Genomic DNA, 144,179 nt, shown 5'->3' with positions numbered 1-144,179 from the left:
ATTAAGACATACAGGACAGCCATTGAACCTCTATCCATGGAAGTGGTCCATCACAGAGAGTAATGAAGGAAGGATGTGAGTCAAAAGTAAGGGAAGTTCTAAGAAGAAAAGAATGAGATGTTTCCTAAATGCAGCCACAGAGGGTAATCCCTTGATTTAGGACCAATTGCAACACAGGGACATAAGAACACTTTAACGTCATGTGCTTCAAAACAGATTTTTGAAGCCCACAGCTAGCCTGAAACCTGAGGGATCTCAGCTTACACACCTTCACACAGCCAAAGGAAGGAGATGCAACCTTTGTCAGAGATGTGGACACAGACTTCAGAGGCCCAAATCCACCCCAGAAAATGAAAACAACTACAACAAAACAACCACAATCTCTAATGTTAAATGTCAAGGTAATGGAGATTTAGAGAGGATATACCAAGATGACTTAGTGGATAAAGTAGCAGTTACAGGAACTCTGGGGGAAAGCGACCATGTTGTACTTGAGTTCTTGGTTCTAAGGGAAGCAAAAGCCGAGTGTAGTCAAACGCGTACCCTGGATTTTAGGAAAGCTGATTTTAATAAACTCAGAACAATGATCAGTAAGGTCCCATGGCAAGCGATGCTAACGAGAAAAGGAGTCCAACATGGGTGGGAGCTTTTAAAAAAGGAAATTCTCAAGGTGCAATTACAAACCATTCCAACAATAAGAAAAGGTGGAAGACAACAGAAGAAGCCAATGTGGCTTCACAAAAAGCTTAGAGATGACCTGAAAACAAAAAAGGACACATATAGGAAGTGGAAAGAAGGCCAAGTAACAAAGGAAGAGTACAGGCAGGTAGCACAGAGTTGCAGGGATGGCGTCAGGAAGGCTAAAGCTGAGAACAAGCTGAGGTTAGCGAGGGATGCTAAAAGCAACAAAAAGGCTTTCTTCAGCTACGTGCATAGTAAAAGGCAGAGGAAAGAAATGGTGGTTCAGCTATTAAATAAAGATGGCAAAATGATAACAGATGACAAAGAAAAGGCAGAGGTGCTCAATTCCTACTTTGGCTCTGTCTTCACCCAAAAGAGGGTCTATGACCCCCCTGGCAAAGGCGAAGTACAGGCTGAAGGGGCAGGATTGCAACTTGAGATCGATAGGCATATGGTCAAGGAACACCTAATTACTTTGAATGAGTTCAAATCTCCAGGGCCAGATCAACTGCATCCTAGAGTAATAAAGGCACTGGCAGAAGAACTCTCAGAACCACTGTCTATTCTCTTTGAGAAATCATGGAGGACGGGGGAAGTGCCAGATGACTGGAGGAGGGCTAATGTTGTCCCTATCTTCAAAAAGGGTAAAAAGGAGGAACCTGGGAACTACAGACCAGTCAGTCTGACACCAATCCCTGGGAAAATTCTGGAGCAGATGATAAAGTAATACATCTGTAAGCACCTTGAAAACAATGCAGTGATGACTCGAAGCCAACATGGATTTGTCAAGAACAAGTCCTGCCAGACGAATCTGATCTCATTTTTTGATCAAGTAACTTCCTTGTGGACCGTGGGAATGCTGTAGACATCATATACCTCGACTTCAGCAAAGCTTTTGACAAAGTGCCCCATGATATCCTGATGAGCAAACTAGCTCAAAGTGGGCTAGATGAAACAACGATCCGGTGGATCCACAGTTGGCTACAGAATCGGACTCAAAGAGTGCTTATCAATGGGACCTTCTCAAGCTGGGGAGAGGTAATGAGTGGGGTACCGCAGGGCTCAGTCCTGGGCCCAGTGCTCTTCAATGTTTTTATTAATGACTTGGAGGAGGAGATGCAGGGAATGCTTATCAAATTTGCAGATGACACAAAATTGGGCAGGATAGCTAATACTTTGGAAGACAGAAACAGAATTCAAAGTGATCTTGATAGACTGGAGTGCTGGGCAGAAAACAACAGAATGACATTTAACAGGGATAAATGCCAAGTTCTGCACCTAGGAAAAAGAAACCAAATGCACCGTTACAAGATGGGGGATACGTGGCTCAACAACACTACAAGCGAGAAGGATCTTGGACTTGTTGTCGATCACAAGCTGAATATGAGCCAACCATGTGATGTGGCTGCAAAAAAGGCAAATGCTCTTTTGGGCTGCATTAATAGAAGCATAGATTCCAAATCCCGGGAAGTATTAGTTCCCCTCTACTCCACATTGGTTAGGCCTCATCTGGAGTACTGTGTCCAGTTCTGGGCACCACACTTTAAGAAGGATGCAGACAAACTGGAGAGGGTTCAGAGGAGGGCATCGAGTCCAACTCCATCGAGGGGTTGGACTTGATGGCCTTGTAGGCCCCTTCTAACCCTACTATTCTATGATTCTGTGATTCTACCCACTCAGGATATCTACGTGGTACAGCCCTGTTGGGACTGTACCACTTCCCACTAGGGAAGGCTGCCGTTGGGAAAATTCCATGTTTAAATGCTCCTTGGGTGGATGGGTGGAAGCCCCAAACCTTAGCAATTTTCCAGCTAGTGGTCATTTTTCCCGTCTTTCTTACTAAACACTCCTCCCTCCAAGCCTCAACTGGCGCTTGCCTTCCCCATTTTGTAGCTTCTGTGTGAAATCCCAAAGGCTCTCCCCCTTTCTGGACCACTGCAGGCTTCCTTTGCCAGTAGCTGCCTGGAAGGGAGTATTCTTTTGCATTGGGGCCGACAGGCCGGCTGGCTGGCATGCACCTCCCAAGGGAGGTGTCAGCAGGAGGTTGTGCATTTCTGGGAATTGTGCAGGTCAGGGAAGGAGGCTGCCATTGTTCAAGTTAGAAGTTTGCATCAGGCTTCAGAGATCTGTGCTTGGTTAGGAGAAGCAGCAGAGATGTTTGGGTCAAATCAAAGTGAGCCTTCTAACATTGTAACAGCAGCAATCATGGCAGGGTCTTCTCTTGCAGTATGTAAACCTGACTTTGCAATTTGTCTTGCACATCAGTGAACTGAACACTGGTTCAAATGCTAGTCTTGCCACTCCCTTCAAGTTTCAAGTCAATCATCTACCTTTTGCTTTTTTTGTTTTTGTTTTTACAGCACATGTTGATTTATTTGTTTCTATACTCAAGCCTCACCTTATTGAAAAGATTATTGCAAACATTTTTAAAACAGTCACAAAACTGGTCCGGTAACTGGGTAGGTAAGGGGTGTTGGTGACATTGCAGCTGCTAGCCAGTCAGTGCTGCTCACAGCCAGCTTCTCCCCAAACAGAATCATTCTGAAAAGCTGCAGTTTTTTTTCCTTTTAGAGTTGGGCCCAGGAGAGGAAAAGGAACATTTTTGGACTGCGCATGGTGAAGGTGTTTCCAAACCTTCCCCATGGCTTTGTCTTAAGATCTTCCACTGAGGTCCAACTCTAAGCACACCATGCCATCCCAGACAAGAGGGCTTTCTCAGTGGTGGTGCCCTGGCTTTAGGGTGCCCTCCCTAAAGAGGTACAACCTTACAACCTCTTTGGCACCAGGTTAAGCTGTTACTTACCCAGGCATTTTCATTTGTACAGTCCCTCTGTCTGCCTTGTCATTTTTATTTGCTGTCTTTTATTATGGTTGTCAGCATTTTATTAAATTGTATTAGGGTTGCGGTGTTGAACCTCTTTCAGCCCAGGGGCTGAATTCTGTTTCAGAGAACCTGTTGGGGGCCAGATTCCAGTGGTGGGAGGAGCTAAAGGCAACGAGTGGGGTGAAAATACAAAAATGCTAGCCTAATTTAGCTTACAGCTTTTACTGCCAGTAACTAAGGAGAGGCATTTCAACCTTTAAGAATGGGGTAAAAAAAAAACTATGCAAAAACCATAGCAAAACATTGCCAATGGCCATGCAGGCTAGGGATGCTGGGAGCTGTAGTAAAATATCTGGAGGGCACCAGGAACAGGCTAGTCCTGACAGAGGGGGAAGAAGAGCTGCAGCCAGACTCAGAGGCTGGCTGACACCAACCCAGAGAAGCAGCCCTCCTCCCTGATGCTGATCAGAACTCTTCTGGCCCCTGGCACTTGGAGATACCATCCAGTTTCCATTTGAGCTCATAGAATGGATTTCACTGATGGAGCCAGGCAGCCAGGTACTCCGGTGGAATGTTGTCCTTGCACAAACATCTCCAGTAATATGTTCTGAAGGGCTCTGTGCTTAGGCCCTGCCTCTGAGGGTGTTCTCTGGAGGTATGTCACATTGAAGCAAAATGTACTTTTGAGAGATGCAGAAGAGGATATACAATTCCCTCCCCCATACTTTGCATGTATTTATTTTTTTTGCTATTCATTTCATTATTAATAACATTTTTGAGTCACATTCCCTGCAGTCCTCACAACACATGAACAATCATAAAATGTCAACAAATACTAAACGACTAAAACCTCTCGATTAAAAAATGCAATTGCAATAGAATCACATTCCACATAGAAATCTGCCTTATATGAGGCCAGACCATTTGTCCATCTAGCTGACCCTACTCAACTGCCTACTGTGACTGGCTGTGGGTTTCTGGGGTCTCAGGCAAAAAAGGGCCTTTCACGTCACCTCCTACCTGATATACATTTTTAAACAGTTTTACTGGGGTGCAATCCTATGCCTGTTTAGACAGAAAAAAAGTCCTCCAACTCCCAGCATGCCCCTGCCAGCATTTTGTAGGACTTTTTTCCAATCCTATGTCTAAACCGGCATAGGATTGCGCCCTTAAACATTTAAACAACAAGACATAACAACACATTACGAAAATCTAGTTACTTATTACATTCATATCTGCCATTAGGAACATCCTAACCTAAAATATTATATAAGATAACCATAATTAGCCATACTAAAATGGTTATAATATCAAAGATTTTTGAATAAACAGATATTTAATATACAAACCAAAAGGAAAAGAAACACAAACAAACAAGAACATAAACACACAAATCAAACTGCTAGTTAACTGATCTTTTTAACTGAAGATGTCGTGGAGTTACCTTGGGACTTCTGTATGTAAAGCAGGTGCTCTACCACTGAGCTATGAGGGTGGCCACTTTTGTCCTCTTTTATCTCACCAAAAGAGGACACAAATATGCATAAAATGCACAGGGTTATTCATATGTATAGATACCATAATGTCATGCAAACCGGTGTTATGGCTCTCATGAGAGAAGGTGACCTTTTTGTTTAGTTCAGTAGGTAAGGATGTTTCTTTAATAGGCATTGATGGATGGAAGAGTCTGACTTATATGAACACTGATGGCTGGTGGCTACTAGCTACTGAACACTACCCCAACAGCTTAAGTTGGGGCTAAAGAGGAACAGGTTGGTCATTGCGAGCAAAGGGGACAGGACTGAGTTCTGCAGCTGGTGAAAAGGACCATTGAGGGTCGCCAAAGGCATGATGCTTCCTTTTGGCGGAACTGATGCTCCTTCAAAGAATAGCACTAGCTACCTGGGCGCATGTCTGTTCTCCCCCTGAACATAAGAACATAACAAGAACATGCTGGATCAAACTGAAGGTCCATCTAGTCCAGCATTCTGTTCACACAATGGCCAACCAGCTGCTTGGTAGAAACCCTCAAGATGGACATGAGTGCAATAGAACCCTCCCACCCATGTTCCCCAGCAACTGGTGCACATAGGCATACTGCCTCTGATACTGGAGGGAGCATAGAGCCATCAGGACTAGTAGCCATTGATAGCCTTATGCTCCATGAATTTGTCCAATCCCCTTCTAAAGCCATCCAAATTAGTGGCCATCACTACATCTTATGGAAGTAAATTCCATAGTTTAACTATGCACTGTGTGAAGTTCTTCCTTTTATCTGTCCTGAATCTCCCCCCAATCAAGGTTCATGGGATGACCCCAGGCTCCAGTATTATGAGACACGGAGAAAAACGTCTCCACACCATGCATAATTTTGTACACCTCTATCATGTCTCCCTTTACTCGCCTTTTTTCTAAGCTAAACAATCCCAGATGCTGTAAATTCATAGAGGAATTGCTCCAGCCCCTTGATCATGTTTGGTGCCCCTTTCTGCACTTTTTCCAAGTCTACAATTTCCATTTTTAGGTGTGGTGACCAGAACTGTACACAGTATTCCAAGTGTGGTCACACCATAGATTTCTATAAGGGCAGCATGACCTTGGCAGTTTTATTTTCACTTCCTTTCCTACTTATGGCTAACATGGAACTTGCCTTTGGAATAAGGCACATGTAAAAAAAGCTGCTACTACAGAAACATCGGGCATCTCTACAACAGCCTAAAATCCTGCATTTAAAACGGGGCTTTCTGCTTCCGTTTTAAATGCAGGATCACAATGACTCCCTTTTTCACCCGCTTCCTTTCCCCCCTCCGCTTTCCCCCTCCTTCTCTCCATATCTGAGTCTTCCAGTATCTTTCATTGATCTCGCTCCTCTTCTTCCCACTTTCCCTCTTTTTACAGAGGAAACTGAAGCGGAACACAGTGGGGTAATTTGATAGCTCATTATCTGCGATCTATTTAAAAATGGAACAAAGGGCATTTCGTGCAGGAGACACCCTGGAGGGTCATGGCATCATGTAAAGAGCCCGCAAACTTCTGTGAAGGTGTAAGTAACCTCAATCCCAGGATAAAAGCTCTGTGTGAAGAAGCCATTGTAAGTCTTCAGTCCTCCATCATGCAGTCTGGATGTTATTGCACCCTTAAAGCTACACGGCTTTGGAAAACAATGGTTCTTCCTGGGATTAAAATTTTGGACATCTCTTACCGTTACCTTGATTAAAATTAGGCAGAGCCACTGTGGTTCAGATGAAATCACATCAGGGGCTGGACCTCATTCACAGACTGCCAGTGATGCAGCTTGAAAATTTTAGACACTGGTCTTAGGGTGCAATCCTATGCATGTTTACGCAGAAACCCCCCCTACGACTCCCGGAATTCCCCAGCCAGCATAGCATAGCTGGCTGGGGAATGCCGGGAGTTGTAGGAGTTTTTTCTGCATAAACATGCATAGGATTGCACCCTTAATTGTCTTATGGGGCCTTCCTATAGACAGCCACGGGTATTACTTCAGTTGCGAAGCACACAGCTAGCATTTCTCTTTGCTTGACAACTTCTTCTTGATACATTCGAAGAACAAGAACAAAAACTGTTTGCCAACCCTGATTTTTAAAAATGGACATTAACAATTCTGGGCATGTGTGCTTTTGCATTATGAAGAACTCACTTCAGTCTTAGCACCAGCCTGACAGCAGGAATAAAATGGTGTTTCTGCTGCCCAGATGCCCTCCTCACCTGCCTCTCTCTGGGTGGTCATTCCCCCCAAGCCTCGCACACCAGCTGCACGGCCCTGGACTTTGACCTGAAGGTCCAGCCCAAACTGCACCACTGCAGGCCGCTGATTGGCCATCCCTGATTCGTGGCATAGCAAACTGTCATTGATTATGTATAAAAATAGACCCGCTGCAAAGATACCATGAGCAAGCCCCTCTGCCACAGGCTCACAATCTAGAAAATCTGTAGCTGAGGGATAAATCTGAGGTTATATTGAGCGCCTGCCTCCCACTTTTCTGTTCCTGCTTTGCTGATCTCTCTGGGAAGTACGTGTGTGTGTGTGTGTGTGTGTGTGTGTTGGGGTGACGGGATTTAGGAAGCATTAAATGAGAAAGCCTTTGTGAGAGTTCAGGAGCCCCCGCCTTCCCACAGCCAGCTCTGCAGCGGCGCCATTGAGAGGAGGGTTTTTGCAGAGGCCAAAAGGGAAGTATATGAACACCGGACTTCTCTGGGTCAAGGACATCGAACGGGCAGAGAAGAGAAAGGCTGCAGGGAGCGGGGGTGGGGTGGGGGGAGCGGAAGGGCAGAGCTGGCAAGGAACACAAAGAGTCTGGGGTTTCTATGGGCGCAGCTAGGCGAAAGGAAGATGTCTTCTAAGTGCAATACATAAATGCAAGTGTCAATACATGCATGGGCTGAGATATACTTAAGTGCACACGTATCCACCATACCACAGAGCAAAGGAAGATTTGCTTTCATTGCTCAGTTTCACTGAGAACGAAAGGCATGGGAACGTAGGATGCTGCCTTCAACCTAGGGTGGCTGGCCACTTACACGTTGCAAAAAAAAGAAAAAAGAAAAAGAAAAAAGGAAGAACGATTGCATCAGGGATGTATGAGGATTTTGTTTATGTCTGCAAATGTGAGCTGGAAAACATGTTCTCTGAAAATGTTTTCAAATTCCTGAATGTACTTGTGCTCGGAAAAGTGCACTTTTTTAAGATAGAAAAATTGCATTTTTTTAAAGGAAAATGCGCTTTTAAAAAAATGTGCATTTCATGCTTTATTCTGTAAAGGGAAAGTGCACATTTTTGCTGTGCTTTTAAAGAAATGTACATGTTCCCCATTTGAGCAAAATGAGAAAAGAGCGCAAACAAATGTGGCAGATGAGGAGAGCTGAGCTTCAAATGGATGATCGGAGAATCTGGGCAATCACAAACATCACTTGTTCGCCCAGCCATAAATTGCATCTCCAAAAGAGGACCCAGATTTGCATAAAATTCATATAAAAGTGTATAGATGCAAATTCAGAAATTATAAATGTATTTAAAATAGAAATACAATACATTTCACCCTAGTGGGGAAGACGGTGACCAGGTGAGCTGTGTGCCTACCTGTTCCATCTGCTGTTCAGGTGCCAAGTGTGGACTGGCAACTTCAAGGCCCCCTTCTTCCTCTTTATGGTTCTTTCTCTTTAAACTGGACTTGGACTAGCTGGTGCTTCAACCAGAGGATGCCTTCTATCATCATCATAAATTTTCTTAGTTGTCTTTCTTTTTGAAAAGAGACTCAAGGTGACCTACAAGAGTAAAACATAGAAACTTTAAAACAGGTAAAAACATTTTCTCCTAAAATAGCATGACCCCATAAACTAGGGATGCCGGAGATATCTGTTTTTGGGGGTAGAGTTCAATGACTTTCCCTAGGCTCGTCCCCCGGCCTTTATTTCAGTTCCCGCTGAGGCGCCCAGCTTGATCTTCAGCAAGTCAAGCCAGTTCGTGGATTTCTGGGAATTTTGCCGGTGTGTGTGTGTGTGTGGAAAGAAGGCTCTGCAATTTGCACAAATTGTGGCCAAATTCGTGCAAACTACACAAATTCGGCTGTAATTCGCTGAAATTGCTCAGAACCTGCTTACTTGATCCTTGCCCATCGTGGCTCATTATGGGCTGCAGAGAGAGACTGGATGAGGGGATCAGGGCGGTGGTGAATGCCTCCCTTGAGGAGGGAGTGATGCCATCAGCCCTCAAGGAGGCAGTGATAAGACCGCTCTTAAAGAAGCCCTCCTTGGATCCTCAAGTTCTGAACAACTTTCGCCCAGTCTCAAATCTGCCATTTTGGGGCAAGGTGATTGAGCGGGTGGTGGCGGTGCAGTTGAAGGCACACTTGGAAGAAACTGATTATCTAGACCCATTTCAGTCGGGCTTCAGGCTTGGGCATGGGACAGAAACGGCCTTGGTCGCCTTGGTAGATGATATGAGGAGGGCTCTGGATAGGGGTGAATGCTCCTTCCTTGTTCTCCTCGACCTCTCAGCGGCTTTTGATACCGTTGACCACGGTATCCTCCTGGACCACCTGGAGGGGTTGGGCATTGGAGACACCGTATTGTGGTGGTTCCGGTCCTTCCTCTCCGGCAGGTACCAGAGGGTAGCACTGGGAGAGGAGGTTTCGGACCTGTGGCCACTCACTTGTGGGGTGCCACAGGGTTCCATCCTCTCCCCGATGCTATTTAACATCTATGTGAAGCCGCTGGGGGCTATCATCAGGAGGTTTGGGGTGCAGTGTCATCAATATGCGGATGATATGCAGCTCTACCTCTCATTCAAATCTTCACCAAGGTTGGCCGTAGAATCCCTGTCCAACTGTCTGGAGACGGTGAGTGGCTGGATGGGGAGGAATAGGCTAAAGCTGAACCCTGACAAGACCGAGGTACTTTTGGTGGGAGACAAGAGGAGGCTAGGGGATGTTGACCTGGTGTTGAATGGGGTACGGCTACCCTTGAAAGACCAGGTCTGCAGCCTGGGGGTCATTTTGGACTCCCAGCTGTCCATGGAGGCTCAGGTGTCAGCTGTGAGCCGGACAGCGCTGTATCAACTCCATCTGATACGGCGGCTGTGCCCCCTCCTTCCTGACCATCTGCTCCCATCAGTAGTACATGCCCTGGTCTCCTCTCATTTAGACTACTGTAATGCGCTCTACGTGGGGTTACCCTTGAAGACGGTTCGGAAGCTGCAGCTGGTACAGAATGCGGCGGCTCGCCTGATTAAAGGCAGCCGCTGGCGAGATCATATCACTCCAGTGCTGAAGGAGTTGCACTGGTTACCAGTTGTTTTCCGGGCTAAATTCAAGGTGTTGGTTTTGACCTTTAAAACCCTATATGGTTCCGGCCCAGCCTATCTTAAGGAGCGCCTCCAGCAGCACCAGACAGGCCGCTTAACAAGATCAGCCTTGGATGGCCTTCTCTCTGTCCCATCAGCCAGGACAGCTAGACTGGTGGGGACGAGGGAGAGGGCCTTTTCTGTAGTGGCCCCCACTCTGTGGAACTCCCTCCCTAGGGAACTCCGTCATGCCCCCTCTTTAATGAGCTTCCGTCGTGCATTAAAAACGTGGCTGTTCAGGCAGGCATTTGGGGTGGGTTAGGGTATTTTAGAAAATGTTTTTATTGTAGAATTTTATTGTTTTATTGTATGTTGTACATCGCCCAGAGTGGCTGGGTGACCAGCCAGATGGGCAATTAATAAATTAAATAAAAAATAAATAAAAAATAAAACTTTGCTCAAATTGCAGAACCTTCAAATGTGCAAAAAAGTTCCCAGAGGTTGAGGAACAGCCCACAGCTTGACTCGCAGATGCATGCCATGGGACTCCATCATGCCAAAGAAGAACCAGGTTTCCCTGCGATGGACATCCCTGCCAAAAACTAGAGGATGGTCCATTATAAAGTGGGACACATTTTATTTATTTAAAACATTTCATTTATTTAAAACACGGGGCCAGGCCACTTCTACCAGGGCAGACTATTTGTCTGTTTGGCGCAAGGTTGTCTCCTGACTGGCCATAGTTCTCCAGGGTCTGAGGCATACAAAGGGTTTTCTTATCACCTATTCCTTTTTAAATTGGAGATACCAAGTATTTAAGCACATGAGCTATGCAGTGGAGGCTGATGGCTCTGATTTTGGTGGGGCTGTAAATCCATTCTGGGTTTCAGCCAGAACTCTAAAGGAGCTATCCAAAGTACTGAACCCTATCCCCAAAATGGGTTCAGCACCTTGGGTAGCTCCTTTAGAGTTCCAGCTGGTTCTGACTGAAACCCAGAATGGATTCACAGCCCCACCAAAACTGGAGCCTCCACCCTCCACAGGCTCTACCACTGAGCTTCTCCCACAATGCAGCTTTGCAAACAAAAGACAACCAGGCACAAAGTGCATGCATGGTGTGGGGTGGAGGCAGATTATACATTTTTTCACACACATATCCTCAGCTGCTTGTAGGCTTTCTGGAACTATGGGTTTTTCTACATTAAACTTTTCACCCACACCTTTACCAAGGGTTCTGCATCCAGATTCTTTATGGGATTAAGATTGGCTCCTTTACATGTTTTTCCTGAGGTTTTTCTTTCTCTGCCTTTCTATATATTCTTTATACAACCACTAGGTGGTGCTGTGGCATAGCAGAATTGTGAAATTACATGATGGTGTTATAGAGACCACTCAGAAAAAAATCACACTTCCCCCGTTAAGAAAAAAAAGAAGTGATAATGGTCGCAAAGCATGGGAGAGGCCCTGGAGGATGATGACATTGCGTAGAGGATACGCAAAATACTGTGAGTGAAAAATCGCAAGTGCACAATAAAAGCCTTGTGTAGAAAGGCTCCATGTGATTGGCCACTATTGGAAAATGGATGATGAATTAGTACAGGGCTTTGGTTGGATCCAGCACATGAGCACTTCCCCGTTAGAAGCTTTTAGTGCAGCTGAGGCATAGCTTTTCCGCAATTAGCTGGAAGTACAATTAAAACAGAGGTGCCATATCTGACTTGATATGCTACTATATCAGCCTTCCCCAATGTTGGGGATGGGCAACTTGTGGCCTTCCAGATGTTGCTGGACTACAACTCCAATCAGCCCTAGCTAGCCTAGCCAATAGTGAGGCATGATGGGAATTGCAGTCCAATCATATATGGAGGGTTAATAATTGCCCACCCCCACCCAATATGGTGCCCTCCAGTTGTATTTTAGAATACAGCTCCCATCAGCCTGAGCAGCATAGTGAATTGTTGGGGTGACTGGAGTTATAGTCCAAAACCTCTGGAGGACAACACATTGGAGGAAGGCTGTGCTGTATTATCCAGCCAGCAATGTCTTTTTCCATGGCCAAGACCCTTCTAAATATAGTGCTTACCCATAATCTTTCTGATTTTGTAGCTTCAATATGTTTTATTGCTTCCTGTTGATCTACACTGAGGAATTAGTGATCAATAGCATCTGATCTGCCTATTAAATAGCCTCTTTGAATTGCTCCAGTGCCAGTTTCTCTTCCCATGGGGGTTCAGGGAGGAGGAGAGGCTTTAATTACTAATTTCTTCTCATTATTTTTAATGCGATTTTTAAAAATAGCGCTACTCTGTTATTTATAGCAATATTTTGTGCTTAAAAAAGGGAAGAAATAATGAGAGGAAATCTGTGATTGATATTTTCCCACACCACCCCTTGGGAAGAGAAACTGGCACTGGGGCAATTCAGAGAGGCTAATCAATGGGCTCTTCTTCATCACTTCCAGCCTGGGTCCACAGGAAGCAATAAAATGGGCTGAACTTGCAAAGAGGAAGTGTTTAACTTGAAGCTAGCACAGGAGCCCTGGAAAGCATGAATTGTGCTCTGCCTGTTCACACTGGACAAGCTCGGGCTGCTACTGCATTTGACTAACAACAACAACAGCAAGAAGAAGGAGAAGAAGATGATGACAATTGCCATAGAACCAGTCAGAAAAATGTAGGAGGATTACTCAGAAAAGACTGGAATGTCACTGGCTAACAATGATGGAAGTTGGATACTCTGTAAAAAGGAAGTGAACTAAGTTTGGCAGTTCCAGAGAAAAGGGCTAGTGTGGGACACAGGAAGTCAGACCTTATACTGAGTCAGACCATTGGCCCATGTAGCCCAGTATTGTCCACACTAGCTAGCAGTGGCTCTCCGGGGTTTCAAGCCAAAGATTCTTCCAGCCCTATCTGGAGATGTGAGGGATCGGACCTGAGACCTTCTGCATGCAAAGCAGGTGCTCTACCACTGAGCTATGGCCCTTCCCCCAAAACATTTGAGGGCTCATCTGCTTATGTTCTGATGTTCTGCTACACAAACATGGGACTCGTCTGTGCACAGAAATGTCACACAGAAATTGGCCTACTCGGAGTTCCTAGGGACTTGAGGCCAATGCGGACTTGAGGAAGGGCTCTCACTCGGTGGTGAAGCACATGCTTCACATGCAGAAGGAACAGCTAAAGAGCACTCAACTCTAGCTACCTGTTGCCCTGGGACCGCAGATATGAGAGGAAGCACATCCTGACCTCTACCACTGGCCAAGGGACCAAGGGGTTCTGGGCAGGGATGGACAAATGTGTCATTGTCAGTTTCTCTCTATTTCTGTTTTCCAGTCTTAAGTTCGGTTTGTTCTGACCTTTGAGAACTATTTTTAAAGTTCCCATGAACATTTCTCCACATTTTTGTACACATCTCTCTTAAGATATGCGTTTTTGTATGCAATTGTGTCTAATATAACACGTTTTTAATGTTGTTTTTCCCTAATATACACATTTCTGTGCACACTTTCTCCTAATATACACATTTTTGTACACTGTTTTGATGGGAGAACTCGGATTGACAAATTTGGAAAAGTGCGAATTTCAACGGATAACTGAGTTATGCTTTGCATATTGGTTCAAAAGTGTGAAATTAGGGAAGTTCGCATTAAAATGCAAACTGAATGAATTTCTCTCCCATCTCTGCTTCTGGGTCACTTGTAGCACTTCTAACCAGGCAAGGCCACCAGCAAGAGATGATCAGTTGGGCCCTAACTGGATTTTGGTGCCTGTTTACTACTCACCACTTTGTTCTGGCATTGCCCATATGATCTCTCTCTCTCTTTCCCCTTTCCCCTCCACTCTCTTTCCCTTGGGCTTCTCCTCTTTTTTATTTGTTAAGGCTGAGGGCAGGGCCTATCTTTTTCTTTGTCTGTCTGTCTGTCTTCCTTCCTGGTGTGAGCCACTTTGGGAGACAATATTTGCCTGAAAAGCGGGATAAAAAATACAATATCATTAAAATAAATAAAGAAAAGTTCCCACGTTCAACCCCCAGCATTTCCAGGTAGGCCTGGGAAAAACTTCTCTTGGGGCCCAAACATTCATCATTTTAAATCTGTATCTAGCAGCAACATTTTTTTTACTCTAGAGTAGGGGAGTGTGTGTGTGTGTGTGTGTGGGGGGGGCAATCTGCATTTTAAAAGCTCCACTACCACTCATGCTAGGTTCCTGATCCAAATCGGGGGCCCTGTGCCTACTCTAGAGTAAAAATGAAAAAGTGTAACTGCTAGATAACAGATTTCAAGTAATGTCTGTTTTACCCTGGGAAGCCTTGGAGATCTGCCAACAGTCTGTGTAGCTAGATGGCCTGACTCAGTAGAAGGCAGCTTTTTATGACCTAAGATGGTCTGGATGCTCTTGAGGGGGACCTGGCATACCTCAGTCCTAAAACAAAGTGAAATGTGCCAGCACACACACACAGAGACTGGTGGCTGTGCGAGAGGAGATGCATAAGGTCATGAATGGCCCTTCCCGTCAAATGAGCGGGAACCTTTCTCTTTCCCATCTCCCTGGGAATTCCTGTCACTGCTGCAGGTCGGCTCCTGCGGAGGTGGGGTTTCCTCCTCCTGCTCTCTCTACACCCAGATTTGCTGGCATGGGACTTTTGTATTCAGGGGGTGGAGCCGGACGACGCCACGGCAGCTGCTTCATGACTGAGGGCATCCGAATGCTGCCAAATCCGCCAGCGGGTCCAGGAGGAAGCTGACTCTTCTTGGGCTGGGTGTGTGTGTGTAATTCGGTAGAGCAGCCTCCCCACGCCTGGAGACCTTGGACTACATTTGTTGGACTACAACTCCCTTCACTCCTGCCACCATGGCCAACACATGACTGGGGATTATGGGACTTGTTGTCCAATACAGCTGGAGGGCAACAGGCTGGGGAAACTGCTGTATAGAATGAGATGGATGGACTATTCTGGGGAGCCGTCGCCATGGATTGGCCAAGAATATGAGTGCCGAGCCAGGAAATCTCTGGTCCAGAACTCGCCTCAGCTCAGAAGTCGCTAGATGGCCTTTGACAAGCCACTAGCTTTCAGCCATCCATTGACAACATAGGATAACAATACTAATGCCTCTCTCAGGGTTGTTGTAAAGAGGCTACTGAATTATGTGACATGTTTTTTTATACTCAAAAAGGATTATATGAATCATTCCCTCTTGTTCCGATGTTCAGCCTGTGGGTGTTGTTGCGTCTGTAGCCAAAATGGCGCCACCAACATGAGAGGGAGAAGCTAGCAGACTTGGGGGAACCCTGAGCTACGTACAAAAATGCTTTAGGAGAAAAAAAAATCCTAAGCGGGGGTGGGGGAGAGAACGGGACCCCAAAACAGCACAATCAGGACTGAACTGCTCTGTGGCCACAGAATGCTGACCTACTGTTGGGGTAGGAGAATGGAATGGACAGAAGGACCGGAACCGTGAACAGCAGCACTCTAGTATTACTTTGAGTCAGGATTTAGACCCAGAGTATGTTTGCAATGACAGGGTTCAGGCAGTGGAGGCTGGGGGCTCCAAGTCAGTGGGGCAGTGCAGCCAGAACCAGTCACAACTCTAAAGGAACTTTCCAAGGTGCTTTGGCCCTGCCCCCTTTGGCTCCATCCAGCCCTGGATTGTGCCCCCCCACCCCCAAGAGCTTCTCCAAACTGGAATTCTGCCCTCGAACTGAAAGAAGTTTTCGGCACCCATGAGTTAGCCCCTGGACAGCAAACTGAGCAGCAGGTACACAGGTCACCCTCTTCCACACTTTGCACCTTGGACAGCTCTTTTAGAGTGGTGACTGGTTCTGGTTGAAACCCAGAGCGGATGCACCACCCCACTGACATTGGAGCCACCAGCCTCCACTACGTTCAGGGCTTAGTCCTCAGAGATGCGGAATGAATAAATGCTCACATCCGAACATGGCCAACGTTCCTCTCCCTCATTAAGTAACCACAACCTGGAGTTGCACTGGCCTTCACTCTCGCCTGATCCACAAAAGAGATGACATCAAAAGTTATCCAGAAGTAATGCACTCAAAACTCCAAGGACGTTTTATAATCCCCACGGGAACAGACCATTTTAAAAACAGACTATGCTAAAGCCTTTGATTGTATGGATCACAACAAACTGTGGCAAATTCTGAAAGAGATGAGAGTACCAGACCACCTTACCTGTCTCCTGAGAAACCTGTACGAGGGTCAAGAAGCAACAGTAAGAACCGGACATGGAACAACCGATTGGTTCAAAACTGGGAAAGGAGTACGACAAGGCTGCATATTGTCACCCTGCTTATTTAACTTATATGCAGAGTACATCATGAGAAACGCCGGGTTGGATGAATCACAGGTCGGAATTAAGATTGCCGGGAGAATTATCAACAACCTCAGATACGCAGATGATAGCACCCTTATGGCAGAAAGCGAAGAGGATCTAAAGAGCCTCTTGTTGAGGGTGAAAGTGGAGAGTGCAAAAGCTGGTTTGAAACTCAACATTAAAAAAACGAAGATCATGGCATCTGGCCCCATCACTTCCTGGCATATAGAAGGGGAAGAAATGGAAGCAGTGACAGATTTTATTTTCTTGGGCTCCAAGATCACCACAGACGGTGACTGTAGCCATGAAATTAAAAGATGCTTGCTCCTTGAGAGGAAAGCTGTGGCAAACCTAGACAGCATGGTAAGAAGCAGAGACATCACCTTGCCAACAAAGATTTGTATAATCAAAACTATGGTTTTCCCAGTAGCAACGTATGACTGTGAGAGCTGGACTATATGGAAGGCTGAGCACCGAAGAATTGATGCTTTCGAACTGTGGTGCTGCAGAAGACTCTTACGAGTCCCCTGGACTGCAAGGAGGTCCAATCAGCCAATCCTAAAGGAAATCAACCCTGACTGCTCATTGGAAGGACAGATACTGAAGCTGAAGCTGAAATATTTTGGCCACCTAATTTGAAGAGAAAACTCTCTGGAAAAGACCCTGATGCTGGGAAAGACTGAAGGCAAAAGGAGAAGGGGACGACAGAGGATGAGATGGCTAGACAGCATCACCGATGCGATGAATATGAACTTGAGCACACACTCGGAGAGAGCGGAGGACAGGAAGGCCTGGTGTGCTGTGGTCCATGGGGTCACGGAGAGTCGCACACGACTTAACGACTGAACAACAACAAACAACAAAATTAACTTTTTGTTGTTGCTGTTGCTTATAGTGTTTTGTGGCTTTATGCAAGACACCTGAGGCAGCACACAAAATTAAAAGTGCGAAACATTTCATAGAAACACAAAAATAAAGTCATTAAAATTGCTCGCAGCGAGTAACCAGCACAAAGCCATAGCAGTACATGCATCTTAAAATATGTAACAATAGACCAGGATTGGTTACAGCAGTCTAGATCTTTAAAAGGTTAAGGCATTTAAAACTTGTGGGTGCAACCTAGCAAAAGTTAAGCTAGAATTCAGGCTGGAGTCTCATTGATTTCAAAGGAAGAGTTAAGCATGTGCTCCTAGAGGAATTAATGGGACGTAACTGAACTTAACCAAATGCACAGTTACAAGATGGGGGATACGTGGCTCAACAACACTACAAGTGAGAAGCATCTTAGAATTGTTGTTGATCACAAGCTGAATATGAGCCAGCAATGTGATGTGGCTGCAAAAAAGGCAAATGCTCTTTTAGGCTGCATTAATAGAAGCTTCGCTTCCAAATCCCGGGAAGTACTAGTTCCCCTCAGCACTGGTTAGGCCTCATCTGGAGTACTGTGTCCAGTTCTGGGCACTGCACTTTAAGAAGGATGCAGACAAGCTGGAGAGGGTTCAGAGGAGGCATATAAATATTATATAAAAGATCATAAAATATAAAGCTGCACTACGGTCCAGACCCAAATTGGGGTTCAACAGGGCACAATCTATGTGTCCTCCCATTTTCGACCTGTGGATGCTAACAGGGGCAAACACAACCTTATGGATGCAGAGAGTCTCTACATGGAAATAATTTTGTTTAGGCATTAGTGCAAATTGCATGTATGCCAGTGCTTATGTGATGCATGCAATGTTTGACTATATCATGTCCACCTGCTTCTTTCTACATCAGACCTTTGAGAATCCAACACTGCAGGCAAAACCTTCTTCTTATGATTACTACTACTATTATTTACATTTCTATACCGCCCCATAGCTGAAGCTGTCTGGGTGGTTTACAGAAATTAAAACATTAAAATATAATATACAAAGTTTAAAAGCCATTTACAGTTCTGGGCACCACACTTTAAGAAGGACACAGACAAACTGAAGAGGGTTCAGAGGAGGGCAACAAAGATGATCAGGGGACTGGAAACAAAGCCCTATGAAGAGAGACTGAAAGAACTGGGCATGTTTAGCCTTGAGAAGAGAAGACTGAGGGGAGATAGGATAGCGCTCTTCAAGTACTTGAAAGGCTGTCCCAGAGAGGAAGGCCAGGATCTCTTGATCATCCCAGAGTGCAGGACACGGAATCATGGGCTCAAGTTCCAGGAAGCCAGATTCCGGCTGAACATCAGGAGAAACTTCCTGACTGTTAGAGCAATACGACAATGGAACCAATTCCCTAGGGAGGTGGTGGGCTCTCCCACACTGGAGGCGTTCAAGACGAGGCTGGACAGCCATCTGTCAGGGATGCTCTGACTTGGATTCTTGCATTGAGCAGGGGGCTGGACTCGATGGTCTTGTAGGCCCCTTCCAACCCTACTATTCTATGATTCTGTGAAAACGTCTTTCAGCTCGAGTGCAGAATTCCAGTTTGGAGGAACTCTTGGGGGTGAGGTAGGGGGCACAATCCAGTGGTGGGTGGAGCCAAAGGGGGCAGGGCCAAATGCCAGCATGTTTTACCTTAAAGCTCTTACTGGCTGCAACTAGGTCTTAGGAAATACATTTCAACCATTTAGAATGGGGGAAAAACTCCACAAAAGCTGGGAAAGCACCAAAGGATCAGTGGTTGGGAGGGAGGGGCGTGGCCAGGACAAAAGAGTGTGTGGTCTTCTGGGGAACCAGACTTGGACTGGATGGCCTTTCAGATAGAAGACACCTTCAAACAGAGGATTGTCCTCTGTCTTTTGTACAGTAGAACACATGGTCACTTTAGGGCAGGGCACCTTCTGTGGCTTGAGAGCTTTTGTGATTCACTTCCTGTCCCATCCAGTAGGCTCCACCCCATGGTACCAGGCAAAGCCACAGTTCTGCCCGATTGGCCAGTCGCCATCCTCAGTGCCCGTCAGGCCCCACCCCTACCTGTGGCGTACTCCAAGCATGTTTAGGATTGCAGCTCTAGTGAATTCATGGCAGAGATGAGATTTAAATGCGGGGTGCTGTCTTTTGCCGAAATAGATATGACATGCATCACATGCATCTCTCTCTCTCTCTCATACACATACACACACACACGCACACACACACACACAAGCAGTGAGTTCGAGAGGAGGGATTACAGAGGAAGGATCACTTGTGCTTTCCCCTTCTAGGCATTTTCCCTTCCCCAGTGGCTTTTCCCCTGCACGGTATGGGGCACTCATTGCAATTGTGCTTTTAATCCAAACTTCTGTTTTCTAAAGTATTGGGTGTGAATGGGGTGTATATCGTAAGGTTCACCTTCTCGGCTTTCCTAATGCCCTGTTCCTCTCACCCAGCTCGGAGTGACTGAGCACCCTGGAATCTGGGAAACTTCATATGCCGTCTCTGCGGTCGCACAAACTACGTTGGAGCCGAGATGATACAAACCACATTTTACAGCCTCGGCGGCAGCGGCACCAGCAACAACACATCCTCTCTGCGTTGATGAGCGTTTTGGTGGGGTGGATGGGAATGGTGTCTTGAGCCCAACCTTCTCACTCCCATTATTAATCTGCTCTCGGCTTTGAGCCTGTCAATACTCTACCTTCTAGAGTAGCCTTCTCCAACCCTGTGCCCTCCAGATGTGTTGGAGTACAACTCCCATCAACCCCAGCCATCGATAGTTGGGAGTTGTAGTCCAACACATCTGGAGGGCACAGGGTTGGGGAAGGCTCCTCTGCAGCTTAGATTTCGCCCTGTGATGGAATGTTGCCAGGCACTATACTGTTTCCAGATTCTGGTTTGGACCATTGCCTAATCCATTCTGCACCGAGGTTCATTGTTCTGGGATCCCTGGAAGAATCGCAAACTCCCCCCCCCCCCCCGCGCCATAATGAGAATGCATGCAGTTAAGGTTTCAATCTGACCTTTAAAGAAATTGTTTTAAAAAATCAACGTCTCCAAGCCCACATGTTATGTGGTCGTCATTGTCAACAAAACTGATCTTTAAAAAAAGAACCTCACCACCCCATCTCACAGCGTTGCTGGCTGATTCCGGGTAAACGCACATGGATGTGTCCATGCAGCAATCGTTTCTCCTTCCGTGCCCGGGAGAGGTGGTGGAGAGGGCATGTTCGATCAGCGAAGCCAGCAAAGGTGGCTCTGATCTGGCCACCAGCCTTGTAGAAGGTAGCCAATGGCTGGGCCCCCCTAGCACACTGCAGCCCCCGGACCTCTCTGTACGTGGCCGCCACCCCTATCAGCTGGGCAGCGGGGAACAGATTGCTGTTCCCCCACTGCCACTAGCAGTGGGGAAACCGTGATCGTGATCTGAATAGCTGGGGGTGGGGTGGGGGAATGAAGTTAAACTTCTCCCCAGCAATCTTGACTGGGATTGCTGGTGGGGAGTGGCTTTAACCTTCCCCCCTCCCCCAGTGACCCAAATTCAGATCACTGTTTCTCCACAATTAGCAGCTGGGAAACAGCAATCCTAATCAGCTAGTCTGATCATGTGGGTGCACGAGAGAGAGAGATCCAGCCTATCCATTCCTGCAGCCCTCAATGGGCTCTGCAGGGGTCAAGGTGGCCCCCAACCCCAAAAAGGTTGCCCAGTCCAGCTCTATCCTACCCTGCTGCTATATATCTTCCAGGTGTCCTGACACCTAGAGGCTCCAGTCTCTCCAGCCACAGCCAGCTGGACTAGGAACAGAGGCTCATCCCATCCACCCCTCTGTTTTTGTGCATGTTTGGAAACCCTGATTGGCTTCCAAGCAGAGCTTCCAGTTTGGCCATGAGCCCTATATAAACTTCCTTCCTCTGAAAAGCCCACAGTGACAGAATGGGGCTTAAAAAAAAAAAAAAAAAAGCTCCAGAGGGGTTGAAGGCTTTTCTTTGGGGCCTGTTCTCCAAATTAGGAATCTTAGAAGTGCAGTCTTTAAAATGCTATTGTTAAAGTTACAGGCACCTATAACTGCTTGCACGCAACAGTTGTGGGTCCCACCGCTCTGCCCCCAAGTAGGTGGCTGTCATGGGGCCATTAAACCCCAAGAGAAGCCCACAGTAGCTGAAGTGAAGCCCACAGTGCTCTTGGCTGGCTCTGCTCCCATGGACAGCCGCCTTTTATCCAGGCCTCCCTTACTCTGCTTTTCCATCCCATTACTCCCTCCATGACAATCATGCTTTCACTGCCCATGCAGCAAGTAGCGGGAAAGGTGAGCCTTCTGGATGGTCCCAGTTCAGGGAACCTTTATGCTCTGGCAAAGATGTTGGTGTTTCCACACAGCCCAGAGCTTCTCTGCTCTTTCAAGAGAAGAGAAGGAGCTACACAGGGAGGGCCATACAAGAACAAGGCAAGGGCATGACAAGCAATCCATATTCTATGGAGAGTCCTACGAGAGTTAATTTCAGGGATAGGGAGCTGTGCATTTCCTCTCTCCTGTGCTAGAACATGCATATAGCCAGTTTTACTGTTGTTTTAAAACGAAGACTGGGACAATCAGTAGTACAGCTCTTCCACACCACCATTTGCTGTGTTTGACCAAGATACTGCAATATTGCAATTGAAAAGGGGTCTTGGGGGAGTACTGTGCAAAGACACAGCTCTTGGTTCTGACCCGAGGGTTGCACAAAAATGCATTTGGGGGTGGGGACACTTTGTGTGGAAAGGATGATTTCTGTGGGACCAACAATGCACCAGTTGACTATGCCCAAATAATTATCATATGAATCAACAGCACCATCTGCAGGTGTTTCTCAAGTACTGATGCTCTCATTGGGGAAATGAAAATTGAAAACTTGATTTCCTTGATTAGCATTTAAGACAAACCTAATTGTCCATGAAGTCATGACGAGTTGGAAGCGACTGAGCGAATAAACAAGACTTTTTGCTCAGAAGCACATCTTGCTGAGTTCAGTGGGACTTGCTCTCTAGAAAGTAGGAACACCGTTCTATGAGACCTAGAACTGTCTCTACTCAGAAGACTTCCCTTTTTGGTGGTGATGTCCACCCTTTGGAATTCTCTACATAGCAAGATCCTTCTTTTCTTTCTGCCATTAGATGAAACTTAGCATTTTTTTTTTTTTTAAATACATGAGGGCTTTGTCCAGGTTGGTAGATGATTAATGTGATTTTATACTGTAACTTCTTTTGTAAGATTTTTAACAAGCTGTTGAAAGGTGTTAAGTTGCTTTGAGAAATAGTTTTAGAATAAAAGCTTCAGGATAAGCTTTAAACACAAATATATGTTGGGGCGGGGGGGTTGTATGTATGCTCTGGGTTTTCTACCTTCATGCTAGCAGCATCTTCCTATTCTGCATTAGCAGCCACTTCTAAAATTCCGCCATAGGGGTTGTGAGCACAGGAAGTTTTAGCCAGGTGGGGGCAACAAGGCTCTGTTGCGTATATGGAGCTCACCTCACGTAGGCTACCAATATGTAGTTTACTGTCTATTTCACAATGAGTAATTATGCTTCTTACAATATATCCATAACAGATACGAAGATTCCTATTGTTCTGTAATCCAGATATTTGGGAGTTAAAGACAGTGGTCTAGTAACCTTATCTACAAAAGAGCAGTTAAAATAGATAAAATGTACTGAAGGGAGTTACATAGTTATGCCCCAGGAAGAAGCATTTTTAATATGCTTTATTTCTTTGGTTTTCAATAAAACTAACTTCCAGAAAACTTTTTAAAAGTGTGGAGAACACTATCTCATGTACCATAAGGCCAGCAAGCAAGGGTCCTTGTTGGAATACAGCTATGCCTGACTGTCCACCAGCTATTTGTTCATGACCAAAATGCACATCAGCTTCATCTTATGTTTTCTATACAAAAGGTTGTTGCCTAACTGCAAACCATCCATGTGTAGCCATTACTCAAGCATAATGACCACAACCACATAACATTCACAGACAGTAGTCTAACTGTTGAGGGGGAAAGGTGGAATGTTAAAAATCAGGACGCCTACTGCAAAGAGCAGTTTGGCTGCAGGGCATGGTTTATTTTATTTAAAAAATAAATAAAAGGCTACTTTGGCACCTTAAAGACTAACACTTTTATTGTGGCATGTGATTTTGCAGATCATTTTTGTCAGATGCATTTCATCTCAGATTGTAATTCTTCCATTCTTCTTGGTTCTTCATACATTTTGTTCTTCCTATCTCTCTTGATGCTCATGCTCTCCATCTAACTCTCTTTGATGCTCATTATTTTTCATTCCTGGAAAGTGCCCTTCTGGATCAAACCAAGGGTCCACTTAACCCAACATCCTATTTCCTAGGATGCCCAACTGGATGTCACAAGCAGAATAGGATGCGTTGAGTGAACATCCCCATTTCTTTATCCAGGCCTTCCCTGACTGATTGCACTGCCCAATTGGTTAATTATGGAGTTCTGAGTTGTTGTTGTTCAGTCGTTAAGTCGTGTCCGACCCTTGTGACCCCAAGGACCATAGCACACCAGGCCTTCCTGTCCTCCGCTCTCTCCCAGTGTGTGCTCAAGTTTATATTCATCACATCGGTGATGCTATCTAGCCATCTCACCCTCTGCCGTCCCCTTCTCCTTTTGCCTTCAATCTTTCCCAGCATCAGGGTCTTTTCCAAAGGGTTTTCTCTTCGCATTAGGTAGCCAAAATATTTCAGCTTCAGCTTCAGTATCTGTCCTTCCAATGAGCACTCAGGGTTGATTTCCTTTAGGATGGACTGATTGGACCTCCTTGCAGTCCAGGGGACTCGTAAGAGTCTTTTCCAGCACCACAGTTTGAAAGCATCAATTCTTTGGCGCTCAGCCTTCCTTATAGTCCAGCTCTCACAGCCATACGTTGCTACTGGGAAAACCATAGCTTTGATTAGACAAATCTTTGTCGGCAAGGTGATGTCTCTGCTTCTTACTATGCTGTCTAGCTTTGCCATGGCTTTCCTCCCAAGGAGCAAGCGTCTTTTAATTTCATGGCTACAGTCACTGTCTGCGGTGATCTTGAAGCCCAAGAAAATAAAATCTGTCACTGCTTCCATTTCTTCCCCTTCTATATGCCAGGAAGTGATGGGGCCAGATGCCATGATCTTCGTTTTTTTAATGTTGAGTTTCAAACCAGCTTTTGCACTCTCCTCTTTCACCCTCAACAAGAGGCTCTTTAGATCCTCTTCGCTTTCTGCCATTAGGGTGGTATCGTCTGCGTATCTGAGGTTGTTGATAATTCTCCCGGCAATCTTAATTCCGACCTGCGATTCATCCAACCCGGCATTTCTCATGATGTACTCTGCATATAAGTTAAATAAGCCTTGTCGCACTCCTTTCCCAATTTTGAACCAGTCGGTTGTTCCATGTCTGGTTCTTACCATTGCTTCTTGACCCTCGTACAGGTTTCTCAGGAGACAGGTAAGGTGGTCTGGTACTCCCATCTCTTTCAGAATTTGCCACAGTTTGTTGTGATCCACACAATCAAAGGCTTTAGCGTAGTCAATGAAGCAGAAATAGACATTTTTCTGGAATTCTCTTGCTTTCTCCATGATGCAGCGAATGTTGGAGATTTGATCTCTAGTTCCTTTGCCTCTTCAAAACCCAGCTTGTACTTCCGGTAGTTCTCGGTTCACATACTGCTGAAGTCTAGCTTGTAGGATTTTGAGCATCACCTTGCTGGCATGTGAAATGAGTGCAACTGAACGGTAGTTTGAACTCTCTTTGGCATTGCCCTTCTTTGGCATTGGAATGTAAACTGACCTTTTCCAGTCTTGTGGCCACTGTTGAGTGTTCCAAATTTGTTGGCATATTGAGTGCAGCACTTGAACAGCATCATCTTTTAGGATTTTACATAGCTCAGGTGGAATACTGTCATTTCCGCTAGCTTTGTTGTTAGTAATGCTAAGGCCCACTTGACTTTACTCTCGAGGATTTCTGACCCAAGTTCAGTGACCGCACTATCATGGCTATCAGGGACATTCAGATCTTTCCTGTATAGTTCTTCTGTGTATTCTTGCCACCTCTTCTTAATCTCCTCTGCTTCTGTTAGGTCCCTGCCTTCTTTGTCCTTTATCATGCCCGTCTTTGCACAAAACGTTCCCTTGAGATCTCCGATTTTCTTGAAAAGATCTCTAGTCGTTCCCATTCCATTGTTTTCCTCGATTTCTTTGCATTGTTCATTTAAGAAGGCCTTCTTGTCTCTCCTTGCTATTCTCTGGAACTCTGCATTCAGTTGGATATATCTTCCCCTTTCTCCCTTGCTTTTCGCTTCCCTTCTTTCGTGAGCTACTTGTAAAGCCTCATCAGACAGCCACTTGGCTTTCTTGCATTTCTTTTTCTTTGGGATGGATTGAGTTGCTGCCTCCTGAACAATGTTACGGACCTCCGTCCATAGTTCCTCAGGCACTCTGTCTATCAGGTCTGATCCCTTAAATCTATTCGTCACCTCCACTGTATATTCATAAGGGGTATGATTTAGGTCATACCTGAATGGTTTAGTGGTTTTCCCTACGTTCTTCAATTTAAGCCGAAATTTTGCAAGCAACAGCTCATGATCTGAGCCAGTCAGCTTCAGGTCTTGTTTTTACTGACTGTATAGAGCTTCTCCATCTTTGGCTGCAAAGGACATAACCTGATTTCGATATTGACCACCTGGTGATGTCCATGTGTAGAGTCGTCTCTTGTGCTGTTGGAGAAGAGTGTTTGCTATGATCAGCATGTTCTCTTGGCAGAACTCTATTAGCCTTTGTCCTGCTTCATTTTGTACACCAAGGCCATGCTTGCCTGTTATCCCGGTGATTTCTTGACTTCCTACTTTAGCATTCCAATCCCCTATGATGAAGAAGACATCTTTTTTTGGTGTTAGTTCTAGAAGGTGTTGTAGGTCTTCATAGAACTGATCAACCTCAGCTTCTTCGGCCTCAGTGGCTGGGGCATAGACTTGAATTACTGTGATGTTGAATGGTTTGCCTTGGATTCGTACTGAGATCATTCTATTGTTTTTGAGGTTCTACCCCATTACAGCTTTTCCCACCCTTTTATTGACTCTGAGTGCTACTCCATTTCTTCTAAGGGATTCTTGCCCACAGTAGTAGATATAATGGTCACTGGAATTAAATTCGCCCATGCTTGTCCTTTTTAGTTCGCTGATTCCCAAGATGTCGATGTTCAATCTTGCCATCTGATGTTTGACCACCTCCAGCTTACCTTGATTCATTGATCTGACATTCCAGGTTCCTAAACAATATTGTTCTTTACAGCATCGGATTTTCTTTTCACTACCAGACACATCCACAGCTGAGTGTCCTTTCGGCTCTGGCCCAGCTGCGTCACTCTTTCTGGCGCTACTTGGAAATTCCCTCTGCTCTTCCCCAGTAGTATATTGGACACCTCCCGACCTGAGGGGCTCATCTTCCGGCGTCATATCTTTTAGCCTTGTGATATATTCTATGGGGTTTTCTTGGCAAGAATACTGGAGTGGGTTGCCATTTCCTTCTCCAGTGCATGGCCCTGTACGACATAGTTTATGGCTTAGCTTATGGCTTCACTGAGTTACGCAAGCCCCTTCGCCACAACAAGGCAGTGATCCATGAGGGGGGGAGTTCTGAGTACTTGGTTTTAATGTTGTTTTTTAAATGGTTTATAGAAATGTTTTTGTATTTATTATGTATTTTAATGTACTTCAATCTTTCTTTGTAAACCGTTAGATATTTTGTTTCTCAAAAAATAGTAAGTGGCATATAAATCTATGAAGATAGCAATCCTATGGTTCCCGGGGTGAGTGTCCCAGGGACCATAGGATGGCTTGGAAAACCCCTCTCGGGACAGGGAATCGGAAATCCGCCCCCACCCCCCTTGCAGCAGGTGTGGAAAGAACTGAGCCAGCTGCCCTCAGAGGTTGGAAAAGTGACCTTGGAGGAGGAAAGGGGCATTCTAGTAGGCAGGGAGGAGACTGGAGAGGCCAGGATACGAGTTACCCTGAGCCTCCTCCACTCCCCCTCCAAAGCACCCTTGCTAGACGGGCTAAAACGCCCATCTAGCGAAAATCACCTAAGACATGGGGTGGTGAAGATCGCCTCCATTGCTCCTTCCACCTTGCTGGCTCCAGCCCAGCAGGGCCCAGGAAACGGAAGCTTCTGAGTCCAGGGGCATAATAGCCATTGATAGATCTAACCTCCATGAATTTGTCTAATCCCCTTTCAACGCCATCTCAGCGAATGGTCCTCACGACATCTTGTGACAGTAAACTGCGTACGCTGGCGCCCGCCACTAACCCAGGAGCCCTGCCGGGTCACACCCAAAGACCATCTGGTCCAGCATCGTTCCCTGCAGTGGTCACCCAGCTGCCTTCTGCAGGAACGCTCACACAAGCAAGGCTGAGGGCGACCGGCCCTCTCCCGCTGTGGTTCTCCAGCACCAGGTATTGAGGTATCCTGCCTCCGACACTGGAGGCCATACACAGCCATCCATCAGGGACCACCACCCTACAGGAAGTTGTCTAATCTCCTTTTGGAAGCCATGTAAACTAGCTACGCTATTTGTATGTTCTTCTTGCAGCTTGCGCCCCGTTCTTTTTGTTAATCTTTCATCCTCCCCACCCATTCCTCAATTACCCCCCCCCCGCGTTCCTCTCTACTTCATGTCTGCCCTCATTCTCGTCACTAAAGTCTCCCCACGTACCAGCCCCTAATTCCCTCACTGGCCACCGTGGTGGGAAACCGAATAAGCCAGCGGGGTTTGTTGGGGCTCGTAGTTCTTTCCTCAGCAACGAAGCCGCAGGGCTCCCCCCCGCCGAACTGCATCTCCCACAATGCCTCACAGAGCACAACATTGGCGTCGCGCGTTGCCTCCTGGGAAGCGCAGTACCGGCTCGCCACCCCGCGCCCTGCTGCTGAAGGAGCCAGGGGCGCGACGGGACTACAGCTCCCAGCGTGCCTCGGGCTGGCGCACACAACGGAATCGGTGGCGGTGTGCGAGCTCGTCCGCTCCTAACCGCGGCCGGCCGGACTGCGGCACGGCTCGCTCGGCAGCATCCTGGGGCATTGTTCCCCGTGTTCCTCCTCCCCTCGCACCCCCGGGCGAACCGAGGAACCGGCGCCATGGGCGGGGAGGAGGAGATCGTGCGCATCGCTAAGCGGCTCGACAAGATGGTCGCCAAGAAAAGCGCGGTGAGTGACTTCGCCGCGAGCCCGGCGGACTGGAAGGGCTCGCCTCGCCGCCCCGCCCCGCGGCGGCGCGCGCCCCGCCCGCTCCCTCCCTCCCGAAAGCCCCGCCCTTCGCCGCCGCCCCCTCAGAGAGCATCTCGCCTGTGCGAAAAGGCCGCAGGGACGCTTCCCCTCCCCCCTAGTCGCCTTGGCAACAACGCTCTCGCATCCCCTGAAGAACTCGCCCCGCCCGCAACAGCTCCTCGCCGCCTTTTGCTGTCCTCCGCCTGCGGCCCCGCCCCTCCAGCCTTTTATGTCACCCTGTGGCTCCGCCCGCTATTCTCCTGTCCTGAGGGATAAGCGCCGCTCTCCTCCCCTCGGGATTAGGGTGGGGTAGCTCCGCCCACATTCCTTCGCCTCCCTCCTCAACGCCTCAGCCTCCTCAGGGCCGAAAGCTCCGCCCACCGCCTCCCGCGCTTCGGCACTTGGCCGCGCCCACCTCGTCTTCGCGCGCCGTGTTTTAGCCACGCCCCTCCCGCTTCGCCTCAGCCTTGGCCAGGGCGGGCTGTCCTCCCCCCTGTTCCCAAATACTGGCCTTTACTCAGTTATAGATGCTCTCGTTTCGTGTGTGCTTGGGACGTTTCTGCTCTGCCCTCTTTCTCTCTGTGTTCATTCATTCCCCGTTTCTCCATGTGACAAACCTGTGAGGAAATTTAGCTTGGGAACCTGGAAGAGGGACGTGGCCTTCTTCGCTGAGGTGGTCACACTCTGGCTGGACTGTTCCACTTCAGACCGCTTGTTGGGTGGTCAAGTGAGAGGAGACACTTCTGATCCCCCCAGAAAGAGCCCGTGTGATACAGTGGTTAGTGTTGGACTGGGGCCTGGGAGATCCGGGTTCTAGTCCCCACTCAGCCATGAAACTCACTGGGTGACTTTGGACCAGTCTCTGTCTCTCAGCCTAGCCTACCTCACAGGGTTGTTGTGAGGATAAACTGGAGGAGGGACTATGTAAGCTGTCTTGAGTTCCTTGCAAGAAGAAGAAAGGCGGGATAGAAACATAATAATAATAATGCCTCGGGGCCAGTATAATTCTTCCCCCAATATGGGGCCTGTCAGGGGAGGAATCCTGCAAATCCACAGCTTCTCCCGCTGTGTCTACAGAACTGATTTATTTATTACAATTATATGCTGACTTTCAGGGTACAAATCCTACCAAGGTGGCTTACAAATAACAAACATTATAAAATCACAGTTAACAATAGTAACAAGAAAAAATGATAGTAAACCGTCGGGATCCTTCCCACAGGGCGGTTGGTGGAAGATGGCCCAAGGGGCAGGGAGAGTCAGGCTGGAACAGGAGCAGCTGTCTGGTAGTCTCAACTACCTTCTCTCTCCTGCATTCCTTACAACAGTATATGGCCCTTTGTGGGGGGCTGCTGGGGTGGGGCGGGGGAGTCCAGCTGGAGCTTTCTCCCCATCCTGGAAATTTTCCCACAGGGCAGTTGATATTAGATGGCTTGGAGAGCCAAAGTCCAGCCTTTTTGTCCTCTCTGATATGGGAGTTCTGAAATAGGAGACACTGGCTATGGAAAGGTCCCCCTTGTGGAGGAGGCTTGTGGGGCTGGGTCTCCCTCTCTGAGGGCTGACTTCTCTTTCTCTCCTTGGAGGGGGAGTTATGAAATAACTGCCCCTGGGATCCCTGGAGAACATACAAGTCATGTTGGAGCAGACCAAAAGCCTAGTCCACCCTTCTGTTCACACAGCGGCCAACCAGCTGCCTATGGGATGCAGGATGTGAGCATAGTTATTGCACTCTCCTCCTGAAGTTACTCAGCAACTGGCATTGAGAGGCATATTGCCTCTGATACTGGAGGCAACATATAGCCATCATGACTAGTAGCCATTGAAGGCCTTATCCTCCATGAATTTGTTTAATCCCCTTTTAAAATAATTCAGTACACCTCTAGCGTGCCCCTCACCTTTTTTCTAAGTTAAACCCCCCAAATGTTGTAACCCCCTGTTAATTTTGTTTGCCCATTTCTACGCCTTTTTAAGCTCTGCAATAACCTTTTTGAGGTATGGTGACCAGAACTGTACATAGTTTTCCAAAGTTGGTCTCACCTTAGATTTGTATAAGGGTGTTACGATATTGGCAGTTTTTTCCCCCAGTTCCATTCCAAATGGTCCCCGACATAGAATTTGTTTATTTCACACGAGCAGTTGCACGTTCTGAAAGTAGAATGCAGACTTTTCTTTCAGAGAAATGCCTTCTGCTGGAAGAATGTGTAATGTCCCAGCAGTAATTGAACCCATGTTTTTTTTCTTATTCTTGCTGTTCCTCTTTTTGTTACTAAGGAGAGCAGCAGGATGCCTCCTGCTTACTTGGCAGCAACAAGCTGAGTTGTTTCTGTTCAGTTTGTTCTATTTTAAACATTTTTATATTGCTGTTTATCAGGTTTGACCCCACTACAATTTATAAAATAACGTAAATACTAAATACAAATATATGCAGTAGGTTAAATCTCCTTGCAAAACATATTCCTTGCAAAGGTGCATAAATTGCATACAAGTTCCAGTATGTCTGCCACTGGCCGAGTGTCTCATTCTGCAGCTAAAAATATTTGTGTCTTTTGGATTGTCTTCTACGGGACCGGTATTGCACTCTGGCAAGTGGATAAAGCAAATTCTTAGATATTCTGCATAATTACTATTGCCTTGGCTACATTGCTGTTCAAAGAAGTGATTAAAAACTCTTAATTTCAGTGAAAGCTGAAATTAATCCACACTGCATTCTGTTCGAGGACATGTAGTTTCTGACTTTCTGAAAGCTGAAAAGGGATTGAGCTTTGCCAAAGAGCAATTCATGTATTCTCAATATTGCTGGAGCTTGGCCTTCCAGCTTTGCTCTGATTGATCTCTCCATGGCCTCTCGCTGGATGGTTCTGCCAGTTGAATCCCTTTCAGAGATGAAATAGAAACAGACCATTATGGAGAGGGAGAGATCAAAAGCCTGTCAGTTTAGGCCTCTTTGTGGCTCTGTGGTCACTATAGAGGTGATGTTCTGTAAAAGCCCTGGGTATTTACTGCTTGAATTCAGCCAGAAAGCCCTTGTCTGATGGAATGGGTGGAGGAGCTGTTGAACTGTCTTGACAGATTCCAGGCTGTGTGTGCCTGGTTAGCACTGCAGAAAGTCAGCCTGTGTAAATTCCTTCATCAAACGTTGATAAAAGAGGTGGAAGAGATGGATCCAAGAGAGCCAGGTGAAACTAATTTATTGAAAATCCTTTAAATCTATAGATTTATTTACCTTTTTGCGTTACACGAATTGGTTGATTTTTAAAGGATCTTTTTTTTCCAGTTCATCCAATCTGTTTTGTCTGATACCTGTGACCTAGTCCCTCTCTTCCTCCCTTGTGCTTTTTGGTGAGTACAGCCCTCCATTTCTACTTGCAAATGTAAATATATAGACAAGGGTTAATAGAGCTGGCTGCCACCTGGCATTTTGCTGTGTATCCACTCACGCAAAACCACTTTGGTTTGGAAATGCCAGCTTGCTTTGGTGGTGGTGTATCTCTGCCACAATTTTCTTTTAAGTCTCCTGATTTCCAAAGGCTATGATGGCTGCAGTTTCTGCTGTTATGAGTGAAAGGAACTCGGCTGTCAATATGATTTGAAAGGAACCGCCAAGTATTATAATGTGGCTGTGGTAGTTCTTGTTTTGTTTTTCCCTTGTTTGTGTTTTAATAATATACTGTAAGGTAGGGTACTGGTGAATGTGATAAACTCATCAATTCACACATTGATCAGTGCCACAAGGTGAAAAGTGCCTCATTCTAGAAAAAGTAGGAATCCATCTTGATTTGAGAAATGTTACACAGTTTACAGCAACAGTCATTCGCAGCAAGAATTGCTGGTTTGACTGATGGTGATTCTGTTGCAGAAAGGCTTTTATGCTAAATAGGCCTGCTCTGAATTCAGTTAATAAAATGCTAGGGCCGTTGTCAGATGATTTCATAGAAGCAATTCGGACTCATTTTGATTGTCAATATCTGTAAGTTGTAGGATTTCTTTTCTTTCCCAGGAAGGAGCAATGGATTTGCTGAAGGAGCTGAAAAGTATGCCGATAACTCTGGATTTACTGCAGGTAAATTATGCTGCTGGACATGCCTTGTCTTTTATCCTGCTGTCAGCCACTGAATTCTGGCTCTACAAATGCTTGTCTGTCTAACGTAGATTGCAAAGGTCACTTGTTGGGTCTATGCAGAATCCACCACATTGATGGAGCTATATATATATATATATATATATATATATTGCTACTAGTAGTAGATAAGAATATTGTAATGTGTGGCTGTACACTGTGCATCACATTCTCTCGCAAAGAAACCTCAAATCTTTGTATGTAGTAAATTAAGCAAATCATCAAAATTTGCTTTTCTTGTATAATATAATCTGACTCAAATTATTTTCACAGGATTTGGGATGTTTTGGGACAAATCAAGATAGTAGATGGCAAGGATGGTAGGGAATGTGGGTCAAATGGGGGCAGAGACTGGGAGTCATGGAGAGGAACAGAAATGTATAGCCTTCGCCTAATTAGTGCATGCCTCTTCCACAGCCCCTTTTAGTTTCTGACCCATCAATGGACACAGAGTGAACATTTAAAACATTTTCTGTGCAACCCTGGAGACTAGACATGTTTTGATTTAAAAAAAGAAAGAAAGCTTGGATTACCATGATATGAAATTTTGTGCCATATGCCTTGGTCATCTTTGCTCCATTGGCATCAGTGCTGCCTTGAGGGCTCGATACTTAGGTGTAAAAACACTGAGTATTTTGGAATGTGATTAGCATAATCTCAGTTTTTTCAGATCTGCTGGGAGGATATGCTCCAGGAGCACACCCTGCTTGGGTGTTTGAAGAATTATTCATTCAGCTAATTTTACAGACAAGAATTAAAAGGCCATTGGGAAAATTGTAATGTCTTATTGCCCTAACTTTCATCAGTATCCTCCCTCTCCCCTGGATTCTAAATAGCTGCAGGAGCATAGTAATATGAGACACATTGCACAGCCAGATCCTTGTGTTAAATGAATAAGAGCTGCCTTGCTAGATCAGACCAAAGAACCATCTAGTCCAGTGCTTCATCTCCAAGGGTGGACAGCCAGACGCCTCTGAGGAAGCCTACTAGCAGGGCATGATGATCATTGCCATCCCCAGCTGCAGCTGCCCTGAGAATCCTGGTCATGGAAGTTTTTTTTTTCCTATCTGTTATGGCTAGAAGACACAGATAGCCCTATCCTCTGTGAATTTTTCTATTCTAGTAGCCATCACAATATCCTGTGGCTGTGAATTCCGTAACTGAAATTACAAGTTGTATCAGGAAGTGTTTATTTTGTTTTGTCCTCACCCTGCTGCTAATTAGTGTAATTGCATGACTCCCTGCGCTCTAGTGTTTGGGGAATTCATGCCATATAGCATCCTGTCTCTAGTTGTGAAGGTCCAGGAGCAGAGGAAAACATACCAAGGCCCTATGCAACATAGGCAGGAAAATCCTTGCTGGGATGAATGACATAAAGCATACAGCATTAAAACTGCTATGGAATAAAACTAGTACAAATTGTCGAATAGCCTGAGATTTGACCTTGGTGTTGTTGTTGTTCAGTCGTGTCCGACTCTTCGTGACCCCATGGACCATAGCACACCAGGCCTTCCTGTCCTGCGCTCTTTCCCGGAGCGTGCTCAAGTTCATATTCATTGCATCGGTGATGCTATCTAGCCATCTCATCCTCTGCCGTCCCCTTCTCCTTTTGCCTTCAGTCTTTCCCAGCATCAGGGTCTTTTCCAAAGAGTTTTCGCATTAGGTGGCCAAAATATTTCAGCTTCAGTATCTGTCCTTCCAATGAGCACTCAGGGTTGATTTCCTTTAGGATGGACTGATTTGACCTCCTTGCAGTCCAGGGGACTCGTAAGAGTCTTCTCCAGCACCACAGTTCGAAAGCATCAATTCTTTGGCGCTCAGCCTTCCTTATAGTCCAGCTCTCACAGCCATACATTACTACTGGGAAAACCATAGCTTTGATTAGACGGACCTTTGTTGGCAAGGTGATGTCTCTGCTTCTTACTATACTGTCTAGGTTTGCTATAGCTCTCCTCCCAAGGAGCAAGCGTCTTTTAATTTCATGGCTACAGTCACTGTCTGCGGTGATCTTGAAGCCCAAGAAAATAAAATCTGTCACAGCTTCCATTTCTTCCCCTTCTATATGCCAGGAAGTGATGGGGCCAGATGCCATGATCTTCGTTTTTTTAATGTTGAGTTTCAAACCAGCTTTTGCACTCTCCTCTTTCACCCTCAACAAGAGGCTCTTTAGATCCTCTTCGCTTTCTGCCATTATGGTGGTATTGTCTGCATATCGGAGGTTATTGATAATTCTCCCGGCAGTCTTAATTCCGACCTGTGATTCATCCAAACCGGCGTTTCTCATGATGTATTCTGCATATAAGTTAAATAAGCAGGGTGACAATATGCAGCCTTGTCATACTCCTTTCCCAATTTTGAACCAATCGGTTGTTCCATGTCTGGTTCTTACTGTTGCTTCTTGACTATGTAAAGGTTTCTCAGGAGACAGGTAAGGTGGTCTGGTACCCCCATCACTTTAAGAATTTGCCACAGTTTGTTGTGTTCCACACAATCAAAGGCTTTAGCGTAGTCAATGAAGCAGAAATAGACGTTTTTCTGGAATTCTCGTGCTTTCTCCATGATGCAGCGAATGTTGGCGATTTGATCTCTAGTTCCTCTGCCTCTTCGAAACCCAGCTTGTACTTCTGGTAGTTCTCGGTTCGCATACTGCTGAAGCCTAGCTTGTAGGATTTTGAGCATCACCTTGCTGGCATGTGAAATGAGCGCAATGGTGCGGTAGTTTGAACACTCTTTGGCGTTGCCCTTCTTTGGAATTGGAATGTAAACTGACCTTTTCCAGTCTTGTGGCCACTGTTGAGTGTTCCAAATGTGTTGGCATATTGAGTGCAGCACTTTAACAGCATCATCTTTTAGGATTTTAAATAGCTCAGCTGGAATACTGTCATCTCCGCTAGCTTTGTTGTTACTAATGCTTCCTAAGGCCCACTTGACTTCACTTTCGAGGATGTCCGGCTCATGTTCAGTGACCGCACTATCATGGCTATCAGGGACATTCAGATCTTTCCTGTATAGTTCTTCTGTGTATTCTTTCCACCTCTTCTTAATCTCCTCTGCTTCTGTTAGGTCCCTGCCTTCTTTGTCCTTATCAGGCCCGTCTTTGCACAAAACGTTCCCTTGAGATCTCCAATTTTCTTGAAGAGATCTCTAGTCTTTCCCATTCTGTTGTTTTCCTTGATTTCTTTGCATTGTTCATTTAAGAAGGCCTTCTTGTCTCTCCTTGCTCTTCTCTGGAACTCTGCATTCAGTTCGATATCTCTTCCCCTTTCTCCCTTGCTTTTCGCTTCCCTTCTTTCCTCAGCTACTTGTAAAGCCTCATCAGACAGCCACTTGGCTTTCTTGCATTTCTTTTTCTTTGGGACGGATTTCGTTGCTGCCTCCTGAACAATGTTACGGACCTCCATCCATAGTTCCTCAGGCACTCTATCAGGTCTAATCCCTTAAATCTATTCCTCACCTCCACGGTATATTCATAAGGGATATGATTTAGGTCATACCTGAATGGTTTAGTGGTTTTCCCTACGTTCTTCAATTTAAGCCGAAATTTTGCAACAAGAAGCTCATGATCTGAGCCACAGTCAGCTCCAGGTCTTGTTTTTACTGACTGTATAGAGCTTCTCAATCTTTGGCTGCAAAGGACATAATCAGTCTGATTTTGATATTGACCATCTGGTGATGTCCATGTGTAGAGTCGTCTCTTGTGCTGTTGGAAAAGAGTGTTTGCTATGATCAGCGTGTTCTCTTGGCAGAACTCTATTAGCCTTTGTCCTGCTTCATTTTGTACACCAAGGCCATGCCTGCCTGTTATCCCGGTGATTTCTTGACTTCCTACTTTAGCATTCCAATCCCCTATGATGAAGAGGACATCTTTTTTTGGTGTTAGTTCTAGAAGGTGTTGTAGGTCTTCCTTGAACTGATCAACCTCAGCTTCTTCGGCATCAGTGGTTGGGGCATAGACTTGAATTACTGTGATGTTGAATGGTTTGCCTTGGATTCGTACTGAGATCATTCTGTCATTTTTAAGATTGTACCCCAGTACTGCTTTTCCCACCCTTTTGTTGACTATGAGTGCTACTCCATTTCTTCTGTGGGATTCTTGCCCATAGTAGTAGATATGATGGTCACCTGAATTAAATTCGCCCATGCCTGTCCATTTTAGTTCGCTGATTCCCAAGATGTCGATGTTCAGTCTTGCCATCTCATGTTTGACCACCTCCAGCTTACCTTGATTCATTGATCTTACATTCCAGGTTCCTAAACAATATTGTTCTTTACAGCATTGGATTTTCTTTGACCTTGGTACCCATTTTCTTGTTGTGAGGACCTTTGCCTTGTTGGTCATGTGATGAATTGGTCACTTCTTGGTTATTGTTTTGCAGTCTACCCGCATTGGGATGTCTGTGAATGCACTCCGGAAGCAAAGCACAGATGAAGATGTGATTGCCCTTGCCAAATCACTTATCAAGGCCTGGAAGAAACTCCTAGGTGAGCATGTTTGGATAGTTTCATAACAACTGGTGGATTGGACCTGCTTGATTGGACCAAGGATCCATCTTCTCAGCACTCTGTTTCTGGTGGTGGTCAGTCAGATGCCAGTGGGAGCTCACAAGCAGGGTATGAAGGCAACAATCTCTCCCTTTTCTCCTCCCCCTGTTCCCACCTGCCTCTGAACAGAGAGATTCCGTTTGTGTCAAAACTTGCAGTGAGCACAGTAGTCATATCGGAACCAGAATTTCCCCGTTGTCCTCTAAAGCAATGGTTCTTTAAACTGTAGGTTGTGACACTCTTTCTGGAAGATCACAATCTTAATGATGAAAATTATCATGCTATAATTCCCTTTTTTGAGCAAATATTGCTATCTGCAAAAGAGATACCTGCATGCAATGCTTCTTGGCAAACCGGGCTGAGCCTTTATTGCCAGAAAAACCTCACCCCCTCTCCCCCATATTTACTTGTACTGGCGACTGATCCTCAAAGCCTCGTAGGATGCTGAATAAGTGTGCAAGTAGGGATGATGCCCTCTGCTCTTGCTTTGGTGGTATAACTACCTTTGGGTCCACAACAAAGGTGGAAGGGCAACTGCTTAAACAGAAATGCACTAGTTGATTCTGGACTAATCGTGGTCTACAGCTGAGTCACTTGTGCGGATATTTTGCTGTTCCTAAAACCTCAGCACTTGATGCTAGAAGTTCATTCCTCAATGCTGAGTGTGTGATCTCATGAGGAAACATGGCAGCTGAGTCTGAGGTTTTAGCAGCCACTGCGATTGGCAGGGTCATGGGACCGGTGATGGCCCCTGGGACAACAGAATAAGGGATGATCTGCTTTTTCACCACATTGAAGAGAGCCACACTGTCCTAGGAACTCTTGTTTTAGCACTATAGCTCACGGCTTTTGTTTTTTTGGTTGTTCTCTTCCCCACTGCTCCTTTACTGTATTCAGATGCCTCAGAGGATAAGAGCGATGAGAAGAAAAAGAATTCCTCTTTGCCGACTTCCTCCTCAAAGGAGAGCAGTGACTCAAGAGACCAAAGGTAATGCTTCCCTTTAGCCAGAGACGGTGTTCGTGCACCTGATATTCCACCTCTTCCCCTGGGCCCTATGTTTCATTTTAAGAATTAACATGTTTTCCTTACTCTGCCTGTTGGAAATGGGACATATGCTACCTTTATATTGACAAATTAAGGTTGCCTGAAGGAGATAGTGGCTGCAAGTAGATTAACCAAGGTGGTGTCTTATTTTTTTATGCTACAGTTGTAAATGGAAAAATAAATGTCTACAAAATTAAGTGGACTTCGTGAATTTATTTTGATTACCCTTGTTTATGATTTGATTCACTTTCATTTCTTCTTCATTCTCTCATGCTAGTCTCTTTATTAATAAAAAACATCACTTCTGATTTTGTTGACTTTGTATTTCATTTTTTTCTTTCTTATTAACCCATTTCTCCCCCACCCATTACATGCACATTTATGCACACAAGCATGTGTATACATTTTCCTCCTAGGATGTCTAAAGTTTTGTCCTCGAGGGGATGTTGCTTCAGCTGAAGCAAAGGGATAGTAGTGGGATACATTTCTCCTATCTCAGTAGAAGCAGTATGCTGTGTAACAATCCTGCAAGCTCTCAGCTCCCAGCTGTGTTGATGCTACCCTTATGCCAAATTGCTATGTGCTGTGATACTCTGTTACACACAGGTGCCTGGTGCAGAGAAGATCCCAGAAGTATGTTATACATCAGACTTGTACAAATCTGCACGTAGAAAACCACAGTCCCAACTGGCACATGGGATTCCAGTTCTAAGAGGTCAAAATATTCATAGTAGTTTAGCCTCTCTGGGATTGCTGCCGGAGGGAGCAATCCTATGGCCGCTAGACAGTGGCTATACGGCCATAGGATATACTGTTTCCTTGGAACCGACCTTGGAGCCTGCGCTGTGAGGTCGGTTCCCAGAGAACCAACCTCCCCCCACTTCTGCGCTGCCTCAGAGGCAGTGCGGAACAGCCCCATCCTCCATGCTTGGAAGAGGAGCACGGAGCGACTGGAAAGGGGCGTGGCTGGGGGCGTTTCAGGGTGGGGAGATCATAACTGCCTGTATGACACATCCTGTGTGTTGTACAATAGCCTCCTTCCCTGCTCTGTCCTCCCGCGGCTAGACAGTCGCAATCGGCTGTCTAGCTGAAAAAGCAGGGCAGGAGAAGCGCGGAGGGAATGAACCCCTCTGTGCTTCTGCCCTGCTTTGGATAGGCCGTCGCCTTCGAGTTTGGAGGTGGCCGCCTATCTAGGTAGGATTGCTCCCTTAAACATGTTAGAGCCAGTGTAGTGTAGTGGTTAGAGTGCTGGACCGGGATTTGGGAGATCTGGGTTCTAGTCCCTGCTTGACCATGAAGCTCACTGGTTGACTTTGGACCAGTCACTGACTCTCAGCCTAACCTACCTCACAGGGTTGTCAGGATGAAATGGAGAAGAGGAGGACCATGTACACTGCCATGGGTTCCTTCCAAGAGGAAAAAAGGCAGGATATAAATGTAATAATAAACAAAATTAAACATGAAGTGAAGCTGTTTAAAAGCACACTCTAGCTGGAACCTCTGAAGCCTAAGGAATAATGGGGTTTCCCTGTGCTTTGGAGTGCTGTGAAATGTTTGTGTAAATCAAGAAAAAAAACAACAGCTTCTGATGGCTGTGACAGAACTGTAGGCCTAGAAGCTCAACCTGTGGCTCTATGGCAGGTCAGTCACCCATCAACACTCTCCTCCCCGCCCGCAGAGAGAGATCATGGACTAGGGGCTTGTAGAGGAGCTGGTCATGGATCATTCAAGCTAGTGAGTCAAACCACATGTTCCTGGGGAAAGCTGGGGAAGAAAAAGACCCAGAGTCATTTGCTGAGTTCAGTGGGGCTCTAATGGAACCATCAGTTAAACTTTGATGGTAAAGCCAACCTATCCATTGAGTCTCCTCCGAAGGAAATATGTATTGGGACATCTTAAACTGCTGCTGTGCAAATAAATCAACTTCTTTTAGTATCAGACAGGATATTTGCATATTTGGAGCTAGAATACAGGTCATACGCTGACCAGTGTTGCAGCTTCACACTGACATCCTGTGGGAGCCATTCTCATACAACTTATTTGTGCACATCATTTTATGGACATCTGTCAGCAGTACTGACTGGGTTATCAGTAAATGGTGCAATGTTATAAGCAGTTATAGCTCCCAGCCAAAAGCACTGGGACTGGTCCAGGTTAACTGATGTGAAAACTGCCACAGAGACTAGTGTTGATCATGGATAGAAGCATAGATTGTAAGCTCGAGGGCAGGGACTGTCTCAATATTCATCTTTGTAAGCCACTCTGGGAGCCTTTTTTGGCGGTAAAAATACCCTAAACAAACATAAACAAATAGGAAGTTTTATTATATTGTAATCTGATTATTGTACATCACCTTGGAGTCTCTTCGGATGAAGGGCAGTCTAGAAATTTTCTAAATAAGTACTGAGTCAGACCACTGGCATTGGCTACACTGACTAGCAGTAGCTGTCCAGGGTTTCAGACAGGGGACTTTCCTAGCTCTACCTGCAGATGCCAGGAATGAGCTGGTTTGTTTACATCACTATTTTAGGAAAGGTGATACTATATGGTGGACTATAAATTGAAAAATGAAGTTGACTCCAGAGGAAACCAGGATATCATGAGATTCTGACACCAAAGTGTTCTGAATCACCCCGGGTGATGTTAAAGTGTGAGGGATCCATGCTATCACTTCACAGGACGCTCTGATATAACATGTTCAAAGGCATGTGTGAAAGGTGCTGGGAATGTGCATTGTCCTTTTTTTCACACTGTCCCTTTCAGTGGGGATGAAATTATCAGGAGTGGGTGAGAGAATCATGGGGTGTATCTACAGAGCAAACCTAGTTTGGTTTTATGCTAGTTAATTATGACCTTTTCTAAAGAATCTTAGGAATTGGCTTGATGGGTGTGCTGATGACAGAACAACACTTCCCAGCGTTCCCTGGGGAGAAGGAATTGCTATTAAGCTACAACAAAACCTGTAGATATACCCATATGGTGGAAGGGACCTCCGGGGGTTGTAATTTTTGCAGGGTTACATAAATTTGAACACTCGCTAAGTATTAGACGTTAACATGATCATCCTAAAAAGCACCCCCAAAGCATTCATAAAAAGTCTGAGAATGGCATTTCAAACTCTCCAGAAAAAAAATGCTATTGATTGAGCATTCCCTATTGTCAATAAACTCTTCCTAGTACTTTAAACATGTTGTTCCTGTAATTGGACCTAATTCTATGAGCTCTTGCACTTAGAGCCAGGGGTCATGTCCGGGCATTGACACTAGTGGGCTTGTCCCGTTGGGAAGGTGCCAGGACCTCAACTCCCAGCCCAAGCAGGGTAGCAACTGCCAGTGCTGCTGCTGTGCCACTGCTAGTACCTTTCCTCTTCCTGGCACAAGGAAGGACAGGAGGGATGCACTGCAGGAAGGAGGGAGGAGATGCTGTTGAGGGCCTCTCATTTGGCAAACGGGCTCTAATAGTCATTATTAAATCAACAACATTTGATTTCTAAAATTGTACATTCTTAGCTGTACTAGGCAGTTGATTCCAAGTGCTCATTTTCTGTCCAGATCTGATAGTCAATTACCTGCAGAATCCTTTTATAGTTGCCATATGCATTCCATCCCATTAATTTCAACTTAGATTTGATTTTTATACTCTTGGACCATTAAAAGACCATCATCATGAGATTTAGTCAAAATATATAATTTCAGATCCCTTATATAGGAACTGAAGCCTAGATTCAGATTAAAAGCTATTTTTGTAAGACGAGTAGAGATTTAGCATTTACTTTTGCAGCACGGTCTAACACAGCATGATTGATTGGAAACTTCTTATTTATTTATTTATTTATTTATTTATTTATTTATAATATTTCTTGGCCACCTTTCAGGGCAGAAGCCCCCCCAAGGCAGCTTACAACAATAAATGGTGTAAGCTTCTTTTACATAAGAACCATTGAAATGAATTCGTTTAAAATGGGGCATGTGCAGAAGGCAATCTCAGTATATTGTGCTCTAAAGCTGATCCATAGAACCAGATTGGTTGGTGCTCATATGATCACCCTGCTTGGCTGTTGAGGAACTCTGGAGTAATATAGTGCCTAAACACTGAATTGCTTTCCCCCCTTAATAAGAACTCATTAGGTGATTTAGGCAAGCCTGTCTCTCAGCCTCAGCCCTTCATCTGCAATATGGGGCTAATAACACTGACCTACCTTAAGGAGTTGTTGTAAGGATTATAAGATAATATATATGAGGCACTTTGAACACTCAGAAGGGCTAAATAAATGCAAAGTCCTGGAAAATTTTTTGTCATGTAACAATTAGCTACCCTATATGCCAGATATTCTAGTGAACTGCTTCTCTCTTAGTAGCTGATAGTATGGCTCTGTTGTTATGAACATGAGCTCTGATTTCATGCTCCCAGCCTTATTAATGAGGATTGGAATACAAGGTAGCCCTAGACTGCTTATTTTCTTCCCTTGATTGATTCTTTTCTTTCACCAAGAATCAGGAAATGGGGGAAGTAAAGTTCCAAAATATTGCTGGTCTTCCCCTACACCTCCCATTATCACATTTTTAATAGTAGTTTTGCACATATGGTCCAGAAAGTGGCCAAAGAATTACTCAGTGTATTACTTAATCATGTCCATGGGCATTTAATTGCATTCAGTTTCTTAATTTTTGATTCTGTGTTTCTTATAGCTATTTATTTATTTGTTACATTTATATCTTACCTTTCCTCCCAGGAGCCCAAGGTGATGTACATGGTCCTCTTCCTCCATTTTATCCTCACAACAACCCTGTGAGGTAGGTTAGACTGAGAGTCAGTGACTGGCCCAGAGTCATCCAGTGAGCTTCATGGCTGAATGGGGACTAGAACCCAGGTCTTTCAAGTCCCAGTCAAACACTTTAACCACTACAACATACTATGTCCCATTCTTTGGAAAATACTCCATATTAATGGGTTTATGCAAGATACCTTCCCAGCCAACTGTGCCCTTAGGAACTAGATGCCAATACTGTACCTGACTGCCCTATATTATTTCTTTTATTATTGTATTAAAAATATTTTATACTGCTGTCTATCTCTAATTTCATATCGGTTTCCAAAATAAAATCACTACCATCAGCAAAATAAATTAATTCAGCATGAACCAAGAAAAATGCCTTACTTTATAGTTTGCTTGGCTGGAAATTCAGGAAAAGACAAAAGGAAGTAATTCTTCACATAGTCTAATTCATGTATGGAATTGGCTGTTGTAAGATGGCCATTGGCTCAAATGGCCTTAAATGGGGACTAGGCAAATACATTATGGTCTATCAATGACTATTGGTCATGATGACTAAATGCAACTCTTAGGTTCAGAAGCTGTGTGCTGGAGAACAACAGCAGGAGAATGCAATTGCCTTCCTTTCCTGTTTGTAAGTTTCCTAGAGGCATCTGGTTGGCCAAGGATGGGAAACTGGATGCTGCATTAAATGGACTTTTGGTTTGATCCAGCAGGGTCCTTCTTATGTTCGTAATTTAAATTGAGTCTGCTTTTAGGCCAAGGGATTCAATAAGAGGCTATATTTTGATGAAACCTTGGCATGGACAAAAAACCAACCACACTCAAAACATAAACCTGGATCCAGCAAACAGTGTGGCAAAAATCACACTACTATTGCGAATTTAAGAAGCTAGAATTGACTTTACAACTATAAAGGAACTTAGCCGTTGTTTGACCAGTGGTTTGGGAAGGAAGCATAATAGTTTCAGCTTGCTGGTTTCTCAAAATTTCTTTAAGGTGCAATCCTATGCATGTTTAGGAACATGGGGAATGCTGGGAGCTGTAGGACTTTTTTCTGTTTAAACATGCATAGGATTGTGCCCTTAGAAGCTTCGGATTTCACAAAGCTTATTTGAACTGATTTCTGAAAGTCTAAATTCTTGATCAGACTATAGTACACAAACTACACACTCACATTCCTGCTAGACCTCTGTGATTTGACTTCCACGACATAAGCTGAGAAATTCTGACAAGCTTAGTTTCTCTTTTAGCTCCACTAAAAGACAGGACCCTCCGAAGACCCCCACCACTCCCAAAATCACCACCTTCCCACCGGTGCCTGTCACATGCGACACTGTCCGTAACAAGTGCCGAGAGATGTTGACTTCTGCTCTACAGACAGACAGTAAGTAATGGGAACAAGCCTGGGGCATTTCCCCACCCGTTCCTCCTTTTGTAAACACTGTTTTCTTACATCCCTGAGTATTGGCAGTACAAAAGAACTTGCACTGAGTGCTGTTCATAATGATCCCTGCTAAATTCTGAGCATCTTCTGACTTATCATTGCCCCCATTGGCAGCCTAAAAATGTGTGTAGAAAAGTGGCCATGAGTGCACTGTTTTGAATGTGGGAATGATCAGATGGGAGTAGGGATGTCAGAGAAATCTGAAACAGGTTCAGATGACTTCTTATTTCTATGAATTTGGCCCACAGATTCCACAGTGCACCAGCATTCTCTGAGTTGCGTGTATTCTGCGGACTTGCAGACCTTTTTTTACCTTTCTGGAATTGTACACAAATTTAGTCATACCAAAGTACAAAAGTTAGTGGAAAATATGTTACTATATATTTCATTATTAAAAAGCCAACATTTTATACATCTCCAATCTTTCTTCAGCCTCCACTGTGTATAATTAAGAAAAATATACAAAATATGGCATACCGGCGAAAATTACATAAATTGTGGTGGATGTTTTTGCACACTTCTCCAAGGGGGGGGGGGATCTCATTCCATCAATGAGCAGACAACGGAATGAAAGATGCCTGACAATGTGTAAAACACAGATGGAGCAGATTAAACAAAATCCTTCCATCCCTAGATGGGAGTTCGAGGAGGGTCCATAGCTCAGTGGTAGAGCAATACTTTGCATGCATGTCCCAGGTTTGTCCTTGTCATTTCCAGTTAAAAGGGACCTTGGGTGGCAGGTGCTGTGAAAGACCCCGTTCTGTTCCTGACATCTTGGAGAGCTGCTGCCAGTCAAAGAGTAGACCAGCCTTCCCCAAACTGTTGCCCCCCAGATGTGTTCGGACTACAACTCCCAGAAACTGGCTGGGAGTTGTAGTCCAACACATCTGGAGGGAACCAGGTTGGGGAAGGCTGGAGTAGACAGTGGTCTGACCTGGTAGAAAGAAGCTTCCTAGGACAGCTCTGCATGTATGATTTTGGTGGACAAATTTGTCAACTTCGCTTTCTCCTTCATTCAGATTTTTAAAATCTCAAGTTCTTTCTTTCCCAGATATGAAGAACTTTGCCAATTATGGTAAATTCTTATCCAAACCAAACTGAAATGAAATTATCACCAATCTCCACCAACCAAATTCAATAGGTAAAGTTATTTTCAGCATGGAGAGGACTGTGTTGTACTTGCTTTCGATGTAGTTCTTGAAGATGAGGAGCCTGTCAGAAAAAACTAGAAGCAGCCCTCATTAAGCACTAAGGTTTAAATACCTGGGCCTGAATGGATGAATTTTATCACCTTGGTGGTTTGTTTTTTTTTAAATCTCAAGTTTTTTCTGTCTCACATATGGAGAACTTTTGTAAATTCTTATCAAAACTCAACTGAAACAGAATTCTCACCTGTCCCTAGATTTCGGCCTTTTCCTCTGCTTGGTTCTCACCACCACAGAGAGGCAGCCAGTGCCAAGGAGTAGACCCAGTCCTTTATATATTCTGTGCTTAGAAACAAAAGAACAAAACACAACCATCCCCAGTGAAGCATGCCTCTTGGGTTTGTTTTGAAAGTATTTGCTCTGCAGGCACCTAGGCAGAAGACAGATGAAAATTTTATTTATTTATTTATTTATTTATTTATTTATTTATTTATTTCTATACCGCCCAATAGCCGAAGCTCTCTTTTGTAAATGTTGTAGAACACAGTTGATTTTGGCATGATAGAGCCATCATTGCCTATATTTCTTTTACACATTTCTTTTGACTCTAGTCAACAAGGTTTTTGAAAAATACAACATGTGTAAACCCTGTTTACCAGAGTCAGATGAGTTTACACACGATGGGCAATGATGCCGGCATTGATGGACATATTCCTTTTATATTTCTAATCCAGCAGTGCTGTTCTAATATTCTTATGGATTAAAAATGATACTTTGATCTTCCTGAGAGGAATGACAATGTACGGCTGTAACAATAACAAGCTTCGAGTGATTTTGTCCCAGAGTGTCTGGCATAAGGTGTGCTCTGTACTATACTGTTTAGCTAAATTTAACAGTCTTTGCTTAAATGTAGTGGAACTTGATACTGAAGTGTGAAGACAGCTGCTTGCTTTGAGCATTAACTGTCATCCTTCCTAACAAGCGTATCTTTTGGTTAGCTTATTTCATATTTCTTCACAGGTGACTATGTGGCCATTGGCGCTGACTGTGAGCAGATTGCTGCCCAGATTGAAGAATATATCCTTGCTTTGTCTGTGACACCAGAAAGGACTCTGGGGGGATATTTTAAATTCAAGTGCCTTGTCCTTATGTTTAAAGCACTCTCTATGCCACAAGCATAGAGAATCCTGGGCAATGTAGTTTTTTGAGAGTGCTAAGAATTCAGTAAGGATCCCTGACATTTTAACAAATTTGCCGCAGAGCAGAGCAGCAGTGGTGGCAGAAGTCCAAAGTCAGCACTACGGTCAGCTCACAGCAGGAGCCAGAGACAAGAATAGCTTAATCTACGGAGCCTTGGTCAGGGAGCCGTTACCCAAGCATGGCTCTGAAGCCTATTGATGGCTGAAATACTCCTGGAGGGAGTTGTCTATCCTAGAACCCACCACCACAGAAGAGAACTGTTCTCAATTAAAGGGGCCACACGATGGTCCTGAGATGTATGTTCCCATGAGGCTGAGATGTCTCCTGTTGCCTCCAGGATTGGCAACAGGATTGCCTCCAGGATTGTAGGAAGGTGGGATTCCCAGAGCTGCAGGAGTTCCTGGGGTGGAGGGTGTGGGCAAGGAAGCTTCTCTGGGAGCAGTGGACTAATGGCCTCATGGTCCCTTGGCAGTCTTCCTCCTCTTCTTTATTTGTGGAGATAACCTGGCAGAGGGGCTTCCTAGGTGGCTGCTTACCAAGATGGTCTCTTCCATCCTCAGGGTCCCAGGACTCCTCTGCTTATGTAGTAAAGGTCTTTGGCTGTGACACCCAGACTTTTGTAAGACTGGCATGCTCATGGATTTGGGGATGGAGCTAAGACAAGCAAAAATATCTTCTGGAGCTCCTTAATGGCTTTTGAACTTATATACCAAGATGTTAAGAACACAGACTTGAAGTACAAAAACCGTGTCAGGAGCCGCCTTTCCAATCTGAAAGACTCCAAGAATCCTGACCTCCGAAAGAATGTCCTGTGTGGAGTGATCACTGCAGAGCAAATTGCAGTGATGACCTCAGAGGTGAGAAGGAGCCTGAAACAGCCTGAAAAACAGCCTGTGTGACTAGGTCCTGTCTGTCAATTAGCCTGGTCGCTGAACCTCACGAAACGTAGCTCTGCTAGCAAAATTCTCAGCAGCTACTAATGATAGGGAAGTATATCCAATGCGGTATTACAAGGGGTTAAAAATGTTACCCATGGAGGAAGGCCTTTGCACATAGATGATAACATCAGCTTTGACATGCAACATGAGAATTTGGAAGGTACCTTAAGGATAAAATGTATGTTTTAAGGTATGGGATTGACAGTAGAGGCTATATTTTATTCTTCTTGCATATTCTGTTTTTTACAGCAGTTTGACTATCCCATGCCCATTGCTATAGCTTCTGTATTTTAGACTGAGTTGAGGAGTGAATGTGCAGTTTACATACGGTGCTTTCTGCCTCTGCCTCTCCCCCTCAAGCAGGGGCGGTGCTAGGTTCTTAAAAGAACTGGGGCACAGGCCCATAACACAAATTTGCATGTCTGAGTCTAAGCACACCTGTGTGTGTGGTGTGTACGTGGTGTACTTGTGTGTGTTTGTATGTGTGTGCATAGATTATATGCATACATACATAAGAAGTGTGCACTGACCCCCCCCCCCCCCACTTCAACTCAAACCTTGATTCAGCATTTTAGAAAACATCCTGCTTCTGCTTGGGCCAATTTATAGTCAGTCCACTTCAGCTCAGCACCAAACCTGAGTCAAGGTTTGGAAAAATGAGTCTTTATGCTTCCTGTTGACTACCATGGGAAATTAGAAAAACTGTAACTTTTTGCTCTTGGTCAGAAATGGATGATAATTTCAGGCATAGTAGCCCCCTAGAAGGGGATTACACTTGCCCAATGTCAGAAAAATAGGTGCAGGGTTTATATTTTGATTTTCTTTTAAAGGGAACTGCCAGTAACATTTTTATGCCTTGAAAAAATGGATAAAAATTTCAAGATTCATTGCCCCATCAGAGGAGATCATGCCTGCCAAATTTCAGAACGATAGCCATAGGGGGGGTAGCCTTGACATTTTGAGGTCTCCAAAAGAGGTCATACTTATCTCCCTGTGTTCCTTGTCGACCATTGTTCAGAAAATTACAGACAATCTACAGGCGTCCTTAAGTAAGAAACCAGCAAAGTTTCCTTAAGTAAGAAACCAGCAAAGTTGCAGAAGGATAGGTGCAGCAATTCATGTGGAAGGGGAGTTCTCCAATTTGAGGGGGGAGAAGTGATTTGCTTTCCCTTTCCCTCAACCCCCCCCATAGTTTTTGGGCAAATTTGTATGAAAATGCACAGCTCATTAGAGATGTCCGCCAGGCAAGAAACCTGCAATGTATCTGCAGGATATACATTCAGATTTAGAATTACTAGAATATATTTACATTTCACCAAAGTTAGCAGCAGGGGAACATGGGTGGGAAAGTGCTATTGCACTCGTATCCTGCTTGTGGGGTTCCCAAGGGCATCTGGTTGGCCTCTGTGTGAACAGAATGCTGGACTAGATGGACCTTGGTCTGATGCAGCACGGCTCTTCTTATGTTCTTAATTATAGAGTGCCTCTGAGCATATGCAGAATGCTTTTCTTTCACCACTGAGCACTTACATTCTCCCCCTACCAGTTCTATTCCCCTCCATTCAACCATCACTCCTCATCCTACCATCCTTCAGCAACTCTTCATAAAAACAGATGTCTTGTTTTGTGCAACTCTCCTCTCCCTCCTCCTCGTTATGCACAAGCTCTCATTGTATCTTCCCCATAACTTCATTTGTGCCAAGACTTCACCAGGATTCAGCCAATGAGTCTGTTTTCAAAACTAGGGCTAAGTTATGGAGAAACTCTGAGCATATACTAAGTGCTTTTTCCTCACCACCGAAGCTAGGGTTCATGCAAATGAAACCGCCCCCCACAAATGACAAAACATGCATAGGACTGAGCTGAAAGGTTAGTCAATTCGTTAGAATGGAATTGGGTAGGCACTGTATTAAGCTTGCAGTACCATGCTCACATCTCAGATCTGATTTCTGAGTAAACATGCAGAACATCAGGGCGCAAACCTCCCTGCAAAAGTAACTTGTGCTGAAATCTTATGCACACTTTCCTGGAGGTAAGCCTCATTAAACATAATGGGGCTTCTGAGTAGGCATACATAGGACTGTATAAATGAGCAGTATTTATCTCCTCTCCACTTAAAAAGCAAACCAAAACCTCCAGTTTTTATTAAAGCTTTCTGTTCATAGGAACATAGGAAGCTGCCTTCTGCTGAGTCAGACCCTGGGTCCATCTAGCCCAGTATTGATGACACTGACTGGCAGCAACAGCTCTCCAGGGTTTCAGGCAGGATTTGTTCCTAGCCCTACCTGGAGATGCTGGGGATTGAACCTGGGACCTTCTGCATGCCAAGCATGTGCTGTATCACTGAGCTACAGCCCTTCCTGTTGCTGGATAATGGCAACTGACAAACAAAAGGGCCCCAGATTTGTTTCTCTGCAACCCCGTGAACCCACATTTCTCAAAGGCTTGAGTGAGGAGGAGAAAAACAAACCCTCTTGTCTGTTTGTATAAAGTCAAATACAGTTCAGAACTTCTCTTGCCCACCAAAGATAATTCTCTTTAAGAATTCCCCAAGATATGCTCTGGGTGGAACAAAGAAGAGAAAGAAAGGACAAGATAGGGGAGGGAAGAAGAAAAGAAGAGTGGTGGTTGGAAATGCGGGGGGTGGGGGGTGGGAGCAGGATGGTAGAGAGAATTCCCTAAGCCAAGTGGCTCCTTTCAGAGAGGTAGTACTTCAGAGGAAATTAGGAGGCTGTGGAGGGTTTGCAAGGATTGCATGTACGTAAATTAACTTTGTGAGCTGAGGTGACTGAGGGCTTTTTCTAGCTTTTTTAAAACTGTAGAATCTATTTCAAATTCCCAGCAGTTCCTTGATCATGACACTACATAGTCCTAACCCTCCTTTTGGAATAATTTGAGTCCTACAGCTATTTAGGAGAAGTTAAAGTGGAGGGGGAGAAAGAAGTGTGTGGAGGCTGATTGGATTGTTTGCTGTGCTGAAGCTACTAAACTTCTGCAGAAGCCAAAGTTTCCAGTTTGGGGCAGTAAAATCAGATGCTACGTGAAATACCAGTATTTCACATGGAGCTCTTTCTTCCCTTCCTTCTCCCTCTTCAAAATATCATTGCAAGGAAGCTCCCAACAGTGGGCATGTAAGAGCAGAAAAGTAGGGGGAGAGAAAATACAAAACCATGAACAGACTGTGGAAGGAAAGGTGGCAGTTTCCCCTCTAGTTTAAAAGGCTTGTGCATTCACACTGGAGTCCCTATTGGTCTGACAAGGGAGTAAGTCCTAAGGCCTTCTAGTAACAGCAAGGCTACTGAGCTCAGAGGGAAGAAGCAGGCTTGTATTAAGTAGGATTGTGCGCTGCTGCTGCGGATCTGGATCCAAATTCTGAACTGAAGCAGGGTGATTCAGACCAAATCAGTCCGGATCTGAAGCACATCGGATCAGTCCGAATCGCTTCAGATCACTTTGGACAATTCTGAAGCCCAGAGAGCCTATCTGGGAAATGTAACAATTTCCTTAAGATTAGGGAGGGGGAGAGGAGGAGTTGGGAGGGGGTACCTGAGCCTTGGCAAGTGACATCCAGCTGCCAATAGGGCTGAACTTTTGACTTGGCGATCTCCAGTCACAGTGGGGTGACTGAGAGTGTGGCGCAATCAGTCCTCTATAAGGAAAGACTTCAATATGTGGGCTATTTAATATAGAAGAAAAGCAAATAAGGGGGAAGGTTTATGAAATTATATGGAGTACAGAAAGTGGAGCTGTGCAATAAATAAACTGAGTTCAATGGTACCTTTTCCCAAGTAATGTATATTACAGCCAAAGAGATATTTAACTTTTTTCTTCCCTTAATGAGGAGCCTCAGGTCATCCAGTGAAACTGAATAGTGGCAGAATCAGGACAGAAAAAAGGAAAGTACTATTTGCACTTCAAAAAAACCTACACCAGAGATTAGGGATTTGTTGTTCAGTCGTTCAGTCGTGTCCGACTCTTCGTGACCCCATGGACCATAGCACGCCAGGCCTTCCTGTCCTGCGCTCTCTCCTGGAGCGTGCTCAAGTTCATATTCATTGCATCCGTGATGCTATCTAGCCATCTCATCCTCTGCCGTCCCCTTCTCCTTTTGCCTTCAGTCCTTCCCAGCATCAGGGTCTTTTCCAGGGAGTTTTCTCTTCGCATTAGGTGGCCAAAATACTGGAGCTTCAGCTTCATTATCTGTCCTTCCAATGAGCACTCAGGGTTGATTTCCTTTAGGATGGACTGATTTGACCTCCTTGCAGTCCAGGGGACTCGTAAGAGTCTTCTCCAGCACCACAGTTCGAAAGCATCAATTCTTTGGCGCTCAGCCTTCCTTATAGTCCAGCTCTCACAGCCATACATTACTACTGGGAAAACCCTAACTATTGGAACTTTGGCAGGTTCAGTCATCTCTATAGGGGCTGTCAGGTCCCCAAAATCCATGCATCTATGTAGAAGCACAAAAAAATATAGCTCTTTGCTTTGACAGATTTTCTCGAAAACAAATTTTATCTTTGGCTAGCACAAAAGCCATGGGGCCTGTCTGAAATTTGGCAGGTTCAGTCAGCTCTGTAGGGGCTGCCATGTCCCCCAAATCCATGCACCTATATAGAAGCACAAAAACATTATAGCACTTTGCTTTGATGGATTTTCTTGTAGAAAACAAATTTTACCTATGACTAGCACAAAAGCCACTGGTCCTAAGTGTCTGAAATTTGGCAAGTTCAATCAGCTCCATGGGGGCTACCATGTCTCCAAATTCCATGCATTTCTAAAAAAAACTATGGCCATTTCTGTTTTCCAATTCAAGTCAATGGGAAAATGTAAAAAAAAAAAAAAAAGGGGCAGTTAGCACAGCTCGAAAGATCTGGGGCACAGCTCCGAAGATCCAGGGCCCATGCCCAGGTAGGCCTGCATACAACAATGCTCCTGCCCTCAAGGAAGGAAGGGCTTGCTTTTGTTTCTTGGTGGAGGCAATGATGGCCAGGTCTTCCTAATCCTGGCTCTAGTGAAGGGAAGGGACTAAGGGCAGCCCCTGGACTGAAAATAATTTGACTTAATCGTGGATCGAAACTGGCAGAGCTGGGGATTGAGAAGCTGGCACTGGGAACTGGATTAGGTACCAGAACCTTTTTCTCCTGACTGCAGGAGACTTTGGCTTAGACAAAAAGAAGTAGTCCTTCATACTAGCACATTGTTAACTTAACGGAATTTGGTGATGGCCACTAATTTAGATGGCATTAAAAGGGATTAGATAGATTTATGGAGGATGAGGCTATCAATGGCTACTGGTCTTGATGGCTATATTCAGAGGTAGCATGCCACTGAATTCTGGTTGCTGGGGAGCAAGACTAGGGGAGGGCTCTTGCCTTCAAGCTCTGCTTGTGGGTGTCTCAGAAAAACCTGGTTAGCCACTATGGAAAACAGGATGTTGGATTAGGTGGAACTTTGGTCTGATCTAGCTGTTCCGTTAGATTAGGCTACATGTCTGTGTTATTTATTTATTATATTTTAATCTGCCCAATAACCAAGGTCATAACCCAGTAACGTGTTGTGAATGGAAACTCTTAGGATAATCATCGCTGTCTGTACTTTTTGTATTTCAGTTCCCTCTGACAACAAAGTTTACATCACCTCCCCTGCTCCCCCCAGCATGTGTATATAGATCTGCCAATCTGAGGTTAAGACTTCATGCATCTGATGAAATGGACAGTGTCCATGAAAGCTTATGCCAGAATAAATGTGTTAGTCTTTAAGGTGCCACAAGACTCTTTGTTGTTTTTGCTGCAACAGACTAACATGGCTACCCCTCTGGAAATTGATTGGCTTTGAATACTTTTAACAGAAATGCTGCTAACAAGTTTGCTAACAATTAAACAAAGGACGCAAACTGAAGCGATGCCCTTGCATTTTTTCCCTGAAAGGAAATGGCCAGCAATGAGCTAAAAGAGATCCGGAAAGCCATGACCAAGGAGGCCATCCGAGAGCATCAGATGGCTAAAACGGGAGGGACCCAAACTGACCTCTTCACTTGTGGAAAGTGCAAGAAAAAGAACTGCACCTATACCCAGGTGAGGCTCTGGACTTCCGCAGCAGAACCTGAAAGACCAGCTGGTTTGCTCATCAAGGCCCTGAGCATCCTCTCCTTCCATGAAATCCACTGAGAGGTGAGGGTGTTCAGCTTCTCCATGGAAGTGCTGACAAGATCCAGCTTATCAGGATTGAGTCCAGATTTGTAACAGGTCAGTTGAGGGGAAGGGCAATACAGCTGTGCTGTCCTTTTCTTACAGAAACAAAAGAGGATTGTTAGGGAAAGCTGGAATGTCTCAGCTGTTACCCACACTCCTAACATTTATTTTCTTCTTCTACCTATGGCAGTGTAAGAAGAACAGTGTAATTGCCAGATTTGCTAAGGCCAATAGAAGCACGTGGCGATAATGGAAACCAGTTTTCTGTTCAGAGAAATGAATACAGTCATTGCTAGAGATGTTTTGGCCTTGCAACGATACTTGTCTCAGTGAGGTTGCAAGCCTCACCAAGGCCATTTTCACACAAACTAATTTCAATTTTCCAAGCCCTTGGCTCTCTTTAAATTCTTGTTCTTGCTAAGGGCCAGTTTACAAAATATTCTTGGGATGAGGAAATGTCACAAGAAACTGACATTTGGCCATCATTCTCCATAATTATGATTTGGGAAATGTGAAATAAATACATTGTAAAAAATCTAATTATTATGATTTCTAAGGGTAGGGGTTGATTTTCCCACATGGCACATTTGTCAGAAACTAACTATGGGAGATGCTTGGGGAGATATCAGTGTCCTTCATTAATGTGCCCTTGCATGGAGAACTCAGTATTAAATGGTGCAAACACATTTGAAATGGTGTGTATAGTTCTGGTCACTCCCCCTCACAAAGGCTATCCCAGAGCTGGGGAAAGTAACTAAAAGGCAACTAAAATGATCCATGGATTGGACCATCTTCCCTGTGCAAAAAGGCTATAAAGGCCTTTTCGTTTGGGAAAAAAAAAATGACTCAGTGGTCACAGACAATAGACATTTATAACATTCTTTAAAATTTCTCTCTTGCTTGCTCACAAAAGCTATCAATGGCCACTAGTCATGATGGTTATATACTACCTCCAGTATCAGAGGCAGTATGCCAGTTGCTGGGGAACATAAGCAGGATGGTGCTGTTGGACTTAAGGTTGTAAGGAGCTTGTGTAATCTGCTCTGTTTGTGTTTTGTGGATTGTCAGGCATTGTCCATTTTGTCATCCACTCTATGGATGTGGATTTTTTCCCCCTTCTGGTAAAATTATGGAACAGTTAAAAAATGGTCTGCAAGTCCATGGAATCCATGCAACTTTGAAAAGCTGGTCCTCTGTGGATTTTCTAGGATGGATTCATAGAAATCTGGTCCAGATTTCTCATTTTGATCTGTTGTGGATGTGTCCTATTTGTGAGTTTCCTACAAGCACCTGGTTGCTCCCTGTGTGAACAGATGCTGGACTTAATAGACCCTTGGTCTGATCTAAGATGGCTCTTCTTATGTTCTTAATTTAGGGTCACCCAATGAAAGTGATAAGCAATAGGCCAGTCTCCTCCAAGCTGGCGCCCTCCAGATGTGTTGGACTACAACTCCCATCACCTCTGCCACCATGGGCATTGGTCATGCTGGGAATTGTAGTCCAACACATCTGGAGGGCACCAACTCGGAGAAGGCTGCAGTAGGCTCAGGATAGACAAAAAGGAAGTATTTGTCATACATTGCATAATTAATATATGGAATACCACAAGAGATGGGGAGTGATGGGCAGCTGCTTAGATGGCTTTAAAAAGGATTAGTCACATTCAAAAAGGATAAGCCTAATGGCTATAAGCCATGGTAGCCACAGGAAACTTCCATGCTTAGAGGGAGCACCTCTCTGCCTAACAGATGCTGGGGCCAGACAAGAGGGGAGGTCTGTGGCCTTCACACTCTGCTTATGGATTTCTAGAGCTGGCTGTGGTTAGAACAAGAGGTTGGACCAGATGAGCTCTTCTTTATCTGCTTAGAAAGTGTGTGCTTTTTAGGCCCTTCTGTAACACATCTTGGTGTGCTTGTTTTGTGGTGTCACAAGTTTGTATCTAGTCAGGCAGTTATGAGCTCTGTCAGACTATGAAGCACTGCAGAAAGTGGAATACATGACCTCTGTGCAGGCTCTCTTGCGTATACTCCCACACAGCTTCTGTGGAACTTGTGCAGAGAACATCCTGGTGGATTGCACTCCAAACATCAAAGGGTCACCTCAGAACAAAGTTCAGTTGGAAATGCTGCTGCTTTGAGGGCTAATTTCAGATTCCCAAGTTAGTGATGGGCAAAGAAGCAAGCGTATATGATAGAAGGTGATGTGGAGAGAGTGCTGCTTGGCAGTCCTGGAGATGGACAACATGGCTTGCATTCAACCTCCCATGTTTGTTTCATTCACACAGGTGCAAACCCGCAGTTCAGATGAGCCAATGACCACTTTTGTTGTGTGTAACGAGTGTGGGAACCGCTGGAAGGTAAGCATGATCAGCTCCTTTTATGGAAGTCTAAGGGCCAAACTACATGTGTCATGTAGTTGTGTCATTCTTTTTTTCCCTGAAGGTAGCTTTGAGATTGATTGGAGAACCGGGGAGGGGGGACCTGCTTAACTCTTTCCCTGCTAGCCATTTGTCTACTCAAAATTGCTTCCTTCCCCCTTTCCTTGCTGTCCACAAGGAATAAAGTGGCTTCCAAAGGGCAAGTTTGAGCAGACAAATGATGAGAAGGGAAAGGATTAAAGCAGCAGCCCCTCCACACTTCAACTGCTCAAACAGGAAGCCTCCTGTGGCTGTTTTTCAGTTGTTTAAAACAGCTGGGAAAATGAATCATGAAACTACGTGTAAAGATTAGTGAAGTTGTGGGGTAGATTTGCAGAGAGAAGCCTGACAACGTGTTGATATGTTCAATAAAAACAAAAACTGAGAACCAAACAACTACTGTAGGGATGTCTGAGAGTTTGTTGCTGCTGAATGGGATGTTTGATTTCCCCTTCCTAATCTGCTTTTTAAACAGCAGACTTTCAAGCCCTAATGGAAATTGCTTTTGAAGCTCCCTATCCCACACCCCAGTTCAAGAAACAACGGCCTAAAGCCTGCTTGGACTCCCAGAACTAAGAGTACAGTTCTTTGCATTCTGGCCAAAGGCTCCAGTCCTCTGCACAAGGAGATTTCAAACTTATATTAGTTTTATACCAGTCTATTATGGCTTCTCCCAAAGAATCTTAGGATTTGCAGGTTGGTGAGGGTACTGAGAATTCAGTTACAGATCCCTCTCCACCCTCCACCTCAGCCACAAACTATAGTCCTCTGGGGAGAGGGATTGTTGGTTAGATCAGGTTAAATCTATAGCTGCGTTCAGTGGGACTTCGGTATGCAACATCTGTGATTGCAGCCAAAGATGTGTAATGACTGGATTGGGGTTCCAGGAGCCAGGGCTGTGGCTTCATTGCGTCATGGCTCTAAGACTAATCTTCCATCTAGTCCTCTTCTCCTTCATGAGTGTCATCTTTTCGTTGCCAATCCTTCACAGCAACAACAAAACTGAATCCCAAACTCACCATTCTGCTAAGAAAAAACCTTCTCTGCTGCTTCTGTGGGTTCTTCTTGCCCACCTGAGCAGAAAAAGCTTTTGGGGGAATCACTGGCCTTTTCCTTGGCTCTCTAAATCCCACCAACCTCTTGCAGTTCTGCTGAGATGTCTCCAATGGGAACAGCGACAGCCAACCCTGGGTCGGATCTCCACCATACGTTCCCTCAACACCGCCAGCGAATTTTGTACTGTTTTTGTCGCCGAGTTTGCTTTGTGCTCTGTACATCATCCAGGTGAGGAGGGCCCAGCTGTCTGCATACCTATGGAAAAGAACAGCAGCTGGGAATGGAGGCTGGGAAGGCATCAGATGAGAGTTCATGTGGACCTTATCAGTATTGTGAGGGTTTGGAACAGTATTAAAACGTTTTTGTGTTTTTTTAAAAAACAAGATATCAGCCAGGCATCTAGTCTTGAATCTCGAAGTGTGCAATAGCTTCTTGCCACTTTCCTTGGTTCCAGTTGCATCTTTGAAAAGCTAAATTCTTAGTTTGCAAGCACCTGTTTGCTTGGGCTGGTAAGAGCCGTAAGCTAGTACTAGATCCCAGGAAATGGCTGCAAATTACGACTTTGGATCATCACCTCCAGTCAGCTAATGTAGCTAAGGGTAGATTGGGGAAAGAGGTTGGGGCAAGTGCTTCCTCTTGTAACTGAAAGAATGCGGCGGGAAGCATCTGCATGGGAGGAGAGCATACCACTCCTGGCAAAGCTAGAACTAACCCAGAGTGGCTCTGATAGTGTCTCCTTCCCTTTGCTGCATCTAGCACTCTGTGCCTATTTTTATTTTTTGGGGTATGTTCAATGTACAGTTGCAAATGAACAAAACAATAAAATTCCTAAATGAACAAGGCCATGAGCTCTTCCTGTGATGCTCCTGCATATAAATTCTACAACTTTAAAGTCTTCCCTGAGGCAAATTTGAGTCTGCATGATTGGCACCTTTTGTAAGGCTGTAGTCTAAATTTCGTAGTTCAGGTTTGGTGGGATTCCCTTTAAAGTGTTGGCACAAGCGAGAGAGTAAAGCATGATGGGTTATCTTACTGCAGACAAGAAACTTGCTTCTTTAATTTTTAAGTCATATGGCAGCCTTTAAGGTAAAAGCCACATAGATTGCCTGATACTGTGTTGGCCAGGCCAGGTCTTTCCCTGTCTCCAAACCGAGGTGTGTGTAGTGGTGGTAGTGGTGGTGTGTTCCTGGCTGCTACCAAATCAAATGACAGGTGTGGCCCTCTTTGGCATTATTCTACGTTAAAGGACCAGAAGCCCTCACAGCATGTGTGCGCTCTTTAGCAACCAGGGGGGATAATAGTAAAGATCCTGGAGATGTAGGTTTTATAACGTCTCTCTAGCTTGGTTGTACCATAAGAAAGCCCTGAACCAATGACTGGCCAGGCTTGGGCTGCAAATGGACTGAAACATTCCCTTGCCCATCCCTTGCAATGGAACTATAAAAACCTCTAAAAAATAAGACACACCCTCCCAATTATTTTCATTGTTGTTCTTTGTTTCTAAAACCTCTTCAGTTAAAAACAACAATGAATGTTCTTCATTTGTTTTAGTGGAAAAGTTTTTTTGGCAGAAGGGATGATGGATCAGATATATGGAGAGGAAAGGATCCGACATGATACCGCCAAGCAGAGCCACAAAGAGATCACGTCAGACTTTGAAGCTTTGGGAAGGAAACTGAAGAACTTTGGGGCCCAGATAGTTTTCTCATCCATCCTTCCAGTAGTTAGAAGAGGGACAGAAAGGGAAAGAAAAATACTCTGGGTGAACAACTGGCTATAAAGGTGGTGCTGGCGTGAGAGATTTGGATTCTGGGACCACGGGCTATACTTCCTGGAAGATGGACTATTGGCAAGGGATGGGTTGCACCTCACAAAGGCTCGGAAGAATGTGTTTGGCCACAGCATGAAGAGCTTTATCAGGAGGGCTTTAAACTGAATCCTACAGGGGAGGGAGACATAAAATTGGGGGTAACAATGTATGAAGTGTTGTGCACCACAACGGAGAGAACAGCTCTAATAGCACCCAATAATAGTCTTCACAAACATATAGGAAGAAAGCTAGACTATAAAGTACATGGTCTTCAATGTGTATACATTAATGCCCAGAGTATGGGAAACAAACAGAACGAACTTGAACTCTTAATACAGGAGGGAAATTATGACTTGATAGGTGTAACTAAAACTTGGTGGGATGACTCCCATGACTGGAATACAGCAACTGAAGGATATAACTTGTTCAAAAAGAAAGGAGGAACACAAAGGGAGGTGGGGTTGCACTGTATGTGAAAAATACATATCTCTGCACAGAAATACAGGAGGATGAGCTTGGTAGCCCTATTGAGAGCATCTGGGTTAAAATAAATGGAGCAAAGAATAAAAGGAACATGGTGGTTGGAGTCTACTACAGGCCACCCAATCAAGGAGAAGACAAGGATGAAACTTTTGAAAAGCAAATTGCCAAGGTTTCAAGGAAGCATGATGTAGTAGTAATAGGGGGACTTCAATTTCCCCTATATTTGTTGGGAGACAAATTCTGCACAACATGGCGCCTCCAAGAGATTCCTGACTTGTGCTGCTGATAATTACCTCCTACAGAAAGTAGAGGAAGGAACTAGAGGATCAGCTATCCTTGACTTGATCATATCCAACAGAGATGACTTAGTGGATAAAGTAGCAGTTATGGGAACTCTGGGGGAAAACGACCATGTTATACTTGAGTTCTTGGTTCTAAAGGAAGCAAAAGCCAAGTGTAGCCAAACACGTACCCTGGATTTTAGGAAAGCTGATTTTAATAAACTCAGAACAATGATCAGTAAGGTCCCATGGCAAGCGACTCTAACGAGAAAAGGAGTCCAAGATGGGTGGGAGCTTTTAAAAAAAGGAAATTCTCAAGGCACAATTACAAACAATTCCAACAAGAAAAAAAGGTGGAAGACAACAAAAGAAGCCCACGCGGCTACACAAAAAGCTTAGAGATAACCAGAGAACAAAAAAGGACACATACAGGAAGTGGAAGGAAGGCCAAGCAACAAAGGAGGAGTACAGGCAGGTAGCACAGTATTGCAGGGATGGTGTCAGGAAGGCTAAAGCTGAGAACGAGCTGAGGTTAGTGTGGGATGCTAAAAGCAACAAAAAGTCTTTCTTCAGACATGTGCATAGTAAAAGACAGAGGAAAGAAATGGTGGTTCAGCTATTAAATAAGGATGGCAAAATGATAACAGATGACAAGGAAAAGGCAAAGGTGCTCGATTCCTACTCAGTCTTCTTCCAAAAAAGGGTCTATGAGCCCCCTGGCAAAGGCGAAGTACAGGCTGAAGGGGCAGGATTGCAGCTTGAGATCAATAGGCATATGGTCAAGGAACACCTAATTACTTTGAATGAGTTCAAATCTCGAGGGCCAGATGAATTGCACCCTAGAGTAATAAAGGAACTGGCAGAAGAACTCTCAGAACCACTGTCTGTTATCTTTGAGAAATCATGGAGGACACGTGAAGTGCCAGATGATTGGAGGAGGGCCAGTGTTGTTCCTATCTTCAAAAAGGGTAAAAAGGAGGAACCTGGGAACTACAGACCAGTCAGTCTGACATCAATCCCTGGGAAAATTCTGGAGCAGATGATAAAGCAATCCATCTGGAAGCACCTTGAAAACAATGCAGTGATGACTCGAAGCCAACATGGATTTGTCAAGAACAAATCCTGCCAGACGAATCTGATCTCATTTTTTGATCAGGTAACCTCCCTTGTGGACTGTAGGAATGCTCTGGACATAATATACCTCGACTTCAGCAAAGCTTTTGACAAAGCCCCCCATGATATCCTGATGAGGCTAGATGAAACAATGATCTGGTGGATCCACAGTTGGCTACAGAATCGGACTCAAAGAGTGCTTATCAATGGGATCTTCTCAAATTGGGGAGAGGTAACAAGTGGGGTACCGCAGGGCTCAGTCCTGGGCCCAGTGCTCTTCAATGTTTTTATTAATGACTTGGAGGAGGAGGTGCAGGGACTGCTGATCAAATTTGCAAATGACACAAAATTTGGCGGGATAGCTAATACCCTGGGAGACAGAAATTCAAAGTGATCTTGATAGGCTGGAGTGCTGGGCAGAAAACAACAGAATGACATTTAATAGGGATAAATGCCAAGTTCTGCACCTAGGAAAAAGAAACCAAATGCACAGTTACAAGATGGGGGATATTTGTCTCAACAATACTACAAGCGAGAAGGATCTTGGAATTGTTGTAGATCACAAGCTGAATATGAGCCAACAATGTGATGTGGCTGCAAAAAAGGCCAATGCTCTTTTGGGCTGCATTAATAGAAGCATAGCTTCCAAATCCCGGGAAGTACTAATTCCCCTCTACTCAGCGCTGGATAGGCCTCATCTGGAGTACTGTGTCCAGTTCTGGGCACCGCACTTTAAGAAAGATGCAGACAAGCTGGAGAGGGTTCTGAGGAGGGCAACAAAGATGATTAGGGGACTGGAAACAAAGCCCTATGAGGAGAGATTGAAGGAACTGGGGATGTTTAGCCTTGAGAAGAGAAGACTGAGGGGAGATACGATAGCGCTCTTCAAGAACTTGAAAGGTTGTCACAGAGAGGAAGGCCAGGATCTCTTCTCGATCATCCCAGGGTGCAGGACACGGAATAATGGGCTCAAGTTACAGGAAGACAGATTCTGGTTGAACATCAGGAGAAACTTCTTGACTGTTAAGAGTAACACGACAATGGAACCAATTAGGTAGAGAGGTGGTGGGCTCTCCCACACTGGAGGCATTCAAGATGAAGCTGGACAGCCACCTGCCAGGAATGCTTTGACTTAGATTCCTGCATTGAGCAGGGGGTTGGACTCGATGGTCTTGTAGGCCCCTTCCAACCCTAGTATTCTGATTCTTTGAAAATACAAGATGCTGGTTTTGGCCTCTGCTGTCTTTGTGATTGGATTCTGCAGCTATTTTGTTTCAGTGCCAATTGGAGAACAGACTAAATATGGCAACCATCAACTTCCAAACTCCATCTTTTATGTTTTACAAAAATAAACGTATTTACCTGTCCCCCCCAAAGCATTTCTATTTTTACTGGAGCTTCTCAATATGGGGAAAGAACAATGATGCCTTAGCTAATTACTCATTGCTGTTACTATGGTATTCCTTTACTCTAAGACACCCATTGGGTAGGGGCTTTGGTGTGTAGGTATGGACTCCAAAAATGCCCATAAGGATCATGGTACACCAAGTAGCAACTCCTGATTGTTTTTACATAAAAGGATTGACAAGATCTTTCAAATAATTTAAATATAAACCATATGTATTTTAGGTAAACTGCCATGAAAGACAGACAGCTCTTCTCATAAAAATGCAGATATGAGGGAATAGTTCAGACTGGCTACATCCTTCCTATCAGAGCTAGTGCTCAACACAGTATTCTCCATGCATTGAATTGTGCACACACTGCATGAGAATCCGTTTACAAGTTCATCTTAAGTGATTGTGGAAATAGCACAAGAGAATGCAAGAACAGCCTTGCTGAATTAGATCATCTATAGCCCAGCATTCTCTTTCCAAAAGTGCCCAACCTAATACCCTTTGGGAGCCTCACAAGCAGGGCCTGAAGGCAACACCTCCCTGGTGTTTGCCTCTCAGCATCTGGTATGGGGGGATACCAGATACTGCCTGAGAACATTGGGTTCTCAGGCAGTATATCCCTATGAGCTGTTGTGGCTAATAGATCTGTCCTCCATGCCTTTTCTTTAATCCTTTTAAAATAAACCTATCTAAGCCACCACGTCTTGTAGCACTGAATTCCATACATTGCTTTGTGAAGAGGCATATTCTTTTGTCTGCACTGACTTACTGCCAAGCAATTTAGGAACATAGGAAACTGCTTTATAGTCAGACCCTAGCTCAGTATTGCTGACACTGACTGGCAGCAGCTCTCCAGGGTCTTTCTCAGCCCTACTTGGAGATCCCAGGTCTTGAACCTTGGTCCTTTTGCATACACTGCAGGTGTCTTGCTATGGAGAATTTCATTGGGATTTCTGTACTATAAACAGAACTATTCCTTTCTATCCACCATCTCCACACCCCCCCTGCATAATTGTATAAACTTCTACCATATCCCCCCCACATTCGTCACCCTTTTTCTAAATGAAAATGCCCCAAAGGTTGTAGCCTTTTTTCACAGAGAAGATGCACCAGGCCCCTGGTAATTTTGGTTGTACCTTGCCCAGCTCTACAATACCTTCGTTGAGATGGGATGACCAGAATGGCACACTTTTCATTGAGCAGTCCACCATGACCCCAAGATCTCTCCTGGTTTGTCCCAGACACTTTTGAGAATGAGCAAAAAAGGGCCACCTGACCAGACGTGCCTGTGCTGTTAAAAGGAACTGTTGCTTGTAGAATAAACTAGGGCTGTGCACCATGTCAGTCCGAAGCCCGAATAACAAGACAAAGTGGGCACTCAGAGGTGCCTCATTGCAGCTGATCAAAATAGCAACCAAGCGCCCTGAAGTGAAGAGGCTTGTCGACGAGGTGCCTCGTCTGCCTGGGAGATTCATAGCTCTTCTTATGCCTTCTGAGCAGCCCAGACAGGCTATCTCCAAAATATATCAATGTGTGAAAGATCATGTGGAGGGGGGGGGAGGGGGAGGGGGAGAGGAGGTGGAGGTGCAGAAGACGAGGCAGGGGGCAAGGGGAGAGGAAGAGGAGGGAGTGAGCTTTGCTGTGAGTCACTCTGTTTGTTGTGAGAAAGGTGGTGTTACTGGAGAGGACTGTCTTGAGCATTATTTGGCTAGAGCAGTGGTCTCCAAAGTGGGGTGCATGCACCCCATGGGGTGTGTGAGCCGCCTGATAAGTGAGCAGCCGCCTGCTGTCCTGACGAGCTGCCATTGTGTGCAGTGATGGTGGTGGCGGCAGCAGGATGGGATGGGAGCCAAGAGGGATGCTCCATGGCATTTCTCTCTCCACTCCAGTTCTATCCTGCTTCTGCTGCAACTTCCGACAGCAGCTTCGCCAGTCTCTGCCAGGCATGGCAGAGGAAGCTGCAGCACCAGAGCAGCTGGCATCCTGCCGAGAGCAGGAAGATTAACCCTTCCCACTCTCCTTTGGCAGAACGAAGCTAAGAAAGCGCGTGTTATGGCAGCTGTTAGTCTCTCCCCACCCCACCCACTCTTCTGTAATAGGTTTACTTTTCATTCTTCTTGTTTATTTAAAAATCCAGAAAATTTAACTGCAGTTGCTTATCTCTATCCTTTTCAATTCTCTCTCAACCATTAGTTTGCCCTTTGATTCTCTCTCTCGGTATGTGTATATATATATATAGATAGTACTTTCCTTTTTTTGTTCTTGGCTCCCCTCCACCTCCCCTTCTGAATTCCTGTATTCCTTCCTTTCCCATTTTTGATCTCCTTTCCCTAAAAAAATAAAATTGGAAGCCCTTTTTCTTCTGTTAGGATTATAGTTAGTATCTCCCCCTCCCCTTTTGCTTGTAGTTAGTGTTTGCTTTTCTTTTGCTCGTGTGAGTGTGTTTGTGTGTGTGCACGTGCTTGTGCTGTGTGGACAAGCAAAATGTATGTCAAAGGACTACACAGAGTCCACATTTTCAAAAACAGTGGGCAAAGCACTACACGCATTAACAGCTATTATTTAAATAATATAACGCTACAGTGTGTGTTGCAAAGCAAGGAAGACCAACATGAGGCATCTTTGGGGTCTTGGCAGGGACAAATTTGGGTGAGGTGCTGCTGTGCCCTCCTGGCAGGGTTGCTGTGTTGCCCTCTGCCTGCCAGTCCAGCAGACAGCTGTCGTTGCTGTTTGTTCAAGTCAATGTGCCTACTTGGCAGGGTTGCTGTCTTTGTTTGCTTCTTACCTACCAGCCAGTGTTTTCCCAGGCAATTCAGCCAGAGACCCTGAGGTTATTGACTGTGAAGAAGAAAGTAGTACTAGGGGAAAGGGTTATTTGCACTTCAAAGAAAACTACAGCAGGGTTTAGGGATAGTGACCTCCTCACCACCTCAACACCTGCCTTGATTATCCCTTTATGCACTTTGGTTTGAGTTTCTGAGAACAGCACGTTTTACCTGTGCCTAGCACAAAAACTCCCAGGCCAAACTGTCTGGGATTTGGCAGGTGGGATGCCCTCCAGGGGGGCTGTGCTTTCATGCAGTTCTGTGCAAGCAGTGAAAAGTTACATATAGCACTTTTCCTTTGAGAGATTTCCTTGAAAAAAAAAATCAAATTTCACCTGCACCTAGCACAAAAACTACTGGGACAACTTGCCTGAAATTTGGCAGGTGGGCACCCCTCCAGGGGGGCTGAGAGTTCCCTAAATGTCATGTATGTATAATGAAAACTGAAACAGTATGGCTGTTTGTGTTTTCCCATGCAAGTCTGTGGGAAAACGCCCAAAACAAATGATTCAGATGTCCAAATCTTGCTTCGGACTGGAATCAGAGTTGAAGCAGATGGGGTCCAGATCGCTCCAAAGCCCTAGAATAACCCCCCTGCCTCCCGGAAAGAACATCACAGCAAGGGGGAGACCATCCTGACTGCATACATCAACCAGAGAAGTAGCAGCAGGGAGCCTGCTTCTAGGGATAGCAGAGCCAAGGATGCTTGAGCTCGCCACAATTCTCTGAACCTCACTTCGAAGCTTGGTTCAGCTTACTCCCATTTTAGTTTGCAATGTTTCCCAGTCTGTGCGAACAGGAAAAGTGCATATTTTATAAGTGCACACTTTTAAAAAAAACTGTGCCCCCCCAAGACTACTGTGAAAATGCATCCTTTCAAAAATATGCATTTCAAATGCATTAAAATATATTTTTTAAAGTGATTGCAAGTTCAGCAATGTGCAGTCATTTTTTTTTTTTTGAATAATGCACTTCTGTTCATGCCCAGGGTTGCGAATGGGGCACATTTGGATGACTTGCAAACTGAAATGAAATTCTCATACATCCTTACTTGCTTCACCCTTCGCCGTCAGAAAGGACAGCTGTAAGAACCCTGTAATGAAGAACATGTTGAGATTGTCTGCCCCCCCCCCCCGTCATGTCTTCAGATTGGAAGCCTGAAGGCAGGGACTGTTGTATTAATCTTTGTTAGCTCTTCTGGAAGCCTTCCTTGGCTGGAATAGGATAAAAAATGCTTGAAATAAGTGGCTACTTGTGATTTACCACAGTGAGCACACAGTGATGCACTGAACAGCTCATATATACCATTGGCAAACAACTTTCAGTGATTTCGACACCGAAATCAGATTGACTACATCCTTTGTAGCCAAAGGTGGCGGACATCTATGCAGTTGGTAAAAACAAGACCTGGAGCTGATTGTAGTTCAGATCACGAACTTCTTATTGCACAATTTAGAATCAGACTAAAGAGAATAGGGAAGACCCACAGAGCAGTTAGATATGAGCTCACTAATATTCCTCGTGAACATGCAGTGGAGGTGAAGAATAGATTTAAGGGACTAGATTGAGTAGATAGGGTCCCGGAAGAACTATGGACAGAAGTTTGCAACATTGTTCAGGAGGCAACAAGGAAAAACGTCCCAAAGAAAAAGAAAACCAAGAAGGCAAGATGGCTGTCTGCTGAGACACTGGAAGCAGCCCAAGAAAGAAGGAAAGCAAAAGGCAACAGTGATAGGGGGAGATGTGCCCAATTAAATGCAAAATTCCAGAGGTTAGCCAGAAGAGATCAGGAATTATTTTTCAACAAGCAATGCGCGGAAGCGGAAGAAGAGAATAGAATAGGAAGGACAAGTGACCTCTTCCAGAAAATTAGAAACATCGGAGGTAAATTCCAGGCAAAAATGGGTATGATCAAAAACAAAGATGGCAAGGACCTAACAAGCAGAAGAGATCAAGAAAAGGTGGCAAGAATATACGGAAGATTTGTATAGGAAGGATAATATCAGGAATAGATTTGACGGTGTGGTCAGTAAGCTAGAGCCAGACATCCTGAAGAATGAGGTTGAATGGGCCTTAAGAAGCATTGCTAATAACAAGGCAGCAGGAGATGGTATCCCAGCTGAACTGTTTAAAATCTTGCAAGATGATGCTGTCAAGGTGATGCATGCCATATGCCAGCAAATTTGGAAAACACAAGAATGGCCAACAGATTGGAAAAAATCAACTTATATCCCCATACCAAAAAAGGGAAGCACCAAAGAATGTTCAAACTATCGAACAGTGGCACTTATTTCACATGCCAGTAAGGTAATGCTCAAGATCTTGCAAGGTAGACTCCAGCAATTCATGGAATGAGAATTGCCAGATGTACAAGCTGGGTTTCGAAAAGGCAGAGGAACTAGAGACCAAATTGCCAATATCCGCTGGATAATGGAGAAAGCCAGGGAGTTTCAGAAAAACATCTATTTCTGTTTCATTGACTCTTCTAAAGCCTTTGACTGTGTGGATCATAACAAATTGTGGCAAGTTCTTGTTGGTATGGGAATACCAAGTCATCTTGTCTGCCTCCTGAGGAATCTGTATAACAACCAAGTAGCAACGGTAAGAACAGACCACGGAACAACGGACTGGTTTAAGATTGGGAAAGGAGTATGGCAGGGCTGTATACTCTCACCCTACCTATTCAACCTGTACACATCATGCAACATACTGGGCTTGATGAAGCCAAGGCTGGAGTTAAAATCGCTGGAAGAAACATTAACAATCTCCGATATGCAGATGATACCACTTTGATGGCTGAAAGCGAGGAGGAGCTGAGGAACCTTCTGACGAAGGTGAAAGAAGAAAGTGCAAAAGCTGGGTTGCAGTTAAACCTCAAAAAAACCAAGATTATGGCAACCAGCTTGATTGATACCTGGCAAATACAGGGAGAAAACGTGGAGGCAGTGACAGACTTTGTCTTTCTAGGGGCAAAGATTACTGCAGACGCTGACTGCAGCCAGGAAATCAGAAGACGTTTACTTCTTGGGAGGAGAGCAATGACAAATCTTGATAAAATAGTGAAGAGCAGAGACATCACACTGACAACAAAGGTCCGCATAGTTAAAGCAATGGTATTCCCCGTAGTAACCTATGGCTGTGAGAGCTGGACCATAAGGAAGGCTGAGCGAAGGAAGATAGATGCTTTTGAACTGTGGTGTTGGAGGAAAATTCTGAGTGCCTTGGACTGCAAGATCATCAAACCAGTCCATACTCCAGGAAATAAAGCCCGACTGCTCACTTGAGGGAAGGATATTAAAGGCAAAACTGAAGTACTTTGGCCACATCATGAGAAGACATGATACCCTGGAGAAGATGCTGATGCTGGGGAAGGTGGAGGGCAAAAGGAAGAGGGGCCGACCAAGGGCAAGATGGATGGATGATATTCTGGAGGTGACGGACTCGACCTTGGGGGAGCTGGGGGTGGCGACAGCTGACACGAAGCTCTGGCGTGGGCTGGTTCATGAGGTCACGAAGAGTTGGAAGCGACTGACTGAATAAACAACCACCACCAACAACTTTCAGTCAGTAATGCTTTGTGGAACTAGTCAGGAGCCTGAGAGCTGATGGGCTCTAGATATGAGAGTCCAGCCTACCTCTGTTTATCAGAGGCAGAGCTATCTAGTGGCATTAAGGGCTGTATGTGGTGACTCGCAATTGGAGTTGACAAGCAGCACATTAGAATCCAGTGTGGAGAACTGTATTTTGCTCTGCTTTGTTGGATTTCCAGTTGGGGGACTCAGCACGAGTGAAAGGCTCATAGGCAAATTTGTCACTTGAATTGACTTTTCAATGTAACTGTGCTGGGTGGGCATGAATTGATAGCAATTTTTGCATTGATTGGATAGATGCAGTGTCTAGCCAATGTCCAACCGGGTGGATTCTCTCCTACTGAGCTGATTCACCAATCCTCCATGGAATTTTTACCTCCATGGTTATCTTTGCTCATGGTTACAAACTGGCTTTGTTCAAACGTACCTCCCCTCATGGCTTTGCCACTCAGTATGCATCACAAACACCAGTTGTATCCCTAAACCATAAAATGGACAAGATCCATGGCAGTACTGCATGAACAGTCAAATAAACCTGGAGGGCCATGTGCCGAAGGGCCATTTGCTGCCTTAGCTGTCATGTCATAGCTTTAGAAGCAATTTCAGTATTGTTTATGAAAGAGATTAAGAGGGACCTACCTCATAGATGGTTGTGAAGGCTAAGTCTACACATAGCAAAGCACTTAGCAAATATGCTGTACAAGTGGAACCTGCAACAAAATGTTGCTGTGTGGAGTGCCCCGTTCAGTGTTCCAGTCAAACAGCCATGCCTTCGTCCAAGTCAGCATTCTGTGCCCACTGAGCATGCTCAATCCCCATTGCGCTGGGTGTTTCCCTAACGTTTTCTTTCTTTTTTGTCCTTTTGCAAACCATGGGGTTTCCTGAAGTATGTCGATACCTCCCTCTTGTGCGTGGGTGGTGCCATTTTGGCTACATAAGGACAGGCATTTGGAGAACAAGTTCACTATTAGTGTATGTGTATGTTTATTTGGCGTTGATCTGCCCAACCCCCACACTCTACGGCACATAGCCAAATCTGGAAATAAATATTATAATAGGCTGGGGGGGGGGGGGTACTTGCAAACTGTTCTATTTCCTACCATTTCTTTCCAGGATTAAGGAGACTCTACATATTCAGACAGCTGCCATGAATGTTCTAGAGGACTTGTTGCTATTCTCATTTTCCTTCCTTCTCTCTCTCCCCCCTCAATTTAGCCAATTGGCCTTTATTACTTCTGGTGGAAGTGAATTCCACAGGTTAAAAAAAAAAGTCTGTTTTCGAACACTGTCATGTGGATGCATGTTCTCTAATTTGACTATTGTGTGAAAAGCTGGAAAAACAAAACCCTGCGGCTCCTTATGTGACTCGAAAGAGTTTTCTGAGTTGCAGGGTTCACCAGGCAGAAATGAAGGAACTGCAACTAAAAGATGCTAGAGCCTGTATCATATTGGCCACAGGATTAGCTCTCCAACATGTGTGGTGGTAGTGAGGGCAGAGATAGGATGAGAACAGACCTCAATGTTCTTGTGAACAGTCTTTCAATTAAAACAGCTTTCAAAATACACAGATTCATCTCCTTAGCAAGAGGCAGTGAGGACCAGGCTATGATTTTAGGCCTTTCCCCCTGCCCTGAACAGAGGAACGCAAACCTGAAACTTATCCGCTATTATTAGCATCTGCTACAATTCCAGCACCCAGAATAAAACAATTAGAGAAGCATTTCAATTTATGAAATGAGAGGAAAAAAAATGAGGATGCCACAGCTCTTATGGAAGATGACACAAAACCTGCTGCATATTTGGAGCAAGGGAGAATTTGTAAAGTGAAACTGGCCCAGGTGGACAGTTGATGGGAACAAAAATGGTTCAGGTGAGAACTCTGCTTTGAGCAACTACGTTTGCAGAATAGGAAGGAGGCTGTCACGTTCCATCCAAGACAAGTCTTCCTTTATGAGAAGATAGCCTTTTCTGTCACAGCAACAGTGTGATGGGGAGAAATTGAACAGGTGCAACTCCCATCTTTCCCCAGAGCTCTTAAAGGAATTAAAGCCATACCTGAAAGGGAATGTGGCATTGCAGTCACTCCATTCCACTTACAGCAGGTAATGTGGCTTCCCACAGTGGCCCAAATCAGGTACTTCCAAAAAGCCCCTGAGCAGGGCATGAAATTATTAGCCTTAAGTGACTCAAGGCCTCACCTTGGCAGGATGGCTGTAGAACCCTACAACTGCTAAGTGGCGACTGTTGGGCCTACACAGAGCCAAGCCCACCATCCCGTCCCTTTTATAGCTCTGAGAGAATGACCATATTATATTGCTGAAGGGAGACAGCTTCTGTTCAATCCAGTTCAGCTCCCAAATGAAGTTTGGCAGACTCACGTTTCCCATCTGAGAAGGAGCCCACGCCCCTTCCCCAAATCCATTCTGAATCCCAGAGCTTCTCGCCAGGATCTGGTAGGCTCAAGAAGTTTCTTTGCCATCAAAGGCCACAGGAGAAAGCCTCCCAAGTCTTTGTAGTGCAAACAAGTAATCACACTATGTCAGCTCAGAGATGCCTCCATGCAGGTAGGCTGTGGCTCACAATACTGGAGAAGCCTTCTGGACCCAAAGCAAAACCTGCCAGGATTTCAGGACATTAGGACTTACTTTTAAGTTGGTTCTGGGGAGGGCTGAACCACTAATCTACTGGGGAGCTCAGCTTTCACTCAGCAACAACCCTATCTGTCCCTTTAAGAGCTATGAGGCCAAACTTTATCCAGTCCTCCCCCTTGAAGAAATGCAACCTGGAAACAAGAAACCCTTTTGAGTTTCACAGAACCCTTCTTTGGACAAGAAGCATCTTCTAAATACTTATGTGCAATTCAGACTCTTCTTATCCTAAACCACAAGTGGGCAGGAAGTAGATCTCCAGATGCGTTGGACTTGAACTCCCAGCATTCCTGACCATTGGCCATGTTGGCAGGGGTGTCTAATCTACACTGGGTAGGTCCTACACTACCCAACTGACTGGTCTGAAAGAAGTTACCACCTGAACCAGTTGAGATCTCTCTGCATCTACAGGACCACCATGGAAACAACTCTTTAAAAACAGGGGGGGGGGGGATGACAGTTCAAAGAGAGAACAACATTCAGAAAATGTGGACTTTGGCCTTTTTCTTTTGCCATGTTGTCTAAGGCTCCCCTTCCCCGCCACTCACCCCCCCCCCCCGCCACTTGACTGCTCCCATCTGTACTCCAGTTCTTCGGTGTGGTCAGCCAGGTGTTGGCTTGCCAACACAAATTCAGTAGTATAAGCAGAGGCCTGAGTTTGAGGTTCACAGGACAGCAGGTACCGTTGTCCACTTTTCTGGCGGAAGAAGACAGGATGGGATTGCATGGAGTGAGCTTTTCAGTGACAGGACAGCTGGATTGTAGTCAGAACCAGGTGGAATATGGGATTTGGGGCATTTGGAATGCCATTTTAGGTCTCTTGGTTCTGCAAGACCAAGTGGGAGATCCATATATATTTTTTAAATTAACACCTGCTGTATGAAAGGAGAACGATCACTCCCTTTTTTAGCTGCCCCCCCTGTGGTGGCAGTGGGGCTTAGGACTCCGAGGATGACCGAGAGAGGCTCTGGAGCAGCGCTTTGTATATGGCAGAGTTCAGAAAACGGGGGTAGGAGTCTCTGTGCATGAGTGTGTAGATCTGTAGCTGCGCATCGTCAAAGGTGTGCGTCGATGGCTCCTGCATCTTGCGGTTGATGCCTTCACGCACGCGGGAGTCCAGGCTGACCTGAGCAACCAGGGGGAAGGGAACACATGAAAAAACACTATTTAGGAGAAGACGGGAGCCAGAACTGCTACATAGTAAGAGGCCCAAAGAGGGAGATGAAAACATAAACAGGGTGGAGGGAAGGCTGGGGTTAGCAAGAGACGTTACAAACAAAAGCAGAGGCTGAAAACCTAACCTTCCATGGCTGCTGTTTTGTTTTCATGCCAGGCAGGCCTAACCCAGGTGTGATGGATTACAACTCCCATCAGCCCCAGCCAGCCAATGCCCATGCTGGCTGGGACAGTGGGAGTTGTAGTCCAGCACACCTGGAGGGCATGAGGTTGGGGAAGGCTGGTCTAGTCACTCTAGAGTCAGAGCCAGGCTGGGGTGGTGAGCAGCACCACCAACTCAGTCCAGAAAGGGAGGTTCACTGAGGTCTGAAACTTGAGCCCATCATGGGCTGATGTTGCATTCCCCAGCTTCCCAGTTCCGCTCTATGCCTGAAGTGGGCTTTGACACATGAGCATACATAAACCAAGGCCTACAGGCTCCTTTGGTCAAATCCTGGCCCCAGCAGCTCCCACTTTGCATGCTAGAGTCACCAGATCTCCTGTTCGGCCACATCTGTAACTGCATTTCTGAAAGTTGGTGTTGAAAATGGGCGCCTAAGGGCACGCTGGCCTCGGCCACCCTGGACCTGTCATGCAGCGCCTGATATGGACGTTCAAATTTTTGCCCAGGGAAAAGAACTGCCGGGCAAGCTGTCAAACGTGTCCTCAAAAGCATCCCCAATGTCTTTGGAGAGCCTGGGAGGGGATCATTCCCCTTTTCTCAGAGCTTCTTTTCATCTACAAGGGAAAACCTCCAGATGCTCAGAAATTCAGCAGGAAATCCTGAGGCCCATCTGCAGATTTCCACTTGCCTCTCTGCCCCCACCCCCAGTGTCTTCAGTCACTTTGGCTAGGGATGGCGGAGAATTCCGCCACGGATCTCAGTGAGGCTGAATGCCAGTGCATTCGGCCCCCCGAAATCTGTTGTGGAATGAAGCCCCCCGCCCCACCACCCCGTGACAGGCGTGCGAAACGGAGCACCTACCTGGTGTCGTTCGTGCTGTTTTGCGAATGGCGTCTGCGGCCGCCATTTGCTTCACGATTTTTGCCATGATAGGCTACGTAAATACTTACGTAGCCTATCACGGCTAACGCAGGGACACCATTTGCGTCCCTGCGGAGGCTGTGATAGGCTATGTAAATATTTACATAGCCTATCACGGGAAAAAAAGGGGGAACGCAAATGGCGGCCGCCGTAGCCACCGCCATTTGCGTTCCCTTTTTTTCGCCATGATAGGCTATGTAAATAATTACGTAGCCTATCACGGCGAAACAAAGGGAACACAAATGGTGGCGGCTACGGCAGCTGCCAGTTCCCTTTTTTTGCCGTGATAGGCTACGTAAATATTTACGTATCCTATCATGGTGAAAAAAAGGGAACGCAAATGGCGGCAGCTACGGCGGCCGCCATTTGTGTCTCTGCGCAGCCCAGCAGCGGCCAGATGTTGCTGCGGGCAGCCCTGGCTGGCCAGCGGCTTTGTGGAGCCACCGCGGAGCAGAGCTGGCCAGTGAGGATTTTGGGGGGAGGGACGGAGCGTCTCCCTGCCACCGCGGATGTCATGAAACGGAACAGGTGAGTTGTTTCGTACATCCCTGACTTTGGCACAATCTTGATTCCACTGGCCTGGACTACACAGGCAACATCCAGAACTCTGTCAGTGGGAGCCATGACAGAACACATCATTGGTCACACTAGATGTTCACATGATTTTCCAGTATGGGGCCCACCTCCACCCCACAGTCATGGAGCACTGGCCTCTGGGGAATCCTAAGGGGAAAACCCACCACTATGTGCAGACTCGGTTCCAGCTGAAAACCTTTTCTCTGGTGCCAGGGGTTGGCATCGTGGGGCACCTGCTGGGGCCCACCCCCCAGCGGAGGGCTCAGTACTATCCCCCAGAGGTCTCAGGCCCTGCTTCTCCTCCTCCTCCTCCTCGTGTTGCTACCTTTTCACTCCAAGTGACTGAGCAGCCACAGGAGCAAGGAAAGAGGGAGCATCTGCTCTCTTTATCCTCTTCCCCCTGAGCAGATGTATGGATTGGGCCCAAAGGAAGCGGGCGAGCAAATGGGCAGCGGCCACAGCAGCAAGGCGGACGTAGGTCCCCTCATGGAGGGGAACCACTGCAGGAATCTTTTCAAAGCGCTACCCCAAACCTGGAGCTGGTAGTGTCCATAAAGAAGGGGGGGTCTGCATCCAGACACCCTTCCAGTATGCCTGTACCCAGCTCCAGCTGAGGACATCCCCAAGTCCCCAGCAGCATCGTGTGCTGCAGGAATGCACAACCATTTTTGCCCTGAGTGGGGGCCTGGGGGCTGCATATGTGCACAGGTACTCACAATCACTGGGGTGGGGGTAAGACACCCTGGGGTGTGTGTGTGGGAGAAGGATACACATTCACCCCTGCTTCAGGGTTGCTTTAGCAGCAGTAAAGCAGCAATTGCAGGTGGCTCAGAGGCGCTGGGGAAGACAGCAGGCTGCAGCCTCCTCCCCACTCCAGCACCCCCGACACGATCACTGTTTATCTCCCATCTTTCATTAGGGATGAGCTCTAGCAAGGGAATTCCTTGCTTATTTCCTCTGAGGAGAGCTTGGAAATAAGCAAGGGGCAGGACTGCCACTGTGGTGGCAGATGCGGGTGGTTCTGGCAGCCTCATATGCAGCCCACGGGCTGCACTTCTTGCACCCTTGGTGTACCGGATCGAATGTTGCTTGTATTGGACCTGAAACTGCAGAGGGCTGGAAAAAAACAAAGTACCTCCTTGGGTGAAAGAATGGAGATGTAGTCTTCGTAGATCATCTGTGCCTTCTCATCGATGGCGTGCTTGTTACACTCGCTTTTGAGTTCCTCGCAAGCCAGCCAAAAGAGCATGTTCTCCTCGCTGTACTCAGTCCGTAAGAACTCCCGAAACACGTTTCTGCCAGCTGGATTTTTCATCAACTTGTCAAATGACTGGGACCAGCCCTTGATTTCCTCGGTGGTTGGTTTGGCGCTGAAAAGGTAGCTCCCCACCCAGCAGAGGCAAAACAAACCAGAAGGAGCCACAAGGAAGAAGAGGGGGAGAAGAGTTATTTCAGTGATTGTTTGGCAGTTCCTGCCTGCTCGTAGCAGTTTGCCCCAGCATGCTGTCTGACCGGGGGCTCAGAAAATTACTTTGCTGCATCCCCAGTGCAAGCCCAGAACCAGACACTGAGCTAGGGCAAGCTTACATGAGGACAGTTATTTCTGGATGATCAAGTTACAACTTTTAACATGTGAAATGGGCAGAGGTTTCATATCTCCTCAAGTAGAATCCTCGCAAGCTCAAATAATGTAGAAGAGTGATATAAACGCATGTGTGAAACTAGCTGCTTGGTACATACGAATACAGAAAGCTGGACTGGTTGTGCACAGCATCGAGCAAGAAGCTATGGGCTCCAGCTTTTAAAAATATGGTTATGTTTATAGCTCTACCCCACACGGGGATGCGTGAGAAATTCAGTCAATTTGCATTTCAATCCAAACGTACCAGAATTACATTCCTTGAAATGAAACAAGATCCGGAATGTGGTTTGCCATCGAAATCTGGACATTACTGAAGTTTGTTGTACAGGTTGCAAATAATAATAATAATTTTAAAAAATAAAAAAGTGTAGAAAAATGCATACACTTGAAACAGCGTGCACAAAAAACGTGTATATTTGAAAAAAATGTGCTCAAAATGGGCTCTATTCAATGTAAAAATCGCTGGGAAAAAATGGGTACCTTTGAAAAGTGCACCCCAAAATGCGTACATGGGGGGCGGGTTCGTGTATGAAAATTTGTATTTTTAAAAAACGTATACAAAAATACATACAAATGTTCAGGCGGACTTTAAAAAAAACGTGATCTGATGTAAAGTCAAGACGGAACCAAGTAAGCATTAGAAAAATGAGGAAAAATGAGTTTGACAGATTCACTCATCTCCATTACCACGTTTGACATAGGCATTGTAACTGTCCATCTAGCTCACTGCTGTCTGCTCTCACTGGCGGCAGATCTCCAGGGTCCAGGCAAATTTCTTGCTATCCGAGATCCTTTTAAATGGAGATGCCACCAGGACTTGAACCTGAGACCTTCTGAATCCAAAGCGTGTGGTCTGCATGGAGCCATGACCTTCTCCCAGAGGCAGGTCAGTCGAAGGGAGCAGGATATGTGCTAACAGCCTCCTCCCACAGAAGGGACACCACAGAAGCAAAATGGATGCTTTGTGATGGAAGTAAAGAAACAGAGTAGAACAGAATAGCTTCCTTAGGTTTTAAGCAATAGCAACCCATATAATACAGGGAGGAACCTACCAACGAAGACAATATTCTGCAACACACACAAAGAATGTGTGTGCATTGGGGGAGGGGGGCATTCGTGCCCAGGTTCCAGGCAGACCAAGGAAGGCTAAATGGTATGGTCTGTATAAAACATTCCAAGTTAGAGAAATTTGCATACAATTGCATTATTTTTCTTGCTTCCATTGGGAGAGCTAAAGAGGTATGTAGGACCCAGAAGCCTCAGCTCGTGACCAGTGAAAATCCTGCCCTGTTCCATCTGCCACTCCCTACAGACTGTATTCTGACATCTATGATTTCACCATATAACCACTTTCAAGCTTATGGAGGGCTAGAAAAATGCTTTTTTGTGGTGGTGGTGGTGGTGGAGAGTGAGGAAGAACAAAATGTTATCAGAGTGCTAGATTCTCATTTAGTACCAAATTCTTCACTTACACAGGGACAAATCAAACACGTTTAAGTCCCATTTATTTCAACAGAAGAGATGTAAAGATGTGCTTAACTCTTCTGCTGAAAATAATGAAACTCGGAAGTGCATCACTTTGGGTGGATCTTGTGCGTAGCATCTATTTGAGATTTATTTCCCTACCCCATGGCTTCAAAGGAGCCCCTCAAGGCCGTTAACAACATAGGAAATCAGTCAATAAAAGCATCCAATAAAACACACCAGTAAAAACCAGCAAACAATGCAACAGCCATAAAAATCTGAATATAAAAATCAGGAAAAACAGAAAAATGAGCAGTCTGTCAATAAAACCATAGTGGAATCTCAGAAAATGAAAGCTAACTCCTCAAATGTTCGCTGGTGAACTACTGACCTTTCCATGTCTTCTAAAAAGCAACAAATAGCAGACTTGCTGAACCTGTCTAGCCAGGAGGGAATTCTACAGGAAGGGTGCCACCACCAAAAAGGCCCTGCCCTGATTCCAGCCATTCCCCAGGGAGGCTCGTACGGACAGTACAATGGTGAAACTGTTGAATACATAATAGTCTGAAGTGTTGAAAAGAGGCAACTCACCAGGATTCACAGTTTGGGATGGTCTCCAGTTTGGTGTCTCGCGACGCCCTCCATGCCCGCTCACGATCTTCATTCCTAACAATAAAATGAACAGGTAATAGTTCAGATGGGGTGTAAACAGCTTCAAGAAGGAAGCTATGGGCTGGCTTTTTAAGGGATTTTAGCTGGTTAACTGGATTTAACCGAGTTTTACTATCATGTTTGACGTAAGTATTTTAAAATCCTTTAGCTGTCTGGAACTTTTGTGAAAAGGGTGGTAGATCTGCCCCAGCTGTTAAGTAACATAAGCCACTCTAGGGTATAGGCGGGAATGGTGGCATGGAGGTAGAAAGAGCTGGAAGCCAGTGAATATTTGACTGATGGGGAAGACCGAAGTTCAAATCCTTACCCAACCATGAATCTCAAGGTTACCTTGTGCAAGTCACTTCCTTATCTTATTTATTAAGAATGTATATGCCACCTTTAAAAAACAAAGGTTTTCTCAGGATGGTTTACAGCTAACAGTGCAGTCCTATGGTCCCCAGGGAGCATACCAGGGACCATAGGATTTCTTGGATCCCCCTCCTGAAGCTGTAGACACTGCCACGACTTTGGGACGCGGACTACATGATCTGATCCCTCCCCACAATACTTCCCCTTGCAGCCACCGTGGAAAGAACTGCAGCATCTGCTTTCTGAGATCGCAAAAGCGGCCTTGGAGGACCTCACAGAGTTCTGGTGAGCTGGGAGGGCAGAGGCTTGGATACAAAACGTCCTGTCTCCAGCCCCAGCTCCACCACGACTCCTCTACTAGATGGGCTCAAAGGTCTGTCTAGAGGAAACGAAGTTTAAACGGAGGACGGAGAGGCAAAAATGGCCTCTGTAGCTTCTCCTGCCATCTTGGCAGCAGCCCGGCAGCAGGGCATAGGATATTCAGAAGCTTCCGAGATCAGAGGCTTCCGTCTAACGGGTGTCAACCTGATAGGGTTGCGCCCTAAGCGAATAAAAACTTATTTCAAACTAACCTTGTAGGGCTGTAAGGATTTTTTAAAAATGGGATAATCCCATGGATGCCATCTCGAAACCTAAGCCCTATACATAGTGGAGGCTGGTAGCTCCAATGTCAGTGGGGCAGTAAATGCACTCCAGCTTTGAGCCAAGCCAGTCAGAATTCTAAAGAGTTCTGACTGGTTCTGACTGAAACCCGGAGCATATTCACCGCCCCACTGACATTGGAGCCACCAGCCTCCACTGCCTATATACATGGAATATCATGCAAGGAAGTGAAGAGAGAATGGGAGTACAAAAGGGTAAAGCTGCCCCCTTGATGGGGAACACTGTGTTTGGGATCCAAGGATTTAGGCAGGCTTCTGCTTGTACAATTTAAAACAAAAGCTAGAACAGAATGGACTCAGGTGGGCAAACCAGCCAGGGTTCATGCAACAGTGTGTGTGCGTGTGGGGGACTCCCCCCACCCCAATTCAGTGGCCAGTTTGAGCTGGGGAGACTTTCCAACTTGAAATGTTTCAAACCACAGGAGGAATGCATCGAGAGATTCACCTTAAGAACCACCCCTTTACATCCCAGTGTTGATATGCTTCTCTTTCTAAGGCTGCTTTATTGTGTTCTTTCACAATTTTAATTGTGGGCCACATTGAAAGCACCTCTGGAGGACCAAAAGGCAGAGTATAATAAACATTAAGAATGAATACATCCTGTCCCCGAACATGTTAGTTTCTGATGCTCAAAAAGAGGATACGAGAGACAAAGGAAAACAAACGTTAAGTTGTATAAAAAATGTTGACTTTCCTTACCCCGTTGGACATCCATGTTCAAGTAAGGTTTAAACAACATGTTAATTGATCAACATTCGGTAATTCTTTTTTCAAGCCCGAAGCAGTCTGGGAAAATCTGCTTAACCCTTTCCCCTCCTATCACTTTCCCACTCAAAACCACCTTCCCTGAGCTGTTATTTCACCCACCGGGGTGGGTGAGGGTGCTCTTATCTTTCCCCAACAGATGAAAAAGCAGCTCAGGGAGGTGCTTTGAGTTGAAAAATGATGGTGCAAAGCCCTAAACAACTTGGGACTGGGATACTTGAGAGAGCACCTTATAGAATCATAGAATAGTAGGGTTGGAAGGAGCCTACAAGGCCATCGAGTCCAACCCCCTGCTCAACGCAGGCATCCAAGTCAGAGCATCCCTGACAGGTGGCTGTCCAGCCTCGTCTTGAATGCTTCCCGTGTGGCAACCTGCCTTCTCCCTTACCAACCTGCCTGGTCACTGAGGCCATCAGAGGGCATGTTCCTGGTGGTTCCACATGGACCCTTTGCCCAACTGGAGTCCACCAGGAAAAGAGCCTTCAGTGGTGGCCCCCTTCCTATGGAATTCCCTGCCTTTGGAGGTCAGGCAGGCGCCAGCATTCTATTGCTTCCAGTGCCTCCTGAAAACATTATCTCAGGAAGCCTTCCTTGAGTGAGTGGCTGCGGTTTTATCAGACCTCTATTTCTTTTTTTAAAATAGTAATTATTATAATATGGTTTTTATTCTTTTGTTCTATCTGCTATTTCCCACTCTGAGTTCTCTGGATGTGGAGTGCTATACAAATATTGCAAAATAAATAAATAAATAAATAAAAGAAATAATAAAATGGTGCGGGGAGGATGTTAAGCAGGCTTTCTCCATTTATCCTTCTTTGGCTCTAGTGCAGCCTGCCCCACACTGCTGTGTATTTTAAAAGCAAAACACAGAGGAAAAAACTGCAGAATTCCACTCAGAACCCTTCAGTAAACTTGGGGAAGAAACTGTACAGTGGTGTTTACCAAATCTGACCAGCAGAGGCCAGTATTCCTTCAAAGTTGAGCAGATAAGAACGCATGAGAATATTGGTTTGATTCGTTTTTTGACCAGCACTTGCCCCGTTCAAACGCAAATACATATTTTGGGCAGTACTCCATTATTCCCGAACTTGCGATCGTGTTTGCAAAATGGGTTTGTTAGAAAAATGTGCACTTTAAAAATGTGCATTTTGAAAATAAAGGACACATTTTCACATGATAGTCAGTGGGGGAAAAGTATGCTTTTGGGCGCTTTAAAAAATGCACACCCAAATGTGCATTTTTCCTGTTCAAACAACAACAACAACAAAAGCTCCGAGGTGGCACTTGGAGAACTTTGACATGCTCAAGGCTTGCTGATTCTCCCATTCCTGCCAGCAGAAACCAGAAGTTAGAACGCTCTTGTACAACTTGTGAGCAAATGCAATGGCAGGCAAGTCTCCTGTCCTTCAACAGCTGTGTATAAAGGCAGGATTTGGGAAGGTGTTTGTCATGCAGGCATCAGAAAAGCTGAGCCTGCCCCAGTCCCCTCTTCTACCCATGCAAGGAGCCCTGCCTTGCCTCGCTCAACTTGAGGCCACAGGCTCAGCGGAATAGAGCAAGCTGGTCAGAGAAAGGACAACAGTGCACAATCACAGCCAACATCTCAAGTCCATAAAAATACACATGTCTGACATAGGCACTTTGCTGAACAGCAGGAACACCGCCGCCCCCTTTGGACATGTCTTCAATCACACACTGAAACCAGCTTAACAGTGTTGGTTTCCTCAAGGAACATTGGGAATTGTACAGTCCCCTGCAAGCAAAGAGTTAGTGGCCCTCTTTCTAACCTCCAGGTGTTCGAAGCAAGCCCCTGGCCTCCTTGGAATCTGCAGATGACACAAAATTGGGTGGGATAACTAATACCTTGGAAGACAGAAACAAAATTCAAAGTGATCTTGACAGACTGGAGTGCTGGGCAGAAAACAACAGAATGAAATTTAATAGGGATAAATGCAGAGTTCTGCACCTAGGAAAAAGAAACCAAAGGCACAGTTACAAGATGGGGGATACTTGGCTCAACAACACGACAAAGTGCCCCATGATATCCTAATGAGCAAACTAGCTCAAAGTGGGCTAGATGAAACAATGATCCGGTGGATCCACAGTTGGCTACAGAATTGGACTCAAAGAGTGCTTATCAATGGGATCTTCTCAAACTGGGCAGAGGTAACGAGTGCGGTACTGCAGGACTCAGTCCTGGGCCCAGTGCTCTTCAACATTTGTATTAATAACCTGGAGGAGGAGGTGCAGGGAATGCTGATCAAATTTGCAGATGACACAAAATTGGGCGGGATAGCTAATACTTTGGAAGACAGAAACAAAATTCAAAGTGATCTTTATAGACTGGGGGGCTGGGCAGAAAACAATAGAATGACATTTAATAGGGATAAATGCTAAGTTCTGCACCTAGGAAAAAGAAACCAAATGCACAGTTACAAGATGGGGGATACGTGGCTCAACAACACTACAAGCAAGAAGGATCTTGGAATTGTTGTCGATCACAAGCTGAATATGAGCCAACCATGTGATGTGGCTGCAAAAAAGGCCAATGCTCTTTTGGGCTGCATTAATAGAAGCATCGCTTCCAAATCCCGGGAAGTACTAGTTCCCCTCTACTCAGCACTGGGTAGGCCTCATCTGGAGTACTGTGTCCAGTTCCGGGCACTGCACTTTAAGGAGGATGCAGACAAGCTGGAGAGGGTTCAGAGGAGGGCAACAAAGATGATCAGGGGCCTGGAAACAAAGCCCTATGAAGAGAAACTGAAAGAACTGGGCATGTTTCGCCTTGAGAAGAGAAGACTTGAGGGAGATAATGATAGCGCTGTTCAAGTACTTGAAAGGCCAGCATCTCTTCTCGATCATCCCAGAGTGCAGGACACGGAATCATGGGCTCAAGTGACAGGAAGCCAGGTTCCAGCTGAACATCAGGAGAAACGTCCTGACTGTTAGAGCAATACGACAATGGAACCAATGACCTAGGGAGGTGGAGGGCTCTCCCACACTGGAGGCGTTCAAGATGAGGCTGGACAGCCACCTGTCAGGGATGCTCTGACTTGGATTCCTGCATTGGGCAGGGGGTTGGACTTCCTGCATTGGGCAGGCAGCTGGATCCTGCAACTCGATGGCCTTGTAGGCCCCTTCCAACCCTACTATTCTATGATTCTATGATATATGCACATGAGCTTGCCACTGGCCTCGTATCTACCCACAAATTTGCCTCATTCCAAGGGGGGACTCCCATGAGCGAAACATTTAACAGTGGAACCAGGTCTTGAGTCAATGGAAATGGTGGGCAGAACGAGATGTTAACCAGAACAGGAAGCTGCAGGTGAAAATGGTGTCCCCATATGGAGTCCTTCCTTCTTTTTCCCATGGTACATCGTGAGAGGTGTTTGAGAAGCGAACCCAAAATACGTTCGCTTCCCAAATATTCCAAAATAGGTTGGAAAGGTCTCTGGTCTGTGAACAGGAACAAAGGCAGCTGCCTTATACTGAGGCAGACCATTGGCCCATCTAGCCCAGTGCTGTCAACACTGACTGGCAGCAGCTCTCCACGGTTTCAGCCAGGATTCGTTCCTCACCCTACCCGGAGAAGCCAGGGATCGAACCTGGGGCTTTCTGCATGCAAAGCAGGGCCTCTACCACTCAGCCACAGCCCCTCTCCAGTCTCCTATAACCCAGTTTACCTATGCCTCAGTAAAACATGCACACAATCTGATTAAACAGAGAACAAGAAAGGAAGGGACAAATGAAAATTTTAAAATCCAGAGAAGGGTGGCTGAGAAGAGATAAGATTTTTTTAAAAGTATTTATTTATCCCAGCTGGATCCTGCAACTCGATGGCCTTGTAGGCCCCTTCCAACCCTACTATTCTATGATTCTATGAAGCACAGGATGGTTTATATGGGTTAGCCCCATTTTATGTTCACATTAACTCTTGAGTCTCAGGGAAATCCAGAGCTATGAGGTGCAGGGTAGCTGTGTAAGAACTGGTCTGCAGTAGCGAAAACAGTCACCTTAAAGATTTAATGGATATAGGCTGGAATCCCAAACACTCACTGGGGAGTACGCCCCCTGAAACCCATTGGGGTTCACATCCAAGTAGATATTCATAGTATTGCACTGCTATTGTGGCATAAGCGCATCAGATCTAAAAGGGTAACAACACTTCGCTTTAGGAAAAGGCAAGGAGAAGAAGAGAGGAACAGTACAAATGGGGCATGATGGGTTGCTGTTACTCCTATTTAGTGTTAGTTAGGATGCATGGCTGGCTGCGGAATGCTGGGAGTTGTAGGATTTTTTTTTCTGCCTAAACATGCATAGGATTGTGTCCTCTGTCTACTTAGTCCAATATTTGTCCTACTTAGACCCACTGAAATAAATGAGACTTAAGATAGACTAACATGGGATACAACCCACTGGACACAACCTGGTATTAGCTCAGACTAAGCTAGAAAATAGCAACACTTGCTAGAACAGATTGTGGGGAAATTAGCCAATGCAGAATACCCTAAATCCAGCACACACACACACACACACACTCCTCCCAAACCCAAACAAACCTACACAGAGCTTCCAAGGGCCTCTACGCTTTGTGAAGCACAAATACAGGAGACCATCTGCTCAAGATGGTGTTTACACTTGCTTTGTTAAATACTCCCCCAATTAGCCTCCAGCTATAAATAAAGCTTAAATACACGGCCCACCCCAAATACTACAGCTGAACATCAGACAGGAAGGCATGGAGAATGTTGACAAGCGTGCCCATAATGTAAGAATTCCCTTGCTGGATCTGGCCAAGGCCTGTCTGTCCCGGGGCCTCGAACCTCTTTCAGTGAGAGAGTCAAATTCAACTTGGGCGAAGCTCTCGCGGCAGGTGTTCCAGAGATGGTAGGGGCTGAAAGCAACGGGGAGGGGCCAAATACCAGCATCTTTTAGTTTGCAGCCTATGGCCAGTCACTAAGCTTTAGGAGGGGCATTCCAACCTTTAAACATGGGGGGGGGAACATGCAAACAGTGGAAAATCATCAAACCATCATCAGTGAACAGAAAGGGGGTTGGGCCAAGGGAAGGGGTGTGGCCATCTGGAGAGCCCTGGATTGGGACCCCACGTGGGCTGGATTTGGACCATGGGCCTGAAGTTCAACACCCCTGATCTGGTCTATCTAACCTTGTTTTGTGTCTCTTGCAGGGCACAACTTTGGAAAGAAGACAGCCAGTGCCACACGGTCTCTGAACACATGTCCACCTACTAGGTCAGATCACAAGTCTGCCCAGCACTGTTCTCTTGTGACCTTCCAGAGTTTCAGGCAGGGTCCTTCCTAGCTCTGCCAACCAGGGATGGCAGGGTCCTTCTTCATGCAAAGCACCCCCTCCACCGCTGAAGGCACGATCGGGGGCAGAAACATACTGAAGACATAGCTCTGCCACCATCACATACTCTTTTGATCCTCAAGACCACTGAGAATGCAGCTAGGGAAGAGGACTTATCATTTCAGGATGCGGTGCGGACTGGGGGCATTTCTATTCAAAGTGCTGGTTAAAGCTCAGAATCAGGGTGCCTAATGGACTGTCTCCTGCCTGTCCCCTTTGGGCAGCTGGGGCAGCCCTGCTTGGTGTCCTGCCAGAACTTGACGTGCGGGTGGTGGGAACCTAGCACAGGATAGGGCTTTCTCTTGCTGTGCCCAAGCTATGGAATTCCCTGCTGCAGGAGATGTGTCTGGTCCTCCCAGATGGTGAAAAGCCTTTTTGTTCTGTCAGAGTTTTGGTCTGACCAGGACATAAGACCACAAGAAGAGCCCTGCTGGATCAGACCAAAGGTCCACCTAGTCCAGCATTCTGTTCACACAGTGGCCAACCAGCTGACTGTGGGAAATCCGCAAGCAGGACATGAGTGCAACAGCACCCTCCTGCCCATGTTCCCCAGCAACTGGTGTACCCAGGCTCATTGCCTCTGGTCCTGGAGGTAGCACATAGCCATCAAGACTAGTAGCCATTGAGAGCCTTTTCCTCCAGGAATTTGTCCAGCCCCCTTTTAAAGCCATCAAAATTGGTGGCCATCACTACATCTTGTGGTGGTGAATCCCATCGTTTAAATGTGCACCGTGTGGAGAAGTCCTTCCTGTTATCACCCTCATGGGATGACCCCATTGGGTTCAGAGTCGGACACGACTGAACGACTGAACAACCACAATTATGGGAGAAGGAGAGAAATGTCTCCCCATCCACTTTCTCCATACCATGACTAATGAATTTCTTATTCCTGTTCATGATATTGTCTTGAAATTGCTGCTTCATGTCCATTCTAATTATTTTTTTTAACAGATCATTTTTTAATTTTTGATGGTCAGTTCGCTTGGGGAGTCTACTGTGAAAAAGAGAGGGTTTAAATAAATAAATAAACAAACACACGTTCCTTTACACTTCTTACTGCATCCAACCAGCAAGATACAAGCACTGAGGGGGCATTAGCTAGTTGAAACTAGAGGGGCACCAAATTTCTCCCCCACCCTGTACACTTTCAAGGAACCATTTCATAGAATCATAGAAGAGTAGGGTTGGAAGGAACCTATCAGACCATCAAGTCCAACCCCCTGCTCAATGCAGGAATCCAAGTCAGAGCATCCCTGACGGACGGCTGTCAGATATTTGTCCCCTGCATAAGTGGAGGGGATATTTGGTGACTTTCGGGGGGCAGGGAGGAATAGGGGAATGTAAAGAATGTTTGTTTCCTATCTTAAATATGAGGTGGCCTCCAGGCTTTCCTCTTCTTCTTTTTCTTTCTTAAACCAAAACCAAAACCAAAAAGAAACTTGCAGCCGCTTCAAGCAATGGTTTGGCTGCTTCCTGGGACAGAATGACCTTGCAAATGAGGCTATATCATGTCAGCAAGACTATTTTTAAAAACAGCATTCCACACTTTTCTGAAGGGCTTCAGGATCCCTAATAACAGCCCAGCTAACTGTTTGGTCTCTCCCCATCATCACCTTTTCCCCCAGAGCAGTGGGGGCTGGTGGCTCTGATGTCAGTGGGACAGTGCATCTGCTCCGGAATTTAGTCAGAACCAGTTAGAACCCTAAAGGAGCTCTCCAAGGTGCCCCACCCAAGAATCTAACCATCTTGGAATATATCGGGGTGGGTGCAACTCACATCCTTGGTCCCTCTCAGAGCAGAGCCAAAGCTCGTGTCCCAAGCCTGGTAAAGGGCAGGATGGCCCATGTACCCACAGTGGGTCTCCAAGTGATCAGAACCAACCAGAAAATGACCTCCTTCATGTTCCCCTTCCTCCGAAATAAGCTGAAATTTGCCTGCTGGGCCTAATTCTCTCCTCCTCCTGCTGAAATCACTCTAAATCTATCTTGCTCCTCCCGTGGCCCATGGAAACTTGAAGGCTATCTTGTTGCACTTCACTCCCCAAGCCCAGCTCCTCCGTTTCCCTAGCATCCTCCCTGCTCCTTCTTTGGAGAAGCAAAACACCCTGCCTCTGTCTCATCTTTCTCTGCCGTCACCGCGGGAAATAGTCTGCCAGTCCAGCGCTGGGGGTTGATGTACATTTCAATCATTATTCTGTTTCAGTAAACATTTATGGTAAAACAACACTGCTCTTTCAACCGTCAAGTGTTCTCGAGGTGCCTTCCCCGTTTTCCTGAAGTATGGTGTAAAGTCTACTACAGCCTCACTCAACCTGGTGCCCTCTGGATGTGCTGGACTGCAAGTCCCATGATCCCCCACCAGGACAGCCAGCAGAGGTAGGCTGGTCCACCACGCACCCGCCACGCCTCTGCAAACATTCCCTCCATTTCTGGGTTTGCTGGGTCCATGCGTGCATGTGCGAGTCGGTGTACGCATGCAGACGAGGAGAATGGCAAGAGCTGGGCGCAGCCCTCCACCCCCACAGCTTGTACCACGTACCACGAGCAACTGCAGCAGCAGCACCAGCAAAAGCAGCAAGGGTTGGCGCGTCGGTTGTTGCCGGCCCGTCGCAGTGCTGTCGGAGAAGTCTCATGCTGGGACATTGGAAGGGGTCTTTCCGGATACTCTGGCTCTGGATACTGTGAAGGGAAGACACAGAACAGGCAGGGTAAGGAAGGCAGCTCAGGGGAACTCTGACCGGGGGACCCCTCTGAGATGGGCTGCGTCAGGGGTGGGGAACCTCTCCCAGCCCAAAGGCCAAATTCCATTGTGGAGAAGCTCTTGGGGGCTGCATGCCGGTGGTGGGCGGCGCTACAGGCAAAAGAGGCGGGGCCAAAAGTCCAGGTTATTGTAGCGTAAAGCTCTTATTGCCTGAGCCTTAGGAGAGGCATTTCAACCTCTTAGAATGGGGAAAACACTGCACAAAAGCTGGGAAGCCACCCGATGATTGGTGGTTGGGGGAAAGGGGGTGGGGCCAGGGAAGAGGGCGTGGTCGTTTGGGGGACACCTGAGGGCTAGCTTGTGACCCCAAGAGGGCCGGATTTGGCTCCCAGGCCAGAGGCTCCCCACCCTGGAGCTGTGGGGGAAGACTTGAGGAAAATAAAAACAGCTGCTCTACAGTGTCCATGAGCAAAATCAAACTGTGGGTTCTATCTTGGGAGCCCTCAGCCATTTGCAAAACAGGCCTGCCTCGCAGTCATTCCACAAATGCAAGAGAAATTCGTGAATGGAAAGAAGTCACTGAAAAAATTAAAACCATATGCAATGAATAAGCATGGCTTGTGCGCATGAGGCCCAAAGTCCAATCCCAAAGCAGCTCCAGCTGAAGGAGATTTTCTTACTGCTCAGGTAGGAGGGCTGGGAAAGATGGCCGTCCATGGCTGTCCATGACCCTGGAGGGCCGCCTCCTGTCGGGCCTGACTGCCTCATACAGGACTATGCACACACGGGGGAGATCCACCCACACAGCTGGCACAGTTCCGGAGGTTTTTACTGCAGCGGGCTGACACAGTTCAAGAGCCGAGACGCTTCTCAGTTGGAGCTGTGCTGATGAACCTTTCCTCCCCAGGCATGCTTGCCAGGGGCCTATCTTATGCATGTTTAGACAGAAAGAAGTCCTACCATCCTATGCATGTTTAGACAGAAAGAAGTCCTACCATCCTATGCATGTTTAGACAGAAAGAAGTCCCACCATCCTATGCATGTTTAGACAGAAAGAAGTCCTACCATCCTATGCATGTTTAGACAGAAGTTCTACAACTCCTAACATTTCCTCTCCCATCATGGCTGGCTGGGGCATGCTGGGAGTTGTAGGACTTTTTCCATTCTAAACATGAATAGGATTGAGCCCTGAATGGCTTTTCAGTGTCAGCTGAAGACCTTTTTGTTTTCCCAGGCCTTTTATCCTGATGAGGTATTTTATGCTGCCGTTTCTTTTTTCTGCTCTTTTATTGTTTTATTTTATATATATTATTTTATGGCTTTTGTTTTGTAATGTGAACTGCCCTGGAAATAATTATGCATGGAATTATTTCATTCAATGGATAAATAAAAAGTTGAGGAATCTGAAGGACACCGAGAAGAGCTGTAGCTCAGCGGCCCCGCACAAGCTTTGCACACAGAAGGTCCTGGGTTCAATCCCTGGTGTCTTCAAGGAGAGCCACCTGTTTGAAACGCAAGGGAGCTTTTGCCAGTCAGAGTGGGCAATACTGAATTGGATGGACCAGTGGCTTGAGTCGGTGTAAGGCAGCTTTAAAGACTGGCAAGATTTACGCAGAAGGGTCAGAATCAAGCGGGATCAAAATGAACAGCAAAATCCAGTGAAACCATTGATAGGCAGAGGAAAACACCTTTTAAAAGATCCAGTCCACTGAATTCCTACTACCCCCCCACCCCTGTCCGACCAATGCTACCTCCATGGCACCATATTTTTCTCCTTATTTCCATTCTTCTTCCTAGAAATTGGCTCATAAACTATCTCAGCCAATTGGGGGGCCTTCTCCTGGAGAAGAAGGCTATCAACGGCTACTAGTCCTGATGGCTCTATGCTACCTCCAGAACCAGAGGAAATCAGCCTATGTACCCCAGCTGCTGGGGAACATGGGTGGGAAGGTGCTGTTGCACTCGTTTCCTGCTTGTGTGTTCTTGGTTGACACCTGCGTGAACAGAGTGCTGGAGTAGAGAGTCCTTTGGTCTGATCCAGCATGGCTCTTCTTACGTTTTTAAGGATCATGTAGGGAAAAGAAACTCACAGAACAATATACAACCAATTAGATTTGCCTACGCTAGGCAAAGGAACCTAACAGAAGTCAAAGGCAATACATCCTGGATCAATCACACAGAGGTTTCCACCCAATCAGGGATCATGTATTTAAATGGGATGATGTCAAGATGCTATGCGGTCAATCAGATTTGGCGATGTGGTGATGTCAGTTAGGGCAATGAGGCCAATTCAGGAAACATTCATCTCTTTCTCTCAATGGGCAAACACTCTTCACCCCTTTGACGCAAGCACAAAAATATTCACAAGGAGCCCCCCCCCCCCCCCCGATTTCAGCTCAACTCTAATCCTGACCTTACTGTAAGTCAGGGGTGTTGAACCTCAGGCTTGCAGGCCAAATATGACCCTCTGGGTTTCCCCAATGGCCAGGCCTCTTTCCTTTGCCCCACCCCTTTTCATCCAACTGTCGATTGGGGGTTTCCTGGCTTTTCCACGGCACCCCCCCCCCCTCCACTCTAAAAAGCTGAAATGCTTCTCCTAAGGCTTATTTACTTGTAGCAGGAGCTTAAACAGATAGCATCACCAATGCAATGAATATGAACTTGAGCACACTCCGGGAGAGAGCGGAGGACAGGAAGGCCTGGTGTGCTTTGGTCCATGGGGTCACGAAGAGTCAGACACAACTTAATGACTGAACAACAAAGGAGCTTAAAGCTAAAATATGCTGGTATTTTTGGCCTTACCTGTTTTGCTTTGGCCACGCCCCTTTTTACCCACAGCCCTGCCCACCACTGGAAATGCGACCCTTGAAAGCATCTCTGAAACTGGATTTGGTCACTGGGCTGAAAGAGGTTGAACACCCCTGCTGCGGGACGGTATCCGCAGCTCACCTGTTTCCCCACTTCATAAACAGTCGGCATGGGCAGTCCTGTTCTGCCCTTCTGGCCCACTGTGGCTGCCTTTTCTGGCCAAGGACTGGCCACGTGTCCCGTTGGCTCCTGCCCTTCCTAGGGCTCCTGCAGCTTATGGAATGGCACCTGCGAGAAGAGAAAGGCAACCTTGTTAGAGTCATCCCAGAGCAGTTTTCTCATTGAAGGCTTTGAACACATGGACAGGAAGTCCTGGAGTTTTTAATTCTACTTTTAATACCCCAACGTATTTCTGAAGACTGATGTGGGTTATAATTTTAAATAGCACAACACACATCTACACTAAGCACGTTAAAAAAGCCCCCCCCCAAAAAAAAACAGACTCAAAAGCAGATCAAGCTTATCACACCTAAAAATGGTGTTAGCTTGGGGTCACCGTGTATGAGAATGTGGAAGTAGGTCCTGTTGGCGTCTCCATCCCATATAAAACCACACAGTGGGCAGGGGCAAGGGCAGGAGAGCTAGTCTACATCCTCACCGTATGCACATCCAGTTCCGGCTCCCAATCCAAACAGATACGCAAGTCTGTTCAACTAGACTGGGCAAGGGTGTAACACAGTCTGCAAAAGCTGAGCCTGCTAGCCAAAAGCCCGCCTGAACACAAATAAGCAGAGTAAGAGACACGTGGCTACTGCTGAAAACAGCAGCCCCGCAACCCTCTTTCTCCTCCCAGTAATGTCTAGTCAAACAAACATGTGAATGCCCATCTTTTGATAGTTATAAAAGTGGTGACAGCATTCAGATGGAACAGAAGTGGGCCCATCATCTATAATGGACTGTTTGCTTGGAATATCGGATGCTGTTTCTATGACTGACAAATGATATACATGTCAATGAGGCTTTGCAACATAGTGTTGCAGTGTGGAGTGCTCCTGCCCAGGGTTCTAGCCACTCCAGATTTCTTTCTACATTTTGGGCTCTCTCTCTCTCTCTCTCTTTTTCAGGAGGGTTGGGTGGACACACTTGTGCCCAATCCTGGCTGCATTAAAATCTTTCATTTCTACCCTGTTATCTATGGGTCTCACTTCCATCTCTGGGGCACATTTTAAAATAGCTTCTCAGTGTGAACCAGAAAATGACTTACCCAAGCAAGGAGATGGTTCTGTCTACCCTTTTTATCTTTATGTCTCTCTTCCTCCCTCCTTCTTGCTCAGCCATTCCATTCCATCCTCCCTGTCAGTTTCTCTCTTTCAGTTTGTCAACTTTCTGTGCCACTGACCTGTCACTGAGCTTTTTCCTGTACCCCTGCAAACCTTGGGGTTACCCCAGATCTGCTGATACCTCCCTCTTGTGCATGGGTAGTGTGGTTTTGGCTACCTTCGCATGAGCATGGGAAAACCTGAACCAGTATTAGAAGGAGTGACTTGGAGCAGGCGTCTATATTGTCAGCTGCCAGGCTCACAGTGCAGAGTATGCGGCCGCCATCTGGAGAGCCTGATGAGCCAGCAATCTTCCTCCCACCGTTGCAGCAGTCAAAGAGGGTGGGAAGCACCCTGGCGGTTTTGCAGTGATCTGTGCTCCCTCCCTACACGCAAGGCTGGGAGGAAGGAAGTTGGCGAGATTTGGCTGATGTGGGCCTGGAGAAGCTGCTTTGCCTCTGCCCAGTGTCAGTGAAGCCTACGCTCTCCCCACCTCTCTTTCTTGACCAGGATCAGTCACGCCAGCAGGGGAGGTCCGAGGGCCCTTCCAGATGGAGGGCTCCGAGTGCCAACACTCAAAAGGCACCATGCAACTATGCCATACTTTGTTCCTTAACAGGTTTTCCGCAGTAAGAAGAAAAAAGATGGAGGAAGCGTTGGGAATCTGGCACCTACCCTTTTTGGCTTGGCCACCAAGATCAGCCCCAAATGGCAGGCTTCTGTGTCAGAGAAGGAAAGCTGAAGGACATTTCCTGGTTTTCATTTGTGATGCTTTGGAACAAAATACTAGACCATGTTCAACATTCTATCTTGTTGAAACCATAATGATTCCATAGGTAATTCTGTTCCAATCTTTTAATTTTATTGTTACGAAGGCTTTATTTTTTCTCTACATAAAAAAGAAATAAACCCATATCCCCACCCTTCCACTCCAGATCACTGGCAGCCACCCCATAGCTCCACCCAAAACCAGATAGTAGTTCTACACAGAGCATGTTACCGCAATCCAGCTAGGTGCATGCCAATATATCATTCATTCATTCATTCATTTCATTTCATTTCTATACCGCCCAATAGCCGAAGCTCTCTGGGCGGTTCACAAAAATTAAATATGTAATTATGTACTGATGATGCTCCTTCACACACATGTGCGCATGCATACACTCTGCTTGAAAACATAACCGTAAAGTAAGTTAAGGAGTTGCAACTATAAAAGAGAGAGATTCCACAAAGCTTTGAACGCAATACTTTTCAATGGAAGCAACCCAATGGAGTAGCAGACAGACAATACAGCAGGGGAAGACAAACATTTTGGGCCCATGGGCACTTTTGGCAATTGAAGAAACCGTCCTGGGCACCACCACAAAATGGCTGCCGTGAGAGGCATGTCAAGTTACAAAGGAGCTGCTGAAAGACTGAGTACAAGGCAGAGGAGGGGGGGTCTAAGCCTCAACACACTAAACAACACATCTGAACTCAGTTTTCAGCACTAACCAAAACCTATTTTACAGAAGGCAAACGCTTTTTCTCCCCACCTTCTGCTAGCCAACTCATTCCCCCCATCACTCTCTCATTCCCTCTCTCTCTCTCTCCCTCTCTCACACACATGCAGCCCTTATCTACTCAGACATACAAGCGCACAACTCTCCCCCCCCCCGCTCCCCAGTTGCTCCCAGGTAGACTTCCTGCCACTCTCCTTATCTCTCTGCCCCACTGGTTTCCCTGACCCCCCAACTGATTTACCACTACCCTTCCTAGCACACGTACTGCTTTCCCTAGCCCCATACGGCTCTCTCTTTAGCCCTCCCACAACCAACTTACCAGACAGATATGACAGGAGTCCCCTTTCCTCCCGTCTTTTGCTTGGTGGCTGGGTGGGCTGCAGAGGAAAGCACTGGCCTGCAGTGCCCACCATCTTCATTTCCTAAGAATGTCTCTGAGTCCCCCATGTGGCCCAGAGGCATTCGTGGGAAATGGCACTGGTTGCAGGCCCTCACTTTGCACTGAAGCGGTCCCAGCTGTCATTAAGAAGATAAATTACTTTTTATAAAAAAAGGAAAGGGTAGGGCACCTCGGCGGTTGCCAAGAAATGTGTCCAGGGCCCGCAGACACCCCGCGGCCTACTCCCACAATACAGTTATATCAGTTTACCCTCATAGCACCCTTGTGAGGAAGGTTAAAAGGTAAAGGTGTCCTCAGCCAGTCGTGTCCGAATCTAGGGTGTGGTGCTCATCTCCATTTCTAAGCCGAAAAGCCAGCGCTGTCCGAAGACGCTTCCGTGGTCATGTGGCCGGCATGACTGAACACCGAGGTGCACGGAACGCTGTTACCTTTCCGACCGAGGCGGTACCTATTTATCCACTTGCAATTTTTTGCTTTCAAACTGCTAGGTTGGCAGAAGCTGGGACTGAAGACGGGAGCTCACTCCGTCACGCAGCACTCGGGTCTCAAACTGCTGTCCTGCCGACCTTCCGGTCTGCAGTTCAGCGTCTTAACCACTAAGCCACCGCATTCCTAACCACCAAGGAAGGTTAGGAGGGTGTAAAGTCAACCATTAAGCTTCATGGATGAATAGGGATTTGAACTGACTCCACAAGCCACATCCATCACTCTCCGCCACGCTACTTGTCTGCACTTGGTTGCCCAGGGCTCACAACTGAGTCATTCAGTCTGACCAAAGGCAGGTCTCCCCAGAAGCATACCTCTAGACACATGCATGATAAAAATATATGACATGGGTCCCCCGCACACATGTTTGGGATAAGGGTGAGTCCCAGTTCTGATACTTTTGAAAGCTCTTGCAGTATATCACACTGGCTTTCACAGTCAGGCATCCATCAAGCGGTATCCATGCAGCATTTGGAGCGGGGAGAGAAACCATCATCAAAACCCATACGTACATCACGGGGAGCCAGGGGTAATTGCGTTGGCCCCCCACACACACACTATTTCTGCAGTCTGTAGATCACTTCTGAAACATGCCTAAGTTCATGGAAGGGCCATCGCTCAGTGGTAGTGCACATGCTTTGCATGCAAATAGTCCCAAGTCCGACGCCCAGCACCTCCAGGTAGGGCTGGGAAAGGATCTAGTGTGAAACTGTGGAGGGCCACAGCCAGCCAATGCAGACAGTGCTGAGCAAGGTGAAGCAATGGTCTGACTTCCTACATATGTCTCCCAGACAAGGCATTTCCAGAGTGGCTGAGCATCCAGCAAGCATGGTGCGCTAATGTTCTATTGTTGACATGACCCAGCGCAGAAATGGAATAACCAAGAAGGTATTCCGAGAGGCAATGAAGCGTAGAAGAGGAGACAAATGCGTATGTAACTGTATCAGACTCGTAGGTGTTGAGGCAATTCAGAGGGTGAGTTTCCCTCTCCTCTTTACTGGATAAGGTTGGTTAGATTTCTAGCCCGCTCTATTGTCACTTGCACCTGAAATTCCCATGGTGCTTCAGCATGCAGAACATGGCGTCCAGTACAGAATCTTATCACTGGTGAATTGTTATGACAGGGCTCTTCCTCCCCTCACAAGAAGCCATTCCAACAAACAGCTGTGTGAGTAGGACAGGAAGTTAATGGTCACCATCACTATTTCTTCAAATAGGTTTCTAAAACAATTCTAAATTATATACATCCTCCCTCCCTCCCCCTGCTACTTATCTTTGTAAGCTGCTCCCGGAGACATTTTAGCTAAGGGATGGGGTATAAGTGCTGTAAATAATAAACCCAGAGAGCAAGTTTCTAGCCCTCATCATTCATTGCACATAAAAGCCTGGAGCGGGGGCAGGAAACAGAGAGCAGGTTTTGCTAAACGCTGCGGCTGCATCCACAAAAACCCAAATCTGTGGGTTGGTTCTCTTCCCTGCTAACTGAGCATTGATTGTACAACCCAAAGAAGCTCCTTGGGCTCTTTGTACATCAGATGCCCTCTGCTGCAACTTTGCCACATGACCTTGCACCACACACAGCCTGGCGCAATCACTGGCTGTGTGTGCTAGAGCAGAATCTGTGTGGGACAAGGAACTGTGAACACCGGGGCAACCCAGCCTGTGCTGCTGCTGATTAAAGATGAGCCAAGATAAACCTGAAACACTGCTCCCACTTTGTGCCATGTCAGAGCTGTAGCTTGCAAATCAGATGTCAGAGTCAGACACCAGCAAGAGCCCGGAGCTTCCAAAGCCATGATCATCCACAGATTTTAGCCCTTTTAACTCCTTGCATTAGCTGCCTATATGTTTCTGAGCCCAATTCAGGGTGCTGGTTTTAACCTATAAAGCCTTACACGGCTTGGGACTGCAGTACCCGATGGAACGCCTCTCCCGGCTTGAACATACCCATACGCTATGCTCAACATCTCAGGTCCTCCTCCGGATGCCTCCACTGAGGGAGGCTCGGAAGACAGCAATAAGGGAGAGGGCCTTTTTGGAGCTCATTCCAATTATGGCATGATCTCCCCAACGAGGGCCGCCTGGTGCCAACACTGTTATCTTGCCAGCGCCTGGTTAAGACCTTTCTCATTTCCCAGGCATTTGGCAGCATGTGATGAGCTTTAATTGATCCTGGATTTGCTTTATGGTTTGGCCAATTGTTCAAAGTTATTTTTACATATATGTTGTCTCTGTATATACTCTCTGTGCGTTTTTTTAAGTTTTTAAATTTTGCATATATTTTTTTAAAAATATTTTTAACCTTTGTAAACTGCCCAGAGAGCTTTGGCTATCGAGTGGTATAGAAATGTAATAAATAAAACAATTCACTCCCTATGTGATAATGGCAGTCTCAGGCCGTCAAATAAAACATCTTTAGGTGTGTGCCTAAGGCTTTTAAGTTCAAATAAAAAATGCACCCCACCTGCTGAGCCCCCTGCCTTGTCTGCCTTTTCCCCATTCTAAAAGGTTGAAGTACCTCTCCTAAGGCTTAGGGCTTCTCCATACCAGGCAACTTTACTGGGGCTTCTGCTTCCAGATTCTTTGCGGGATTAAGCTTGGCTCCTTCACATGCACTTCCTCTCCCCCCGTCCCTGGGAATTGCCTTTATCTGCAAGTTCTATATGTTTCATTACACAGCCACCAGACGGTGCTGCTGTTATAGTACGACTCTGTCATTACATGCTTAGAATGAAATCAATTTAAACCACCACTTTTAAAATAGCTCATTATCTCCGCTGCAAGTAAAGCCGCACAAATGGTCCCAAAGCATGGGAACGGTGATGACATCATGTAAAGGACCCACAAACTTCCATGAATAACCAATCTCGAACACAGGATAAAAGCCCCGTGTGGAGAAGCCCTTAGGTAATGGCAGAAAAAGCTTTATGCTAAAACAGACTGGTAATTTTGGCCTCATCCCTTTTTGCCTTTGGCCCCTCCTAGCATTGGAATGCGGCACCGGAGAGCATCTCTGAAATGGAATTTGGCCCTCGGGTGGAAAGAGGTTCAACATCCCTGCTCCAAATGTTCCCTCTAGCACAATACTGCTAACCTGGTACCCTCCAGTTGCTTTGGACTTCAACTCCCATCATCCAGAGCCAGCATGGCCAATGGTTAGGAATGCTAGATTCAATACCCCTGTATTGTAGCCCAAAACATCTGTAGGGCACCAGGTTGGGGAATGCTTGTCTCTTATCAGGATGTCTCAGGCTTTCCTAATGAAATTGCCCCCCAAGATCTCTGTGAATGAGTGTACTAGGAACTGGACTTGAGATAAGTGACATATCTGCTGTGTTACTGAGCTATGGGCCAATTTTAGAAACGTCTTGTGGTCGAGCATACTCAGATTCCAGGGGAAGCCTCCCCACCAAACACACACAACACAGCTTTTCTCTCATTTTATTTTTTTCGGCAGTTACCACAGCCTCTTCCTTTCCTGAAAAACAATCTCAAAGCAGCAAGGCACATCAAGACCCACACCAAATCTCTCATCTTATCTTACACAGTGCAACATAGGCTAGTGGTACCAAAAATATGATCTGCATAAAGATCTGCTCTTTCCCCACATCTTGCCTGTAATGGCGGCACTGTGGGGTACAGCCTGCAAGAGTTAAACGTTGAGCTGAAAGACCCAAACTCTTTGCCAGGAAATCCCACATTTTCCCACATACATTATGCAAATGAAGCCACTGTTCTCTTTTTGTAGAATTCATTGTGCACTTGCGAGGCATTGGGGGAAGGACAAAGAGTTACACAGAGCACTGAAGCATCCTCCTGACCAGCAGAAGCACTGCTCAACACGCCCTTCTGTTTCTGCTCACACATTTCCGTGTTAATCTATTTAGCCATATGGGCTAGAAACCTGACCTCGTTTTAAAACGAAAGCTGAGGTTCTTTTGTCCAACTGGGGGCACATGGAATAAATAGGGCTCTAACTGTGCACAAAAGGGACCATAACGCGACAGCAGCGCATGTGGTCTGCATGCAAAAGGTCTGAGGTTCAATTCCCAGCATATGCCGTTAACAGACGGGGGGGAAACCCTGCTAGAGATCTTGAAGAGCTGCTCGTTGGGGAGACAGTACTAGATTTATTAATTCAAAGCATTTTTATGCCATTCCTCAGCCAAAAAGGCTGCCAGAGTCCCTGATATATAATCAATTAAACAAGACAATCTCTGTCCATCCAGACTGTACCAGACTGGATGGACCAATGCGGCTACATTTAAGTCCGGTATCCAGCAGAGGCTGGTGACTCTGATGTCAGTGGGGCTGTAAATCCGCTCTGGGTGTCGGTCAGAACTCTAAAGGAGCTCTCCAAGGTGTGGAAGCTGCCGGAAGCCATTTAAAACACTCTTCTCTCACTGCCAACACTGCCAAGCAGGAGTCAGTAAGCCGAAGAGCAGGGACACCGACGTCATCTGCCACCCCCCACCCCCTGAATTCCCTGTTCCCTCCAACTTTGGTAGCTGGGGTGGGACGAATTTTCTCAGCAGCAATACATAGCTGAGGTATCCCTGTTGCAATGCAAAGTGTTTTGGGGTGGCCAGGTCTTGGATGGGCAATTCAGACCCAAGAGCTGCACAAAAGACCTCCTTCTGGTAGAGATGGAAACTGCTAGAACTGGTTTGCTAATATGGATCCACACAGAGGCCTGCATTTTTAGACTCTCCTGGGGGTGTGTATGTGTGTGGCTACAGGGCCTGTCATGATGAACACCTGCGCTTCAACATTTGCCACACCTAGGGATGGCGGAGAATTCCACCGCGGGCCCAAATGAGGCTGGATTCTTTTGAATCCGGCCTCTGGAATCCGCGGCGGAAAGGATCACTTACCTCCGCCTTCCGAGGATTCCTTCCGGAATGGCATGCTGGCTCCGTACCGCTTGTGATACGGTAACGGCAACTGCCATTACCGTATTGCAAGTGGTACAGAGCTGGCGTGCGGCTCTGTGGAATCGTCGCAGAGTGGAGCTGCTCCGGAGGATTCCAGAGGGGAGGAACGGATCGCCTTCCCCGCCAGTGGACGATGCTGCGGATCAGACAGTAAGCAATCCATCCATCCCTAACCACACCATTGGTGAAGAGATACCATGAATGTTGCTGGGAGAGCAAAAGCCTTGTGTGCTTTATGAGTCCTCAAACAAACGTACCCACTCCCACCCATTTTGACACCAACCTGCCTTATTATTGCCTGACCCAATGCTGTAGTCTGTTTTCTGCTCACATGAGTCCTGTGCCTGACCTCTCCCTCGTGTAATTATCTGGAATTGGTCATCAGTGGGACTTTTGGCTTCTGTGCCTCATAACTCCCCCACCTCCTCCAACACACACAAAATTAATGGGCTGACAACTCTCTTTCTCCCTTATCTTATTTTATTTATTTACAATATTTATATACCACTCCATATCCAAAGATTTCGGAGCAGTGAACAAGATAAAGGAATAAAACCCCGTAATTAAAACAATAAAAACGTTTTAAAAGAACAGATTCTGAACTTAATAAACCACAGCTGGTCACTCAAGGAAGGCCTCTCAAAATAACAATGTCTTCAGGAGGCACCAAAAGCAACACAACGTTGGCGCCTGCCTGACCTCCAAAGGCAGGGAGTTCCACAGGAAGGAGGCCACCACGCTGAAGGCTCTTTTCCTGGGGGACTCCAACAGGGCCATAGGTCCATGTGGAACCACCAGGGGCATGCCCACTGATGATGTCAGTGATTGGGCAGGTTGGCAAGGCAGAAGGTGCTCTCTCAAGTTGGTATCCTGGTCCCAAGTTGTTTAAGGCTTTGTACGCTAGTACTAATACCTTAAACCTGGCCTGGTGAACCAGGCATCCCTTACAGGTGCCATAATTGGCCCACTTCAAGGATAGCCTCGCCCCGCCCCCCTGCAAACTGCTGGCTTAGTCTTTCTTCAGACCACGGTCTCCTGCAATCTCACAGTTCCCTGTCCCTCTTATCGATGTGTGCACGGGAAGGCAGCCATGTTACTCTCAGAAGTGTTGGCTGAGGTGCTCAGCTCATCCCTGATTATGATTTCCCCCACAACACCTCTCCTTCACCTCCCATTTGCTGGATCCTGGTGAACATCTTCTCCCGACACCAAGACTGGCATCAAGGGTAGGCATGGTTGGGTACCAGCCAAAGGCCCACACCCCAGCAGGGACCCACTGGCAAGAGACCCACGGACTTGCTCCTCTTCTTAGCACTGCAGCCTGCTTGTTTGCTTGCCTCTTGCTTTGGCCCAGACAACCGTGTTGGTGAGGAGGAGGAGCAGAAGATGCTACTGCCTGCTTGCTCACTGGCTCGCTTTCTGTAAAGCAAGGAAGTGGTAGCAGTGAAGAGAAAGAGGAGGAGGGGCATCAGCAGCTGGTGACCATGGCAGTGCGAAAGCAGCTTCACTGAAGGAGGGGCCCATCGAGCGCATCTTGCCCAAGGGCCCTCAAGAATTTGAAGCCAGCACTGCTCGATATGCAACTCAGCGTGCCCGCCACCTGACAGTGGTTTAACCAAATCTGCAATAGAGAGATAATAACAGTGTCCCCGTCTTACAGGGCTGTCGTGCAACGTAAAATGTTGATGAAGCACTCTGAACGCTTCAGGTGTGCTAGATAAAATGATATAGGGCAAGACAAAAGGCTGTTGGCTAAGAAAGACAGATGTGCTCCCGCTTGGACTCCACACAAACAGGATGTTAAAATCCCCTACCCAAGCACCTCATGCTAAACCGTTATCTATTCACAGCATCAACTTCTGAGGGTAGCCTATTCTGGGGAAGGCTTCTTAGCTGGGTAAAAAAACTTGCATATGAGGAATAAATAAAAGGGCCATTCCACCCAATGCTTGGATGAAAAGGCTTAGCTCAGAATCCTGTTATGCAATTCTGTTCGCATCTGCCAAGCCCATTAAAAACTTCTGCAGATTTTCCCTGCGATTGTGTCAATATCACAACCAGTCACGATGGGAAAACCCTACTGGAAGCAAAATGACGACGGGGATTTTTCCAGGGAGAACACAGTGCAACTGTAAAGCCGCCCTAGCCCACCTCTGATACTCTCAGTGTGAGAGCTGCTGGGAGAGCGAAAGCCTTGTGTGCTGTTACTGCTGAACTCAGCGGGGGCTAGACCTAAAATCCAAGGGAGAAGAACACACACTCCGCAGGAGCCTAGGGGCTCGCCTCACAGCATATGCTAGCAACACGCAGCCAGGAGCAGAAAACCAGCCCAGTTCTTCAGCAAAGGCTATGCAATGGGGGAAACAGAGGGAAATTAATTAAGCAGACCACACCAGAAGACAGAGCTGATGGCAATTAGAAAGTAGGAGTTTTTGAAGCAACTAGAACTGTCGCAGTCTGGAAGAGCGGCCCTGTTGTACAGTTGTACAACAAAGAACTTCAGTGGGTCCAAGACAGAACTAGATGCCTTATGAAGAATTACTTGTAATTTCTATTCCGACAATGTCCATCCCAGCTGAAGATTCCCTATGAAGCTACCACAGCAGCAGTCGAAAGAGACCTGAGGGAATAGGCAGAAACCTTCCAAGAACAGGAGCACTGGAACGTGGTGGCAGGTTCCCACCAAAAGTTCCTCAGCTATAGGAAGTTCCCAACAGGGCTCTGTGCAGGTGCAGGGCCCATATGTGGGATGCACAGAGCTCACAAAGGTGAAGAATTATTTGCAATTTCTGTTCTGATGATCCTGCTGCAGCCACAAGAGTCACGATGGGAAAACCCTCCTGGAAGCAAAATGACGACGGGGATTTTTCCAGGGAGAACACAGCGCAACTGTAAAGCCGCCCTAGCCCACCTCTGATACTCTCAGTGTGAGAGCTGCTGGGAGAGCGAAAGCCTTGTGTGCTGTCACTGCTGAACTCAGCGGGGGCTAGATCTAAAGTCCAATGGAGAAGAAACAGCGCAGGAAAAAAGACTGAAAGAGAGAGAGAGAGAGAGTGAAGGAAGAACAAGGCATGGGAAGGACTGAGGGATGGCAGTGCATAGATCAGTGGGGTGAGAAAAAAGGGGGGTAACAGAGATGAGGTGCAGAGAGGGAAGAGATATGGAGCCCCCCAAAATAAAGGAGGTTAATAGAGAATGGGTTAAAAACTACAAACTGAATTAAAATTGTAGCAAAAATGTTTTCATGTGGCTTGGTAATGATGAGACCCTAAACTATAAAAACACAGAAGTGGCCCTTGGAGTGATTTAAGTGGAGCACCCCGCCCTAACCGGTGGCACACACAGTTCATGACAGGCCTGATTAGAAGGGGGAGAGTGTGGAGGCATGGCTGAGGCAGAGAGGGGCCTAACACTGCCAGCCTACCTCTCCAGGACTGTCCTGTTGCCCACCTCAGCAGGCCGGAAGCAAAATATACCCGCAGGGCCACTCCAGGTACTGTATAGGACACTACAGCGACCTGACTTCTGGTGCGATTGTCAAAAGGTTGGGCTGCTACTGGTCTGTTCTGACTGGCACCAGTGCTGTAGATTCTCACATAGGATTCTTTTCCAGCTCTGCCATTATGACCCTGTTCACTGGAGATTTTTTTTTTGGGGGGGGGTTAATGTGGGAACTTCTGCATGCCAAGTTCTGCATTGTGATGGAGAAACAGCTATTTCCCAATGAGAAATGTCTGGAAAGATGGATGGATTCAAACTGCAAAGGGTAGTAGAATGCATCACAGAAGAGAGGAGGGAGGAATGCAAACATACCAGCCCTTTTCAATTCCTCTCCCTTCCCACAATTCTTGATCCAAACTTTTCTGGAAGCAGAAGACACTGGGAAACCTTGGGGAAAACAAGAGGGACACCATATTTATGTGGAGCAATGAGGAGGGTGGGGAAATCCTTTCCTTCCAGAAAGCAGGAAGGAAGGAATGGAATGTCCACCTGTATGCTCTCGTTGGAGAGAAGCAGTGGCTGTCCCATCACCAACCAAGATTTAGGGAGTCTTGTTATCACACACTTGGATACTGAGGTAACAGCCCCTGTCTACACCAACCAAGAATTCCAAAGAGTATCTGAAGCTGAACTAGACATTCAGCATCAAACACAGGAAGAGGAGTTCCCAATCCTATGTTTGCCTTCAATGACCAAAGCCAGGGCAGGACATTTGCAGGGGAGAACCAGTGGACACCCCCTGCTTGTCCTCTGAAACCCATTCTCACCCCATGTTGATCTCCAAGACCAGGTTTCCCAGTCAAGTGAGGGAAAGGGTTAAGCACACACAACACACACTTCACCCCTGCAAGTGTTCCTTCACCCCCACTTTAGACTTTGGAGGCAGACATGAAATTTGGAATCATGTGTCCACCACCAAACATCTAGTCCCAGCCTCTGCTGTGCCATTTTGTCAACTTCTTTATGTCACAGGTGCCTGTCAATGCATCTCTGAACTTCACCCATCAGAGATGATGACTTTGCTAGCATTTAGGTGACCACTTCTCCCAGCATAAAAACAGAGACAAGTGGAGGACCCTTCATCTAGCCAGGTTTGTTGCATTACTTTCAACTCACTTTAAGTCAGGCTGCACAGTATGCTGCTCATGCGGGCAACAAGCATCTTGCATCTGCTTGCATCAAATGCTGATGGCTCCCAGCCCCACACTGAAGAGGACTTTGTTCCTCACTGATGCTGTGCTTACAGGCGGAGGAAGCTGGCTTCGGCTGGCGCTCGGGACAGTTTTCTAGTTTCTTGCTAGAGAAGGGTGTGGTCAGGTGACTAGGAGTTCTCCTTGTTGATCTGGGCACCGCACTTTAAGAAGGATGCAGACAAACTAGAGAGGGTTCAGAGGAGGGCAACGAAGATGATCAGAGGACTGGAAACAAAGCCCTATGAAAAGAGACTGCAAGAACTGGGCATGTTTAGCCTTGAGAAGGGAAGACTGAGGGGAGATATGCCAGCACTCTTCAAGTATTTGAAAGGTTGTCACAGAGAGGAAGGCCAGCATCTCTTCTCGATCATCCCAGAGTGCAGGACACGGAATCATGGGCTCAAGGGACAGGAAGCCAGATTCCGGATGAACATGAGGAAAAACGTCCTGACTGTTAAGAGCAATGCGACAATGGAACCAAGTACCCAGGGAGGTGGTGGGCTCTCTCACACTGGAGGCATTCAAGATGAAGCTGGACAGCTATCTGTCAGGGATGCTCTGACTTGGATTCCTGCATTGAGCAGGGGGCTGGACTCGATGGTCTTCTAGGCCCCTTCCCACCCTACTATTCTATGATTCTACTATATCTTTGGTGGCTAATCCTCCCTTTCAGCTGCTAGGATATACTACACCTAAGAACTATTCACTGACAGATGCATTCACTTGAAACCCTGAAGGAAGGACATTCCACATGATGCTGAAGACATATGAAGCTGCTTTCTACAGAGTCAACTGGTCTATCTAGAGCCTTCTTAGTGGCTGTTCCCAGGTTGTGGCACTTCTTGTTGCGGGAAGCTAGGCTAGCTTCCTTCCACTGGCAGGCAAAGACACCGTTCTTCAAGCAGGTCTTTGGCACATAAGCTAGGCTGTTGCTGAAGAGGGTTTTATTGGGTTGCGTGTTGTTTTTATTTCTTTTATAGTTGTGTCTTTTCAATTGTCCTTTTAATCTATTTGTTTTTATGATTGTTTTAAATAAGTTTGTTTAAATCTTGATCGTTTTAACTAAGTTTATTTAAATCTTGGTTTTATTGCTGTTAGCTGCCTTGAGCGCCATTTTTCTGGTAGAAAAGGGGGTATAAAAAAAATAATCAAATGTTCTGCCCAAAACTGTCTATTCTAATAGGCAGCATCTCTCCAAGGTCGCTGGCAATGGTCTTTCCCAGTCCTGCTGTCTCAGACGCTTTTCAGTGGAGATGCCAGGGACAGAACCCATCCCATCAAGACCTTCTCCGCTACTGAGGTATGGGGCCCTTCCCTACAATTCATCAACCCATATTGGAAATTCACTCTATTGCTCAAGTGTTACTTTGGCTTGCAATCAAAGGAAAGGGGCCCCTGCTTTGTATGCAGAAGGTCCCGGGTTCGATTCCCGGCTTCTCCAGGTAGGGCAAGGAAAGAATCCGGCCTGAAACCCTGGAGAGCTACTGCCAGTCAGTGTCAACAATACTGGGTTAGATGGACCAATGGTATAAGGCAGCTTCCTGTGTTCCTATGTAACAAGATTATGCTGCTGTTCTAACACAGCCTTCCTCTACTGGGTGCTTTCCCTGGCCATGCTGGCTGGGGAATGATGGGAGTTATAGTCCAGCACATCTGGAGGGCACCAAGAAGGGGAAGGCTGTTTTAGCCCAAGAGACAAGCTGATCTGAAACTCAAGTCACAGCTTGCCTCATCAGCATTAGGACTGACTATGGCATCAATCAGCAAAACACCCTTGGTTCCAGCTTTGCAGGCAGTTTTGTCTCTCATGCGCACATCGTCTCCTTTGCGCTTGGCCATAGCTAACAAGTTGTGCCAGTATCTTCCTCTCTGTAGTTTAAGCAGTGGAGGCTGTTGGCTGCGACGTCAATGGGGTGGTGAATCCATTCCAGGTTTCAGTCAGAACTCTAAGGGAACTATTCAAGCTGCTTCTGCACCTTGGAGAGCTCCTTCAGAGGTCTGACTGGTTCTGACTGAAAGCTGGGGAGAATTTACCTCCCCACTGACATCGCAGCCACCAACCTTCACTGAGTTTAAGCCCATTGGCCACAATTACAAAAAAAAAAAGGTTATGCAGGGTGTAAATCTATTTTCCCTCTTCTTTTTCAACTATGCCAACCACTTTTTAAAAGTATGTAATTGAAGCAAAGGGAAAAAAAAGACTGCAATTCAGCATTGGGGTGAGGGCAGCAATGAAAAGTGACAGGAAAAATGATGTGCAGTTGCATAAAATACATAAACACCCAATATTTTTGCTAAGTCATAGCCATCATTTCTTGCCCTTCCCTTGTGAGAAGGAAAGGAATGAAGACACCCCCCCCCCCGCCCAAGAAGTCTCCAAATACTATCAACATGCTTCCCGCCCTTGCCCCCACTTCAATCTTCTGGGTCAAAGTTTCTCACATTCTTAACCCCACCCTCTCCAACTTCATTTATCTATTTGTCACATTTATATTCTGCCTTCCTTGCATTATGATAGGGCGACGTGGCCCATCTCAGGAGACAGATTTTGGGGTACAATCAGAGAGCAGCAAAACGTCAATTATTTATTTTACTATTATATTTTTACCAACCTGGTGGGGTGGGGGGAGCACTGCAATTAAGATTTTCTGCCTCCGGCATCAAAAAGCCTTCAGGCTGGGGATGCTTGTTAACTGACTTTCCCCCTTTCAGTCTGGGAGACTCCCCGCCTTCCAGCCCTATGCCGACTGTCCGTTTAGTGGATGAGTGCATGGGAGTGCATCACTGGCAGGGATGGGCAAAAGAACACTAAGAAGGCCAATTTGGTTAGCAGGAGTGCTCCCATCCCCTATACATGCTCAGTGGGAACTCCCTGGCTAGTTCTAGAGACATTGATATGAAAGAGAGAGCGGCTCCTTCCTTTAGCTCAGGGGTGTTGAACCTCAGGCCCGTGGGCGTAAATCCACCCTGCCCGGCGTCCCAATCCAACCCTCTAGGGTTTCACAGAAGGCCATGCCTCCTTCCCCTGGCCTCACCTCCTTTCCCTCAGCCACCAGTCATTTGGTGGTTTCCTGGCTCTTGTGAAGTCCCCCCCCCCCCCAAAATGGTTGAAATTAGTGCTGTATTGCACATTTCTCCCACATTTTTTTGACCATTCTCATTCAAGTTGATAGAAAAGAAATTGCTTGCGAAAAGAAATTCAGAGGAGGAGAAATTTTGGAGAAATGCTCGTGGGTTGGGTTGGGGGTTCTTGTGCTTACCTGACTTGTGAGGTGGCTGAGGAGTGCACATGAGTGTCCTGTCTGTCATTGTACAGTAATCCCTGTGGCAGCCTGTAGCCCCCTTGGCTTCCCGCACTTCAGTTAAAGCCAACATGAGGAAGGCATCATGAAGCAATTCCTCCCATGGGGCTTTTTCAGATCAGGAAGTGCAGGTGGCCTGGGAGGCTGCAGATCCACAGAAAGATGTGTGGTAGGGAGGTAAGCCACACACGGCCCCCTCGGCCCCCTCGCAGTGATTCGGTAAGCTCAAAAATACCACCAAAAGAAATCCAAAATTCTGCCTCAGAAAAGTGGAAGCCTCGACACAGTTGATGGTGTTGCTACCTACAGAAGCAGTGCAGTTAACCAAAACCCCCGAGGAAAAAGGAAAGGACCTGAGCTACAACCCCTGTCAATAGTGAGTCCTACCTGCGAGAAACTGTTGGAGAATTTCTCCTCCCCTAAGAGAAATTCGGTGAAATTGTCCCCCCCGTTTCTCTGCCCACAAATAGGCTGGAGAATTTTGAGAGGCCCTCTGCGCACAGCTCTACTCGAAATGCCTCTCCCAAGGCCTAGTTACTGGCAGTAACAGCTTCAAGCTAAAATATGCTGGCATTTTTGGTATGTTGGTCCTGTCCCTTTTGCCTCGCCCCATTTTGCCTTCAGCCCCGCCTGCCACTGAAATTCAGCTTCTCTGAAATTAACCTTGGCCCTCAGACTGAAAGAGGTTCGACATCCCTGCTTCAGCTGCTGCTTCCTGAGCTCTTGCTCAGAGCCTCCGATAAGGGTGGGGCAGCTGGGGGCTGAGCAGTGGGGCGGGGGGCGCGGAGAGAACACCGCCAACTGTGCTGCCCCACCACCAGCAGATCTGTCACAAAATCTGGACAAAATCTGTCACAACTGGAAAAACCAGTCCTTCCCGATGAGGTTTTGAACTCTGCGTTAGGAGGAAGTGGTTTGGGGAGACTGAATTAGTAGAAAAGCAACAGGCAGTGAAAGGGGGGCCCATCGTCGCTCAGTGGTGTTGCATTTCCTTTGTTTGCAGGACATGTTGAGGTTACCGCTCAGCACTTCCAGTTAAAAGGAGAGGAGGTAGAAAAGACCTATAGTGGGTACGCTGGACCGCTGCTGCCAGTCTGAGTAGGAATATTGGGCTAGATGGGACATTACAAAGCGGCTCCATCTGGAAGAGTTAAAAGCATTGCCTCTCCTCCACTGCCAGAGTGGCTTTTTAACACATGTATGTATGTAATGTGTCCTTCGGTCCTTGAGCAAGTCACCTTTCCCTACTTTAACCTATCTCACAGTGCTGTCAAAGGGATGAAATGAGATGAAAACCTCCAGTCCTTGGAGGAAGGGCAGGACACAAATGTCCTAAATCAAATTTCCCCCAGCCTGGTGCCCTCCAGATGTGTTTGACTGCAACTCCCACAACCAATGGCCATGGTGACTAGGCATGCTGGGAGTTATAGTCCAACACATTTGGAGGACACTACTTTGCAGAAGGCTGCCCTGAATATATAAAAAACATACTCCCCACCCCCTTGTGCTTACAACCACAACGTGCCTTTTTCCAACCTAAGATGCCAAACTCTTCCTTACTCCAGGGTATTGATTTTCGCACTGTGACAGGCCTGGACCACTCATGACCCACTGTGGCATTGTAACCTGCCAAGCAAGATACAACTCCATTGATTTTGTAGTCCTCAGGCTAGAAGCAAAGACGTAAGAGGCTTATAAAGGACATGGTGAACCACCATCCATGCCTGGTCCACCAAGCACACACATCTCTACTGAGTCTCTACACCAACTTTCCCGAATCTGGTGCCTTCCAGATGTGTTGGACTATACCTCCCCAGTTCTGAGACTTGCACTGTAACACATCTGGAGGGCACCGGGTTGGGGACGGCTGTTCTACAGAGAAGCCCAGCAAATAAGGAAGTTCATTTTGGGTAGCTAAAATACTGACAGTTATCTCAAAACACCCATGAAAAAGAGGAAGAAGAGAGAGTGTGTTAATTGTGAAGAGGAACAGCCTGCAAATGTGGAAATTTCCCAAGACAAAAAAATAGGGCCTGTGTTTTTTTTTCCTTTTAAAAAGGGACTCTGTTTTGTTCTGGGAAACCTGCAGTCACATGCAACAGATAACGATGCCCAGTTCAGTGGTCACAGCTGACCAACTGCTAAATTGTGGCTTGGTGACTGGGCAACATGACATCCCAATTCGGCCAAAAAATACGTCATCAGCAGCCCATACTATACTTCCCCAATTAAGGGTGAAATCCTATGCATGTTTAGACAGAAAAAAGTCCTACAACTCCCAACTTGCCCCAGCCAACTGGGAGTTGTAGGACTTTTTTCTGTCTAAACATGCATAGGATTGTGCCCTAAATTAAAGAACTTGGGTAGAAGAAAAATTATTCCCAGTGGAATGGCCACAGTGAAACAGCCAGTTTAATGTTTCGGAGCAGGGAACAAGATTCTCAATAAAATTTAAGAGGCAGTTTGGGGTATTTCAAGATTAAAACACAAACATGTCAAATCAAAATGCAACAACCCCCCATTCTTCAATTAAAAAGCGTGGTTTAAGAACATTTTTTAAGGTTACTTCTCTACACTTCAAAATAACTACAGTGATGTACTTTACACAGGATAAATCAGACTCAGCACCACATTTCTTTTAAAGCAAAGATTCATAACTTTGACAATCATACCTTGCTTTTAACAGCCTTCCCCAACCTGGCAACCCCCAGATGTTTTGGACTACAATTCCCAGCATCCCCCAGCCAGCCAGCCCTTTATAAAAATGCTTTTCAGGCATTGGTACTTGTCTGATTTAAATCTTAAGGAAGGAATACTGAGTTTAACAACTGAGGGGTAAATAAGTCAAGTGCTGTGTGTGTGTGTGTGTTCGTTCTCTGAAACCATCAGCAACTTGTATTCCTTTAGGAAAAAGCAGACTTCGTACTGGGGAGAGGGTATGTATTTATTTTAAATATTTATATTCCACCCTTAATCCTGCTAGGTCTGGTTTACAACAAAATAAGCATTTACAATACCCACAAAACAACAACACACAAAGCTGAAGCAGCAGAGAAAAAACAGCGCATCAGCCAACGGAATTTAAAATGCCGGGATGAATAAAACTGTTTTTGACTTTACTGGTGATCGTGGCGGGGAACCTAGAAGCTGATTCTTTGTGTGATGTGCTTCCATTTTTCCCTCTCTTTTTTTTTAGCCAACCACACCCTACATGAGACTCTCCCAACCTGGTGCCCTCCAGATGTGTTGAGGGCACCAACACATCTGGAGGGCACCAGGTTGAAGAAGTCTGGCTTATACCAACAAGGATCACTACTGACTGGTGGGTTGGGCTGACACCATGTCAGCTACACATGCTTCTGTACGTGTGAGCTACACAGAAGTGACGTACTTGAGGACTCAATATGTCATACCACCAGCCTCTATTCGGGCAAAACCGTACAGCCAAACTGAACATTCTCCTAATCACACATAGCGGACCTATGTATTCCTTACTCTCCTGCAAGCATGCGCAACCCTGATTTGGAGCAGGGCCATGGCACTTTAGGAAAGGAGGGCTTAAGCTTCTCCCCACCTATTTTCTGCCTGAAATTCCACCACATGGGGGCGGGGAGAACCCTCCCCCCGTTTAGGAAAGCATGCTCTGCTCATTACGCACCCCAGACTCTTGAAATCCATGGAGATGTTTTCCTTTTTTAACAGGGTGGGGTGGAATTTTGGCATGGCAAAGGGAGGGGGGAAGCTTAATTGCCATGGTCCTGATCTGAATGGGGCCTGTGCATGCTTACATAGAAATAAGAATGTCTACTTTGGCCTTTAGACATTGCATTAGGGGGGTTATTCATAAGGAACTAACTTTATAACTCCAGTGAGGAAAATGTAAACATTCCCAAACTCATTAAAAAGAAGAGGCGTGAGCATTCAGCTTGAATGCACAGACCTCCGGGAGGTAAAGCAAGTTTTAGAAGTTTTCGGCTTTCCACATAGCTACTGAGGGACACAAAATGGCAGACTGAACATCGCGGTAGCAGCGTGCAAAGGTCAAATGGACATTCACCGATTGATCCTGAAGAATTGATCTATTACGGCTCCAGCACTTGAACTTGGGCTTTGAATCCAACTATGGTGAAGCCCCTGATTCAGGCAACAGGCTGTGAGCAATCTCTGAGGGGAAGGAAGCAAGAAAAAAGCGCACCTTCCACGCCCACAGAGCAACGATGTGTCCCCACCCCCTCCAGTCCATGTCACACAGGAGTCCACTGGAGGAGGGCAGGGCCCAATCCTCTCACTAAGGGAGTGGAAGCTACACCGCTTTCTTCCAGGGTGCTATGCGGTGAGGGGTGCAAGTACCCACTCAGTTCAATGCTTGCCTGTCCCTCCGACCATGGATGGGGTGGGAATAAATCACCCCACACAGGCACTGGTGCGAGGGACACCAAGGGGTTGAGAGAAACGATTATTATTATTATTATTAATTACATTTCTAATTGGCCCAATAACTAATGTTCTTGTTATGCTGCTTCCTCCCTTTCTGGGAGCTGTATCTGAAGTGCTTTTCATGACATTTTTAAAAATATTTAATGGCATTTTTATCTCACCCTTCCCACCAGGGAGCTCAGGCCAGCACCCATTTAACCCCTCACAACAAACCTGTGAGGTAGTTTAGGCGGCCAGGCAGCAATTGGTCTGAAGTTACCCAGTGGGCTTCATGACTGAGTGGGGATTTGAACCCGGTTCCCCACACAGCCTGACTCTAACCCAGGCTTCCCCAACCTGAGGCCCTCTAAATGTTTTGGATTTCAATTCCCATCAGCCCCAGCCATCATGGAAATGATCAGGAATGCTGGGAGCAGGTGGCGCTAATGTCAGTGAGGGGGTAAATTCGCTCTGGGGCTCAGTCAGAACTCTAAAGAAGCTAGCCAAGGTGTGACTGACTGAAACCTGGAGCGGATTTATCGCCCCTCTGACATCGGAGCCACCACCCTCCACTGCTCCCAGCATGGCTGGAAGTTGTAGTCCAAAACAACTAGAGAGCACCAGGTTGGGGAAGGCTGCTCTAACCACTACACCACATTTGCTTTATTTAAATGGATCTCACCCCCCCGCCCCCATATCAAGTGGTGGAAACCGGCACCCTCCTCAGGCAACCCACACGCAGGGCTTCTCAGGATGCACCTTGTTCATTTCGGTCTCTGACTGGGGGAAGCAATGGTGGCATGCAGTCTTTTTAAACCCCAGCAGCAAAAACAGCTTAGTACTAGAACAGACAAGAAGCACGTTACAAGCACAACAGGCGCCACAATTTTGCACATCCACAGTGCACATGCATGTGTGTTTTAATTATTTACTGGTGACTGATACTGCAGTAGTTCCAGCTATCGTTCTCTGCCACAGTACATCTAGTAAAATGCCAGTTTCTAGATGAAATCTTGCCTTCTGTCCAGAGACAGTCCAAGAGATTTTGGTGACTGAGGCTGAATATCCGAATGAAACTCTTCTCTCCTCTGAGCACCCCTCTCCTTTAGTGGTTCCACAAACACTGCCATGTGAGGTAGGCTGCCTGGCCTGGCCTAACAGAAGGCTCAACCATGGCCTCACTTGCTCGTTTCCTGAACAACCCAAACACACTTTCTGAGAATTTTCACAGTCCAGAAACCAGGGGCTAATTCCCCCCGCTTCTTTTCTATTCTGTGTCCAACAAAGAATTTTATTTGGAAATAAAATTAAAAATACAAACAAAAAAGGAAGAACATATATAATACAAGGTCACTAATTAAGGGAAGAAGGAAATTCGCTGATTACATCCTTAGTACAGTCTTCCCCAACCTGGCACCCTCCAGATGTGTTGGACTACAACCCCCAGAATTCCCAACTATTGGCCACGCTAGCTGGGGCTGATGGGAACATCTGGAAGAACATCTGGAAGCCACTATGTTGGAGAAAGAGGACTGCCTTAGTATATCATGGATCAGCTTGTTGGACAATTAGATTAAAACCAACTAAGGAGAAGCACACTAATTATTGAGAATTCGAATGTGTAAATTATTTCGCTGAATCACTCAGAAAAAAATAATAATTCTAAACTTGATGGTTGTAATGTGATTACCACTAGGTTTTAAAAATTATTTATTAAGAAATGTTGTACCCTGTCTTTCAAGCAGAATTTTCTAATGCAGCTTACATCAAATATATCAATAAAATGATCAGCAGCAGAAACACATAAACACACAATTTCACAACAAACTTAAAAGCAATAGATAAAAACAGCATCGGATCGATAAATCCTGGGCTAATTTACTTTTTATAAAGTCTTGGAAAATAAAATGTCTTTGCCCAATACCGAAAAGAGAACAACATGGATCCTCAGCAGATCTCTCTGATGAAAGCGTACCATAACTGGGCGTCTCCCGGGTCGCTACCCACTACACTCCAGTCAGCTGAGATTTCCTCCCAAATCACCAAAGGTTGATCTCAGTTACTGCCAGACTGTAGAGGAGGTGATGACAAAGTATATGGATGTCTTTCCACATGGGAAGCCCTTCATTGTGAAATGACACCCACATGGCTTGAGATTAATCTTTAGCCACACCAACAAAGCCCCCTGAAAAAAGAGAGGGTTGCTGCTATGGTTAGCACTGAGCCAACACCACACATAGGAAACGCTTCAATTTTGTGCAACGCACACAATTTTGTGCAACCATGCCGTGAGCATAACCCTTACAATCTGGATTATTTCTATGCTCTGTCTGAAATATTGTGCATCTGCTCAATCCTAAACATCAACATGAGAATCCATGTAGAAGCCTACACATATATGATCATGTGGTGGGGGGAAGCAAATAAAATGGAAACTAGCAAAATCAGTACTAAATAAATGAATAAAGGCATGGAAAGTAAAACTAGGCAAGAAGGATATGAGAGGAAGGTTTGGAGGAAAGAATCACACTGAGACAAGGAGGGGTCATACCACTCTAAACTGGAATTTGAAATATTTTTCCAGCTTTGAACATAATTATTCTTAAAAGTTACCAGCATCACGCTTCTGGGAGACCAGGAGCTTGGAATTTTCCCAGCCCTGGTCACTGTGAAATACACATTGTGTATGGATGGAAATTATCCAGGAGTCAACTCCAATACAGTTATGATGGGGATGGGTGAAGGGTGTGGGGAGAGAGATGGCTATGGCAGACATATGCTGAGATCAGGTTGGTAAGTAGCCACTTGCCTGATGGCCTGTAGCTAGTAAGGGCTGCCTTAAGCAAGGAAGCTTTTGAAAACAGAAAGAAAGCTGTGCTGTAGTTTTCCACTCCCCCCACCCCACCCCTGGCCCCATTCCCAGCTGTTGAAGTGCCACAACAACTAACACATGGAGGTATGGGCAGGTGGCTAATAAAAAACAAAAACAAAAACTTAACGGGCTTTATTTGCAAAGCTGCCTTAGGCAAATCCCACCCCTGAACTGCAGGCTGCTAACAATAGGCAGGTGTAGAGACACCGCCTAAGTGTGAAATGCAAATGATTGGCTTTTTCCAACCAGAGCAAGGCGAGGGTTGCAGGCTTGTACAGCTACCATACCTGTTCCAAAGCTGGCAGGTTTCCATCTAGCCATCCTGAAGGACCCTCCAAACAGACTGATGCCTGCTTACAGGGCTTGGCATAGTACGTTTTAAAAAAAGGTCAGACGTACTGACTAGAGGTGTGGCGGAACACACACACACACACACACACACACACACGGGAGAGGGAAAGTCTTGTTACTTAACAGGAAAGGGAGTGGCAAAGGAAGTGTCATAATCAAATGCAACACTGAAGTCCTTTTTTGGGAAACCCCAGCTACTTCAAATCTCTCATGAAGGCTTCCTAGAGACAGGAAAAACCAGTGGCCACACAGAGAATGAGGAGAGGAAGTGGCTGAGAAAAAGAAGAGTGTGGTGGGGTCTGGGCTGCTGGGTTCAGGAACGAGAGAGCGTCGCACTGCATTCTCTCGTCACGCTGCAACACTTTTCAGTAAGAAGTAGAGAGATGTTTCACTTCATCTGCACACTCTTTCCTCATTCCCCGCCAACCCACCACCACCACAACCTGGGTTAAAACACAAGAATGAGCAAATATACATAGGTTGAGGGGGAGAAGAGCGTGGCAGAGTTTGAACGAGAGTCTGATGCTCCGTTCACTTAATACACAGAATAAGAAAAGAGAGGGGGGTGTTCCCCAATGCTGTGGCTTGGAAGAAGAAAGTTTGGTGTTCCATTCCCTTGTTACCCTGCAACACCTTTTTGGCAACCAGCAGAAAGAAGTGCAAAATGCATTTTCCTTGGTTCTCCAACCTCTCACACTGGTTTTCAAAAAAGAATGAACAAATAAACACAGCTCTTCAAGGCCAGCCCTATCATGAGGCAGACTGGGGTGCCCGCATCAGGCAGCGGAGCGGAAGGAGTGGCAAATTGTGCTGCTCTCCCCCACTGCCCTGCCCCTGCCAGAAGGGCCTGTTGCCCTCTCCCACGGTGGCATTTGCCGTATTGAGAGCGCGGCAGGGGGGGCTCTCTGGAGCAGCCACCTGCCCTGTTTCCCTCATGCCACACCCTCTTCTCCTTAGCCTTGCTGTTGCAGGGCTCCGGCCAGTTGGCGGAGCTCTCGTGAGAGCCCCGCAACCAGTAAGGGGTGTTCATGCTCAGAAGGAGAGGCGCAACCTATCTGTTACCCCTTAATTCACAGGGACTCAGTGGATTGGCTCGTTGTGGGCATACCCATTCTGGACAGAACTGCACTCTGCTGTAAGGATCCAGTCTGTGGCCTGGCAGCACTGCTGGACCCAGCATTGTTCCTGGATTCTCAGGTGGCATCTATGGCCCAGAGTGCCTTTCACCAGTTTTGGCTGATGTGACTGCTTTGCCCACTACTGGAAGCTAGAGACCTCGCTGCTGTCATTTGGGCGTCATGATTTCCAGATAAGACCACTGTAAGGCATGATGCCAGCCTATCTTAAGGAGCGCCTCCAGCAGCACCAGACAGGCCGCTTAACAAGATCAGCCTCGGATGGCCTTCTCTCTGTCCCATCAGCCAGGACAGCTAGACTGGTGGGGACGAGGGAGAGGGCCTTTTCTGTGGTGGCCCCCACTCTGTGGAACTCCCTCCCTAGGGAACTCCGTCATGCCCCCTCTTTAATGAGCTTCCGTCGTGCGTTAAAAACGTGGTTGTTCAGGAAGGCATTTGGGGTGGGTTAGGGTATTTTAGAAAATGTTTTTATTGTAGAATTTTATTGTTTTAAACTGTTTTATTGTATGTTGTACATCGCCCAGAGTGGCTGGGTGACCAGCCAGATGGGCGATTAATAAATTTAATAATAAATAAATAAAAATGAGGTAACTCATGCACAGTGGGACGGCCTGCTTGTGAACTAGTGTGGATCCAAATTCTCATAATTTACCGTTTTTAAGCCAAATATACCGGGTGCCAGTTTGTTTCCATTCCCAATTCAAATATGCTGGTTTTGACCTTTAAACCCCTAAACAGCTTGGGTCAGGATTACAAATGTAAAATTTCTGGAAATTTTGAGGCTATGGGGGAAAAAACCTAGGCTTTTTTTCCATTTTCTTCCCTTAGGGGAAAACGGAAATTTTGGGGGAAAAATAAGCAGTATTTATTTTTTTAGCGCTCTTTACAGATCTAAAGTCACTTTGTTGCTTTAAGTCAACCTTCCCCAATCTGGTGCCCTCCAGATATTTTGGACTTCAGCTCCCATCAGCCTCAGGCAGCATGGCCAATGGTCAGGAATGCTGGGCACTGTAGTCCAAAACATCCAAAGGGCATAAGGTTGGGGAGGGCTGCTTTAGGAACATAAAACAGCCTTTCTGTTCCTAAAGTTATTTTATGTATAACTCAATTTGCTCATAAAATTATCATTATATTTAAAAGCTTTTAAAAGTAAACTCAGTTAGTAAATGTATAATTATTATTGTCTGAATAGATTAGAACTACATTAAATGACTGAAACACAGGACTCTACAGAACAAAACCTAAACTGTCAAGAATGCACAATGGTGACTCTACTCACATGTTGGGAAACTGAGCATAAATGTCAATCAGTAAAATATACTTTAAATCAATAATTTTAATATGGAATGAAAGAAATAACTATGCTGGGAATCTTAAAGAGAGGATTAAAAAAAACATTTTTCCCCATGGCTTCATTATTTCCAGACATTTTACGTATCTAGTCTTTCTATAAAAGCGTTCTCATTACATTGTTTTAAGAAATCATTTTGGGGGGAATAACGGCTAGGTAACAATATATAGCTACTTTGTCTGAAATTCTAAAAGAAAATATTTCATAATCCAAAGCTGTTCAATTTTTCAGAAAAACAAAACAAAAACGGTCCTCAGAAAAAAACAGGGTTTTTCAAAATTTTTCTGTTTTTTTTCTGCGCCTTCACATCTCTAGTCAGGATTCGTAGTAGCAGCAGGAGTAACGTTATTGTTTAGCTATAAGCCATAGCAAAAACAGAACGGACATTCAGAGTTGAGCAACAAAGTCAGCTTTCAATTTCCTGGCTGCCAGCACAAATAAGGAAACACGTAAAGTAACGGAATTTTCAGGATCAAGCAACAGAAAACATACAAATTCACTTAGGTGTAACATCCTCAGAAATTCTTCCTGAGCCTAAACTCAAGGACATATTTTTCACGTGGATCCTTACGAAGAGGGCATTGAATAGCATAATGGACAATAACCTCAGTAACGGTCTTACAAAACACACAAGAACGCTGTTCTAATGGTAATTTCTTATAATGGCCTTCTAAGAAAGCAGGGATCAAGGTCAGGATTAGAACTCCTCCCATATGAACCAACACCCTCGCCCTCCAGCTCGCTCCCCCAGCACTTGAGATCTTCTGAGGAGGTCCTGCTCCAGATTCCACCACATGGAGAGGTTAGGGGAAGGGCTGTGACTCAGTGGCAGAACATCTGCTTTGCATGCGGAAGGTCCCAAGTACAATCCCCGGCATCTCCAGGTAGGCCTGAAACCCCGGAGAGCCGCTGCTGATCAGTGTCAACAATACTGGGCTAGATGGACCAAGGACTTAACACAGCAGAAGGCCGCTTCCTGTATTCCTAGGTTAGCCTCTGGAAAGAGCAGGGCAGCACCCATGCTGCCAAGGGACCTTTGTGTAGTCTCCTCCCAGCTGTTTTTCTGGTGGTGGCCTAAGGCCTTCTCTTTTTGACAAGGCTTTCTGTTATTGACACCACCTGTCATTTTGCTTGCTGTCTGAAAGCCTGCACTGAAGGAACCAAGTGTAATTCATTCAGAAGGGAGTTCCACAGCCTTGGGGCCCTGCTGAGAAGGTACACAAGCAGGACCACTGAAGCTGATCTTAATATAAGGGCAGGGTCATGTGGGTGAAGGCAGTCCTTTCGATAACCTGGTCCCAAGACGTTTAGGACTTTAAAGGTTAACACCAGCACTCTCAGCGGGGCTGAAATGCCGGGTTGGATGAATCAGAGGTTGGAATTAAGATTGCTGGGAGAATTATCAACAACCTCCGATATGCAGACAATACTACCCTAATGGCAGAAAGCGAAGAGGATCTAAAGAGCCTCTTGTTGAGGGTGAAACAGGAGAGTGCAAAAGCTGGTTTGAAACTCAACATTAAAAAAACTAAGATCATGGCATCTGGCCCCATCACTTCCTGGCATATAGAAGGGGAAGAAATGGAAGCAGTGACAGATTTTACTTTCTTGGGCTCCAAGATCACCGCAGACGGTGACTGTAGCCATGAAATTAAAAGACGCTTGCTCCTTGGGAGGAAAGCTATGGCAAACCTAGACAGCATAGTAAGAAGCAGAGACATCACCTTGCCGACAAAGGTCCGTCTAATCAAAGCTATGGTTTTCCCAGTAGTAATGTATGGCTGTGAGAGCTGGACTATAAGGAAGGCTGAGCGCCAAAGAATTGATGCTTTCGAACTGTGGTGCTGGAGAAGACTCTTACGAGTCCCCTGGACTGCAAGGAGGTCAAATCAGTCCATCCTAAAGGAAATCAACCCTGACCACTCATTGGAAGGACAGATAATGAAGCTGAAGCTCCAATATTTTGGCCACCTAATGCGAAGAGAAAACTCCCTGGAAAAGACCCTGATGCTGGGAAAGACTGAAGGCAAAAGGAGAAGGGGACGGCAGAGGATGAGATGGCTAGATAGCATCACCGATGCAATGAATATGAACTTGAGCACGCTCCGGGAGAGAGCGCAGGACAGGAAGGCCTGGCGTGCTATGGTCCATGGGGTCACGAAGAGTCGGACACGACTGAACGACTGAACAACAACAACAACAATTGGTACATCTGATGCAAATCAGTGTTACCTGTTCCAGCTTTCTGGGCCCACAAACATCTAGTCACCCCTCCATGCCAGAAGGAACGCACAGTTCCTTTGGCCAGAGAACCAATGGCCAGTGGGAGGCTGCCTCCCCGGAAGAACATCTTGGCAAGTGAAGGGACAGCTGCACGGAGCTTATTTTCGCCTTTCCCTGCCAGAAGGAGCACCTATAAGAACTTCAAAACTAAGAACTGGTGTCTGAATTCCGCTTTTTTTCTCCTCCCTCCAAATCCCTTTTCCTTTTGTGTCATGTTTTTTAGACTGTAACAGTGATAGCAGGGACTGTCTCATTATTAATCTTTGTAAGCCTTTTTTGATGGAAGAGTGGGGTAAAAATACTGTAAATAAATAATAAATATTTTCAACTCTGACAGTGGGTGTTTTAGGAAGAAACATTTCCTACTTTTTAACTAGAGGTGCTGTGACTAAGAACGGGACCTTCTGTAAGCAAAGCGTGTGCTCTACAACCACACGTGCCCGGTCTCCTATTATGGGTAGGCTGGCTGTTAACCATGTGAGTCACAAGGATGCCTTCAAGGGGCTTTTTCTAACCACAGATATCTGGTAACATGTTTATTTTATTAAATATAGTGGTGGAAAACATCTCACTGATACTTAGCAGTCATTGTATCATTCACCATTGCCAGTAATTCTGGCTTTCAGAAATGCAGTAAATTTCTACAAAACAACTCACCTTTATCAGTCCTTTAAAAAAAGTTGCAGTTGCTCTTTGCTTTCTGCAGAAGTGAAGACATTAGCTTCAATCCAACACGCAGTTAAGGGCTCTGGGACGGCAGTACAGAGCACATATCCTTGGAAATAAGCCCCACCAAACCCCACACGATGCTGCATAGGAGCTGGCTGCACAGCCCACGACATTCTGGTGTAACAGAAAAAAAATTGGAGAGATGCTCTCCATAAGATGTCCTGGAATACAAACACTCCATGAAAATTATGAACGGGTGGCAGCCTCAGATGAGCCACAGAAGAGGCAAAGAGAGAGATCTCCTTTTTAAAAGGCATTGCTACAATTAAATATGGAAATGAGGGGAATCCTGAGAACTAATTATATATTTCCACGGCAGCCCTCATTGCTGGGTAAACTATATGCCTCCAATACACTCTTGACTAATGAATGGGGTGGCATGAGAGCGAGACAAAAATAAAACATTTTTGTTGTTTTAAAAAATACAAGTCACTTCAGATCAGCCGTTCTCCCATCCCTAAACCACAATTGCTACGTTGGCTCTTTGCAGTCTCTACGGCCCAGTGAAATCCCAGTACAGTCACACAATTTCCAATCACTGTACACTCCATCAGCATGGCCTTGGATGCTGCAGTCTGTTCCATGCGTGGCACTTGTGATCTGGGCAGGAGCTAGGATATTCAGCTTCTAGGCACACTTTCAACCCCTCCCTATCAGTTACGTCCTGAGAACACACTCTGACCACTACACCTCAGCTGGGTTCTACAAGCACCACCTAGCTAGTAAATAGCAGTCTTGAAATTTGATTCCGAGAAAGATGCGTATAATCACCCATTTGTCTCTCCAAGCCTCCAAATGAGACTTCCTCACTACCAAGTGCTAATGGGGGGGGGGGAGGGGGAGCTTCTAGCAATACATGATGAAGCAGCTTGTTTTTCTTTTCTTTTTTGGTATGCGCATTTACCCAGAGACCATCTGTGTTTTCTTGTTAGTGGTAGTTCTTCCGGTTAGCAAATCCAGCTTCGCAAATAAGCCTGTAAAAATTTTGTTGTTGTTGTTCAGTCGTTAAGTCGTGTCCGACTCTCCGTGACCCCATGGACCACAGCATGCCAGGCCTTCCTGTCCTCCGCTCTCTCCTGGAGCATGCTGAAGTTCATATTCATTGCATCAGTGATGCTATCTAGCCATCTCATCCTCGGCCATCCCCTTCTCCTTTTGCCTTCAATCTTTCCCAGCATCAGGGTCTTTTCCAGGGAGTTTTCTCTTCGCATTAGGTGGCCAAAATATCTGAGCTTCAGCTCCAGTATCTGTCCTTCCAATGAGCACTCAGGGTTGATTTCCTTTAGGATGGACTGATCTGACATCCTCGCAGTCCAGGGGACTAGTAAGAGTCTTCTCCAGCACCACAGTTCGAAAGCATCCATTCTTCGGCGCTCAGCCTTCCTTAAAGTCCAGCTCTCACAGCCATACGTTGCTACTGGGAAAACCATAGCTTTGCTTATACGGACCTTTGTCAGCAAGGTGATGTCTCTGCTTCTTACTATGCTGTCTAGGTTGGCCATAGCTTTCCTCCCAAGGAGCAAGCGTCTTTTAATTTCATGGCTACAGTCACCATCTGTGGTGATCTTGGAGCCCAAGAAAATAAAATCTGTCACTGCTGCCATTTCTTCCCCTTCTATATGCCTGGAAGTGATGGGGCCAGATGCCATGATCTTCGTTTTTTTAATGTTGAATTTCAAACCAGCTTTTGCACTCTCCTCTTTCACCCTCAACAAGAGGCTCTTGAGATCCTCTTCGCTTTCTGCCATTAGGGTGGTATCGTCTGCGTATCTGAGGTTGTTGATAATTCTCCTGGCAATCTTAATTCCGACCTGTGATTCATCCAACCCAGCGTTTCTCATGATGTACTCTGCATATAAGTTAAATAAGCAGGCCGACAATATACAGCCTTGTCGTATATTGTCCTTTCCCAATTTTGAACCACTCGGTTGTTCCATGTCCGGTTCTTACTGTTGCTTCTTGACCCTCGTACAGGTTTCTCAGGAGACAGGTAAGGTGGTCTGGTACTCCCATCTCTTTAAGAATTTGCCACAGTTTGTTGTGATCCATACAATCAAAGGCTTTAGCGTAGTCAATGAAGCAGAAATAGATGTTTTTCTGGAATTCTCTTGCTTTCTCCATGATCCAGCGAATGTTGGTGATTTGATCTCTAGTTCCTCTGCCTCTTCGAAACCCAGCTTGTACTTCCGGTAGTTCTTGGTTCGCATACTGCTGAAGCCTAGCTTGTAGGATTTGGAGCATAACTTTGCTGGCATGTGAAATGAGCGTAATTGTGCGGTAGTTTGAACTCTCTTTGGCAGTGCCCTTCTTTGGAATTGGAATGTAAACTGACCTTTTCCAGTCTTGTGGCCACTGCTGAGTGTTCCAAATGTGTTGGCATATTGAGTGCAGCACTTTAACAGCATCATCTTTGAGGATTTTAAATAGCTCAGCTGGAAGACTGTCATCTCCGCTAGCTTTGTTGTTAGCAATGCTTCCTAAGGCCCACTTGTCTTCACTCTCGAGGATGTCCGGCTCAAGTTCAGTGACCGCACTATCATGGCTATCAGGGACATTCAGATCTTTCCTGTATAGTTCTTCTGTGTATTCTTTCCACCTCTTCTTAATCTCATCTGCTTCTGTTAGGTCCCTGCTTTCTTTGTCCTTTATCATGCCCATCTTTGCCCAAAATGTTCCCTTGAGATCTCTGATTTTCTGGAAAAGAACTCTAGTCTTTCCCATTCTGTTGTTTTCCTCGATTTCTTTGCATTGTTCATTTAAGAAGGCCTTGTTGTCTCTCCTTGCTATTCTCTGGAACTCTGCATTCAGTTGGATATATCTTCCCCTTTCTCCCTTGCTTTTCGTTTCCCTTCTTTCCTCAGCTAATGTGCTACCGGCTGCCTGCCCACAAACGTCTATATTTGTCATGTGTAGCCTTAAAAAAAAAGTGTGTGCATGTGGGGTGAGAGAATTACACATTTTGAAAGGCTTTTATGAATAGCCCGCCTGGGGGTGGGCTATACATAATTTACAGAGGAAATTCATATAGATCAGCCTCCCCCAATCTGACGCCCTCCAACTCCCAGAATTCTGGAGGGTAGCAGGCTGGCATTAGCTGATATATAGTCTGGCGCAAAAGACATACACTTGGAATTAAAGAATTCTGAGCCCAGGAATTTGTTTTGAGTACCAGAACTGAACAGGACTCACAGTCCTTCCACACCAAAATCCACTCTGGTTACCCCAAGCTTTCATTTCAGCAGTATTATTGACGGTGGGAGGTGAGCTATTTTGTTGCTGCTATTATTATTAAACAAGTGGGTGTCAGAAATCATTGCTGATCTACTGCAGATTACCCAGAAAACTACCAGTAGATCCAGATCTATCTTCTGTCTATTACGGGTCTTCGTGTGCTGTCAGGCAGAACTATCTATCGCATTTAGATCCCACTTTTTGCCAAATGGCCTCAAGGCAAATTACACCGAAAACCTTAAATATAATACAATTAAAAACATAACAAAATAATTACAGCAGATGAAACAGCAAGACTGGCAGGTATAAAAGCAACAAATGAGGCCATTACAAGGGATCTCAAATTTCACAAGAAGCCATTAAAGACATGAGCAAGGAAGGTGACAGGCGAACCTTTCTAGCGAGGGAGTTCCATAATTTGGGCACTACCACAGGAAATGTTCTGGTACCACTCGCTTAGCCTGCAAGACGCACCCAAGGGCAGAGCTGCTGGTGTGGATTGCGATCAGTGGGCAAGTGTGTGTGACAGAAGGCTGTTGTTGGACCTCATTCTTTTTTTAACAAATCCACAATTCTGAGCCAAGACAAGCTGAATTCGGCAAGCTCTACCAATGATGCAAATTAATGAAATTTGCATATAATTACTTTTTTGTATGAATTGATCCAGCTAGTCACAGAGTGGTGCAAGATGCTATGCGGGGCACTTGAAGGCCCCACAACAGGGGCCACCAAAATCCTTCGGAGCACACCAACGCATACACAGCTGGGGAGATTTCACTGCACATTACCTATTACGCTCTCCAAGCAGGATTGAAGCATCTGTTGCTTCAGTCAGGCTTGTAATATGCTGTGAATGTAAAACCTGCCCTGGCCAGAATGTTCACTTTCATTATATAAACCTCTCATCCATTTTTGCTTCTACATGAACAAGAATCACAGGTTAACATACAGCAATACTAGACATGATGCTAGACCAAACGCATCTTGAGTGGGCGTTTTGCCTAGAAAGGCAGGATATACGTTTTAAGATAAATAAATATAAAATGTGACAGATGCACGTATTTAAAAAAATATTAGTAGCAGGGAAGGTGTCAGTAATGTAGGGTGGGAAAGTTTCCATTTCATAAATTAGTAACAATGAATGGATGCCAAATGCAAATACAATATTGGCAGTTTTAGGGCGCAATCCTATGCAGATAGGTGGCTGCCTCCGAACTCGCCCACAGCTTTCAGTGCTTTTGCCTTTTTCTTCAGTTTGAACCATGTATGGGAAGTACTTACTGTTGTCTTTAATTTTGTATAAATATTCCAATAAAAATTTCTATATAATATCACATTTAAATCACATTAAGTGTTATTTCAGGTCAAACATTTGTGGACAATTTTTTTTTTAACATGGGGTACTTTTAATATCCAACAGTACAAGAGGCGACTCTACACATGGACATCACCAGATGGTCAATATCGAAATCAGATTGATTATGTCCTTTGCAGCCAAAGATGGAGAAGCTCTATACAGTCAGTAAAAACAAGACCTGGAGCTGACTGTGGCTCAGATCATGAGCTTCTTATCACAAATTTTCAGCTTAAATTGAAGAATGTAGGGAAAACCACTAAACCATTCAGGTATGACCAAAATCATATCCTTTATGAATATACCGTGGAGGTGATGAATAGATTTAAGGGATTAGATGTGATAGACAGAGTGCCTGAGGAACTATGGACAGAGGTCCGTAACACTGTTCAGGAGGCAGCAACTAAATCCATCCCAAAGAAAAAGAAATGCAAGAAAGCAAAGTGGCTGTCTGATGAGGCTTTACAAGTAGCTGAGGAAAGAAGGGAAGCGAAAAGCAAGGGAGAAAGGGGAAGATATATCCAACTGAATGCAGGGTTCCAGAGAATAGCAAGGAGAGACATTAAAAAAACGAAGATCACGGCATCTGGCCCCATCACTTCCTGGCATATAGAAGGGGAAGAAATGGAAGCAGTGACAGATTTTATTTTCTTGGGCTCCAAGATCACTGCAGACGGTGACTGTAGCCATGAAATCAAAAGACGCTTGCTCCTTGGGAGGAAAGCTATGGCAAACCTAGACAGCATAGTAAGAAGCAGAGACATCACCTTGCCGACAAAGGTCCGTCTAATCAAAGCTATGGTTTTCCCAGTAGCAACGTATGGCTGTGACAGCTGGACTATAAGGAAGGCTGAGCGCCAAAGAATTGATGCCTTCGAACTGTGGTGCTGGAGAAGACCCCTACGAGTCCCCTGGATTGCAAGGAGGTCAAATGAGTCAATCCTAAAAGATATCAACCCTGACTGCTCATTGGAAGGCCAGATACTGAAGCTGAAGCTCAAATATTTTGGCCACCTAATGCGAAGAGAAAACTCCCTGGAAAAGACCCTGATGCTGGGAAAGTTTGAAGGCAAAAGGAGAAGGGACAGCAGAGGATGAGATGACTAGATAGCATCACCGATGCAATGAATATGAACCTGAGCACACTCCGGGAGAGAGCAGAGGACAGGAAGGCCTGGCGTGCTGTGGTCCACGGGGTCACAAAGAGTTGGACACGACTTAACGACTGAACAACAACAACAACACTTTTAATTATCTTTGTTGTTTACTAAATACAAGTGAAATAAATATGCTAAATTAGATAACTCTCTAGGCTACCAGAAAACTTTCCAGTGCAAACTGAAAGTTTTATCTTGCAAATCACCCCATGAAAAGTAACTGGAATAGGAAAAATTTTCAGTTCAAAATTAGCTGGAACACCCACATCACTAGAGGGGTGGGGGTGTTGCATCAGGACCACAATGATAGGAACAGAATTTTAAGCCTAGCACCATTTTCTCTATTTAAATTACCTCCCTATAGCTGGGTGTATGGGGGAAAACATAGATACCAAGGAGACAGTCCTAGCTCTGGGCCAGATTCCACCCCCACCGCCTATAGCTGCTATTGACAAGTTACTGCAGGGGTCGCCAACGCAATGCCTGCGGGGACCTCCAACAGCACCTAAGAAGTTCTCCCTTCCCTGCCTCCTTCAAAAACAACAACAAAAAACACCTTGTAAAATGTTAGGGCAGTTGTCTTTCTCTCCCTTCCTAGCCCCTAGCCTTGCTCTTTCTGTCCCATTTACCCCTTTGCCTTGCTACTTCCCCCTCCCACCCAGCCTCTAGCCTCTTCATTTCCCCCCACTTCTTTAGCTCGCTGTTTCTCCCGCTCCTAGCCTCTAGCCTTGCTCCCCCTCCATGACACCTCAAGCTTTACTCTTTCTCTCCCTTCTACCTTGCTATTTCCCTGTCCGCCCCCAGCCTCTAGCCTCACTATTTCTCTCCACTGCCCGTCTTTAGCTCACTTCTGACTGACCAGGGCCCCATGGCAGCCATTACGTGACTAGCCACATCCTCCGTGGGCTCCATTTTGTGGTGGTTCCCACAGAAGTTTCTTAAATTCCCAAATGGGCCCATGGTTCCAAACAGGCTGGGGACCCCCACATTACTGCAAGAGCTCCTGCCTTATCAGTGTTCGTTAGTGTGCGGAGAGTTCTTCTCCCATTTGGGCAAAAACTCCAATCAACCTTGGCTGATTCAACATGTCAAGGTGTGAACTGAAGGGGGCAGGGTTAGTACGCCCAGAGATGTCGGGGGCAAAGCCAGCGTGCACGACCTCGACTCTCTACCACCTTCTAGGCCCTCACGTGTTCAGGCAAATGCCTGAACAGGGCTAATGTCACATCTAGTAGTGCCCATCAAGAGCACCCCAGAGGTCGATTCGCAGGCAATTTAAGCTTCTAATATACACAGGGCCAATTCTGGCTGGATCCACACAAACATCCTCCACTCCAACTGAATTTGTTTACATCATGTAGGACAGCCTTCCCCAACCTGGGAGAGGCCAACACATCTGGAGGGCACCACATTTGGGAAGGCTGACGTAGGGTGCGGCTGGCTGAAAAAAGTGGAAGCACATCACACAAAGAATCAGCTTCTAGGTTCCCCACCACGATCACCACTACAATTTTAGGTGTCAGTCAAAAACATTTTTATTCATCCCAGCATTTTAAACTCTGTTGGCTGATGCACTATTTTATCTCTGCTGCTTTTAATTTGTGGGTTGTTGTGTTACAGGTATTGTAAATGTTTATTCTGTTGTAACTGCCCTGAGTCCTAGTAGGATTTAAGGGCAGTGTAGACATATTTTAAATAAATAGGTACTCTCTCCCCAACACGAAGAGCTGCTTTTTCTTAAAGGGCTATAAGTTGCAGTACCAGTGCTTCCAGACAGACAACACACACACACACACACACACACACACACCTCGGCTTATTTACCCTTCAGTTGTTAACCTCTGTAATCCTTCCTTAAGATTTAAATCAGACAAGTACCGATGTCCAAAAAGCATAGTTATCGAAGACCAGCAACACTGGGGCAGATAAGTACCTATTAATCACTAGTTAAGGCTCTATAAAAGACAGCTTAAAAAGAGTCAATAGCTATTTAATCAGCATTTCCCCTTAGACAAAATGGAACGCATTTCCTAACTCCCTTTTGAAAAGCATTCCTGTGCGGTGTAGTGGAGAAGCTTCCAAAGAGACAGGAAAGAAATGCAAGCCAAATAGCATATCTGTTTTAAAGAAAGGTTGTTCATATGTTTCGTGCCAAGATAACCTATGTGCCAAGAAGAAATCTAAATTCAGCATGCAACATAAATTATGCAAATCATTAAAAATAACACTCAATGTACATTTTTTAGGACAGTTGCCAAAGATCCCAGGCGCCTATCGGCAGGATGGTGGCACCTCAGAATGTGTGTTCTTTTTTAAATGTCCCTGTCCCTACACATGGATGGACTGGAGGTTAGAAGATTTGATGCTGACTCCCAAATATTTGAAATGTTGGCATCTAAGAATTTTAACATTTTCCACGACCCTGGAAACTCACAGCAAATGCAATAGCTATTTAAATAAACAAATAATCAAGGAACAGAATGGAGGCAGGAGAAGAGGCTGAGACAAGGAAGGAGCCATAGGGGAAGCGTGGTTGAGGGAATATCACTCTAGCATCCCAACTCTAGTTGGATTCAGGCAACTGGGTTCCACTGGGGCTAGGGATGATAGCATAGTGGTACAGCACATGCTTTATGTGCACAGGACAGGTAAAAAGCCTGCATTAAAAGGCTCATGGTAGTAGGTGACAGGAAATGAGACCCTGGAGACACTGCCAGTCGGATTATGGGACTAGATGGTCAAACAGTCCCAAGACACAATCTGAAGGCACATGGGGCAGCCACTTTGCTGCAGCTAAGCAGGTCTGGCTCTGGTCAGTGCTTGGAGGGAGACCCCCTGGGAACCACATGTAGCCCTTGAGCTCCACATTGGAAGAAAGGGGGGATATAAACATACATACATACATACATAAATTAGTCTGACCGGCTATATGCGTTTCCTATATAATGCAGGTGGCAAATAAATCATACACTAAGGGAGCAATCCTATGGCCACTAGACACTTTCTAGAGGGCCATAGGATATGCTCTTTTCCGGGAACCGACCTTGGAGTCCGGGCTTCCTCTCCCCTTGTCCGCGCTTCCTCAGAGGCAGCGCAGAGAAGCCCCGTCCTCTGCGCTCGTAAGAGGAGTGCAGAGCAACTGCAAAGGGGTGTTCTGGGGGGGGGCGCGTTCCAATGTGGGGAGACTGGACCTGCACGTATGACACATCCAATGTCATGGATGGCACTTCCTCTCTCGGTTGCCCCCCCCCCCGCCACTAGACAGCCCAAAACGGCTGTCTAGCAAAAAAGAGCAAGGCAGGAGAGGCGTGGAGGGCACGATCCCCCCCCCAAGCCTCTCCTGCCTTACTTTGGATAGGTGGTCGCCTCCGAGTTTGGAGGTAGCTGCCTATCTAGTTAGGATTGCACCCTGATGCAAGTCATTCGTGTCACACTGATGGTCTAAGAGGGGAAAAAATCAAAACAGAAAAATGCTTGCAGTTTTCAAATGCTCTCCTGTTTATTTAGAATAGAATAGTATAGTAGAATAGTATAGTAGGGTTGGAAGGGGCCTACAAGGCCATCGAGTCCAACCCCCTGCTCAATGCAGGAATCCAAGTCAGAGCATCCCTGACAAATGGCTGTCCAGCCTCGTCTTGAAGGCCTCCAGTGTGGGAGAGCCCACCACCTCCCCAGGTAATTGGTTCCATTGTCGTATTGCTCTTACAGTCAGGAAGTTTTTCCTGATGTTCAGCCGGAATCTGGCTTCCTGTCACTTGAGCCCATTATTCCGTGTCCTGCACTCTGGGATGATCAAGAAGAGATCCTGGCCTTCTTCTCTGTGACAACCTTTCAAGTACTTGAAGAGCGCTATCATATCTCCCCTCAGTCTTCTCTTCTCAAGGCTAAACATGAGCCTTGTTTATTTACCTAGGGCCGAATCTTGCTTCCCAGGAGGGACCAGGCAAAATGCTTACTGACAATCCACAGGTGGTTTCAAATCCTGCTGTGCAGGAAGGAGGGACAAATTTGTTAATTTCAGTTTCTCTCATCTGCCCAGTCTTAAATTCAGTTAGTCCTGAACTTTGAGATTATACACATTTTTTCCAATTGCCTAATATACACATTTTTGCAAGCAATTTTCCAACTATAATTTATTTTTGAATGCTTTTTTCACGAACATAGGCATTTTTGTGTGGACTTTGCCCTAATACGCATCTTGTGCATATTTTGATTGGAGAACTCCATCACGAATTCAGAGAAGCGCAAATTCAAAAGGATAACTGAGTTTTGGTTTACGTATTGGTTCAAAAGTGTGCAAGTTCACATTAAAATGTGAACTGAACAAATTTCTCCTGCATCCCCACTCTGCAGTGCCTTCAGCAGTGTACTAAGGCAACTGGGACCCCCTGTAATCTAGTTAGGCTGCTAAACTTAGCATGATCACCTCAGGGCACTGCACCTCTTGAGGAAGCATGCAAAACTGCAAAACAAATTCCGTTTCTGGAGTTTCACAATGCCCTAGGCCAAGGAAGCGGAACCTCCAGCCTTCGTGCCTAATGCCAGCCCCCCCTTTTTTTGTCTCATGTGAAATACTAATTCAATATGAAAATGGCTTGTAATACATTTATTTAAACGTGCAATATTTAGCAGCGAAATCAGCAATGAAAGGGACTGCCCATTATCACAAACTCTGCACAACTTCTGTACATTTTAAGAGAGAAAGGAGCATTTCAGTCAGAAAATCATGTGAATGAAATGGACCCTCTTAAAAATGATACTTTCCTTACTGTTTTCATTGGCCTCTGTAATTTGATACTCTATTAATAAAGATAAATATTTCCTTTCTTTTTCTGTGCAATGGTTCACTGCTGTGTGAACCAATGCTAGAATGCAGGACACGAATAACGATAAAGGCAGCCACCTACGTACCCCACAAAACCTCGTAGAGTCCAAATCAGTGAGTCCACTCTCTGTTTTGCTTCTGTTTTTTACTCCTTGGGGCGCTGACGCAGGCTTTCAAACACTCCGGGCTGAAAAGCAGTGCTTATGTTTCTAAGAAGACACATGCCAGACTTCAGCTATATTCAGAAAGCTCACCTCTTGCCCCCCCTTCTCCCTATGCCCCATTGAGCAAGGGCTTCTTGTGGTCACTCAATACAGAGGGAAATTTACTTTGCACATGCCCAGAGGATGCACTCCTCCATTTTCACAGACTCCAGGATTACATTCTGGTCCTGGGTTCCAGGGCTGAATCCCTTCACATATCAAGCCCTCTGCTCAATTATCTTCCTTTGTGAGGATACTTTTGAAATTTCTAACGTGTCTCTTGGGGCTGATTCACACGTATCTATGTCTCACTTCGCCCGGGGAAGGATTTTACAAGGCACAAACCAGGAAGTGCCATTAATATCTGAACTTCTTCTCTGTGCTTCTACGAAACATTCAAAGCAGAACTCAGGCATCTGCCCCCCCCCCCCCCGGAGATACAAGAAGTCAACACACACCGAGGTGCAGGGAAGAAACACTCGCGAGCAACCCCTGAGCATGTGTACAGCGGCCATTGGTCTATCTAGCCCACCATTGCCTATTATTCGAACAGATGGCCGTGGTTCTCCAAAGCTCAGACAGTTTTCTCCCAGCACTTGCTGCCTGACATTCTTTACCTGGAGCTATTGGGGACTGGTCCTGAATTCTTACTCTTTCATTCTGTTGACTGGCACTCTCCCTTGGCAGTCAGAAAGCCACATGAACATTCCATGACATCACAACAGCCCAGCAAATGGAAACGTCTGGTTTAGCTCTGGCCATGTTGCAATCCCAGAAACGGCAGAAGCTGCCTTTGCTTTCTGCCACCTGGTTGACTCCCAGATCCAGGTTTATGCCCATTATGCCCAGGTTTATGCTTTACACCAAGTCACATCATGGTTGATCCAACTCGGTATTCTCTATACAGAGTGGCAGCAGCTCTGAAGGTTTCCATACTGTCCTACCAGACTGAACCTGGCCTGATCTCTGTGCCAGAGACTGAACCACAGACCTTTTGCAGCCAAGACTTACAAGTGTCCTGCAATCTCTCAGCAACTTAGAAGAGGACGGTGATGGCTTGTCCAATACAAAGATAACCTCCAGGAGTGGAACACAGCAAGAGAAGGAGCCAACTGAGCCTCGCGAAGAGAACAATTCCATAATTTGGGTGCAACCACTGAGAAGGCCTTTTCTCAACTGAGTCTCCATCATAGGTATGTCATAGAGAAGGGCCTCTCCGACTGAACTCAAAGGGACTTACTTCTGAGTCGCCACATACAGGATCACAATGTTAATGAGTCCGTGGCTGAAGTGATACTCAAACTTCCAAGTTAAGAGCTCACACATTTAGCCAGCAGACCTCAACAGTTGGCTATGTTACCAGCTCAGTAAAATTAATCCTCACAGCCTTAATTTAGGAATTATTATTATTATATCAGTGCACTGTTTCACTGGCTCTGATCCTCACAGTGCATCAGCAGAGAGTGTCTCAGTTATACCACTGTTCGCCACTTTTGCGAACATCTGGAAAGCTTTTTCCCAATTTCCCCATTGCATAATGGATCTGGATGAGTGGCAGGGTAGATTGATTTAAATCAAGGCTATTTAAATCAATGATCAATAAATCAGCAAGAAAAATGCTGGCTTAAATAAAGTTTCCCACGGAAAGCTTTTCATTTCCTGAACAGTGGTGCAAATCTGCCCACTAAGCCATGTCAATTTACAGCTAAATGGAGTATTATTTACACTGTTTCATTCTTACAAGCAGGCTTTGCATTTCTTTGCCTCACTGCATACATTTTACATGATTTCCTTTTCATCTATAGAGGAATGTCTTTAAAATATTCCCATATATGGTCTTTCTTATGACCAGCATGGCAGTTTGAGGTTAACAGCATAATCCGATACACGTCTCCTCATAAATACGTTTCATTAAGTTCAATGGGGCTTACTCCCAGGTAAGTGGGTATAGGATTGCAGCCTTAGTATGAGAATACAGGAAATGCACACTGAACAATTTCATCTTCTTTTTCTTTCCAGTGTTAAAGCAAACAAAATGAAATGTCTATGACTGATAGGCCAAAGCCTCGTTTGATAGTTATAGGACTGAAAATCTCCAATTTAAATGTTTTAAAATCCAATTTTGGGGATTTTTTTAAAGCAATAATTTTTATCCACCCTGCTATGCTGGGCAGTATCTAATGGTACCCAGATACAGAGCAGACCCATTGAAGTGAATGGGCCTAGTTCACATAGGACTATCATTGGATACTTACTGTCTTAAGGCACAATCCTATGCATCTTTAGACAGAAAAGAAGGCCTACAATTCCCAGCATGCCCCAGCCAGCATGGATGGCTTGGGCACGCTGGGAGCTGTAGGCCTTTTTTTCTGTCTAATCATGCATAGGATTGCACCCTTCACTAGCTACTCTGCTTTGCGTAGCCAAACTTCACCATCACATAAGCACAGAAGAAGAACCTGTAGCTTGTGTCTTTCCACATGTGATTTAAGCCCAGAACTTCCAAGAAGCAAGAGCTGTTAGGTTGGACAGAACCGTTTTCATGAGATGAAAAACTGAAATTAATGCCCATGTTTGAGTGATTGGTAACTTCCTTTTTATGAGACTGCAAGCATAGCTTTAGCAAGTTTATGATGAGATTTCATTGTCACTATGTTATTTTTTAAGTTAGAGAAAAATGTAGTTGTTCATTTATGATCGTTTTAATCGACTTAAATAAACAAATTCTGATTTATTTATTAATTATCAATTTTTATCCACTTTGATGAGTGCTGGTTTTTGAACAGCGTGAGAGAGCTTAGCCAGTAAGGAAATTTAAAAACCAAAACCAAAACTTCCAAAACCGCAGGCAGAGCAATCCTATATTCACATTATGCCAGGATCGGAGATATGCTACTGTTACGCCATTGGAAGGGCCCTAACATCCAACATCTGCTCAGCACAGGAGGGGATGGGGGAAAAGACACAAGGAGAAGATGCAAGGACAGTGTAAACGTCAGGCACACCCACAATGCCCCTGGAAACACTGCCAATGCTGGCCTATCAGAGAATGCGCTGGTGAGGACGCCCACATGCAGCCAATCAACAATGGGGAAGTGTCCCCAGCACCACCACCCCACATCACCATGCACACATGATGCCGCCACAGCACCCCTAGTTTTCAGCCCTACTGGCTCAAGCAGCAACAACTCAACCACTGTCCCTCCAAGCAGGGATTCACTCCCCTTACGCTCCTCACGAACGCTGTGTTGTTAGCACAATACACACAAAGGGGAGGAATGAGGACGCACACATGCAACACAGGTCCCGCCCGGAGGCCAGATCCCAATCAACCACTCTCTGCCAACCAAGACACAACACGCGTGGCAACGTCACTGCCTTTATTAACAGCGTCCAGGTTGGAGGAAAGCCTGAATTGGGGGGACACGTGTGGGGTTGCCAACCGGTCACCCCAGTAAAGCTCCTGTGCCTTGGACAGTGGTTCCACAGTGTCTCCATGTTAGGACACCTTCACCTGTTCCGCAACTGTCTGCCACGGAGCTGGAGAAGGCATGGAGCAAGCAGATTAGCCACCTGGCCACTGGTGCTGTTCACAGGGTGGGCCTCCCTCCAGCTCTGCACAGAACGGTATGTAGGTTGGATCCTGTCCCTGTGGGAGCGCAAGGGAAGACACAGGCCGACAGCGATGAGCCATGGGCGGCGGCAGGAACACAGAATCCCTGAAGCAGGGTGCACAGCAGGTATGCTCAGCCAGTGCTCATGCCTTGGCCTCTCCCATGCACAATGGAGGGGAAGGGCGGCAAAGGCATATGCTTCCCCCTTGGGGGTTGTAGTGAAACACGGTGGGTGGAGCAGCCGTTTCTTCTGCTCCGTATCTCTGGGCTGTCGCCCTCCAAGGCAAAAGTGCTCATGAGTGACTGGCCGGCAGTAGCAACAGCAGAGGGCCCAGCCTTTGCCAACAGAGAGCTTACCAGCGCATGGGGCTGAGTGCTGAGAGCAGTGGGTCTCCTGCTCCCTGCAGAGGCAGGTGTGGAGAGTGTCAGAGCAGGACCATTGAGACACAACGAAATATTCACACATGGCAAAGGCTCTCCCATCGAGAGCCCATGTCAGAGTGCTGGACTGGGGCTGGGGAGGTCTCTGGGTTCTAGTCCCCACTCGGCCATGAAGCTCACTGGGTCACTTTGGGCCAGCCACTGACTCTCACCCAAACCCACCTCACAGGGTTGTTGTGAGGATAAAATGGAGAGGAGGAGGATTGTGTCCTTCGGGTTCCTAGAAAAAGGCGGGATATAAATGTAATATTAAATAGGGAGCAGGGGAGACAGTTGCACATGCGTTCCCTTGCTTACGTGTATGGGGTACTTTGTCCTGACCTCTTGGGGCGGAGTTTGGCATTCATGCCTGGAGTCCTAAGATGAGGAATTACTTGGGCTTATAGGCACAGAAGGATTAGCGGCGTGCTCAAGTTCCTACGAGTGTTCTACAGACAGGCTGGTTTTGTGCAAAATGCTCCATATCTGTGCAACGCGCTCGTTCTCCATTGTTTCTTATCACCGGAGTTCCCCCTTGTGAGCTCCAACTGTGCGCGACGGGAAGACAAAGCAAAATAGCCCCGCGCTGTCTGCCCTAGCATCTGAGTAAAGGTCACCCTGCGTGGGCCTTATATACCAGTGGAGGTGTGCTGGGGTTGGGTGTGGAGGTACACCATATCCCATGCTCTGTTGCAGCGACATAGGGACAGCTGTTCCCCCTTCCGGCGAAGTCGATAGGAGGGAAATTCCCTGCCCCAGGTCTAGGGGGCTGGTGTAAAGTTGCACCATTGGCTATGAATGGAGAAGGCAGAGGTTACAGCATACTTTTGTTCCTCATCTGCGCTGCCAGTGAGTCCGTCCTATTTTAGCCTTTCCACGAGCGTACGGGGGGAGTTCCATGAAATCCTGCAGCCACTCAGCTGGCAGATCTTGAGCACAGGATTGCATCTAAATGAATTAAAAAGTTGCACCAGGGTAAACATGATTCCCAACTCCTCCCATAAATTGCAGGGGATCCATGCCATATTTGGTTGACCCTAGCTGACTGGACCCACACGCGTGGCCAGAAGATATGGCTAACGAGGGCGTCTTAGGTTGTCCAATGTGTGGTCCTCAGGCACTGGAAATATAAGTCCCCACTGAACCATGGCAGGCGGACCAGAGTAACACTCACGCAGGCAGCCTCAGAGTGGCCAGCATAAGTGAGGTGAGGACATTTGGCGAAATATAAACACAGCTGGGGCTAGACGCCACTTCGACCCACACCGGGGGGGGGGTGTCGATTGTCTAAAGTCTCGCTATGTCAGGAGTCGGGGGGGGTCCCTCCTTTTTTAAAAATTATTTTTATACGTTATATATTTTTAGATTGTGTGTAAGTGCATGTGTAGGAGGGGGAGGTAAACATGTGGGAGATACAGGGAAATGGGGAGGGGTTCTTTATGTATAGAATAACAAAATATTTAAATAAAATGTAAATGACAACAAACAAATCAATTAAACCTAGAAATGAGGAGAGGGGAAGGGTAGTGGTTTGCATTATTGCTTGTCAAAATTTATATATATATATATATATATATATATATAAACATACACACACACACACACACACTTTCTCTCTCTCTCTAGTACTGAATTGAGCCCTCTGCTGCTAGAATGACACAACACAAAAACTCACAGCCATGTGGGAGTGGGTTTTTTAATAAATAAATATGAACTGTGATATTTCAATTATAACTCTGTTATTTTACCTGTATTTTATTGTTCACTTGTATTTCATTGTTATTTTTAATAGAAAGCTAGGTTATAAATGCACAGTTCAAAGTGCTGCTTATGACCTATAAAGCCCTACGCAACTTGGAACCAGGCTATCTGAAAGATAGCCTTATGAGCATGCACAGGTTTTTAGATCCTCGCGAGAGGCTCTTCTCTTTGTCCTGCCACCATCAGAGGCATATCTGCTGGGAATGCAGGAGAGGGCCTTCTCAGTGGCTGCTCCCAAGCTCCGGAACTCCCTGCCAAGGGAGGCCATGCTAGCTCCACCCTTGATGTCCTTGCTCCAGCAGGGAAAGATTCAGACAGGCTTTTATTTGCTGAAGGAGGTTTTAACTGGTGGGTGCTGTTTATTTCTTTTATTATTATTGATGTATTTTTAACTGATTTGCGTGACCACTACTTGTAGTGGAAAAGCAGGATATAATGGGATCAATAAATAAATAATTCTAATTTGTTAATTAAAATATTTATGTACTGTCTTTAGGCCCTCCAAAATGCCTCCAAGGTGGTTTGTGACCCTAAAAATACGTTTTGATAGAGTAAAACCATCCTAAAAACAATCACTTAAAAACTGCATCGAAAGAGAAGGGCAACCATTTAAAAACCATTAGGGGCGCAATCCTATCCATGTTTAGACAGAAAAAAGACGTACTATGCTGGCTGGGGAATGCTGGGAGTTGTAGGACTTGTTTCTGTCTAAACATGAGTAGGCTGCGCCCTAAAGGTTGGTGGAGTTGGCTACCCGCCTAAACGCCAGCACAGAAGGAGCCAGTCAAACCCACTGGGAGTTAGTTCCAGGACTGGGGTGCTGCCACTGAAAAATCCCTCTTTCATGTCACCGCCACGCATGCCTCCCCTGGCAGCGGAAGACAGAGCAGGGCTTCCGATGACAACCGCAATAGAGTATTTTGGAGTCAGAAATTATCCAAGACTCAGAACAACACATTTACGAGATCCAAATCTAAAAGTATATTTTGTGAGGTACACAGGAAGCCATGCTGGCGGGGGATGAAGGGGTTTGTAGTCCAACGTATCTAGATGGTGCCAGGTTGGTGCCCTAGAGAGGAACTCACAATATATATAAATACACACTGGGAACACTTCTGCAGGCTCCTGCAGCTGTAATCGGAGTCAAAACGGAGTGGTCCACTTGAAAGAGGTGTTCTGCCAATCTCCCTGTACTGAAAAATGCTTTCCCCCTTGTTTGCAAGGTTTAGCTTGTTATCATATCTAGGTAAAGGTCGGGCCACCATTTCCGTCACAGCGTGAAATTGCTTTGAACCAGAGATGAAGGAAGGTGCCAAAATTCCTCCTCAAAAGAGAAGAGAAACCTGCGTACAAATCAAGAGAGCCCCCTGCCGGCCCCCGCTCCCTGCCAACCTCAGAGCGCCCCGTGATGGGTGCAGACGGAGCGAGGGCCAAGTGATTCTGTCTCTTTTTAAACCCGCATTCCCATCTGTTCCCAGGTCCGGCGCTAGCTCAGAGATGGCAAAAGTTCCAACCCCCACCTGAGCACTCCCCAAATTTCTATCTAGCAGACACCAAGAAACCTCCCTAGCTCCAACCCTCAGAGCAATTTCTTAACTTTTTTTAAACACACACACACACACACACACACAAAGGTAAAGAAAGGAATCAAAATGCATAAACAGGCACACAATTTTATTTAAGAAAAAAAAAGTGTGAGAGAATGTCGACAGCCCAACCTAAGCATGACATGAGAAGCAACATAGCGGGCTGAACTAGTGTTCACCTCGCTGAGGCACATGTCTGTCGTGCGCTCTGGCAGCCAAATTAGGGGATTGCCCTCTTGGCCCTGATATTAGATGGTTTCTTAAAACCATTCTATTCTGGAGGGCTTTTTTTTTTTTTACTTAGAAGCAGGGATTAAAAAAAAATTATTGACTGCTGACATGTTTTTATGATGCTGTCTTACTATTTTTTGTTTTATAGTTAAGACTATTTTGTTCTGTGATAAATATGTAACGTTCAAAGCTGCTTGTTATAGAAAGGCAAGGCATAACTAATAAAATAAATATAAATACATTGCAAAGCCTGTAGGGTTAAGAATACATGGGGACTCTGCTTTGAATACAGTGGATATGATCTTACTGCATGTGGGCCTGGCACCAACATGCGCCAAACTGCGCATGCACAAGACAATTCTCTTCTCTCCCCCACATAACCTTTCAGTGCGTATACTTGGGAACATGGGAAGTTTGTGTCAGACCATTGTGTCAGTTGGTCCATCGTACACCAACTTGTAGCAGTTCTCCAGCATTTCAGACATGAATGTTTTCCAGCCCTACTTGGAGAAACCAGGGATCAAACTTGGGACTTTCTGCATGCAAAGCATGTCTCTACCACTAAGCTACAGCCCTCACAGGCACCAAGTCTCTGACCGATCATGGGGAATGATGGCGTTATGGGGAATGAGAGACAAGCTGGCTGGGGATCCGGGAAGTGTCCATAGGCCTCCTCTTTCCCATAGGCCTGGCGAGCTGGTGGAAAGCCTCCTGTGCCCAATGGGGATGCTTCCACATTTGGGCTCATGCCCAGTATGAGCCTTCACCCAGCTCCTCATGCCAAAGGAACGGAGTGGCTGTAGCATTTGCTGTTTAACAGCTTAGGTTCAAACAGTGCTTGGGAGAGTCATTTTTAATCTGTGGTTTATAAACGATCTTTTAATTAAATATCACATCTTAGTAATTTCACCATCCTGCATTTTGAAATCTGAGCTGCATGCCCGGTGCCAAAGCAAAACAAACAACATTAGTAGCCACCGTTAGAAGGCACGGATGCGCTCCAGCCAGCGGGGAGGCTGCAGGGGCCTCGGATGCACAGGACGTGACTTCTGAGCCACAGCTATCCAGAGTTCAAATCCCCCCATAGCCACAAACCCCTTAATCAGCTGCGCGCAAGTCACGTTCAGTCTCAAATCTCCCCAAACTGTAATGCAGCAGTATAGCAATGCCCTACATCAGAGGACTGCCATGAGATCAAATCTCTGCACCGTCAAAATTACTTATACTGCCATGGCACTTTAAACGTCCCTATTGTAAAGCGCTCAAGAAATAAGAAACCGATGAAACGGCCTTCTACAGAATCAGATATCTGGTCCATCCGGCCCAGTGCTGTCTACTCTGACTGACGGCAGATCTTCTCCAAGGCAAGAGATCTTCCCCATCCAAACATCATTTCAAGCACTGAACAGTCAGGGATTCAACTTGGGATTTTGCGTGCAAAGCGTGCGTGGAGAAGGAGAACAGCAATAACAAAACAGGGCTACAGAAGAAATGCATATCACCGCACAAGGCAAAAGCCCTTCTTCCATGTAATTCTCGGCTAGGAAGGAAGCACCAGACTAGGGGAACAGGGAGGGAGGGAAATCCCATACTTGAGTCCCCCTGCCATATTTTCTGCAAGCGAAGGGGACATCACTGCTCGCTGGCTCTGTGTGAAAGCAGGGATTCCCTCGCTCCAGCGAAGGATGCCAGTTCTCCAGGGTGGGGCGGGCGGGGGTGGGTGGAATCTTTGCACTCAAGGGGAGGAGGGAAGGGAAACCCCCACACCAGACTCTGGGAAGGGAAAGCCCTTGCACGTCCCCCCTCCTCCTTTGCAACAGCAATGAGGAACGTAGAAGGGATGTGCAGCGAAGCAGGAGGGCTGGGTGGGGGGGATGTCTCTTGCAGGCATGCATGGATGCTAGCTAGTAACCAAGGAGGAATTGCAGCCCAGCAAGGAGGGTGAAGGAAGAGACTGCTGGGAATCTGCATGTGTATGTGTGTGTGTGTACACGCTGGATATACATAAATATGCGCTCCCAGCAGTCTCTTCGTGTGTGTGTGCGCGTATCCCCAATCTATTAGTGTTTGCATTGCTCCGCTTGCCTCGCGCAAGAGTGACAAGCGGCAGCGCTTGCCACGCGACACGCCCGGCAAATTCCCGGGTCGAGGAGGAGGAGGTCGGCGGAGGCGGGCGCGCGGCGGTCCGATGCACGGCTTCCTCCGGAGCCCCGAGCCCGCCTCGAGCGCGGCGCAATCCATGCGCCCCGATGCAACGCTCCATTTCCCAGCAGTGCTTCTCTCTCTCTCCCTCCCACCCACCCACCCCCGTTCTGCAAACACACGCGCAGCGTTTCCTCTCCCTCACTTTAATCACTTGCAAACCGCCGCACATGGCTTTCATTAAAAGCGAGGAGGATGCAACCCCTCACCCACCACGCCGGGGGGGGGGGAGATGCTCCCTCTCGGTTGGCAATGCAGGATCCCACCACCACCTCCCCCCTCCTCTTCCTCCTCAGTTTTTGCAACAGCTTGGAGACGATTTCCCCCTTCTTTTCTCTCCCCCCCCCCTCGCCCCCGGTGTATTTACCAGTCGCACACTTGATGCATTCATGTAGACGGCTAGACTCACTTCATTTCTCCTCCCCCCCTCCTCCCTCCCCCATGCGACAATTGAGGGAAACGGAGCAACCGATTTGCAGCACAAGGCGAAGCGGCAAGCAAGACAGGAAGAGGAGCGGAGAAGGGACCGGCCGGAGGTGGGGGGAGGGGGGGGCTATAAGGCTGACTCCGATTTCGCTCCTTTTCTCCCCTCCTCCACGGAAACACCTCCCCGCAATCCCGCTCGCAATCCGGGTCGCCTCGCACCGCCCCTGCGAGCAGGAAGAGTTGGATCCCTTCCTTCGCACGTTCACGTCTATCTTGCCCCGCAAATAAATAATAAATAAGGGGGGGGGTACTCACGTCCTGTGCATCCGAGGCCCCTGCAGCCTCCCCGCTGGCTGGAGCGCATCCGTGCCTGCCTTCCCCCCCCCCCCGCCTCTTTTTTTTTTTTTTTTAAAGCTCCAGAATCGACACCCTTTGAGGAAAGAGAAGGAGGAGGAGGGGGGGGGGGTTGGAAAGCAAGCTTTAAAAAAATAAGAAAAGAAAAAAAATACTGGCTGGCAGGGTCTCCACTGCGCACGCGTCCCCCGGCCCCAGCGATTGACTTCCTAAAGCAACGGCTGTTTTGCAGTTCCTCGCGTCAAGCCCAGATCAGTCAGACGCTTCGCGCTCCTCTTTCGCAGGACCGACCGGGCAGCAGCAGCAGGGAGCAGAAAGACCGTTGCTTGACGCCCCCCCCCCCCGCATGCATGCATGCAAGCAAGCAAGCAAGCAGCGGCAGCGTGCAAAGCAGCCGCTGAAGGAGAAGAAAGGAGGGGTGTCGTGTGTTTTGTGTGTAAAGGAATCACAAATCTGCTCACATCTGCATTGCATCTCCCGCCGGCAGAGGTTGGGCAGGGGGCAGCTTCCCCTCCCCGGCCTGGCTCCAGATGCGAGAAAGTTCAGCCGCGCCTTCTTTCTTCCTGCGCGCGCGCGCGCACAACTTACGGCTCGGGGGCCTCTTCGGAGGCTCTCGGGTTGCCACGCGCCTTTCTTTGAGCAGATCCCTATATATGGAAACCCCAGGATTTATTTCCGGTGCCAGGCGCGATGCTGGAACGTATTTTAGGGAGGATGGGGGTGGGAGGGCGTCCCAAGAGGGCCTCCGAGAATGTGCAAAGTGCCTCCCCTTTCTTGGCGACCGAGGGCGGCTTGCGATCTTAGTGGAGAAAAGAGTGGATGGTATTTTTTCTCTCCCCCGTTCTCCCCAGGTCATGCCCGAATGGCGAGTCTGGGGCCTCTGAGGCGGAGGCAGGTCACAGATGCATCACATCTGCCGTCTGGACACTCAAGTTCTTGTCTGGGGGGGGCGTTACTTGTTGGGAAGCATAGGGAGTGGGTCTGTGGGTCACCCGCATTTCTGCTGTCTCGGCTGCTGTGTCCTGATCAGGTGTAGCAAATGCTGGCCCGGCCCTGGTTCAGATTTCACGTCCACCACAACCTCCCAAGGAGGCCTTAAAAGCAAGGCACTTTTCCGCTCAGCTGTGATCAACTCCCCCACTCCCCATCTGCAACAAGGGGATGTGTACTGGTCTGCCTTACAGGGCTGATGTAAAGTTTACTGAGATGTCTGGACTCTGGACACTGATAGTATGTTAAGGGTTATTTATTAATTGACTGCCTTCTTCCTTACGCCCCTTATCAACACCAAAGACCCTGATCCATCATGATCAGCATGGGAGGCACTGGTCCCAGCTATCTAAGGCTATGTGGGCAGGTACAAGAGTCAGCGTGGTAGAGCGTCTGACTAGGACAAGGGTGAGCTGAGTTCAAATCCACACTCATCCATGAAGGTCTCCGGGGTGAGCGTGGGCAAGTCACTCTCAATCTAACTTATCCCACAGGGTTGTGGTTATAGAAATGGAGGGGGGAGCCATGTACATCATCTAAATGAGATAGAAACATAATCAGTAACATGAGATGGTTTGTTATGGCAACTGAGAGCTCACACACCCCTAAGAGATGGCCGCCCAGCTGTGGGGGCTGGTGACTCCAGTTTCAGTGGGGCAGTGTAAACCCAGTGCTCCGGGTTTCAGTCAGAATTCTAAAGGAGATATCCAAGCACCTTGGAGAGCTCCTTTAGAGTTCTGACTGAAACCTGGTTTCAATCAGTGTGGTAGAGTGTTGGACTGGGAGTTGGGAGATCCATGTTCTAGTCCCCACTCAGCCATCGAAGCTCACTGGGTGACCTTGGGCCAGTCACAGACTCTCAGCCCAGCCTACCTCACAGGGTTGTTGTGAGGATAACATGGAGAGGAGGAAGACAATGTAAGCTGCCTTGGGTTCCTTGCAAGAGGAAAAAA

General features: G+C 46.2%; 2 protein-coding genes across 21 annotated transcripts; one reads left to right on the top strand and one right to left on the bottom strand.

Annotated features, from left to right (window-relative positions):
* The first annotated feature begins 28,524 nt into the window (after positions 1–28,524).
* Positions 28,525–87,805, top strand: TCEA2 (transcription elongation factor A2). 17 transcript variants are annotated; one of them, XR_014790766.1, is made up of 12 exons: positions 28,525–28,746; positions 32,081–32,145; positions 32,804–32,866; positions 37,300–37,405; positions 38,363–38,453; positions 44,538–44,671; positions 46,897–46,953; positions 47,779–47,933; positions 53,942–54,088; positions 56,490–56,561; positions 57,768–57,905; positions 85,408–87,805. XR_014790766.1 is itself a non-coding variant. In XM_084854400.1 (11 exons), the coding sequence occupies exons 3-11, from the start codon at positions 32,813–32,815 to the stop codon at positions 57,774–57,776; spliced, it is 825 nt and encodes a 274-aa protein (XP_084710526.1). In that variant the 5' UTR covers positions 28,525–28,746; positions 32,081–32,145; positions 32,804–32,812; the 3' UTR covers positions 57,777–59,194. The 17 variants fall into 17 exon arrangements, 6 of the variants coding, with proteins under 6 accessions (XP_084710526.1, XP_084710525.1, XP_084710524.1 ...); XR_014790761.1 differs by lacking the exon at positions 32,081–32,145 and having other exon boundaries at positions 57,613–57,905; positions 85,408–86,603; XR_014790759.1 differs by lacking the exons at positions 32,081–32,145; positions 85,408–87,805 and adding an exon at positions 59,229–60,590 and having other exon boundaries at positions 53,942–54,259.
* On the bottom strand, positions 70,146–142,983 carry RGS19 (regulator of G protein signaling 19). Of its 4 annotated transcripts, none has more exons than XM_084854406.1 (6): positions 141,824–141,965; positions 91,239–91,385; positions 88,128–88,267; positions 78,358–78,432; positions 75,796–76,030; positions 70,146–72,950 (listed from the first exon to the last, which is right to left on the bottom strand). In XM_084854406.1, exons 2-6 carry the CDS (start codon positions 91,266–91,268, stop codon positions 72,762–72,764), a joined length of 669 nt encoding a protein of 222 aa, XP_084710532.1. In that variant the 5' UTR covers positions 91,269–91,385; positions 141,824–141,965; the 3' UTR covers positions 70,146–72,761. The 4 variants fall into 4 exon arrangements, with proteins under 4 accessions (XP_084710532.1, XP_084710530.1, XP_084710529.1 ...); XM_084854404.1 differs by lacking the exon at positions 141,824–141,965 and adding an exon at positions 142,198–142,423 and having other exon boundaries at positions 70,147–72,950; XM_084854403.1 differs by lacking the exon at positions 141,824–141,965 and adding an exon at positions 115,310–115,515 and having other exon boundaries at positions 70,147–72,950.
* Positions 142,984–144,179: the final 1,196 nt, after the last annotated feature.

The sequence above is a fragment of the Heloderma suspectum genome, chromosome 4 (assembly GCF_057233095.1).
Source record: "Heloderma suspectum isolate Gila_16-S chromosome 4, 16-S_ref, whole genome shotgun sequence".
Taxonomy (NCBI): Eukaryota; Metazoa; Chordata; class Lepidosauria; order Squamata; family Helodermatidae; genus Heloderma; species Heloderma suspectum.
Note: the sequence above shows the minus strand (reverse complement) of the source record. Positions and strands in the feature narration are given on the sequence as shown.

Coding starts and splice junctions, on each gene's coding strand:
- TCEA2 (XM_084854395.1), top strand. CDS start 28,678: ATGGGCGGGGAGGAGGAGATCGTGCGCATCGCTAAGCGGCTCGACAAG. Junction 38,454..44,537: donor AGTGACTCAAGAGACCAAAG/GTAATGCTTCCC, acceptor TTTCTCTTTTAG/CTCCACTAAAAGACAGGACC. Junction 44,672..46,896: donor TTCTGCTCTACAGACAGACA/GTAAGTAATGGG, acceptor ATTTCTTCACAG/GTGACTATGTGGCCATTGGC.
- RGS19 (XM_084854405.1), bottom strand. CDS start 91,268: ATGCCGACTGTTTATGAAGTGGGGAAACAG. Junction 88,268..91,238: donor TTTATGAAGTGGGGAAACAG/GTGAGCTGCGGA, acceptor TTCCCTTCACAG/TATCCAGAGCCAGAGTATCC. Junction 78,433..88,127: donor TGCTGCTGCAGTTGCTCGTG/GTACGTGGTACA, acceptor TTTTATTGTTAG/GAATGAAGATCGTGAGCGGG.